Below are 122,535 nucleotides of genomic sequence, written 5' to 3' on the forward strand. Positions count from 1 at the left end.
CTGCGTGGCAGCAATCAGCAGGTAAAAGTAGCAGTAGAGCAGACTGGGAATAAATGAACTGGCATGATGCTTGGCTGGCGGCACACTGTAGTAGACAACTGGCAGCAGAAACCAGATGGGGGCTTGCTGGACTGGAAGGCTAAATGAGCAAGGTGCAGTGTTAGACAAGCCGGGTTGGTAGCGGTCAGGCAGATCAGGCATAGATGGCAGGCAGCAGAATGGTCAGGTAACAAGCTAAGTCAGCACCAGGAGATCAATCAAGCAGAAACAGAAGGCAGGAGCAGAGTTTAAAGACAAGCCGGGGTCAGGGCAGGTAGCAGACAAAACGCAGGTCAGAGGGTAAGCCGGATCAAGATCAGAAGTCACACAGGATCAGGAATAACACACAGAAGCTGCAGACCAAGCAGCAATGAGCCCATACTGAATTCTGTTTAAATAGCCCGCTTGGCACCAGCATTAGTGACAGATGCACGCATAGATGCGCGCCTTTGCTCACAAGTATGCACATCTGCCCAGGCATTTGCCGGTCTGCACATGCGCATATGTGTGTGCACCAAGAGATACCAGCAACACCACGGACATGCCTTCCCTGACACAATGTCATTGACCTACCATGGCCATGTAGCCATATTAGGTCAATCACCTACTATGGACATGTGGTCATATTATGTCAATGTCCTTGACCTAAAATGGCCATGTGGCCGTCTTAGGTTACTGATATGCTGAGCATCCCCATCCCTTTGTATACATGCAGCTGAAGGGCAGGGAATATCTCACCCAGCAATGACAGATAACTTCCAGGTTCAGACCAACCCCTAGCTTATCCCTAACAGTCACACCCCAGACTTGATCTTCATGATTCCTCACTGATTTGTTCTAACTCTCTCTTCTACTTCTCTGATCATAACCTGCTATTATCTCCCCTCCTTTCATTTGCTTCTATGCAGAAATCAACCTTTCTATCCTCCTCTCTGCTGTCTCTTCATGATATGCCCATTTTCACTGGCCCTGAGACCCTACACCGTCACTCTTCCCTCAGCTATGGACCCTGTAGCTCCACTCTCCAACAACCTCGCTTGCAGTGCAACCAGCAACCCTGGCCTACTCAACATACAGAAATGTCTAACAATTGTTCCTGGGTATCTAAAATGTTCTAGAGGAAGAAAAGACCCAATAAAGAGTTACAAAAACTGCTTTCTTGCTACACATTTTAATATTAATTTCATAAATCCTACAAAACACAAATCATAACTATTATTACAAAATATTACTTGCCAGCTTCTGGCTGCTGAACAGGATTCCTAATGCTGCTGGGGACTTGTATGCCCTCAAGAGTCAAAAGCCACACACAGTCACTTCCTTTCTGCACTGCAGTCATCTTCTCACTTTGCCAAAGGATCACTGGATGCCTCCTGTCGATATCCACCAGGCTCTTTTCAGAGAGGGAGATGTAGACTGACACCACAATAGGACAGTTGGACTCTTTCCCACCAATTTTCTCCTTGGTCACTCCAGTGAGCTACCTCCTGACCTAACCTGATACCTGGACATGAATCTGCGAAGAGGCCCCCCAGCTAAGCCTAGCTGGGACCTTTGTGTTTTCTTCAAACCTATCTCAAGGATCCTGCACCATGGGGCAAAGCCTCTGCCCAGTGGTCTCCTCCTGCAGGACTGGACCCAGGAACACTGCAACCTGCTGCCCAGGCCTCAGACTATTTATGGGATCTCTCCCCACCTTCTGGGCATACCTCCCAAGGGATTAGCTGGAGTCACATAAATATTCAGGGTGCCTATTCTGCGGTCTCTTCCACTGTAATTCTAGAAGCCTCTAGAAGACAAGGGGAAGTAACAGAACAGCAGCCTGTGAAACACTTAGCAGCCCTAAGCAATTAACCCATGCTCCACTGACTACAGAGAAGCTAAGCTAAATTTACCTAGCAGCCTGCTCTACTCCAAGAGGGTGGTACATTTGTCTTTAATTTACATAGCTGGGAATAGTGTGACCCTTCCATACAATTTCATCACTCATTTTGATATAGTGTCCTTTTTCTCTCCTCAATTTGCCTCCCCACACTTCTTCATCCAGGACTTCTCATATGCTTCTCCCCTACTCTGGAATTTCTATCCAGGTGCCATTCAGAACTCTTCAACCCTTCTAAAGAACTCCATTAAATCTTTTTTAGACAACCATAACATCTGAGCTCTGTCATTCTCTTGAGTCACTGTCCCATCATTGCCTCTTTATCCGACAATGCTCACATCTTATTACATTTGATTTGTCCCTTTAGGTTGTCGGCTCGCATATTTTCTTGGTAATGCTATGTTCTGCTTAGCAACTCTAAGTACTATTTTTATTTTTTTTTACTTATTGTAGTATGTGTGCTACTCTCCCTTGAAAAATCTACTGTTTTCAGTAATGCAGTGTTAAATATTAAGTGATCATTATACTATACAATAGTTTGTGTAGTAGCTGCCGGCAGACCTTTTAAGCCTCCTGGCAGAGTGTTCTTCCTCCAGTCACAAAGCTCATTGCTCCCTCTTGGTGATGAACAACATAGGGAGAGGGGAGCTGAAGGTGGACTGAGACTGGCAGTCCAGGACTGATCCTGCTCTTGGTAAAGTACCTTGGGAGGAATTGAATGGCCACCACATGGCCCAGGAGTTAGCACTGCCCATCACCCCATTGAACAAGCTTTCAAGAGCCTGTGAAATGACAGCTTATGAGGCTGCCACTGTGGCTCTAATGGAAGCCCAAGAACAGGGCTTAAGACAGAGCTGCTGTTGCTGTGCCTGAACCAAAGTGCTGAGAGCCTAGGGTCATGTGGCTTCAGTGTTGCTGCTGGGAGTTAAGAGGCAGAGCTGAGAGACCACAAGGTTTATACTGCTTCTCAGACAGGGTCTTGCTGTTCTAGTAATCTGCTGTTCCAGGATCCTGCTGTTTTAGTATCCTGCTGTTCAAGTGTTATACTGCCATGTGAGACCAAGAGACAGATCTCCACAGAGATGCAGACTGGAGAGGTAAACCCAAGATCAGATAGGCTACCTTTTGCCTGACTCCACTCAGAAGCTGCAGCTTTGTCCCTATGTTTAACCACTCTGAGTGTGGGAGTGGTCATTTAGGACTGGATTGTACTTAAAAGGGCCTCACCAGAGCTACTAGAATGGTGAGGCCTACGCGCTACATTAATGTGTTTTTTTTTTTGAGTGTGGTTATCTTTTCTCTTGTCTGTTGAGGGGATCTGCTAGGGAGAACTTGATTACTTGGTCATCCAAGGATTACAAATACTGTTGGGAGTTGGGAATGAGTGATTCACCATGAAACAAGGGCCCCAATGGCATCAGGACTAAAAATAGCACTGCCTACAGGCCCAGCGTTCCACCATGCTGGGGGGGATACACACGCTGCCCCAACACGCATATCCATCATGACAGAGTGGCTCTGACGGAGCCCGCCAACAAGGTCTGATCAGTACCGAGCCATTTCTGAATCAAGTCCAGGAGGCATGTGTAAAACACTGCAGATGAGAGACACGGGACCCGAGAGTGAACATGACACAGGGAGCCGAAGCGGTGAGAGCCTTCGGGCAGATCTATAGTTTCTAATCACACTGAGTGTCGGTAATAGTGTCCAGGTTACACTTAAGAGACTGGATGCATTGCCCACTGCCCGAGCTACTACTGTTGAGCTTTGCTATGCCTCTCTGATCTACTGCTATTTGAACTTTGCTGTCGTTACCTGTTTATGTTCCCCTGTCTACATTGAGGGTGGTCATGCGAGTCTACAAAAAAAACACTCCATACTACAACAGGAGATAGCTTGTGTAATGGGAGTCACTTTGGGGGGAGCTTGTGGAACCCAGCTTACCTTAGAGAGCTCTGGAAACTCCTTGTCCAGCTTCTCCGGTCCCTCCTATGTGTAAATTACCCTGTGTCTATTAGGGGTACAGGATGACCAAGAACCTCAGTTGAGTCTGCACTAACCAGACTCACCGTACAACCACACTGGACTCAACATTTAATGTTACCCCTGTTATCCTGGGTTCTATATGTGTTGTTTGTGTTGAAAGAATGAAGGGGCTCTTTCACTTGGGACAGTAATATTTCTGAACAATATCTCTCAAGAAATATATCAAGATAAATTAATTCCACCTTTCCGACTGCTGGAATATTTGGATGGGCGGCCCAAGCATAAGTTCAGGTCGAACTCTGGTTGTTCGGATGTTCAGCGAACACCGAACAATATGCAGTGTTCGGCGCAAATTCAAAAGCCTCCAGAACACCATTAAAGTCTATGGGACACTAACATGAAAAATCAAAAGTGCTCATTTTAAAGGCTTATATGCAAGTTATTGTCATAAAAAGTGTTTGGGGACCTGGGTCCTGCCCCAGGGGACATGTATCAATGCAATTTTTTTTTTTAAATGGCAGTTTTTTCGGTAGCAGTGATTTTTTTAATGCTTAAAGTAAAACAATAAAAATGAAATATTTCTTTAAATATCATGCCTGGGGGGTGTCTATAGTACCCCTATAAAGTGGTGCATTTTTCCCTTGTTTATAACAGTACTGCAGCAAAATAACATTTATAAATGAAAAATTGTCATTTAAAACTGATTGCGTCTGTATTTAAAGCCGTGAATGTGAATTGTCGGGTCTCGGCAATATAGATAAAACTCACTGAAAATAAGGGCATGGGTTCCCCCCAGTCCATTACCAGGCCCTTTGGATCTGGTATGAATATTAAGGGGAACCCCCAAACCAAAAGTAAAAAAAAATTGCATGGGGTCCCCCCAAAATCCATACCAGGCCCTTCAGGTCTGGAATGGAAATTAAGGGGAACCCTGTGCCAAAAAAAAAAAAATGGCATAGGGGTCCCCCCAAAATCCATACCAGACCCTTCAGGTCTGGTATGGATTTTAAGGGGAACCCTGCACCAAAATAAAAAAAAATGGCATAGGGGTCTCTCCCAAAATCCATACCAGGCCCTTATCTAAGCATGCAACCTGGCAGGCTGCAGGAAAAGGTGGGGGAATGAGAGAGTGCCCCCCCTCCTGAACCGTACCAGGCCACATGCCCTCAGCATGGGGAGGGTGCTTTGGGGTCTGACCCCAAAGCACCTTGTCCCCATGTTGATGGGAACAAGGGCCTCATCCCCACAACCCTGGCCCAGTGGTTGTGGGGGGTATGCGGGCAGGGGGCTTATCGGAATCTGGAACCCCCATTTAACAAGGGGACCTCCAGATCCTAACCCCACCTATGTGAATTGTTAATAGGGTACATTGAAGGGTCCGGTATGGCTTTTGGGGGGGACCCCTGGTAATGGACTGGGGGTGGAACCCATGCCCTTTTTTTCAATGAGTTTTATCTATATTGCCGAGACCCGACAATTCTTTACAGCCGTGATCAGTTTTAAATGACAATTTTTCCTTTAGAAATGTGATTTTGCTGTGGTACTGTTCTAAACACAGGAAAAATGCGCCACTTTACAGGCATACTATAGACACCCCCCAGACATGATATTTAAAGGAATATTTAATTTTTATTGTTTCACTTTAAGCATTAAAAAAAAAAAAATCACTGCTCCCGAAAAAACAGCCGTTTAAAAAAAAAAAAAAAATTGCATTAATACATGTCCCCTGGGGCAGGACCCAGGTCCACAAACACTTTTTATGACAATAACTTGCATTTAAGCCTTTAAAATGAGCACTTCTGATTTTTCATGTTCGTGTCCCATAGACTTTAATGGTGTTCGTGTGTTCTTCCAAATTTTTTGCCTGTTCGGATGTTTTGCTGCGAACTGAACCAGGGGGGTGTTCGGCTCATCCTTACTGGAATATTGTATGAGCTGGGTCTCATACAATACATACAGGGAGCACTATATATGCTCTTCTTCTTTAGGCTTCAAGTATATATTGACTAAAGCATTGCAGAGGATGGAGGTGGATTGAGGAACAGCTGGATGCAGGAGAGAGAAGCAACATTCATGGCATAAGAGACCCCACTTAAAGGGGAATATATGTTAGGTCAAAATATAAGGTGAGAGCATTGAAGTGTTGGTGAAGGGCTTTTGCACAAGTGGTGAAAAAACATCCTAGGTGGAATTTTGAAAAATATTTGGCACAATATTGGATATATTTGGAAAAATTATTATCATGAACATTCATGTTTTAAGATCACATTTGTTAAGGATATGTGAACACGTTAAACTGTTTTAATTTTAATTTTTCAATTTTTATTGATAAATTATTGTTTCTATCACAAGACATAATTTTATTCTTAATATATTTATTTAAAGTACTGCTCGGCACTGGTTTGATATTTACAGTATGATTTTTGCTGATACTTGTGGGCAGCAGTACTGACATTCACTATTTTATATTTAGGCTTTGAATATTGGGGAGATTATTAATATTTTTTGCACATTTGATTGATTTAGTTAGGTATAGCTCTTTCCCCTGTATTGTAATGATCACACTTAGGTTTCTTTGATCAAATAAACTCAAAATGTGCTAAATGGGAATACACAACAGTTTTTCTGGTATGGGTGGATATTCTTGTTCTGTAGCCGAGGTGACGGATAAAAGGATGAAGTGATCACGCCTTGCAGGCACTCAGAAATATGTACTTATTTATTTACAAAGGATTATTTTAAGATAACATTATGTTCATTACATACTGCAGGTACATCAAACTCAAAGGATATTTTGCAAAATCTTGGCCAAAGGCCAGCTGGATAAAACACAGATGATGTAGAGATGAAAATTAGAAATTAGGGCGCAGCAGTACAAACGTTATCTGATTTTGAATGTGTTCTCTTTATTTATTAACTAAAAAAAGACGTTCACAACGCATTTTCAATTGTGTTGTACATGTATTGTATGTGTACATGTTGTGTATTTCCCCCTGTACAGTTCATAAAGATCAGGTGCCGGTCTCCTCTGCCGCACTTTTCTCTGTATTTGTACAATGGTGAAATTGTATCTGTTCAGATCAGGATTTATCCAAAATGTAAAGCCCCATTTCTAGTTATGCCTCATAGGCTTTTTATTCCATTGCCCAGCAGGCTGTACTTTTTTTCTAAGTTATCAACACCACAGATAACCACAAAGCTCACCATGACCCTATATATGAGTAGACCATTAATTGCATAAGTAAATTCTTCTCTCAATTCTATAGCCTCGTACACACGGTACGATTGTTGGCCAACTGAGCGTCTGATTTTTGTCAAAAGGGCGTGTGCCAGGATCTTGTCTTGCATACTAACGGTACAAAATTGTCATGCAACAAACACGAACTTAGTGACGTACTACGAGGAATTTCAGCTCTTGAGCGCCACTCTTTGGGCCCCTTCTGCTAATATCGTGTTTGGTGAGCATTATTTGAGAGTATGCGTGTTTGTACTTTTGACTTTTGTGACGGATTTGTGTACTGACGATACGAAAATCTGATGACAAACCATTGTCCACCGAAAATTTACTAGCCTGTCATCCAACATTTGTTGACCGAAAGTTGGACAACAATTGTCAAAAGGAGCGTACTAACGATAATATTTTAGGACAACAGTCTCTCAACAGACAATCCCCTGCCAACAATCATACCGTGTGTACGAGGCTTAAGTCTGTTTATAAAAACATATCATGATTCTAAATGAGCCTTTCTCAACCTATTTAGCACAGAGGAACCCTTGAAATTACTTTCTGTTAATAATTACTATAGCTACAGTTTCCTGTAAATTGGCATAGACAAATAAAGAATATGGCATAATTATTAAATTTTTGACACCCATGACTGCTCTTTACTAATTTTAATGAAAAGGAAACAAATAATAATAGCCAGAAAATTAGGTAGTGTTCCCTCAAAATAAAGATCATTGAAAAATGGTCCTTGGAAAAATATAGAAACCATGAATACTCAACTAGATATGTGCAGAATGGAAAATTTTTTTTGTTTCGTATATACGCATTATGTTACTAATTTCGTTTCATCTCAGAATTCGTTTAGTGTGGTTTCGTAATTCTTTAATTCCGGTTTGTTTTCATTAAATTTAGTTTTGTTTATTATTTTCCTAATGAATTCCAAATTTTTAGAAAGATTCAAATTTGGATTGGTTGAAAAATGACTGATCGATTCAAATTTGGTGTGAAGAATAGCTGATTGTTAAGCTAGCCGCTGTGTCCTTAACAATCGATGAGTCATCAGTTGTCAGCGGGCTTCCCAACTGACAGCTGAAACTTAAACAAAACAATGCCAGCAATAGAAAATTTCCGAAAAAAAAACAAACGTGGGGTCCCCCCACAATTCATGTCAGGCCCTTTCGGGTCTGGTGTGGATTCTAAGGGGAATCCTAGGCCAAAATTTGTTTAAAAATGGCGTGGGGTCCCCCCAAAATCCATACCAGACCCTTATCCGAGAATGCAGCCTGACAGCTCAGGAAAGGGGGGGGCAAGGGAGCGCCCACCCTCCTGAGCCATACCCAGCCCTGCTCTCAACATGAAGGGAGCTTTGGTGCCATGTTGAAGGGGACAAGAGCCTCATCTCCACAACCCTGGCCGGTGGTTGTGGGGGTTTGCAGGCAGGGGTCTTATTGGAATCTAGAAGCTCCCTTTAACAAGGGGGCCCCCAGATCCGAGCCCCCCATGTGATTGAGTATGGGGTACTTAGTACCCCTACCCATTCACCAAAAATGTGTAAAAGGTTAATAAAGATAGTAAATGAGTTTTTGACAATTCCTTTATTAAAAAATCTAAAACAATGTCCCCTGATGTAGATCTATCTCATGCTGCCCGCCGCACCGCTGAACCCATAAGAACGAGAAAAAACCTCCGGCCGAACGCTTTTCGCAGACTACCTGCTATTTTTTAAATAGCTAAGGGGCGGAGTCACCCGATGATGTCAGCAGGTGACCCCGCCCATTGTGATGTCACCGACTGGGGCATGCTGGGCTGATGACACCACAAGGGAGTGGGGTCACCAGGTGGCTCTGCCACTTACCTCTATAAGAAGTGTCAGACAGAGAAGCAGGCAGTCCACAGAGAGTGTTTGATGAGGCTAGGTTTTTCTTTTTTTGGGTTCAGCGGTGCAATGGGTGGCGTGAAATGGATCTACATCAGGGGACATTGTTTTTTATTTTTTAATAAAGGAACTGTCAAAAACTTGTTTACTATCTTTATTCATTTTGTACACATTTTTGGTGAATGGGTAAGTGTACTATGTATCCCATACTTATTCACATTGGGGGATGGAATCTGGGGGCCCCCTTGTTCCAGATTCCGATAAGCCCCCTGCCCGCAGACCCCCACAACCACCACCCAGGGTTGTCAGGAAGAGGCCCTTTGTTTCCATCAACATGGGGACAAGGTGCTTTGGGGTGGAGGGGCAGAGCCCCCCCACCCTAAAGCACCCCCCCCTTGTTAAGGGCATGTGGCCTGGTATGGTTCAGGAGGCGGGGGGGGGCGCTCGCTTGTCTCCCGCTTTCCTAGCCTGCCAGGCTGCGTGCTCGGATAAGGGTCTGGTATGGACTAGGGGGGCCTCCACGCTGTTTTTTTCAGAATTTATTATTGCCGGCATTGTTTTATTTACATTTCTTCTGTCAGTGGGGAAGCCAGCTGACAGCTGATGACTCATCGGTTGTTAAGGACGCGGCGGCCAGGTTCCCGGTCCTTTTTCGACTGATCCGAATTCTAATGGTCTTGAAAATTTGGAATTCATTAGAAAACAAATAAACAAAACAAATTTTAATGAATTTCAATAAAATTTGTTACTATTTCATTCGGAGATTCAAATACATCCGAATCTCCGAAAAACCAAAAATGAGTCCAGATTTGTATTCAGACTGAAAAGAATTGCAGATGTCTATACACAACCCTTTCTTCCTCCCAATGCAAGCAAATGGAACACCAGTGCACAACTTAGGCTCCTGTTTATTCCTCAAAAAAAGGTCACTATGGATCCTTTGCAAAATCTTTTGCAGAAAGGTATAACCTCTAGTCATGATGAACTTGGTAAAGCGCTTCGACCTGTGTGTCTTTAATCCTAGCTTAGGCTATCATCATATCATCAATCATAGTTTATGATTAAGACCACACATAATGAAATGTGATAGCAATTTTGTCATGACTAGATATTATGCCTTTATTTAATATTTTTTTGCAAAGGTTATGTTACTGTGTGCTGAGTTCATTCACAGCAGACTGTCCATAAAAACATGTCCCCTTACATTGGTGGTCAGTGGAAAGCTCCCTTACTTAGATTGGTGGTCAGTGGGAGAAGGACCACCTTACATTGGTGATCATTGGGAAGAGACCCTATTATACTGGTGGTCAGCAGGAATCCTGCCCCTCTTGCAGATAACTAAATGTGGTGACCATTATTTTCAGTAGTTACATATATTAGAAAAATGTATAAACTCAAGCCTTATGCCGCGTACACACGACCGGTTTAGCCGTCGGAATAAACTCCGACGGTTTCTCCGACAAAACTACCACGGAATTCCACTCAAGCGGTCTTGCCTACACACGGTCAACCCAAAGTCCAACCAAAGTCCGACCGTCCAGAACGTGGTGACGTACAACACTTACGACGGGACTAGAAAAATGAAGTTCAATAGCCAGTAGCCAATAGCTTCCGTCTCGTACTTGCTTCAGAGCATGCGTCGTTTTTGGTCCATCGGACCAGCATACAGACGATTGGTTTTCCCGATAGGAATTGGGTCAGTCGGAAATATTAAGAACATGTTGCATTTCTAGGTCCGTCAGATTTTTCGAAAAAAAAAAGTCCAATGAGGCCTACACACGATCGGTATATACGATGATAAGCTTCCGTCTGACTTTTTCTGTAGGACATCCCGCTTGTGTGTACGTGGCTTTACTATCCTCATGGCTGACTCTTGCTGATGTTTTCAATTTCCAGTTGGGTATATTGTGCTTAAATCTTTGCCCTTACATTTATTTCCATTCTTCGTAATTGGTGATTTTCAAAATTTTAATTAACATTGATTTGAATAGTAAAAAGGCACACGAAAATGTTTCTGCAGACTGGCCAACCTTTATTTGCGCACATTTTTTTCGGCAACTTTTGAGATGTACAATGAGCTTGATAACATTTTTAATAGAATAACCAATATACAACTTTGCATCATTTTGTTTAGCTAAAATTCCAGAGGAGATTATTTAAGAAGATCTGTTATTTTTTTTACGGTCTGATAAGAACTCCCGTCTGTTCTCCTCTGGTCTCAGCGGGATAATATAACATTTTGGTAGTCCAGTCCAGTGCTGGATGACAATATAGCGAATATCTGAACAGCCACTGTGTATTTTCCACTGGTGCTCAGAGAGGCCGGGATGAAGGAGATCCAGATAGAGCAGAAGATCAGCATACTGAAGGTGATGAGTTTGGCCTCGTTGAAGCTTCCTGGGAGGTTCCTTGTTAGGAACGCCACTAAGAAAGGGCCATCAATGAATACCTGTGCGACTATGGCACCAGGACAGGGTCAGGGGAGCTTGTTTTTTTTTCCCCACACCAGTGGGCCATGATCAGGGATGCATGCACTGTCCTGTCACCATTTGAGGAGGCCACAAGGATGGTGAGCAGTGACAGTGCATGCATCAGTGACACTGTCCCCCTTGTCCACCTATTGGAGCACACACTGCGTGGAATAATGGACAGGGCACTTGAGGCAGAACAGAGGCAGGAAGAGGAGGACTTCCTTAGCTCTCAAAGCCCCCTTTATCCAGACAGTGTTCCTGCGTGCCTGCCGATCACACAGGAAGAGGATGAGGACGAGGAGGAGGAGGATTGTGTCAGTATGAAGGTGGAGCCTGGCACTCAGCATCAGCAGCAGTCTTTAAGGGATCAGTCCCAAGAGGAGGAGGTGGCTGCGGACCATGTCGTCCTTAGTGACCCAGAGGACTCCGGACCGAATACCTCAGCAAACCTACGCTGCATGGCCTCCCTGATCCTGCAAAGCCTGCGTAAGGATCCTCGTATTCGTGGTATCAAGGAGAAGGACCAATACTGGCTGGCAACCCTCCTTGATCCACGTTACAAGGGTAAGGTTGCGGACCTTATCTTGCCATCGCAGAGGGAGCAGAGAATGAAACATCTTCAGGAGGCCTTGCAGAAAGGTCTGTGCAACACGTTCCCAGAGACTGGGAGGTTACAAACTCCTGTTTCTGGACGTGTTGCTGAGGCTTCGGTCAGTCAAAGAAGGAGCGGTGGAGAAGGTGGCCGTCTGACTGATGTGTTCAGACAATTTTTTGGTCCGCAGCCCCAAGGTATGATCGGTTCCAGCAACCATCGTCAGCGTCTGTTTTACATGGTGCAGGAATACCTAGGGGCAAGATCTGATTTGGACACCTTTCCCACCGAAAATCCTCTGGGTTACTGGGTCTTGAGGATGGATCACTGGCCAGACCTTGCACAGTATGCCATTGAGCTACTGGCCTGTCCTGCATCCAGCGTTCTTTCGGAATGCACATTCAGTGCTGCTGGAGGCTTTGTAACCGATCACAGGGTGCGTCTGTCCACCGACTCGGTCGATCGACTGACCTTCATAAAAATAAATCAGTCTTGGATCACCACCAGCTACCAAGCACCTAATGCTGATGTAACTGAATAATTTTTTTTGAAATCTCAGATACCTTCAAAGACTGCCTATGCTGATGCTGAGTGACTATCCTGATTAATTATCCTCTTCCTCCTCAATGATCACGCTGATAGCTTGTAAGAACATTTTTGGTTCTGGGCGCCACCACCAGTGCCTAAGGCCCAATTTTTCAGTGTAATTACAATTTTTGATGCAATACTTTGCAGCAGGGCTCGTTCCTGCGTTCCAACTAGAGTATCTGTGAGGGGTTGCAGTGTTGTGGCACCAGCACCAGTGCCTAAGGCCCAATTTTTCAGCCCCTGTTTAACAGGGGCATGTAATTACAATACTTGATCTAATATTTCACAGCAGGGCCCGTTTCTGCGCCCACCAAGAGCGAGTGAGGACTTACAGTGTTGTGGCACTAGCACCACCACCACCAAAGGCCCAATTGTTCTGCCAATGTTCATAAGGGGCATGTAATTACAATTCTTGATCTAATATTTCACTGCAGGGCCCTGTGAGGGCTTACAGTGTCGTGGCCACAACAACACCTAAGGCCCAAATTTCTGCTGAGTTAATAGGGCAAGCCCCTACTTTCAAACATCCAACTTACAAACAACTCCTACTTGCAAACGGAAGGAGACAACAGGAAGTGAGATGAAATCTACCCCTAGGAAGGGAAATTCTCTCCTGTAAGAGTTAATATGGGAAAAACGTTTCTCCTTTCCACTGATGCTTTATCACCAATCCTTGTTTCACAAAAAACTCCAAATTTTCAAAAAAACATTTGTCATTGGGACAAAAAATGAGGTGAAATCTTCTGAAGAGGAGCACAGACAGCAAAACAAATGTCACAGGGGTGATAACCCTTCCCTATGTTTTCCAAAAAGCTTAAAATAGATTTTTTGGCTGGAGCTAAACACGTTAAAAATGTACCAGTTCAAAATTACAAACAGATTCTACTTAACAACAAACCTACAGTCCCTGTCTTGTTTGCACCGCCTGTATACTGCTGTTCAGAGTATATAGGGCCTGGTGGCCCCACGCCTTTCCTTTTTTTAATTTAGGTGCGGGGTTCCCTTTAATATCCATACAAGACCCAAAGGGCCTGGTAATGGACTGGGGGGTACCCATGCCGTTTGTCTCACTGATTTTCATCCATATTGCCAGGACCCGACATTACATTAAAGCCGCAAGCAGTTTTAAATGACTTTTTTCCTTTAAAAATTACATTTTGTGCAGGGACTGTTCTAAGCACGGGAAACACGTGCCACTTTACAGGCATACTATAGACACCCCCCAGGTACTATATTTAAAGGAATATTTCACTTTTTTTTTAAACTTTAAGCATCATTAAAATCACTGCTCCCGAAAAAACAGCCGTTTTTAAAAGTTTTTTTTTGCATTGATACATGTCCCCTGGGGCAGGACCCGGGTCCCCAAACCCTTTTTAGGACAATACCATGCAAATTAGCCTTTAAAATGAGCACTTTTGATTTTGAATGTTCAAGTCCCATAAACGTCAATGGGGTTCCAACGTTCGTGCAAATTTTCGGTCCGTTCGCAGGTTCTGGTGCGAACCGAACCGCGGGCTGTTCGGCTCATCCCTAATTGTGACCTGTCTCAATAGAAGTTCTTTCATTGCACATGGACTGTGAGTGTGTGTGTGTCAGGGCTGGGCTCAGCCCTTCCTTCTCAAAGCTGGCCGCTCAGCTGTTGGCTAATTGCCAGCTCCTTTCTCTCCACAGTGACCTGTTGATATCGTGCTCGTCAGTCCTGCCTACTTAAGCCATCCAGCCCAGATGATCTCTGCCTTCGCCTTGGTCACATCTAAAGAGACGCTCTTCTGTGTTCCTGTTAAAGACTTGCTTGGCTGACATTCCTTCTGGCTCCAGATTCTGCTTGCTGTTCTACTACGCTCATCTCTGGCTCCCTGCCGTTTTGGCTTGTCTGACTATCCGTTCCGGTTCCTGAACTCTGGCTATATTTTGACTACGTTTACTCTGTTTACCTTTTTATTATTATTAAACAAGTGTGATTTAACTGTACTTCTGTCTGATTCATTGTTTCTGACAGTTTGTTATTGCACCGCACCACGCTGCACACCACCTACATATCAGACAGTCGGGTTCTACTTGACTTGCTGCAGTTTCGAATGCACATTGTGAGGAGATCACGATGTGCAGTGAAATCACAGTACAGGAGAGGAGCCTGTACAACTGTGCAAGACTGAGAGGAAGGCCAGAAAGACTTACTTAAAACAGGTCTGTTTACAAAAATTACCAAATGACTATTTTAGTCCCATTTTGTAGTTGTAGGGCGTAGGTGGAAAGGGTGACACAGTGACCTTAAGATGCCCTGCAGTAGAAAGCATAACTAAAATCTTGCATTGCTACATAAAATAACAATGGTTGCAGAGTAATATAGGACAAGACAATATGTTCCCTGGCTTTGCCAGGTGCTGCACTCGTAAACCCTTCCTGGTTCCTATAATCAGTACAATATCATGCAGGGTGATCTCACGCTGCAACATGTACTAAATAATTGACAATAATGCCAACTACTATACTGCAACCGGTTTGGTGACAATAAACTGGATACCTGGAGGGCAAGTTTTTAGCAGGTGTTGCTATCCCAGCTCTCTGAAAGTATCTACAAAATGAATATTTCAAACAGTTTTCATTGAGTTCCATAGTTAAAAAGGATTGGCAAGATGGGCATCTTGGAAAACAAAAACAAAAAAACTTTGTGGCAGTTGAAAGAGAATTTCTTTTCCAGAAGGTCCAACCATAAATGGACCAATCATGTGTAGCACCCTGCTAGTTAGGCTGATGGCAAATCTAGTTTGTGGCTTCTGCTGTACTCACAGGAGCAGTTAACTGTATGGTTTGGTCTGTTCAGAGCTTCCCTGGGGAGGTGTGCCCAGGTTGCTTTTAAATAGTGTGGAGCCCTGAGGAGATTGTCTTTTTTACCCTGTGGGGATGGATCAGTGAGCTGAGAGGAGGGGGGCCGCTTGCCCCTAAAGCCCTTAAATTAATGATGAATAGAAAAACCCATATCAAAGAGTCTAAAGGGCTGCACACCCCGGAAATATACACAAATGGACTGGTTTCCACAAGGGGTTTTTTAGCAGCTGAATGTTTTAATATAAGTATTTTAGTTTTTAATAAAATCTTTATTGGACAGAATCAAATTCAAAAAGTGGAGATAGAGTTCTGGCTACAGGTATATAAAAAAAACTTGTTTCATTACATCTGTTGGATTCCACAAATAGATTAGTCAAGGAGTTATTACATTACAGAGATGGTGTCCACATGAACACCCCAAAAGGTTGCACTACAAAAGTGGTGTCCGAATGAACACAACTGACGCGTTTCGACCTAAACAGTCATCTTCAGGGAGTTTGTTCTATAGAGAAAGATATCAAGAAATGCATACCCGGATATTTAGTACATCATATTTTACAAACATGGATATATTATACTATAATAGAGTTGTCAGTCTCACCCTCGCAGAAAGTATCTCCTTTGATGCTGATATATAGAGCTTACTATACTCCCAAGAGGCTGCTTAAGTATGGTAGAAGATCAGATGATAAATGCCATAGATTGCCAGTGAGTGGAAATCTCATCCATATGGTATGGAGATGTCCAAAGTTATTCTTAGTACCATGGGTCAGATCTATGGGACAACTCTGAAGATGGAAGCCGGGCTTTGTATACTCGGATACAGGAAGGAACCTGGGGAGAGGAAAAGTACCACAGTAGCAATACTGAGATTCTTATTTCAAGCTAATAAAATCATTGCGATAAGATGTCAGTCAAGGACACCCCTGGTAGTAAGGGACTGGATTACTGTTATTAATGAAACTATAAGTAAAGAGAGAATAGTTTACACAAAAAGAGGAAATCTTAGAGAATTTGAGAGGATGTGGAGGCCCTGGCTGGAAAAATGGGATCCCCGCTTAGAGGAGAAAGGACATGGTCAGATTGGCGAACCACTGGAAGTGAAGTACTAAATATGGTTTTAATATATCTATTTTTCCTTTTATTAATGAAACTATAAGTAAAGAGAGAATAGTTTACACAAAAAGAGGAAATCTTAAAGAATTTGAGAGGATGTGGAGGCCCTGGCGAACCACTGGAAGTAAAGTACTAAATATGGTTTTAATATATCTATTTTTCCTTTTAAACTCCAGATAGGGGAAGGTATGAAAATAGAACAAAACCAAAAGCGTAAAATAAGTGTATATCTGGTGTTGACTGCACTACCATTTAAACAATCTACGTATACATCAGTGATTTTCATTAACTGTTAATATCACCACTCAAATCTATGCCCAGCCGTGCCATTCTGCCGCACTACAACTGCGGTGGCTGGTCGGCAAGTGGTTAAACTGCGCAGAGGGTTCTTTACTGTAAGAGCGGTTAGGATGTGGAATTCTCTTCCACAGGCAGTAGTTTCAGCAGGGATCATCGATAATTTCAAATAAATAAGCACCTGAACGACCACAACATACAGGGATATACAATGTAATACTGACATAAAATCACACACATAGGTTGGACTTGATGGACTTGTGTCTTTTTTCAACCTCGCCTACCATGTAACTATGATCTCAAAATATATAGCCCAAATTGTCCTCTCCGCACCTCCCAAGACCTCTTGCTCGCTAGCTCTGGAGTCACCTCCCTCCATGCTTGTCTCCTTCAGGACTTCCCCAGACCCTCTCCAATCCCCTAGAATACTCTACCCCAATCTGTCCAACTATATCCAACTCTGTCCACCAATCTCTAAAACCTCATCTCTTCAGGAACCCTATCCTGCCTCAACCTAGCAACTTAACTTTTTTTTTTTTTTTTTATCAACTCATCTGCACACAGTTATTACCTTTTGTACCACCCACCCCTCCATTTTAGATTGAGCAGAGCCCTCCTAACCCTCTTGTATTGAACTGTAACAAAACTGTATTGTCTCACTTTATATTGTTAAGAGCTTCACAAACTTTTGGTGCTACCTATAACTTGTGTATTAATGAATAAAAAATGCACAATGGCTCCCTTGTCTTTGAAACTATCTCCTGGAACTTTGTTGCCAGAAACTACAAGCATAGTCAAATCCATGAAGCATTAATCATTGTGAGTAAATTCTGCTCTACCTGTAACACTCCAGTTCACAAACCACAGCGTCTCTGTTTATTGTACTTATGACAAACTAATAGGCCTCCCTGTGAAATGCATCTCTGTGTGCTAGCACATGCAAGAGAGGCAAAGTCTACACATCTGAGTGATGTGCTAATGGGAATTGAAATTTAAATAAAATCCTTACACACTTATTATATTTGTTCTTAGATTTTATTTTCAGCAAGTATATCAAAGAGTGGCTTGGGTCTTGAAAAAGGTGATACATTGACCAAAAGATTTGCAATGTTATCTATTATCGGTTATGTAATACATTTGTACTTCAGAGAAGATACAGTAAGTACCTATGTAAATCTGTGTTTATCTGATTGGCTAAACCATAAAACGTAAAAAAAAACATATATTATATCAATAGTCCTATTATCTTGTGGTTGTACAAGTGAAGTTAAAATAAAATAAGAAGACAATGCTTTTTGTTGACTATCCAACATTTACTTGTACCCAGTGTTCTCTGCAAATTGATGAAGATCTAAAATGAAATACAAAAGGCTTACTTTTTAACATTATTTCTATAGGCTCAGGAAAAGTTTTATTAAAACACATTTCTCCTTTTTTTACTGCCTGATAGTAAATCACGATTGTTCCTGTCTGGTCTCACCAGAATATTATAACATTTGGGCAGAAATATACAGCTTAGCAATCCTGCGCTGGAGGCCAAGATAGCAAATATCTGAACAGCCACTGTGTATTTGCCACTGGTGCTCAGATAGGCTGGGATGAAGGAGATCCAGACAGAGCAGAAGACCAACATGCTGAAGGTGATCAATTTGGCCTCGTTGAAGCTTCCTGGAAGGTTCCTTGCTAGGAAGGCCACTAGAAAACTTGCCATAGCCAGAAATCCCATGAAACCCAGAGTCATGTAGAAAAATACCCTCTGGCCTTCATTACACTCAAATGTTATCTTATGGCTTTTGGTGTTCAGCATGGGAAATGGTGGGGAGTTGGATAGCCAAAATGAACAAATGCTGATCTGCAAAACTGAACAGATCCCTACAACACTACGAGGGATGGTAGGACCCAGCCATTTCCTCAAAGGGCTGTTCAGTCTGGTGGCTTTAAAGGCAAGGATCACCATTATAGTCTTGGCCAAGACTGAAGAGATACAAATGGAGAAGACCACACTGAAGAAGGTTTGTCTCAGGAGACAACTGAAAGTGGAAGGTTGACCAATGAAGACCAGGCTGCAGAGGAAGCATAAAATGAGAGACACCAGCAGGATGTAGCTCAGCTCTCTATTGGTGGCTTTGATAATAGGTGTTTCCTGATATTGAATGAAGATAATTAGGATGCAGAGTGTGAGTGTTGACAACATGACAACTGTTGTCATCAGCATGATTCCCAATGGCTCATCGTATGAGAGGAACTCCAAAACTTTTTGGACACACCTGTCCCTCTCCTCATTGGACCACTGATCAGAAGGACATATCGTACACTCATCCGCATCTAAATAAAATATGGAAATGTTATATTAGTAATCAGAATAAATCATGTCTTTGGTTGCAGTATTTTATAAAGATACAGGGGGTCCCTGACTTACAAACATCCGAGTTGCGAACAACCCCTACTTACGAACGGGGCCCGAGTAACGTCACTGCCGGCCGACGCCATCCCTCTCCTTGCTGGAGTGAGCCCTTCCTCTGTCCCTGGCCTGGTTGTGAAGTTAAGGGGCCCCCCTCGTTATCCTGCCTGCCTGTCCACAGGCCTGGTGCGGTCCGGTGTCCTGCCGGTGGCCTGCCAGGCCGCTAAAACTGCCCGTTGTAGCCGCAGCCTTGTCCGGCCTAGTGAAGCCTCCAGAATCCCCGGTCTTTCCTGTGAGCGCTGCCCCGCGGAGGTGCACCACGGCTGGCCTGCCTGGACACACCATCTATCCATCTCCCTGCTGTGCCATCAGGTGAGCGGCCCCAGCAGTACACTACTGTAATATTCTTAAGTACTGTACTGTATACAGTGTACTGTGCCTCTCTGCTTCCTCCTGTCCCTGCCGCCATGTAAAGAATGAGAGGGGAGAGCTGTGCTCCTCCCTTCTCAGCTATGACAGGAAATCTAGCACAGTTCTAGGACTCCTGTTTTGGAGGTGACAGGGTCAATAAAGGGAACCTGTCACCTCCAATTGCTATCACACAGGGAATTGTTTTCTCCTGTGTGATAGCAATAACGTTAATTGAAAAAAAATTGATATAAAAAAAATAAAAAAATAAGAAATACAGTAATAATTAAATTAATAAAATAACAAAGTAATTAAAAAAAGTAAAGAATAATTAAAAATAAGAAAATTATACAAAAAATTAAAAAAAGTACAGTAAACGACAAGCTAATAAATAAAAATTAAAAAAAGTGATAAAAAAGTAAAAAAAAAAAAGAAACAAAACATATTTGAACTAACCGTGCTCACCCCTGCCATCCAGTTGCCATTTTTGGGGGGGTGGTTCGGTTGGCAGGGAGGGGGTGCATTGCGGAACCTGGCCTTGGGGCGCAGGGAGAGAAAATCCGGCCCTGCTTGTACCACACACACAATTGAATGAGAGCTCCACAATAGGCAGATGACATGACCCCACGCTGGAACACAGGGACAGAATGTATCCCTGTGTCCCAGCACGAGCCCATGCCATCTACCCATGCGGAGCCCCCACCCAATCGCGCGTGTTTTTTATACCATCTTTGCTTTGTCCTGAATGTAACCACTACTGTATTCTTCTGTTCTCTTTTAGCCCTGTTTTTTTGTAGTGTACTGGATCCCACAGTGCTGGACGGCTCTGAGGACGCACAACAAGCGGGCATACTGTATCTATCTTGCCGCCACAGTGAGTGTTTTTATACAGTTCCAGTCTAACTAGAATAAATTGGTAATAAATTGGCTGGCTGCTACACTTTTTTTCCTTCTTGTTCTTCTTTTCTAGAGTGCACTTCATTCCACATTTTTTGTCTTCAACATGCCGAAAAACAAATCTGATGCAAGTGCTGGTGATACAGCAAAGAAAAGAAGATCCATCACCATGGAAAATAAAGTAGAAATAATAAAAAGATCAGAAAAAGGTGAAACTCCATCATCTATTGGCAGAGCATTGGGCTACAATCGGTCAACGATCGCAACGATTTTAAAAGATAAAGGTAGAATAATGGAGCATGTCAAAGGCCATACCCCAATGCATGCTACGATTATTACCAAGCAACGCAGTGGTTTAATTGTCGAGATCAAAAGGCTGCTGACAATTTGGATAGAAGACCAAAATCAGCGTAATATGCCTATCAGTCTTACTTTTGTTCAAGAAAAGGCTCAAAGCCTTTTCAACGATTTAAAAGCTGCCCATCCAAGAGAAGATGATTGCAATGAAGAATATGGTGCAAGTAGGGGTTGGTTCAATCGCTTTAAAGAAAGAGCTAATTTGCATAGCAATAGGTGAAGCAGCAAGTGCCGATGTAAGTGCTGCAAATAATTTTCCCAAGATATTGAAAGCTATTATTGCCAACGAAGGTTATATGCCAGAACAAATTTTTAATGTAGATGAAACTGGCTTGTTTTGGAAAAAAATGCCAGCTAGGACCTACATTTCAAAAGAGGAAACGTGCACCAGGACATAAGGCATCAAAGGACAGGCTGACTGTATTACTTGGGGGTAATGCATCTGGGGATTTAAAGCTCAAGCCTTTGTTAGTGCATCACTTCTTAAATCCCAGGGCACTACGTAATGTCACTAAGGCATCTCTTCCTGTTATTTGGAGGGCAAATACAAAGGCTTGAGTTACAGCTACAATGTTTGAAGATTGGTTTTTGAACCATTTTGTCCCTGCTGTTGAACGTTATTGTTTGAGGGAAAACATTCCCTTCAAAATTATTCTTCTCCTTGACAATGCCCCTGGACATCCAAACACTTTAGCTGACTTGCACCCCAATGTAAAGGTGGTATTTCTACCCCCCAACACCACATCACTACTTCAATCTATGGATCAAGGAGTCATAGCCTCCTTTAAGGCCTATTATTTACGGAGGAAATTTTCACAAGCTATCAGGGCTACCCAAAAGGATCAGATGACCTTAAGAGAGTTCTAGAAGAATTATCACATTTATGATGCCATCAAAAATATTGCTGATGCTTGGGCTGAAGTGAAAGAAACAAATATGAGAGGTGTTTGGAAAAATTTGTGCCCCCAATTCACAGAAGAATTTCTGGGGTTTACAGATGAAGAAATCTCCGCAACCAGGCAAGCTGTGGTTACCATTGGTAATCAACTGCAGTTGGACATCAGTGAAATGATATCATCGAGTTACTGGACTCCCATGGGCAAGAACTAAGCAATGAAGAGCTTATGGAACTAGAGCAGAAGATGACAGCATTTAGTGAAGAAAACCAGGACCTAGAAACTCCAACATTGAAAAAGTTTTCTACAAAACGGTTAGCTGATGCTTTTCATCTTGTTGAAGCAGGAATGGCAAAGTTAGAGGAGCAAGATCCTGATACAGAGAGGTTTACCAGAGTTTATTGTACAGTTACTGACGGCCTGAGATGCTACAGGGCTATTTTTGATGAGAAAAAGAAAAGCGCTGTGCAAACATCCCTTGATGCCTACTTCAAGAGTCCAACAGCTGAATCAGATTCTATAATAACAGTCCCATCCTCTTCAACAAGCCCATCATCCTCTACCATAATTGTTTAAGGTTGTACTGTTCTGTACAGTACTGTACAGTGTTTGAAAATGTTTAAGAATTTATATGTATGCATCTGCATCTACATGCACAGGTAAACATAAATAATATGTTAAACCAAACACCTGTCTACGTTGTATTTATTTATTTATAGAGCCACTGAAGTTTTTACTGTTGTCTGTATCCTCATTAGATGGATTTAATCTCACTTCCTGTCTCTGAGACTGGATTTGCACTTAAAAAAGGTACTGTTCCGACTTACAAACAAATTCGACTTAAGAACAAACCTACAATCCCTATCTTGTTCGTAACCCGGGGACCCCCTGTACTAGAAATAATAATCTTACCTTATCAGTGTGTGTTAATGCTATATGACACCTGTTTTAGTAGTATAATAGTTACAAAATTACTGTATATTTAGGTATCTGGGAAGGTTTTGTACAAGATTTTGGAGTGTATCTGTGGGAATTTGTGCCCAATCAGCAAAAATAGTATTTGTGAGGTCAGCTATTGAGAACTGTGTTCCAGTTACCGTATTTATCGGCGTATAACACGCACTTTTTCCCCCTTAAAATCAGGGGAAAATCGCAGGTGCATGTTATACGCCAATCCCCTGCGATCCTGAGCTGACAGATCTTCAAAATCGCCGACCGCGATTTGAAAATGGCGCCGCCGGCGCCGAAATACACAGATCCGGTCCTCGGCTCTTCTCGGCCACTTTCGGCTTCACTCGAGCGCCGCCCGAACCTAGCCGAGTGTACTCGGCTAGGTTCGGATAGCTCCGCTCACAGTCACGCCCATCCCGGGCAGGACTAGGAGTGGAGCCGAAAGTGAACAAGAGCCGCCGAGAAGAGCCAAAGCTCTGTGTATTTCGGCGCCGGTGGCGCCATTTTCAAATCGCGGTCGGCGATTTTGAAGCTCAGGATCGCAGGGGATCACAGGATCGCAGGGGAGCGGCACCATTTTCAAACTGCGAGCTGCAAGGCTGCACTGGGGCAAGGCTGCACTGGGATAAGGCTGCAATGGACACTGGGGAAGGCTGCACTGACATGGCTGCACTGACAAGGCTGCACTGACAAGGCTGCACTGACAAGGCTGCACTGACATGGCTGCACTGGGGCAAGGCTGCACTGAGAAGGCTGCAATGATGGGCATTTAAATGTAAGTTTTTTTCCCTTCAACTTCCCTCCTAAAAGTTTTTTTTTCCTTAAAATTCCCTCCTAAACTTGGGGTGCGTGTTATACGCCGATAAATACGGTAATCCAAAAGGTACACATTCATGAATAGAAAAGGGTGTTTTTCTTGGTCATGGTATAGATACAGTCACACTCTCCTTCTCCAACACCAGGTCCATGCTCCAGTGCACATCCACTGGATTCTGGATCTCGCTGGTGTCCCAACTAATCAGATCCTGGCCACTTCCCTCCAGGGCTGAAAAGTACATTGATTGACATTCGAGCAACATTTTACTGTTATCTGCCAAACCCCTATGGATCCAAGCATCCTCAACAATCCTATCATCCCAATGTCTTCAGCCTTGCTGCACCCTTGCCCACCCTCAGTGTCATTAGCATTCCTTGCTCCTCTATACTCTCCTGTGTCTCCAATGCTCATGTGCTACAGACACTGTGTCCCCTGTGCACTCCCATGCTCCCTTTGCATCCTGAATCTCCAGTGATCTCTGTGGACCCTGTGTGTCCGGTGAGCTGAGCGCATCCTGTGCCTCTAGGGACACCACTGCATCCTAAGTCTCCAGTGACCGCAGCAAATGCTTTTGATGAAGGCCTAAGGCTGAAACGTGTTAGCGTTTTTGGATGATGTTATTGCTGTAATGCTTAAATAAATATTTTCTATGGAGAAGCTGTCGAGTTGCTGGCCTGTATTTTCTATAGTAATGTTCATGGGTAAAGTTGATCCGAGGAATAGCCGATTACCTCTGGGAGAATCAGGAAGGATTTTTTTCTTTTTTTTCTGCCGCTGGGGCAAATTGGACCATGCTTTATTGATTTTTTTTTGTCTTCCTCTGGATTAACTGTGAGTATATGACAGGTTATGGAGGTTTTTTATCTGTGTATGCATATTTTTGGAGAGTTGAACTGGCTGGACCTGTGTCCTTTTTCAACCAGATTAACTATGTAACATACTATTATTATTACAGGATATTTATATAGCACCGTCAATGTATGCAGCACTTTACATATATATATATATATATATATATATATATATATATATATATATATATATATTGTACATTCATATCAGTCCCTGCCCTCAAGAAGCTTTCAATCTAAGGTCCCTAACTCACATTCATACATACACATACTAGGGCCAATTTAGACAGGAGCCAATTAATCTATCAGCATGTCTTGTATGGGAAGAAACCCATGTAGGCACAAGGAGAACATGCCAACTCCAGGCAGGTAGCGTCGTGGTTGGGATTCGAGCCAGCGACCCCAGCGCTGCTATGCGGAAGTGCTAACCACTTAGCCACTGTGTTGCCCTATTATTATCTAGCAATATATATAAAAAAAGGAGGTTCCCCTAAGTGGACTTTAACGGCACTTGCTAAAGAATATTAAATAGTAAATATGTGTAACAAAGTATGAAGAATAAAAGGATTGTTTATTTGAAAATGACATAGATTAAAAACAATGTATACCATAAATTCAACGGAACATATTACACAATCAATAAGTTTAGTATTGTTACCAAACGGTAAAGTTTTATACGAGGGCTCTTTTTCACACCCAACGCGTTTCGGAATAAACAGTGTTTTTGTCCTTCTTCAGGGTGGTAGTAGAAAAGAGAGATTCATCCCCGTCTCCCCTGGATGCGTACAGGCCAGAGCGATTGTACACGCTGGATGCTGGGATGCGTGGCTGGCATATTCTACACTTGCTCTAAACAGGGGTTCCCTCCTTTTTTGCCTCAGTATATCGCTCTGGCCTGTACGCATCCAGGGGAGATGGGGAGGAATCTCTCGTTTCTGCTACACCCCTGAAGAAGGACAAAAACACTGTTTATTCCGAAACGCGTTGGGTGTGAAAAAGAGCCCTCGTATAAAACTTTACCGTTTGGTAACAATACTAAACTTATTGATTGTGTAATATGTTCCGTTGAATTTATGGTATACATTGTTTTTAATCTATGTCATTTTCAAATAAACAATCCTTTTATTCTTCATACTTTGTTACACATATTTACTTTTTAATATTCTTTAGCAAGTGCCGTTAAAGTCCACTTAGGGGAACCTCCTTTTTCTATATATATGTGTATTTTTGGATGTGGCACTGCTTTTCTTTACCTAGGGAAGCAAATCACCCCGTATTGATTATTATCTAGCAACTACTATATTACGCTTTGTAAACAAACCCCATATTCATTTCAGTCCTTCCCAGAACTTTCTCCCAGATGGACAGGTCTGAAACAATGTTCAGATGAGATACTAAAACCAATTAATCCGCCAACACCAATTTCAAAGGATCAGCAGCTTTACTATCGGATACCTGTGTGATTGGTCATCTCTCCTTCAGAGCAGGGGATGCAGTCATAGCAGCAGATGGGTCTTCCTTGCAGAGAAGCTTTCCTGTACCCAGGCTGACAGCTGTTACTGCAGACAGAGATCGGCAACTGCCAAGGAGAAAAAATCATCATGACAGAACATGAAGGAAACAGAAAAATGGAGCTAGCCTTTCATAAGATATACATTCTTCTTCCATTCGTTAGAACACCTATAACCTTGTTATAACACCTTTAAGCCAGTGTCTCCCCAAAACAGAAGCAGCTTAGTCACATGAGTGAGGGCAACAGAGAATAGAAGTGTATTAGTGGCAAGGAAAACAACAGTAGTCGAGCAAAGGTTTCTACTAGATTGTTTTGTTTCCTGAGATTCCTCATTTGGGGCTATCGTGCACTGCCCAAAAAATACGGGAATGATACCCGATCTAGCCAGAAGGGTCAGGAACCGGTCACCTGTTTATGGTTACCTTTGGTCAATAGAAACCTCATGGACAGCTTGCCCACTACTAATGTAAAGCCACTGCTCAACCATCATCTCTAGGATTATGCCACGAACTGTTAAAACACATGAGTGTTGACTATGCTGTTTTTGTTTTGGGATCTTCAGTAAAAGTTCCTTCACACCAAACTGGTCAATCCATGACTTTATGGAGCTTGTTCTGTGTACAAGGGCATAGTCAAGCTTGAACAGAAAAGAGACTTCCCTAGATTGCCACTGTAGCTGGGTGCCCATTTACTCACAATGCAGATGCAGGCTCAGACCCCTTTAGCCATGAAAGTTTCAACAGCTCTTGCAAACGCCAAGGCCTCACTCAAAACCACCATAATCTAACAAAATGACAGAAACAGCGGTACAATGTCAGAATCAATTACCTGTAAAAAGTCATCATTCCATAGTATAGCACTGAAGTTCACACTAATCTTCTCACCCAGTTTGGCTTCGGGGTCAATCATCCCTACTTTCACCAGGTTGAAGCTGTCATTGAGGATCTGCATATTCAAGATGTCAGAGGAAGCAGGAAGGTCCCCCTTGGCATTAAACTTCATCATCTCCCCAGACTTTGCATGGAAACTGGTTTTCTTGAGGTAACGGAACACCTGTGTTATTTTTTGAATACCAAAAATATCTTGGAAGTTTATTCATAGCCACATTGAAAGCCCAACTCTGGCCAGTTAAAAAAAAAAATCTCAACGTATATGTAAACCCTCACCTTGTAAACAACCTATTCAGTTTCAAATACAGTGGCACCTCGGTTAACGAGCGTTTCGCAATACAAGCACTGTATTTTTAAAAATCGTAACTCGGTTTGCGAGTGTTGTCTCGCAAAACGAGCATGATTCAGGCCAAAGCGGTGTGCAGTACCGCTTTTAGCCCGGGATGGGTGGGCGTCGGAGCCTAGCAGAGCCGAAAGTCGCCGTTTGCAGCCGTCATTCGGAAATGCACGGAAAGGCCCGAGGACAGCACGGCTGACCTCGGCAAATCTCGAGTAGGAAGAGCTTCGGGTAGGAAGTTTTTTCAAAGTTTGCCGAGGTCAGCTGAGGTGTCCTCGGGCTTTTTCGTCTGTTTCCGAGGCTCTCCGGCGCCCCCCCGCCTCTGGCTGCATGCGGTATTGCATCCCATTGAAGTCAACGCGGAACAAATTATTTTCGTTTCCGTTGACTTCAGTGGGAAAACTCGCTTTGATATGCGAGTACTTTGGATTACAAGCATACTCCTGAAGCGGATTATGCTCGTAATCCGAGGTTCCACTGTATAAATTAAAGACAAGACATTTGTGTATAGATATAAAAAGAAAAACATTAAAAATACTAATAAACAAGTAATACTAATAATTCACAGCTGGTCTTCCCAGTGAATGGCTGTGCGGGGCATGTCAGGATAAGTATAATCATTGGAGGAGAGCAGACAGAGTTCTCAGTACAGCTAGAGAACTGGCCACCCTGTGCTTTAATGCCTAGTGTGAACAGTTTTTAATAGGGAAGCAGATGGACTGGTAGGAACACCAGGGATTTCAGACAAAGGAAGCAATACAAAGAGAACAGAATACTTTTTCATACAAGTACAGTACATGGTAAAGAAGGCACATATCAGGAATAGGGATGAGCTTCGTGTTCGAGTCGAACCCATGTTCGACTCGAACATCGTCTGTTCACCCGTTTGCCGAATTGCGAACGATATGGGCCGTTCGCGCCAAATTCGTGTGGCGCGTCACGGCCCATAGTTCACTGCGGCATTGCAGTGCATTGCTGGCTGATGATTGGCCAAGCATGCACTATGACCCACATGCTTGGCCAATCACAGCGCCGTCTGAACAGAGAGCCGTAATTGGCCAAAGCCAAGGAGGCTTTGGCCAATTATGGCTCAGGGGATTTAGTACGCCCCACACTATATAAGGCCGCCTGCACGGCGGCCCTGTGTAGTGTGTGTTCCGGCGTTGAAAGAGTTAGACAGAGAGACAGTGTCATTTGATTTAAGTTAGATAGATTAGGCAGGACAGTCAGTGAGTTAGCTGCACTTACAGTGTATTGTGTATATATATATGCATCCCAGGTGTTATGTGTATATATATATATATATATACACTGTATTCAGTTTAGCTAGATCCATTCCTGTTATCTTCCTGCTGACAGGCAGGCTTGTCTTGTTACAGTATTTACAGCTACCTAAAGAAAATTGCTGGTGTTCTTTTGATCCTATTAGTACCACAGTCAGGCAGCTAGACTATTTAAAGTTAGTGTAGTGCGTCCTCCTCACAGTGTTCAGTTAAAGCTACAAGTTTGTTTAGTAGGGATGAGCCGAACACCCCCCGGTTCGGTTCGCACCAGAACCCGCGAACGGACCGAAAGTTCGCACGAACGTTAGAACCCCAATGACGTCTATGGGACTCGAACGTTCGAAATCAAAAGTGCTCATTTTAAAGGCTAATTTGCATGGTATTGTCCTAAAAAGGGTTTGGGGACCCGGGTCCTACCCCAGGGGACATGTATCAATGCAAAAAAAACTTTTAAAAACGGCCGTTTTTTCGGGAGCAGTGATTTTAATGATGCTTAAAGTAAAAAAAAAAAAAAGTGAAATATTCCTTTAAATATCGTACCTGGGGGGTGTCTATAGTTTGCCTGTAAAGTGACGCGTGTTTCCCATGTTTAGAACAGTCCCTGCACCAAATGTCATTTTTAAAGGAAAAAATCTCATCTAAAACTGCTTGCGGGTTTAATGTCATGTCGGGTCATGGCAATATGGATGAAAATCAGTGAGACAAACGGCATGGGTACCCCCCAGTCCATTACCAGGCCCTTTGGGTCTTGTATGGATATTAAGGGGAACCCCGCACCCAAATTAAAATAAGGAAAGGTGTGGGGCCACCAGGCCCTATATACTCTGAACAGCAGTATACAGGCGGTGCAAACAAGACAGGGACTGTAGGTTTGTTGTTAAGTAGAATCTGTTTGTAATTTTGAACATTTTTAACGTGTTTAGCTCCAGCCAAAAAATCTTTTCTAAGCTTTTTGGAAAACATAGGGAAGGGTTATCACCCCTGTGACATTTGTTTTGCTGTCTTTCCTCCTCTTCAGAAGATTTCACCTCACTTTTTTGTCCCAATGAAAAATGTTTTTTGAAAATTTGGGTTTTTTTGTGGAACAAGGATTGGAAAGCATCAGTGGAAAGGAGAAATTGTTTTCCCATATTAACTCTTACAGGAGAGAATTTCCCTTCCTAGGGGTAGATTTCATCTCACTTCCTGTTGTCTCCTTCCGTTTGCAAGTAGGAGTCGTTTGTAAGTTAGATGTTTGAAAGTAGGGTCCTGCCCTATATACTCAGCAGAAATTTGGGCCTTAGGTGTTGCTGTGGCCACAACACTGTAAGCCCTCACAGGGCCCTGCTGTGAAATATTAGATCAAGAATTGTAATTACATGGCCCTGTTGAACAGGAGCTGAAAAATTAGGCCTTAGGCACTGGTGCTGGTGCCACAACACTGCAACCCCTCACAGACACTCTAGTTGGAACGCAGGAACGAGCCCTGCTGCAAAGTATTGCTTCAAAAATTGTAATTACACGCCCCTGTTAGACAGGGGCAGAAAAATTGGGCCTTAGGCACTGGTGCTGGTGCCACAACACTGCAACCCCTCACAGACACTCTAGTTGGAATGCAGGAACGAGCCCTGCTGCAAAGTATTACATCAAAAATTGTAATTACACGCCCCTGTTAAACAGGGGCTGAAAAATTGTGCCTTAGGCACTGGTGGTGGCGCCCAGAACCAAAAATGTTCTTACAAGCTATCAGCGTGATGATTGAGGAGGAAGAGGATAATTACTCAGGGATAGTCACTCAGCATCAGCATAGGCAGTCTTTGAAGGGATCTGAGATTTCAAAAAAAATGATTCGGTTACATCAGCATCAGGTGCTTGGTAGCTGGTGGTGATCCAAGACTCATTCATTTTTATGAAGGTCAGCCGATCGACCGAGTCGGTGGACAGACGCACCCTGTGATCGGTTACCACGCCTCCAGCAGCACTGAATGTGCATTCCGAAAGAACGCTGGATGCAGGACAGGCCAGTAGCTCAATTGCATACTGTGCAAGCTCTGGCCAGTGATCCATCCTCAAGACCCAGTAACCCAGAGGATTTTCGGTGGGAAAGGTGTCCAAGTCTGATCTTGCCCCTAGGTATTCCTGCACCATGTAAAACAGACGCTGGCGATGGTTGCTGGAACCGATCATACCTTGGGGCTGCGGACCAAAAAATTGTCTGAACGCATCGGTCAGACGGCCACCTTCTCCACCGCTCCTTCTTTGACTGACCGAAGCCTCAGCAACACGTTGTCCAGAAACAGGAGTTTGTAACCTCCCAGTCTCTGGGAACGCGTTGCACAGACCTTTCTGCAAGGCCTCCCGAAGATGTTTCATCCTCTGCTCCCTCTGCGATGGCAAGATAAGGTCCGCAACCTTACCCTTGTAACGTGGATCAAGGAGGGTTGCCAGCCAGTATTGGTCCTTCTCCTTGATACCACGAATACGAGGATCCTTACGCAGGCTTTGCAGGATCAGGGAGGCCATGCAGCGTAGGTTTGCTGAGGCATTCGGTCCGGAGTCCTCTGGGTCACTAAGAACGACATGGTCCGCAGCCACCTCCTCCCAGCCACGTACAAGTCCATGTGTTTCTTGGGACTGATCCCTTAAAGACTGTTGCTGATGCTGAGTGCCAGGCTCCACCTCCATACTGACACAATCTTCCTCCTCCTCCTCCTCCTCTTCCTCCTCGTCCTCTTCCTGTGTGATCGGCGGGCACGCAGGAACACTGTCTGGATAAAGGGGGCCTTGAGAGCTAAGGAAGTCCTCCTCTTCCTGCCTCTGTTCTGCCTCAAGTGCCCTGTCCATTATTCCACGCAGCGTGTGCTCCAACAGGTGGACAAGGGGGACAGTGTCACTGATGCATGCACTGTCACTGCTCACCATCCTCGTGGCCTCCTCGAATGGTGACAGGACAGTGCATGCATCCCTGATCATGGCCCACTGGCGTGGGGAAAAAAAACCAAGCTCCCCTGACCCTGTCCTGGTGCCATAGTCGCACAGGTACTCATTGATGGCCCTCTGCTGCGTGTGCAGCCGCTGCAGCATGGCCAACGTTGAGTTCCACCTGGTGGGCATGTCACAGATTAGGCGGTTCTTGGGCAGGTTAAACTCCTTTTGGAGGTCCGTCAGCCGAGCACTGGCATTATATGACCGGCGGAAATGCACACAGACTTTCCTGGCCTGCCTCAGGACATCCTGTAAGCCCGGGTACCTGCCCAAGAACCGCTGCACCACCAAGTTAAGGACGTGAGCCAAACAGGGCACATGGGTCATTTGTCCCTGTCGGAGGGCAGAGAGGAGGTTCCACATGCCGGTAGAGAGCCGGAATCGCCTTCCGTGAGAAAAAGTGACGTTTGGGTACCTGCCACTGAGGAACCGCACATTCCACAAACTCACGGAAGGGGGCAGAGTCTACCAACTGAAAAGGCAGCAGTTGAAGTGCTAGCAATTTTGCCAAGCTAGCATTCAACCGCTGGGCATGTGGATGGCTGGGAGCAAACTTCTTTCGGCGGTGCAGCAGCTGGGGCAGGGAAATTTGCCTGGTACAATCTGACGTCGGTGTACCAAAAGCAGATTGCCCACAAGTACTTGGCTGTGACACACCTAATTCTACACCTTCATTCCTCTCACTGCAGGTCTCAGAGAGGACTGAAGGTCTAGTGGGGTTGGAAATCTCAGCTGATGAGGAGCAAGGAGAGATCCTCTTTGTTCTTTGGTGTGGGTCTTTTAGATACGCTTGCCAACGAACTGCATGGCAGGTCAACATATGTCTGGTCAAGCATGTGGTACCCAAGCGGGAGATGTTTTGGCCACGCGAGATACGCTTGAGACATATGTTGCAAATAGCAGCGGTGCGATCTGATGCACTCGTCTCAAAAAAGGCCCACACCAAAGAACTTTTTGAATAACGCGCAGAGACTGCAGCGCCCTGCACATGTGGAGCTTTGGGGTGTGATGCAGTCAATGTGCTGCCCTTAGGCTGGCCCCTGGAGGGCATCCTGCCTCGTTGGTGATGTGCCGCCGCCTCCTCCTCCTCCTCCTCCTCTCTCCTATCAGGCACCCACGTTGAGTCAGTGACCTCATCATCCCCTCCCTCCTCATCACTGGAGCAAACCTGGCAGTATGCTGCAGCAGGGGGAGCATGACTGCCAGATTGCTGTCCTTCTTGGGCACCCCCTCTGTCCGTGCTCATGTTACTGCCTTCATCGAGCTCAGTATCGTCATCAGAGCCTTCCAAACGCTGGGCATCCTCCTGGAGCATGTACCCAACACTGTGGTCAAACAGTTCGAGGGAATCCTCATGAGGACATGGTGGAGCTAGGGAAGGAGTCACTGATGACATTGAGCTGAGGGAAGAGGCCGCTGCTTTGCCAGACAAAGCACCCTGGGCATGGGTGAGAGAGGATGAGGAGGATGAGGACGGCTTGGTCATCCACTCGACCAAGTCTTCCGCATGTTGCGGCTCAACACGGCCAGCTGCCGAAAAAAAGGCCAAGCGTGTCCCATGGCCACGTGCTGATGAGGATGCACCGTCTCCACGACCAGCACTAGACACAGAGCTTGCTTGCCCTCTCTTATTGGCTTGTGACTGTCTGCCTCTCCTTCTTGGCCTTCCAGACATACTAATGGCCTGTAGCTGCACTAAGCTGGGATAGAACACCTGTAATTTTCTTCAGGTAGCTTTATATACTGTAACCAGACAAGCCTGCCTGTCAGTAGGAAGATAACAGGAACGGATCTAGCTGAAAACTGTGAGCAGGACGCACTGTACTAAATGTAAATAGTCTAGCTGCCTGACCGTGGTACTAATAGGATCAAATAGAACACCTGTAATTTTCTTCAGGTAGCTTTATATACTGTAACCAGACAAGCCTGCCTGTCAGTAGGAAGATAACAGGAACGGATCTAGCTGTACACTGTGAGCAGGACGCACTGTACTAAATGTAAATAGTCTAGCTGCCTGACCGTGGTACTAATAGGATCAAATAGAACACCTGTAATTTTCTTCAGGTAGCTTTATATACTGTAACCAGACAAGCCTGCCTGTCAGTAGGAAGATAACAGGAACGGATCTAGCTGAACACTGTGAGCAGGACGCACTGTACTAAATGTAAATAGTCTAGCTGCCTGACCGTGGTACTAATAGGATCAAATAGAACACCTGTAATTTTCTTCAGGTAGCTTTATATACTGTAACCAGACAAGCCTGCCTGTCAGTAGGAAGATAACAGGAACGGATCTAGCTGAACACTGTGAGCAGGACGCACTGCACTAAATGTAAATAGTCTAGAAGATAACAGGAACGGATCTAGCTGAACACTGTGAGCAGGACGCACTGCACTAAATGTAAATAGTCTAGAAGATAACAGGAACGGATCTAGCTGAACACTGTGAGCAGGACGCACTGCACTAAATGTAAATAGTCTAGAAGATAACAGGAACGGATCTAGCTGAACACTGTGAGCAGGACGCACTGCACTAAATGTAAATAGCAGGAACGGATCTAGCTGAACACTGTGAGCAGGACGCACTGCACTAAATGTAAATAGTCTAGAAGATAACAGGAACGGATCTAGCTGAACACTGTGAGCAGGACGCACTGCACTAAATGTAAATAGCAGGAACGGCTCTAGCTGAACACTGTGAGCAGGACGCACTGCACTAAATGTAAATAGCAGGAACGGATCTAGCTGAACACTGTGAGCAGGACGCACTGCACTAATGTAAATAGCAGGAACGGATCTAGCTGAACACTGTGAGCAGGACGCACTGCACTAAATGTAAATAGCAGGAACGGATCTAGCTGAACACTGTGAGCAGGACGCACTGCACTAAATGTAAATAACAGGAACGGATCTAGCTGAACACTGTGAGCAGGACGCACTGCACTAAATGTAAATAGCAGGAACGGATCTAGCTGAACACTGTGAGCAGGACGCACTGCACTAAATGTAAATAGCAGGAACGGATCTAGCTGAACACTGTGAGCAGGACGCACTGCACTAAATGTAAATTGCAGGAACGGATCTAGCTGAACACTGAGCAGGACGCACTGCACTAAATGTAAATAGTCTAGAAGATAACAGGAACGGATCTAGCTGAACACTGTGAGCAGGACGCACTGCACTAAATGTAAATAGCAGGAACGGATCTAGCTGAACACTGTGAGCAGGACGCACTGCATTAAATGTAAATAGTCTAGATAGAAGATAACAGGAACGGATCTAGCTAAACTGAATACAGTGTATATATATATATGCAACACCTGGGATGCATATATATACACAATACACTGTAAGTGCAGCTAACTGACTGACTGTCCTGCCTAATCTATCTAACTCAAATCAAATGACACTGTCTCTCTCTCTCTCTATCTCTCAGCACACCGGAACACACACTACACAGGGCCGCCGTGCAGGCGGCCTTATATAGTGTGGGGTGTGTACTAAATCCCCTGAGCCATAATTGGCCAAAGCCACCCTGGCTTTGGCCAATTACAGCTCTCTCTACTGACGGCGCTGTGATTGGCCAAGCATGCGGGTCATAGTGCATGCTTGGCCAATCATCAGCCAGCAATGCACTGCGATGCCGCAGTGAATTATGGGCCGTGACGCGCCACACGAATTTAGCGCGAACGGCCCATATCGTTCGCAATTCGGCGAACGGGCGAACAGCCGATGTTCGAGTCGAACATGGGTTCGACTCGAACACGAAGCTCATCCCTATTGTTTAGTGTGACCTCTGCACAGTGTTCAGCTAAAGCTACAAGTTAGTGTACTGCGTCCTCCTCACAGTGTTCAGCTAAAACTACAAGTTAGTGTAGTGAGACCTCTGCACGGTGTTCAGCTAAAGCTACAAGTTGGTGTAGTGCGTCCTCCTCACAGTGTTCAGCTAAAGCTACAAGTTAGTGTAGTGCGTCCTCCTCACAGTGTTCAGCTAAAGCTACAAGTTAGTGTAGTGCGTCCTCCTAACAGTGTTCAGCTAAAGCTACAAGTTAGTTTAGTGCGCCCTCCTCACAGTGTTCAGCTAAAGCTACAAGTTGGTGTAGTGCATCCTCCTCACAGTGTTCAGCTAAAGCTACAAGTTAGTGTAGTGCGTCCTCCTCACAGTGTTCAGCTAAAACTACAAGTTAGTGTAGTGCGAGCTCTGCACAGTGTTCAGCTAAAGCTACCTGTAGAAGGTTGGAGGTGTTTTCCTGATCCTATTACTACCGCAGGCAGCTAAATAAGCTACAAGTTCGTTTTTTGCGAGCTCTGCACAGTGTTCACCTAAAGCTACCAGCAGGGGAGGGCTGGCAGCCTTAAGCCTGGGGGGCAAGTCCAGTCGAGTGGCCCATTGTACCACCGAATCAGCCCAACATCCATGCCCACCGGCTTTTATAACATAAATTGATCTTATGAAGCAAGACAAATATGACACAGCAATGACAGCATGACCCTGATCTTGGTAAAGAGCAGATTACGCGGCTCTTTACTCATGTGACTTGCTGTGTCCAATAACAGCCAATCACATGTAAATGACAGCATGTGAGGAGAGCCGATCAGCGGCATCTCCTCGCAGGGGAGACTGCACAGATAGTTAGGGCACTGATTACAGCCCTAGCAGTGCCCAGCAAGTGACACCAGTCTGTGCCCATCAGTGACACCAATCAGTGCTGCCTTTCAGTGCCCATCAGTACCACCCATTAATACCCATCATTGCCACCCATCAGTGCCCAACAGTACCGCCTGTAAGTTCCCCCTATCAGTGAACTTCAGTAAATGAGAAAAATTACTTACAGTGCCTTGAAAAAGTATTCATACCCCTTGAAATTTTCCACATTTTGTCATGTTACAGCCAAAAACGTAAATTTATTTTATTGGGATTTTATGTGATAGACCAACACAAAGTGGCACATAATTGTGAAGTGGAAGGAAAATGATAAATGATTTTCAATTTTTTTTACAAATAAATATGTGAAAAGTGTGGGGGGGGGCATTTGTATTGCGCCCCCCGGAGTCAATACTTTGTAGAACCTCCTTTCTATGCAATTACAGCTGCAAGTCTTTTTGGGGATGTCTCTACCAGCTTTGCACATCTAGTGAGGGACATTTTTGCCCATTTTTCTTTACAAAATATCTCTTCTGTCAGATTGGATGGAGAGCGTCTGCGAACAGCAATTTTCAAGTCTTGTCACAGATTCTCAATTGGATTTAGGTCTGGACTGTGACTGGGCCATTCTAACACATGAATATGCTTTGATCTAAACCATTCCATTGTAGCTCTGGCTGTATGTTTAGGGTCGTTGTCTTGCTGGAAGGTGAACCTCTGCCCCAGTCTCAAGTCTTTTGCAGGCTCTAAAGCCTCATACACACAATCGGACTTCCATCGGACAAATCTGTGGATTTTTGCTCGAAGGGCGTTGTCCATGAACTTGTTCTGCATACACACGGCAGAACATTTTCAGCCAACATTCACGAAACCACATGGTCTTTCAGCTCTTTAGCGCCATCCTTTGGGCAATTTCTGCTATTGTTGTCTGATTTTTAGCATTGGTTCGGAGCATGCGTGTTTGTACTTTGGATTTTAGTCTGACGGATTTGTGTACACATGATCAGATAATCCGATGGAACACATATGTTGTCGGTCAATTTGAGAGCATGCACAGCTAACATTTGTTGTCGAAAATTCCGACAACAATTGTCCGATGGAGCATAAAGACAGTCTGATTGTCCGACAAAACACATCCGTCAGACAATTGTTGTCGGAATATCCAATCGTGTGTACAAGGCTATACTCTTTCCATTTTCGGATGATGGATTGAACAGAGCTCCGTGAGATGTTCAAAGCTTGGGATATTTTTTTATACCGTAACCCTACTTTATACTTCTCCACAACTTTATCCCTGACCTGTCTGGTGTGTTCCTTGGCCTTCATGATGCTGTTTGTTCACTAAGGTTCTCTAACAAACCTCTGAGGACTTCATAGAACAGCTGTATTTATACTGGGAATAAATTACACACAGGTGGACTCTATTTACTAATTAGGTGACTTCTGAAGGAAATTGGTTCCACTAGATTTTAGTTAGGGGTATCAGAGTAAAGGGGGACTGAATAAAAATCCCCCCCCCACACACACACACACTTTTCAGATATTTATTTGAAAAAAAATATATTGAAAACCATTTATCATTTTCCTTCCACTTCACAATTATGTGTCACTTTGTGTTGGTCTATCACATCCCAATAAAATACATTTAAATTTTTGCTTGTAACATGACAAAATGTGGAAAATGTCAAGGGGTATGAATACTTTTTCAAGGCTCTGTATTTACAAAAAAAATTTGGTCTTTTTCATATTTTAGCAAAAAATAAAAAACCCCAGTTGTGATTTAATACCACCAAAACAAAAACTCCATTTGTGTGAAAAAAAGGACAACAATGTAATATGTAGTGTTGCTTGACCGCACAATTGTCATTCAGAGCCGAGGTTTACACTGACATCGGATATGAAATCGAGCGAGTTCAGCTGAACGATTTCATACTCCCATGTCAGTCCCAACTTTGGGGTGCAATATCAGAGACATCTGTGCGGGTTCCTGTACAAATGTCTATTGAAATTGCACCCCAAACTTGCCAAAAGTAGTACAGAAACTACTTTTGGGAATCGGTGTGACACCGCAAGTGGAATCGATGTGGCGCTGTACCGATTCAGATGGTGCCATCACCGGCAATTGCCACCGATTTGGCATGCGATTTAACATGTCAAATTGCATGCCAAATCGCTCCAAGGTGAACCTGGGCTTAATGTGAGAACACTGAAAGCTGTAAATTGTCCTGGGCAGGAAGGGGGTGAAAGTGCCTGGCAGGCAAGAGGTTAAATGATAAGGCTGAGGGAGAGATGGAGTAGGGAGGAAGAGAGGGAGGAGGGGAGAGTCTGGTCACATCTCACTCACTTGCACAATGCACAGTCCCAGCAGAAGGCTCGGTGCCTCACTCAGTGTCTTCATGTTTAGGATGGGACATTGTGGCTGTCGACTTTAAAGCTTCCCGCCCGCATAACCCCTTCACACAGCACACGGGCTGCATCGAGTGTGGGCGGGCACAGGGAGAGAGGGGCGGGAAGAGGCAGAGCTGATCGTTCTCCCATTGGTGTAGACTAGAGGAGGGCTGTACTGTGTGCTCAGCAAGACGGAACACAGCTGCAGCGTGGGATGGAGGGATTACTGCTCTTTCACAACAATTCGGCCGCTAAATTCAGCATCCAGCCCGTTAACCCCGCCCCCCTGCTGCCCGAGCAATAGCACTCGGCTGGGTCCGGGAACTGCACATGCGCAGTACTGAGCTGGCTGCACAGAGGCCCTTTTACAGGGAATCAGAGCGGCCCGGGGGGAAATTGCCACTCTGCCCCCCCAGCCCAGCCGTCCCTGGCTACCTGTAGAAGGTTGGTGGTGTTTTCCTGATCCTATCACTACCGCAGGCAGCTAAATAAGCTACAAGTTATTTTTTGGCGAGCTCTGCACAGTGTTCACCTAAAGCTACCTGTAGAAGGTTGGTGGTGTTTTCCTGATCCTATCACTACCACAGGCAGCTAATTAAGCTACAAGTTAGTTTTTTGCAAGCTCTGCACAGTGTTCACCTAAAGCTACCTGTAGACATAGTTGCCAACAGTCCCGATTTTCCCGGGACAATCCCGATTTTGGGACCCTTGTCCCGATTTAATTTTGTCCCGGGTGTTTTCCCGAATTTTTGGGGTTTGTCCCGAGAAAATCGTGAGTGTTTTTGTAAAAAACGGCAACGGCTCCACAAAAATGGCCGCCGTTGCCTCCACGAGTCAGTCACAATGTTCCCCTTGTGTTCAGTGCAGGGGAGAGGGGCAGCCAATCCGCTTCTCTCTTCAGTGTACAAATAGAAAATTCTATTGTACACTGAAGCCTATTGGTTGGAGGGATTGGCAACCCCTCCCCGCTCTACACTGCACACAAGGAAGACGTGATCAGCCTCCACTGCCATCACCCTTCCCCCCCCCCCCCCCTGTGTCCAACGGAGCTCAGGGAATAGTGGGAGTGACGGGAGGGAAGAAGGGAGGCTTTCATCTGGCTGTTCAGGAGTTGTCTGACACTGTGAGTAGTGGCCTGTCAGTGTAGTGGGGGAGAAGAGAGATAGGGGGAGGGGGTGTACTCAGTGTATGGGAGGCTTGGAGCTTTCCCTGCAGTACACTTCTCAAAGGCTGAGGTCCAGCATGGATGGACTGGGGCTCCGCTGGCTGGGGACATTGATGGTCCTGGCTCCCCTCTTGCACACCATGTCACCACCATACCTGCACCCCCCTCTCCCCCCGTGTCACCACCATACCTGATTCCCTCTCCCCCCTGTGTCACCAACATACCTGCACCCCCCTCTCCCCCCCGTGTCACCACCATACCTGATTCCCCCTCTCCCCCCTGTGTCACCACCATACCTGCACCCCCCTCTCCCCCCCGTGTCACCACCATACCTGATTCCCCCCTCCCCCCTGTGTCACCAACATACCTGCACCCCCCTCTCCCCCCTGTGTCACCACCATACCTGATTCCCCCCTCCCCCCTGTGTCACCAACATACCTGCACCCCCCTCTCCCCCCTGTGTCACCACCATACCTGATTCCCCCCTCCCCCCTGTGTCACCAACATACCTGCACCCCCCTCTCCCCCCTGTGTCACCACCATACCTGATTCCCCCCTCCCCCCTGTGTCACCAACATACCTGCACCCCCCTCTCCCCCCTGTGTCACCACCATACCTGATTCCCCCCTCCCCCCTGTGTCACCAACATACCTGCACCCCCCTCTCCCCCCCTGTGTCACCACCATACCTGATTCCCCCCTCCCCCCTGTGTCACCAACATACCTGCACCCCCCTCTCCCCCCCTGTGTCACCACCATACCTGCTTCCCCCTCTCCCCCCTGTGTCACCAACATACCTGATTCCCCCCCTCTCCCCCCTGTGTCACCACCATACCTGATTCCCCCTCTCCCCCCTGTGTCACCAACATACCTGCACCCCCCCTCTCCCCCCCTGTGTCACCACCATACCTGATTCCCCCTCTCCCCCCTGTGTCACCAACATACCTGCACCCCCCTCTCCCCCCTGTGTCACCACCATACCTGATTCCCCCCTCCCCCCTGTGTCACCAACATACCTGCACCCCCCTCTCCCCCCTGTGTCACCACCATACCTGCACCCCCCTCTCCCCCCTGTGTCACCACCATACCTGATTCCCCCCTCCCCCCTGTGTCACCAACATACCTGCACCCCCCTCTCCCCCCTGTGTCACCACCATACCTGATTCCCCCCTCCCCCCTGTGTCACCAACATACCTGCACCCCCCTCTCCCCCCTGTGTCACCACCATACCTGATTCCCCTCTCCCCCCTGTGTCACCAACATACCTGCACCCCCCTCTCCCCCCTGTGTCACCACCATACCTGATTCCCCTCTCCCCCCTGTGTCATCAACATACCTGCACCCCCCTCTCCCCCCTGTGTCACCACCATACCTGATTCCCCTCTCCCCCCCTGTGTCACCACCATACCTGATTCCCCCCCTCCCCCCTGTGTCACCAACATACCTGCACCCCCCTCTCCCCCCTGTGTCACCACCATACCTGATTCCCCCCCTCCCCCCTGTGTCACCAACATACCTGCACCCCCCTCTCCCCCCCGTGTCACCACCATACCTGATTCCCCCCTCCCCCCTGTGTCACCAACATACCTGCACCCCCTTCTCCCCCCTCTGCTGGGGGCACCTTATGTAAGGACAGACTCTGCTGGGGGAACCTGATGGCATCTGGTGGCAGGCGACGTGGCAGGTGACACGCTCAGGGGTCCCACTGATTCTGCATTATGGTGAGTTGAATGATTTCATTATTTATATTACAATGTAATAATAGTAATAATGCGCTTCAATCATCCTGACACCATAACAACCATGGTGCCGGGATGATTGAAGCGCTAACACCAGGTGTTTGGAGTATCTTTATCTGCTGATTGTTAAACTCTGGAATACACATTGCTATTATGGTGTAGGGTCTGGGTCTGCTTTCCCTCCATCCCTCTACCCCCCTTTCCCTCTGCATCCCTCATTCACCTCAGACTCTAACCACACCCCATTTAGCCACGCCCATGTAAGCCACGCCCACTATTTCATGTAAACCACGCCGCATTTTTCCTTTTTTATATGCCACGCCTACTAACGCATGCCCCGCCCCCTAATTATAGGCTGACTCCGCCTACAGCCAAAAAAAGTGTCCCTAATTTTTTTTTCCCAATGTTGGCAACTATGCCTGTAGAAGGTTGGTGGTGTTTTCCTGATCCTATCACTACCACAGGCAGCTAATTAAGCTACAAGTTAGTTTTTTGCAAGCTCTGCACAGTGTTCACCTAAAGCTACCTGTAGAAGGTTGGTGGTGTTTTCCTGATCCTATCACTACTGCAGGCAGCTAAATAAGCTACAAGTTAGTTTTTTGCTAGCTCTGCACAGTGTTCAGCTAAAGCTACTTGTAGAAGGTTGGTGGTGTTCTCATACTACAGGCAGGCAGTTGATTTTGCTAGCTGCAGTATCAGAGTATATATATATATATATATATATATATATATATATATATATATATCCCAGCTTAGAGCAGCTACAGGCCATTAGTATGTCTGGAAGGCCAACAAGGAGAGGCAGACAGTCACAAGCCAATAAAAGGGGGCAAGCAGGCTCTGTGTCTAGAGGCAACAGTGCTGGTCGTGGAGATGGTGCATCCTCATCAGCACGTGGCCGTGGGACACGTTTGGCCTTTTTTTCGACAGCTGGCCGTGTTGAGCCGCAACATGCGGAAGACTTGGTCGAGTGGATGACCAAGCCGTCCTCATCCTCCTCATCCTCTCTCACCCATGCTCAGGGTACTTTGTCTGGCAAAGCAGCAGCCTCTTCCCTCTGGTCAATGGCATCAGTGACTCCTTCCTTACCCCCACCATGTCCTCCTGAGGAGTCCCTCGAACTGTTTGACCACAGTGTTAGGTACATGCTCCAGGAGGATGCCCAGCATTTAGAAGGCTCTGATGATGATACTGAGCTAGATGAAGGCAATAACGTGAGCACGGACAGAGGGGGTGCCCAAGAAGGACAGCAATCTGGCAGTCATGCTCCCCCTGCTGCAGCATACTGCCAGGTTTGCTCCAGTGATGAGGGGGGATGATGAGGTCACTGACTCAATGTGGGTGCCTGATAGGAGAGAGGAGGAGGAGGCAAATCACCAACGAGGCAGGATGCCCTCCAGGGGCCAGCCTAAGGGCAGCACACTGACTGCATCACACCCCAAAGCTCCGCATGTGCAGGGCGCTGCTGTCTCTGTGCGTTATTCCAAAAGTTCTTTGGTGCGGGCCTTTTTGGAGACGAGTTCATCAGATCGCACCGCTGCTATTTGCAACATATGTCTCAAGCGTATCTCGCGTGGCCAAAACATCAAAAGAGGACCTCTCCCTGCTCCTCATCAGCTGAGATCTCCAACCCCACTATACCTTCAGTCCTCTCTGAAACCTGCACTGAGAGGAATGAAGGTGTAGAATTAGGTGTGTCACAGCCAAGTAGTTGTGGGCAATCTGCTTTCGGTACACCGACGTCAGATTGTACCAGGCAAATTTCCCTGCCCCAGCTGCTGCACCACCGAAAGAAGTTCGCTCCCAGCCATCCACATGCCCAGCGGTTGAATGCTAGCTTGGCAAAATTGCTAGCACTTCAACTGCTGCCTTTTCAGTTGGTAGACTCTGCCCCCTTCTGTGAGTTTGTGAAATGTGCGGTTTCTCAGTGGCAGGTACCCAAACATCACTTTTTCTCACGGAAGGCGATTCCGGCTCTCTACCGGCATGTGGAAGGCAATGTCCATGCCTCGCTGGACAGGGCGGTCAGCGGTAAGGTGCATATTACCGCTGACTCATGGTCCAGCAAGCATGGACAGGGACGTTACCTAAGTTTCACCGCCCATTGGGTGACTCTGCTGGCAGCTGGGAAGGATGCAGGACAAGGTGCAGTAGTGTTGGAGGTTGTTCCGCCACCACGCCTCCAAAATGCCACTACTAATGATTGTGACACACCTCTCTCCTCCACCCCCTCCTCTTCTTCTTCCTCCATGGCCTCTTCCTGTGCTTTGTCCTCGGAACCAGCGGTGCTCCATAGCCGTTCAAGGGGCTATGCAAGTATGCAGGCCAAAAGATGCAATGCGGTGCTTGAGCTGGTGTGCTTGGGGGACAGGAGCCACACTGGGGCAGAGGTTCTGTCAGCTCTGCAGGGGCAGGTCCAGAGGTGGTTGACGCCACGCCAACTTAAGGCAGGAATGGTGGTTTGCGACAATGGCACCAACCTCCTCTCTGCCCTCCGACAGGGACAAATGACCCATGTGCCCTGTTTGGCTCACGTCCTTAACTTGGTGGTGCAGCGGTTCTTGGGCAGGTACCCGGGCTTACAGGATGTCCTATGGCAAGCCAGGAAAGCCTGTGTGCATTTTCGCTAGTCATATAATGCCACTGCTCTGCTGACAGACCTCCAAAAGGAGTTTAACCTGCCCAAGAACCGCCTAATCTGTGACATACCCACCAGGTGGAACTCAACGTTGGCCATGCTGCAGTGGCTGCACACGCAGCAGAGGGCCATCAATGAATACCTGTGCGACTATGGCACCAGGACAGGGTCAGGGGAGCTTGGTTTTTTCCCCACACCAGTGGGCCATGATCAGGGATGCATGTACTGTCCTGTTACCATTTGAGGAGGCCACGAGCATGGTGAGCAGTGACAGTGCATGCATCAGTGACACTGTCCCCCTTGTCCACCTGTTGGAGCACACGCTGCGTGGAATAATGGACAGGGCACTAGAGGCAGAACAGAGGCAGGAAGAGGACTTCCTTAGCTCTCAAGGCCCCCTTTATCCAGACAGTGTTCCTGCGTGCCCACCGATCACACAGTAAGAGGACGAGGAGGAGGAGGAGGATTGTGTCAGTATGGAGGTGGAGCCTGGCACTCAGCATCAGCAGCAGTCTTTAAGGGATCAGTCCCAAGAAACACATGAACTTGTACGTGGCTGGGAGGAGGTGGCTGCAGACCATGTTGTCCTTAGTGACCCAGAGGACTCCGGACCGAATGCCTCAGCAAACCTACGCTGCATGGCCTCCCTGATCCTGCAAAGCCTGCGTAAGGATCCTCGTATTCGTGGTATCAAGGAGAAGGACCAATACTGGCTGGCAACCCTCCTTGATCCACGTTACAAGGGTAAGGTTGCGGACCTTATCTTGCCATCGCAGAGGGAGCAGAGGATGAAACATCTTCAGGAGGCCTTGCAGAAAGGTCTGTGCAATGCGTTCCCAGAGACTGGGAGGTTACAAACTCCTGTTTCTGGACAACGTGTTGCTGCGGCTTCGGTCAGTCAAAGAAGGAGCGATGGAGAAGGTGGCCGTCTGACCGATGCGTTCAGACAATTTTTTAGTCCGCAGCCCAAGGTATGATCGGTTCCAGCAACCATCGCCAGCGTCTGTTTTACATGGTGCAGGAATACCTAGGGGCGAGATCTGACTTGGACACCTTTCCCACTGAAAATCCTCTAGGTTACTGGGTCTTGAGGATGGATCACTGGCCAGAGCTTGCACAGTATGCAATTGAGCTACTGGCCTGCCCTGCATCCAGCGTTCTTTCGGAACGCACATTCAGTGCTGCTGGAGGCTTTGTAACCGATCACAGGGTGCGCCTGTCCATCGACTCGGTCGATCGACTGACCTTCATAAAAATGAATCAGTCTTGGATCACCACCAGCTACTAAGCACCTGATGCTGATGTAACTGAATAATTTTTTTAAAAATCTCAGATCCCTTCAAAGACTGCCTATGCTGATGCTGAGTGACTATCCTGAGTAATTATCCTCTTCCTCCTCAATGATCACGCTGATAGCTTGTAAGAACATTTTTGGTTCTGGGCACCGCCACCAGTGCCTAAGGCCCAATTTTTCAGCCCCTGTTTAACAGGGGCGTGTAATTACAATTTTTGATGCAATACTTTGCAGCAGGGCTCGTTCCTGCGTTCCAACTAGAGTATCTGTGAGGAGTTGCAGTGTTGTGGCACCAGCACAAGTGCCTAAGGCCTAATTTTTCAGCCCCTGTTTAACAGGGGCATGTAATTACAATTTTTGATGCAATAATTTGCAGCAGGGCTCATTCCTGCGTTCCAACTAGAGTATCTGTGAGGGGTTGCAGTGTTGTGGCACCAGCACCAGTGTCTAAGGCCCAATTTTTCAGCCCCTGGGCATGTAATTACAATTCTTGATCTAATATTTCATAGCAGGGCCCGTTTCTGCTCCCACCAAGAGTGAGTGAGGACTTACAGTGTTGTGGCACCACCACCACCACCAAAGGCCCAATTTTTCTGCCCCTGTTCAACAGGGGCATGTAATTACAATTCTTGATCTAATATTTCACAGCAGGGCCCTGTGAGGGCTTACAGTGTTGTGGCCACAACAACACCTAAGGCCCAAATTTCTGCTGAGTATATAGGGCAGGCCCCTACTTTCAAACATCCAACTTACAAACGACTCCTACTTGCAAACGGAAGGAGACAACAGGAAGTGAGATGAAATCTACCCCTAGGAAGGGAAATTCTCTCCTGTTATGCCCCGTACACACGGTCGGATTTTCCGACGGAAAATGTGTGATAGGACCTTGTTGTCGGAAATTCCGACCGTGTGTAGGCTCCATCACACATTTTCCATCGGATTTTCCGACACACAAAGTTTGGGAGCAGGCTATAAAATTTTCCGACAACAAAATCCGTTGTCGGAATTTCCGATCATGTGTACACAAATCCGAAGCACAAAGTGCCACGCATGCTCAGAATAAATAAAGAGATGAAAGCTATTGGCTACTGCCCCGTTTATAGTCCCAAGGTACGTGTTTTACGTCACCGTGTTCAGAATGATCGGATTTTCCGACAACTTTGTGTGACCGTGTGTATGCAAGACAAGTTTGCGCTAACATCCGTCGGAAATAATCCTAGGATTTTGTTGTCGGAATGTCCGATCAATGTCCGGCCGTGTGTACGGGGCATTAGAGTTAGAATGGTAAAAACATTTCTCCTTTCCACTGATGCTTTATCACCAATCCTTGTTTCACAAAAAAAAACTAATTTTCAAAAAACATTTGTCATTGGGACAAAAAGTGAGGTGAAATCTTCTGAAGAGGAGCACAGACAGCAAAACAAATGTCACAGGGGTGATAGCCCTTCCCTATGTTTTCCAAAAAGCTTAAAATAGATTTTTTGCCTGGAGCTAAACACGTTAAAAATGTACCAGTTCAAAATTACAAACAGATTCTACTTAACAACAAACCTACAGTCCCTGTCTTGTTTGCACTGCCTGTATACTGCTGCTCAGAGTACAGAGCCTGTATACTGCTGTTTCCTTTTTTAATTTGGGTGCGGTGTTCTTCTTAATATCCCTACAAGACCCAAAGGGTCTGGTAATGGACTGGGGGGTACCCATGCCGTTTGTCTCACTGATTTTCATGCACATTGCCAGGACCCGACATTACATTAAAGCTGCAAGCAGTTTTAAATGACTTTTTTTCCTTTAAAAATGACATTTGGTGCAGGGACTGTTCTAAGCACGGGAAACACGTGCCACTTTACAGGCATATTATAGACACCCCCCAGGTATGATATTTAAAGGAATATTTCACTTTTTTTTTTTTTACTTTAAGCATCATTAAAATCACTGCTCCCGAAAAAACGGCCGTTTTTAAAAGTTTTTTTTTGCATTGATACATGTCCCCTGGGGCAGGACCCGGGTCCCCAAACCCTTTTTAGGACAATACCATGAAAATTAGCCTTTAAAATGAGCACTCTTGATTTCGAACGTTCGAGTCCCATAGACGTCAATGGGGTTCTAACGCTCGTGCAAATTTTCGGTACGTTTGCAGGTTCTGGTGCGAACCGAACTGGGGGGGTGTTCGGATCATCCCTAATCAGGAATATATGTCAGGTTTATACATTCTTTAAATTGTGTCCTTCTTTTCCCAGCTGATGAAGGATCTACTGATCATTTTTTAAGGGCATGATCTAACTAAAAGTAAAATTTACTTTAATCCATGGCCCTGAAAGCTCTTTCTCCACTGTTTGTGACAACCCTTTAACCAAATATTTTCTTCTTGCTGGTCTATGACCCCCTCCCATCAAAGTTATCATGTGTAATGCTATACCTATGACCACCTATGGTCCTGCATTGTAGATGATGACATAGAAGTGCCCACCAACATTCCTGCACTGGAGAGGGCCAGACCACTGGCTGCCATGGGGTCATAGAGTAAGGTAATTAGGTATATATAAAGGTCAAGTTGATAAATAAAGCAATTTAATAACCAGTTAAACTTAAAATAAATATCTTTATTCTTAATGGGTATTAATAGTAATCAAACAGGTCAAGGTTTGATTTATGAGCGGGGGGATCTTGTTATTCAGTCACATAGCAAGCTATTATCAAACAAAAGACATGGAAAGCCTGATACTGATATGGGAGACAAATTTCAAATTTCATGAAAAAGTCTTTTCATGTGGCTCTAAAGGCGACATTGGAATTACAGGCTTATGGTATACCTTAAAGCAGTGTGAATGTAATGGGACATTGTACCAAATGATATGTAGCACACTACTGAATTCCACAGTACAGCATTGTATAACACAATGTCCCTCTTTAGACAGAGTTGTCAGCTATACCTGAAAGGACCAGTTTCTGGTGAAAACCCACAACCATTATTACCCAATGGTTCAGTAATCAGGTTTTCTGCATCCTTTAGGGAATAGAACCTGGGAAAAAAATCAGTGGGATCAGCTTGGGGTCTGCTGTACACATGGAATAATGTTTTGACAAATTTGAGGCTCCTCGGGTTACCAGCCAGTTATGGTGAAGAAATTCTGTCTCGGTAGCTTACACTAAAGGGTAATATTTTATCCACACTATCTCTGCTCACTGGTTCTCAACAAGCTACAACTGGATGGTCTTTATGGAAAGATGTTCTTGCATATCATCTTTTTTGAGATGGCTGTCTTCTAGAAACTTTGACCAAAAATTGGCTGTTTGAGAGCCTGCTGTAGGTCCACATTTGTTAATCTATACATGCAACTGCCACAGTTATGACTTTCTGTGCACTGTATGGGTTATATTAGTAAAAAATAAATAAATATATGTGTATGCGCTAAAGGCTATAAATACGTGAACAAAGAATATAATAAATCTATACAATATTAAAAATTATTATAAATTATAAACAGTGTCACACACCTGTGAAGAAAGTGACTATAATCCACAATTGAATATATGAAAAATGGTAACATGCACCATGCAAAAAAATGTGAGAAAAAAAAAAAAAAATCCTTTAAATGATTAAAAAAATATATATAAGTGCTACTTGATAAATAAAGTGTCCGAAACCAATTCATACAAATGAATATATCTCAGTCCAAGCCATTCATAAGAGTATATAAATCAAAGTGCACAATAGTGTCCAAACAAATAGCAGGCAATCCTCATGCTGGTTTTTATGAAAAAGTGCTAAATATTCCTCATGCTCTTCTTATGAGATGTGCACATTAAGGCATGCTGCAGTGCTCTGCAGTGACCCCCAATGGATAATGCGCTCACCTTAGAGCGTGTGACACAGTAGCTAAACAGTGTCAAAACACGCATTAGAGCCACTCCAGGGCTCACATAGGGTCTGCTGGTGATGATCTGTATCTCGCTCAAATCCCCAGGACAGAGGGGCAGGACGGAGCTTTCTACACACAGACAGGCAGAGGATTGAACACCGCACCGCACACCACAGGATTCATCTATATTGCATGTTTTGGATAGGATGGTGCACTGACGCACCCAAGCATTGTGAGTACCCTCCTGGAGGGATTGTTTTTAGGGCTTTTCAAATAAATTCCTGGCGGTATTATGCTATGAGTCTCCTTTCTTTCATATATGTCACCATTTGAGCGAGATACAGATCATCACCAGCAGACCCTATGTGAGCCCTGGAGTGGCTCTAATGCGTGTTTTGACACTGTTTAGCTACTGTGTCACACGCTCTAAGGTGAGCGCATTATCCATTGGGGGTCACTGCAGAGCACTGCAGCATGCCTTAATGTGCACATCTCATAAGAAGAGCATGAGGAATATTTAGCACTTTTTCATAAAAACCAGCATGAGGATTGCCTGCTATTTGTTTGGACACTATTGTGCACTTTGATTTATATACTCTTATGAATGGCTTGGACTGAGATATATTCATTTGTATGAATTGGTTTCGGACACTTTATTTATCAAGTAGCACTTATATATATTTTTTTAATCATTTAAAGGATTTTTTTTTTTTTTCTCACATTTTTTTGCATGGTGCATGTTACCATTTTTCCTTGTCAAAAGAAGTTTATTGAGTATACAATGTTATAAAGATACATAAAGTAAGTTTACAAGGATCTATAAAGTAAGCTCATTGTTTTACAGTAGGGTTTATATAGGTAAATATCATGAAATTTCAAATATTAAACATTGGGTTCACGTAAACCTAAATTAAAGATATATATCATTTCCTTAGTTACTTTTGTAGGTATTTAAATGATTTATACCTACTATACATATTGTTTACAAGTAGAGTGTATATAGGTCAAATAAATTCTGATAATGAGCTTTAATCGTAAGGTGGAGAAAAGGAAAGAGAAAGAAGAAAAAGGGTTGAAAGGTAGAGGTATGGTCCACAAGGTTGTCCCGCTCGTCAGTTTATTATTCTTTTTAGTTCTCTTTGAAGCCTTAGAATGGGTGTCTCTGTAAGTCATTTAATCTGTTACCATGGCAACAGGACAGAGTCATTGAAGTTTGACAGGAACTGTTGTTTTATCCAAGGATGCCAAAGTTTTTCAAATTTTGGAATTTGATTTTGATCGATGGCTACCATCTTAGCATGGGACATTGTATTATTCATTCTGTGAATTGTTTCTGCTAGTACCAATGTAGGAGATTTCCATGCCTTGGCCACTGTTTGTTTTGCAGCCGTTATTAGTTGGATCATAAGTTTGAATTGAGAGAGTGTTAACCATTCCGGTTTTAGATTAAGTAAAGTTAAATATGGATCTGGTTGTATTATTTTTTTAAATATTTTAGATGCAATCACGAAGACTTCCTTCCAGAAGGTTTGGATTACTGGGCACGTCCACCATATGTGTAAATATGTGCCTATTTCTGGGCATCCTCGAAAACAAAGAGCTGAGGTATTAGGTGAATACTTTGCCACTCTAGCGGGTACAAGGTACCAGCGAGTTAGGACTTTATAATTTGTCTCCAGTGCTGAGATGTTGGGTGAAGATGACTTAGATGTGAGCCATATGTTAGACCAGTCCGTGTCTTCTAAAGTTCGTCCCAGGTCCTCCTCCCACCTCTGAACGTAAGAGGGTCTATTAAGATTTGCTACTCCATATAATTGATTATAAAGTGATGAAATTGTACCTTTAGCAAATGGATCTTTCGTACAGATTGATTCAAAAATGGATAATTGGGATAATGGTGTATCCCCCTTTAGGAATGGTGTATAGAAATTTTTGATTTGGAGATATCTAAATATCTCAGAGTTTGGTAGATCATATTTTTCTCTAAGCGATGGGAATGAAAGGAATGATTTAGATGCTATGAAGTCATTTAGTGTCTGAATGCCTGATGTTGTCCAAGCTTTAAAAGAATTTGGGTAGATCCATGCCGGATAAAAGGCCGGATTTCTGATAAAAGAAAGGAGAGGATTGTGTGGAGATTGTAACTGATATTTGGTTTTTAGTTTATCCCAGAGAGATAAGAAGTGTTTAGTTATGGGATTATGAATTTTAAAGCGGTCTTTAGGATCAAGCCATAATAAATTTGATATTAATAGAGGGTCATTTTCTGAAGCCTCTATAAATACCCATAATGGGATTTCCTGTTTTGCATGGTATTTGGACAGACTGGCCAAATGTGCGTTACCATTTTTCATATATTCAATTGTGGATTATAGTCACTTTCTTCACAGGTGTGTGATACTGTTTATTATTTATAATAATTTTTAATATTGTATAGATTTATTATATTCTTTGTTCACGTATTTATAGCCTTTAGCGCATACACATATATTTATTTATTTTTGGCATGTACACGGTATGGAACGTGGTTAGTGTGTGCAGCTGAATTAGGTTAATTTATTCACACCGAAGGCATTAACCCATTTGTGGCTCACAAGATTTTAGCACTATTTTTGGGTTATATTAGTGTTGTGTGTCTCTTGTTTTGTTTACGGTGCTTTCTTAGAATCCAAATTATTATTAATGTGCTATAATCTGAACCAGCCAGTCAGCAACTCACCTTCCATTGTTGAGCGTCATTAATATTTCCACAGGTCCCATTAAAAAATCCATTTGACCCAGTAGGACAGCCAAGGAGAGAATGCAGAGCATGTACATAGGCATACACAGCCAGGTAGGCATGGTAAGTGTAGCTTAGATCATTCATTTCAAACAACTGGGCAACTTTACTGCCCACTTCTTCTTCCCCAGTGCAGGTCACATCTACCTTTATATCGGGATTATTTGACATCTCACTATTTCCATTAGTCCATTGGCAGCTGAAAGCTTTTTCCCAGAATGGCCTAATAAATGGGTAACTTGAATTGACAGTTGGGTGAAGGTTCAGAAGGAATTCCTCAAATCCTTGCATGGTACCAGTACGTGGAATCAATCCAATTGTCCCATTTAGAACTTTCCAGGTTTTCTTAGAGAAATCTCCAGGCGAAAGTCCAAAGTAATCTGAAGCAAGGAAAATTTTCCCGGTAGCCCCCTCATCAAATAAAGACTCTAGCAGGGCCTTAATATGGATGTCTGGGCAGTGCATAAGAATTACATTGACAGAGCTTTTTTTAATTACGTTTACTACTCTTCTGATCTGTTTGTCTGAATAACTGAGATGGATCTTCTCCAGAAAGGCAATACAGCCTCCATTGCTTTTTACTCTCGTTTCCATAATCTGTCCATCCTGATGCCCAATATCATCATCCGCCACCAAAATGCCAACCCAAGTCCAACTAAACTTCCCAGCGAGGTCAGCAAGGGCCATTGGCTGAAGTAAGTTGGGTACCGTGCGGAAAAATGATGGAAACAGTATTTTATTGCTGAGAGTTGCAAAGGTAGACCCATAACTTATCTGTAAAGAGAATGACTTTTTTTTAGCAGAGTGACAAAGGATTGGAGTTGACAACAGTGTTTCTATTGCTGTCCATGCCTTCCTTTCGCTGTGACAACCATATCTCCTAATTTATTATCCTGGTAGAACAGAGACTGGAAGTTAAGGAAGATTTCCCCAATAGGGTCATAGAGAGAAACATTGTGCCATATTTTCAGTTTTACAGATGGATGGCTATCTATATGCCACAGGGACAGTCAGTGTCCTTGCTAGATGGCACATCAATCAATAATAGTTTAGGCCACATAAAGAATAAGGTGGTTCCACCTGAAGACTACAGGCTAACTCTCTCAGTAAGTTAATATGTAATTTACCTGATCACCTGTATTACATGCAACCTTAGATATGTAGGTTGTACCACATGTCCTTTGAGAGCCCGTATAGGGGAACATTACTGTGACACAAATAATCCAAATGCTAGAAATATTTTGAATACAACACGTCACTTTAGAGAATGCCATCAGGGCGATATCTCCTCATTTCACTTCAGAGGAATAGAACAATGGTCTCACTTGCCCAGAGGAGGTGATAGGGAGAGAAGGCTACTGGGGAGAGAAGCATGGTGGATTTTTAGATTAAAAACTAGATCGCCTCAGGGCTTAAACCTGAGGGGGGATATGGACTTGCACTTACATTAAGAATGCCTCTCCCCAGAGCCTCCTCTCTCTTTTTTCTTTCCTCTTTTCCTTTCTCTCTTCTGGGGTCTTTTTTCGCATACCTGGATTATTATTTTCATCTTTTTTATTTAATGTTTTTTTAATTTTATGGTGTGTTTTACTTATGCATATGTGTATATGTGTATGAATGTATGCACGTGTGTGTACATGGGTGTGTGTACATACATGTGCATACTATCACTACAAGGTGGGTGAAATTTGTGGCATACACATGGATCACCCTATATGTATTGCAGCTGATTCTCTTTTTTGGATAATTGCCTGTGATCAATCAAGACAAATAATGGGTGGAGCCTGTTATCTTTAGAGCTACCATTTTTTTCAAAGTTTTATGTCTGTAATGTGGTTATGACTAAGACCTTATAGGCTGAAACTCATCAACTGACTTAATCTGCATTTGTTCACTGTGGCTATTCAATAAAATGAAACATTTTTAAGAGCAACAACCAGAGTGTGAATAATTTTTTTACACATTACTCTACTCAGCCAGCGACTGTGGATCGAGCACCTGGGAGCTCTGCTATCTATGTGTTGTATGGGTAGTAGCACTGACTTTTGTGTTAATACCATGCCCCCAACATGTTTTGTCCTGCAGGGCGAAACGCATTGGGGACATGGTGGAGTTCAGCCTAAGGCTGCTTATACTATAGACACCGCTGGGCTTTGCTGGCTGTGTGGCATTTGGGATCTCTCCTTCCTGCATGTTTTCTCATTGAGCTAAGACGAGCTAACCCCCAGCCTGCACTCTTTAGTGAGAGCCACCGGACCTAGACAGACAGGAAGCCTGGAGTGATACTCCTAATTTCTGGCTTTGGTTCGCGGGGAGAAAGAGGAGATTCACTACAGGCATTGTGCAGTGATGTAATTTAAAGCTGGTAACTTGGTGGTAGGAGAAGATAGGTGTGATGACCTCATCAGTGAGGGTTGATCCTTCACTGTCTGATCAGCTTGTAGTGGGGAGGTTGGTGACCAAGCTGTATTCACTAACATCATCAGAGAAATGAGAAGTCACCAACCTGGCCATGCCGTCTAGTTAGGGTGGCTGGTTCAAAAGCCTGGCTGAATAGAATTATAACTGCTTTAGCAGGTAAAACAGACCCCTATATATTTTACCTGCATATTTAGCTATTTGTCTGGATGGAATCCCGTTTAAGGCACAGAATGTAAGCATAAATACACCCATATACAACATCTATAATTTTATATACCTGTGGGAACTGGAAGACGCCAGTAATCTGAGCAATAGGAATGGATAAAAAGGCATAATTGTCACCTATAATACCGACCATGACTGAATGTGTATGACAACCATATCCAGGAAAGGGGTTTCCAAGTCCTGACATTAGGGACAAAACTCCACCCACAGCCCGGAGCTCTGACATACAGGAGTCCAGCACACTGAAGCCAAGAGTGATATTAGGCAGGAGGTCCTGAGAATTGTTAATTTCATCTACTGCAAACATGAGACCAAGAACATCCCGATAATATCGAATGTGGAACCTACGCAAGATGAGAGAACATTGAGAGATCAGCGAATATATTGGAATATGCTAGTGTCACGTACCTGGTTGGAAGCGAAAGGGATGAGAGGTCTTCCACCTCTGGTCCAAACACACCTGGAAATAGTGACAGGGAGAGAAAGGGCACAAAGCAGCATGGTTGCCCAAGAGTTCAGTCCACAGGTGAACACTCTAGGTTGGTACCAGGGCAGGGAGGTACTTTTGTAGACTGATGAGGAGACCACTAAAGAACCAGGTGAAGAAGCCCCAGAGGAACAGATTGGAACAAGCAGCTGACAGAGGCACCAGAACCCATGATAGGGTGGACAACCTAGAAATCAGATATCAGGCAGAAAACATGGTCAGGAGGCAAGCCAACGTCAGCAACTGAAAGACAGCAGGATCTTGGCTCAGGAGGTAAGCCGAGGTCAGCATCAGCTGGAAAGATGAGCTAAGGTAGGCACCAACCTGATCACAACAGGCTATCAAAGAAGATCATCCAGCAAACTCTTGTTTCAGCATTCTCTTTTAAATAGGCCATCTGGAGACAAGTCTTAGCATTCTCGCTCAAAAACAGGCATGCTCAACTAACCTGATAGTAAAGATCCTTGCTCTGCATCTTGCAACACGTGCATTGCAGTGACATTTTTCCTCTTAGCAATGCTAGGGCCATTTTTTCTTTCCTGTGACACCACCAAGACAGAGACATTTTTTCCTTCCAGTGACACCACCAACAGAATTAGGTTTTTTCTTCCAGTGATACAACCAACACAAGAGCATTTTATCTTTTCAGTGGCACCACCAACGCAGGGACCTATTTTAGCTGTACTGATTCTCGGACTTTTATCAAAATGGCAAATTCTACTTGTGGGCTGACCAAGTGGCCCTATTCAGCCAGTGGCTCTTCTGGAGGTAGCGCTACATGCTATTAGATATTTAGCTAATAAAACAACAATGTGTGAACAACTAACAACACCACCACCAGGGGTTTATAAATATTAATACACAACGAGCTATGAAATGGGAGGGGCTAGGACCTTATAGGTGAGGCCAATCATCTGATAGTGATTTAAAAATTACAATCAGTACTGAGTCCATTATCCACTTAAGCCCCGGACCATTTTGCTGGCCAAAGACCAGAGCACTTTTTGCAATTCGGCACTGCTTCGCTTTTACTGACAATTACGACGTGGCTCCCAAACAAAATTGACGTCCTTTTTTTCCCACAAATAGAGCTTTCTTTTGGTGATATTTGATCACCCCTGCGGTTTTTATTTTTTGCGCTATAAACAAAAAAAGAGCGACAATTTTGAAAAAAGATGCATTATTTTTTACATTTTGCTATAATAAATATCCCCCAAATATATATAAAAAAACATTTTTTTCCTCAGTTTAGGCCGATACATATTCTTCTACATATTTTTCATTAAAAAATCGCAATAAGCGTTTATTGATTGGTTATAGTGTTTACAAAATAGGGGATAGTTTTATGGCATTTTTATTACTAATTTTTTTTTACTAGTAATGGCAGCAATCAGCGATTTTTATCATGACTGCGACATTATGGCGGACACATCGGACATTTTTGACACATTTTTGGGACCATTGTCATTTATACAACAATCAGTGCTATACAAATGCACTGATTCCTGTGTAAATGACACTGGCAGTGAAGGGGTTAACCACTAGGGGGCAGTGTAAGGGTTAAGTTTGTCCTAGGGAGTGATTCTAATTGTGGGGGGGCATGGCTACCTGTGACACGTCACTGATCTCTGCTCCTGATCACAGGGAGCAGAGATCAGTGACACTGTCACTAGGCAGAACGGGGAGATGCATGTTTACATTAGCATCTCCCCGTTCTTCCTCTCCGGCGATCGCGGGTATCCATGCGATGGCACGGCGGCAAATTTAAAGGGATGTACAGGTACGCCCATTTGCCCAGCCATGCCATTCTGCGGACGTAAATCGGCGTGCGCCGGTCGGGAACCGGTTATCTTGTGGGTCAAATAGAACTATTGTTCAAGTCAAGGATAATAAGGGAGAAGTGCAGTAAAAAGCCTTATCTACCGAGCTTTGAAAAAGTATTCAAACCCCTTGAAATTTTCCACATTTTGTCATGCTACAATTGGGATTTTATGTGATAGACCAACACAAAGTGGCAAATAATTGTGAAGTGGAAGGAAAATGATAAATGGTTTTAATTTTTTTTTTACAAATACATATCTGAAAAGTGTGGTGTGCATTTGTAATCAGCCCCCTGAGTCAAAACTTTGTAGAACCACCTTTCACTGCAATTACAGATGCAAATCTTTTTGGGGATGTCTCTACCAGCTTTGCACATCTAGAAAGTGACATTTTTGCCCGTTCTTTGCAAAATAGCTCAAGCTCTGTCAGATTGGATGGAGAGCGTCTGTGATCAGCAAATTTCAAGTCTTGCCAAAGATTCTCAATTGGATTTAGGTCTGGACTTTGTCTGGGCCATCCAAACATATGAATATGCTTTGATCTAAACCATTACATTGTAGCTCTGGCTGTATGTTTAGGTTAATTGTCCAGCTGGAAGATGAACCTCTGCCGCAGTCTCAAGTCTTTTGCAGACTCTAACAGTTTTTTTTCTAATATTGCCCTGTATTTAACTTCATCCATCTCCCTATCAACTCTGACCAGCTTCCCTGTCCCTGCTAAAGAAAAGCATCCCTACAACATCATGCTGCCACCACCATGTTTCACGGTGGGGATGGTGTGTTCAGGGTGATGTGCAGTGTTAGTTTTCCGCCTCACATAGCATTTTGCTTTTAGGTCAAAAAGTTAAATCTTGGTCTTATCTGACCAGAGCACCTTCTTCCACATGTTTGCTGTGTTCCCTTACATGACTTCTCGCAAACTGAACATGGGACTTCTTATGGCTTTCTTTCAACAATGGCTTTCTTCTTGCCACTCTTCCATAAAGGCCAGACTTGTGAAGTGCACGACTAATAGTTGCCCTGTGGACAGATTCTCCCACCTGAGCTGTGGATCTCTGCAGCTTCTCCAGAGTAACTATGGGCCTCTTGGCTGCTTCTCTGATTAATGCTCTCCTTGTCCGGCCTGTCAGTTTAGGTGGATAGCCATGTCTTGGTAGGTTTGCGGTTATGCCATGCTCTTTCCATTTTTGGATGATGAATTGAACAGTGTTCCATGAGATGTTTAAAGCTTGGGATATTTTTTTGTAACCTAACCCTGCTTTAAACTTCTCCACAACTTTATCCCTGACTTGTCTGGTGTGTTCCTTGGCCTCCATGATGGTGTTTGTTCACTAAGGTTCTCTAACAAACCACTGAGGGCTTCACAGAACTGCTGTATTTATATATAAATTACACACAGGTGGCTTATATTAACTAATTAGGTGACTTCTGAAGGCAATTGGTTCCATTAGATTTTAGTTAGGGGTATCAGAGTAAAGAGGGCTGAATACAAATGCATTCCACACTTTCAGATATTTATTTGTAAACAAAAAATTGAAAACCATTTATCATTTTCCTTCCACTTCACAATTATGTACCACTTTGTGTTGGTCTATCACATAAAATCCCAATAAAATAAATTTACAGTTTTGGTTGTAACATGACAAAATGTGGAAAATTTCAAGGGGTATGAATACTTTTTCAAGGCACTGTAGTGAGCTGCCAAAATGTTCACTTATGGCATTTTAGCCATCTTGGAGTAAGGTACTTAGATTGTATTGTAGTGTCCTGCCCAGTATGCAGAGCATGTGGCAATGTGTCCAAGATTGTACACATCAGAAGATGACCACAATCAGAAAACAACCTCATGAACATCACTGTAGCTGTCTCCATAAGTCTCACTGGGTTCATTCGTATGTCTCCAGAACTTACCCAGTGCAAGAAACCGGCTTTGGCCTCTCCTGGAAGGTCGGTTGTTGGAAAACAATTCCAGAATGGACCACAAAAACTCCACCAAGTAGAATGTCACCAGGTTTTGAGAATGTATCCATTGGCCAACCCTGGAGACTGCAGCCAGGGCTAGACTGACCATCACCCAACCAAGAGAGGAGGAGGAGGAGGACCTGCAGGAGTCTACTCATGATGGCCACTCAGGTGATCTTAGCGATCTGGAGATGGACCCTTCCAGATGAAGTCCTACTGGAAGATAACAGATTTGGGGGTTAGTCTACTATAGAACAGACTCAGAATTTAGAGTATTACACAACAGATTAGAGGTTAGTTTAGAGGCTAGGGTATTATATGGTCTGAGTTGACTTTTGTCACATTGATTTTAGAAGAAGATTAGCAATCTATCAGTACAGGGTATATAGTGTGAAAATCTGGCCATGGCTGATTAAGTTTTAATTTTATTCACCAATCTGCAGAGCTTTCACAGTAAACTAAGGAGTGACAGAGTCTTCCTAATACTTTTAGAGCTTTGTAATTACAACTGCCCTGATCTGCAGCTCTTTTTTTTGTTCAGTATTTTTATTATTTCACTAAAAGTACAGGTCACAGGGAATACAAAAGGCCATATTGGAACAACATAAGAAGATATAGTTATGTTGGCTCAAAACAAGAGCGGGGGTGACAAGGGAAAATGAAGCACAATGTGTCAAAAATATACATAAACAATAAACATTGAGAGCACCAGAGTGTCCCCAGACAAAGTAAATTTCCCCATATGAGTTGTAACGACACCCCGAGTATGAAAGGGGTTAAAGTTGTTTAGGACATTCCATACCCAAACACAAAGGCAGCTACCGAACCCTTCTATCGGCCGAACAAGTAACCAATACAAATAATTCTCCCCCAAGTATGAGACAAAGCTCTGTCTTGAGGTTCAAGCAGGAATGAATCTTTATTCAAATACATGTTATACAGGGCGGGTTAAACTGTCCAATGACAAAGGACACACAGGTCAGGTGTGTTTAACTTCTCATCAGTAAACAGTCTTAACAGGGGGGGCTGCTGGTGGAATCCCCCCTCCCTTTTTCCTCACAGCAAGACACTTAGACATCCCATAATAGTTGAGGCAGACAGCCACAATAGACAATAGAATGCAGTCACACCCCAACCATCACAGCAAATAGTACACAACATAATGAGACAGCACACATTATATATACATATATACAGCATTGAGTCTGACAAGCACAGATCATAGTGGGATTCTCATTCACCTTGTGCCCCTATTAGTGACTCCTGTCACAATGGCATATCCAGGGTCCCCAGAGTCTGTGTGCCTTGGGGGACATGGACCTGAATCTAAAGTAACACCACCTCCAAGGTCCCCAGGCATACAGCTTACAATGAGCACCGTTCCCCCAAATGCCGGGGCCCATAATCGGTAGGCAAGAGGCTGGCATTCAGTCCCCTCCAAAAGCCTCTGTCCCGGCTAGGTCTGTCACATGAGTGTTCTATAGAGGGTGTACAGCAATAGCTATTGGCGTCTAGACTGACCTTTTCTAACTGAAAGTCTTTCCTGAACTATATAGAGCAGGGCTTCCTCTGTGTGTGCAATTTGAGCTTGAGATGTTGAGATGTACGAACAACAGAATTGTTTTTTGTTTTGTGTAACCAACAATGCAGAAACAACATATAATAAAACGGCAAGCAATTTTTAGCCACGGATGAACGTATTCAGAGGTGTCCACCATTGCTGACATTATCCAGTCTCTGATGGTTCTCGGAAAGTCTACTGACTCAAGTCTTTTGGATACTATGTTATGGTGTCATACAATATGCCACTCTTTATTACTTTATTGTTGGTAATTTAATGGCAGCATGTTGTGCACCACTACTGCATGTTTCAAAGAACAGGAACTTTTCCAATTTTTCATTGTAAAGGGAGCCTATCTTCAAACAGAGAGCAATTAGATATCCACCAGTCCATCTGTCCGATGGGATCTATTAATGCAAAATCAGAACATTTGGTTGCTTTTGTCATACAAAACATAACTACGAATCATAAGGGGCCCATAGCAATATTTTAAAGAGCCCCTCCAGCTAGCTCTCTCTATTAGCAGTTGGCAGTGTCAACTGTGTCAAAACTTTGACTGATCTTCATATAACATATGCCTCAATTAAGGCTAGGTGGTTATAGAGCTTTCAGTATACACTATGCAAGTGCCAGGCCCTGAAGCTCCTGGTAAGGGCAACATCCCAGTTCTTCCCCACTCAGGGGAATCATGGGTAATCCACAGAAACAGCAGCTGCTCACCACCAGATGCCACCTGCCCATCTGCCACAACTAGGCATGTATTCTGGTCACTGGCAGGGGAGTGTTCAAATGCTTTGGGCCAAGCTCCATGATGTCTGAACCTCCTATTGGATCCCAGATGATGCCCAACATGCATCCAGCAGATGCAGCACATCACCCCCAACCCCCACAGGCAGGAATGTCCCCATAGCAGGTGGGATGATGGAAGCCCGATGGCCAATGATGCCAAATGGCAAGGGAACATTTTTGACAAATTTCAGCCAACTCAGCAGAATTTTCAGCTCTGTACATTGCTATGGTGCTATCAGTCATCTTGGCACAAGGATTACAAAGTCACACAGGCACCTTAAAGTTGTAAAAAATGCGATTAAAAATGAATTTGAGATTCAAATTATTTTTTTTTAATTTAAATGAAGTCAGCTTGTGTCATTCTCCCTCCTCGGTTTCGCTCCACTAGAAATAATGGAGTGAATTAAATTATTATTAAAAAAATATCAAACACTTTGGGCTTTTTTTTCAGCCAACTTAGCAGAATCACTGGCCCTGTGCCAGGTGCCGTTGGTTATCTTGGCACAGGGATGATATAACAACATTAGATTATTAATTCAAAATGAATCACTGCGCTAACAATAATAAAGCAGCTGACATAAATTGTATGGTGACAATAAAAAGCATAAATGTTAAATATATGCAGCGCTGGAAGCATCAAATTATAAAATAAGAGTCCATAGTGTTAAAACAGAGTCTTTGTTCAGGGGAAATACTGGAACCACCCACGGTGCAGACAGAGATACAATAAGGTGAACATGAGAATATCCTCCACCGAACATCAACACACCGGGCCTCTTACCAAAGAAAATAGACGACTGAATTACAAGTGGTCAAACAAGCATGATATATCCACAGCGCCACGGAACCACTTCAATTGGATCATAGAAGACTGTATCTTGTAGTCCCACTCAATGGTAATTCATAGGTACATGCATAGGATACAAGAAAGCAACTCCTCATGGTGTAGTATTTAAAACCAAGGTAAATTTATTTCATATAAAAAGCCAGGGTACTCACATTTTGAGAAAAAAAAACAGGCATATCAAAAGTTGCGAATCGTCATGGATAGCAGATGTTTCCAACCACAAAGATGGCCACACGTTACAGTGTTGTGACATCAGAGCTCCACCCTACGCGGTGTTTCGTCCAATAGGAACGCCCCTGAAAACGTTCCTATGACGAATTGCAACTTTTGATATGTCTTGTCTGTTTTCCTCAGTTTATGAAAATTCAAAAACAAAAACTTGCAAAACATTAAAAAGGTAAATTGGGGATTTTTTTTTTAATGAAGTCATCTTGTGTCAATCTTCCTCTCCAATGTTTCTGCTCTGTAAATAATGGATATGAAGTAAATTAAATTATTGTTAAAAAAAAATTCTGAAAAATCTTTAAAGTTTAAAAAAAAAATATTGCAGCCAAGTTTTAGAATTCCCTGATCTCATTGTTGAGATGCTGTCAGTCATCTTGGCACAGGGATGACATAGTGACACAGCCAATAGGGAATCTATTTAGTAAAAATTATAAGAAATAAGGAAACTTTGTTTAAATACACTTTGCCCTGCTTTGTCCATTTTTTCAGCTGTTAAAAATGCAAAAGCAAAAAGGCAGTTAAAAAGTAAAATTGGGGATTATTTTTAATTTTAATTGAATTACAGTATCTCACATATATCTTTTCATGTGACAACACTGAAGAAATGACACTTTGCTACAATGTAAAGTAGTGAGTGGACAGCTTGCATAACAGTGTAAATTTTCTGTCCCCTCAAAATAACTCAACACACAGCCATTAATGTCTAAACTGTTGTCAACAAAAGTGAGTACACCCCTAAGTGAAAATGTCCAAATTGGGCCCAATTATCTATTTTCCCTGCCCGGTGTCATGTGACCATTAGTGTCACAAAATCTCAGGTAGGTGTGTTAAATTTGGTGTTATCACTCTCACTCTCTCATACTGGTCACTGGAAGTTCAACATGGCCCCCTCATAGCAAAGAACTCTCTGAGGATTTGAAAAAAAGAATTGTTACTCTACATAAAGATGGCCTAGACTATAAGAAGATTGCCAAGACCCTGAAACTGAGCTGCAGCATGGTGGCCAAGACCATACAGCAGTTTAACAGGACAGGTTCCACTCAGAACAGGCCTCACTATGGTGGAACAAAGAAGTTGAGTGTTTGTGCTTAGCGTCATATCCAGAGGTTGTCTTTGGGAAATAGACGTATGAGTGCTGCCAGCATTGCTGCAGAGGTTGAAGGGGTGGGGGGTCAGCCTGTCAGTGCTCAAACCATACACCGCACACTGCATCAAATTGGTCTGCATGGCTGTCATTCCAGAAGGAAGCCTCTTCTAAAGATGATGCACAAGAAAGCCTGCAAACAGTTTGCTAAAGACAAGCAGACTAAGGACATGGATTACTGGAACCATGTCCTGTGGTCTGATGAGACCAAGATAAACTCATTTGGTTCAGATGGTGTCAAGCGTGTGTGGCGGTAACCAGGTGAGGAGTACAAAGACAAGTGTGTCTTGTCTACAGTCAAGCATGGTGGTGGGAGTGTCATGGTCTGGGGCTGCATGAGTGCGAGGGAACCATGAATATTTACAAAAATGTGAGGGATGTACTCACTTTTGTGAGATACTGTATATTTATTTTAATGAAGTAATCTTGTGTCATTTAACCTTTTTGGGTTTTCTTCTCTGAGAATAATGGATATAAGTACCATATTTATCGGCGTATAACACGCACAGGCGTATAACACGCACCCCAATTTTAAAAGGGAAGTTTAAGGAAAAAATGTTTTCACAGCTCCCTTTACAGTACAGAGTCACCCTCCCTCTGCACAGTACACAGCCCCCCTCCCCAGTACACAGCCCCCCCATCCAGTACACAACCCCTCCCCAGTACACAGCCCCCCCATTCGGTACACAGCCCCCCATCCGGTACATAGCCCCCCATCCAGTAAACAACCCCCCATCCAGTAAACAGCCCCCCATCCAGTATACAGCCCCCCATCTAGTATACAGCCCCCTCCCCCTGCACTGGGGTCTCCTGGGACAGCACTGCCAGCATTCTCTACTGTTAAGAAAAAAATCACTGCCAGCCCCTTCTACACTGCTCCTCCTGTGTCACTCATATTGTAATATGAAGCTTCCATACACATCAATAGCTCAGTTTTTTCCACTGACCTGGTCACATGACTGCTCTATCTGACGTTACATAGATGGTCATGTGACGGCTCTCCTCCGTCAGTCTAAAGCTAAAGCTAGGAAGAGGAGGGGCTGGCAAGCGATTTTTTTATCAACTTTAGACTATGCAAGCAGTGCTGTCCCAGGGCCAAGAGAGGTGGGGAGGCCAGCCTGACACCCCCCAAAGGGTGGCTCCCGAGGAAGACCGCCCGATCCTGCCCCCTGTTGGTAAAACATAGTTACATATAGTTACATAGTAGGTGAGGTTGAAAAAAGACACAAGTCCATCAAGTCCAACCTATGTGTGTGATTATGTGTCAGTATTACATTACATATCCCTGTATATTGCGGTCATTCAGGTGATTATCTAATAGTTTCTTGAAGCTATCAATGCTCCCCACTGAGACCACCGCCTGTGGAAGGGAATTCCACATCCTTGCCGCTTTTACAGTAAAGAACCCTCTACGTAGTTTAAGGTTAAACCTCTTTTCTTCTAATTGTAATGAGTGACCACGAGTCTTATTAAACTCTCTTCTGCGAAAAAGTTTTATCCCTATTGTGGGGTCACCAGTACAGTATTTGTAAATTGAAATCATATCCCCTCTCAAGCGTCTCTTCTCCAGAGAGAATAAGTTCAGTGCTCGCAACCTTTCCTCATAACTAAGATCCTCCAGACCCTTTATTAGCTTTGTTGCCCTTCTTTGTACTCGCTCCATTTCCAGTACGTCCCTCCTGAGGACTGGTGCCCAGAACTGGACAGCATACTCCAGGTGCGGGCGGACCAGAGTCTTGTAGAGCGGGAGAATTATCGTTTTATCTCTGCAGTTGATCCCCCTTTTAATGCATGCCAATATTCTGTTTGCTTTATTAGCAGCAGCTTGGCATTGCATGCCATTGCTGAGCCTATCATCCACTAGGACCCCCAGGTCCTTTTCCATCCTAGATTCCCCCAGAGGTTCTCCCCCCAGTGTATAGATTGCATTCATATTTTTGCCACCCAAATGCATTATTTTACATTTTTCTACATTGAACCTCATTTGCCATGTAGTCGCCCACCCCATTAATTTGTTCAGGTCTTTTTGCAAGATTTCCACATCCTGCAGAGAAGTTATTGCCCTGCTTAGCTTAGTATCGTCTGCAAATACAGAGATTGAACTGTTTATCCCATCCTCCAGGTCGTTTATGAACAAATTAAATAGGATTGGTCCCAGCACAGAACCCTGGGGAACCCCACTACCCACCCCTGACCATTCTGAGAACTCCCCATTTATCACCACCCTCTGAACACACCCTTGTAGCCAGTTTTCAATCCATGTACTCACCCTATGGTCCATGCCAACGCACCTTATTTTGTACAGTAAACGTTTATGGGGAACTGTGTCAAATGCTTTTCCAAAATCCAGATACACCACGTCTACGGGCCTTCCTTTATCTAGATGGCAACTCACCTCCTCATAGAAGGTTAATAGATTGGTTTGGCAAGAACGATTCTTCATGAATCCATGCTGATTACTGCTAATGATATCATTCTTATTCCTAAAATCTTGTATATAGTCCCTTATCATCCCCTCCAAGAGTTTACATACTATTGATGTTAGGCTAACTGGTCTGTAATTCCCAGGGATGTTTTTTGGGCCCTTTTTAAATATTGGTGCTACATTGGCTTTTCTCCAATCAGCTGGTACCATTCCAGTCAATAGACTGTCTGTAAAAATTAGGAACAACGGTCTGGCAATCACCTGACTGAGTTCCCTAAGTACCCTCGGATGCAAGCCATCTGGTCCCGGTGATTTATTAATGTTAAGTTTCTCAAGTCTAATTTTAATTCCGTCCTCTGTTAACCATGTAGGTGCTTCCTGTGTTGTGTCATGAGGATAAACACTGCAGTTTTGGTTACTGAAGCCCCCCGATTCACTCGTGAAGACTGAGGAGAAGAATAAATTCAATACCTTTGCCATCTCCCCATCCTTTGTAACCAGATGTCCTTCCTCATTCTTTATGGGGCCAATATGGTCTGTCCTCCCTTTTTTACTGTTTACATACTTAAAGAATTTCTTGGGATTTTTTTTGCTCTCCTCCGCTATGTGTCTTTCATGTTCTATCTTAGCCATCCTAATTGCACCCTTACATTTCTTATTGCATTCTTTATAAATTCTGAATGCTGTGGATGATCCCTCAACCTTGTATTTTTTGAAGGCCTTCTCCTTTGCTTTTATATGCATTTTTACATTGGAGTTAAGCCATCCAGGATGTTTGTTCGCTCTTTTAAATGTATTACCCAATGGGATACATTGGCTAATGCCCTTATTTAATATGCTCTTAAAGCAAACCCATCTCTCCTCCGTATTCTTTGTTCCTAATATTTTATCCCAATTTATGCCTTTTAGCAAGGTTTGTAGTTTAGGGAAGTTGGCTCTTTTGAAATTCAGTGTCTTTGTGTTCCCTTCATGTCTCCTATTTGTGTGATTTATACTGAAACTAATTGACCTGTGATCGCTGTTACCTTAATTGCCCCGTATTTCCACATCTGTTATCAGGTCTGTATTGTTGGTAATCAGTAGATCTAGTAATGTTTTATTTCTAGTTGGTGCGTCTACCATCTGACCCATAAAATTGTCCTGCAAGACACTAAGGAACTGGCGAGCCTTAAATGAATGCGCGGTTCCCTCCGCCCAGTCTATGGATAATTAAAATCCCCCATTATGATAACACTTCCCATCCTTGCTGCTAATCCAATTTGTGATAGGAGATCCGTCTCCACTTCCTCCCTCAGGTTAGGGGGCCTATAGCATACTCCCAGTATTATTTTCCCCTTAGCTTCATCCCTTTGGAGCTCTACCCATAAAGATTCCACCTCCTCCCTAGCCCCCTCAGTGATGTCATCTCTCACATTCACTTGTACATTATTCTTGATATATAGGCATACCCCTCCCCCTTTTTTACCCTCTCTGTCCTTGCGGTATAGGGTATACCCTTGAATGTTTGCCAGCCAATCATGAGAGCTGTTGAACCAGGTCTCTGAAATTCCCACAAAATCCAAATCCTCCTTGTACAACAGTATCTCTAGTTCACCCATCTTGTCCGCCAGGCTCCTGGCATTGGTGAACATGCCACATAGTTTAGACCGGTCGACTGAGAAGTCGGCCCAGCCCTCCAGGAACCCAAACCCCTCCTTACTACACCAGCTCTTCAGCCACTTGTTTACTTCCCTAATCTCCCTCTGCCTCTCTGGTGTGGCTCGATGTACCGGTAGTATTCCTGAGAACACTACCTTGGAGGTCCTTTTCCTCAATTTAGCTCCTAAGTCCCTAAAATCGTTCTTTAGGACACTCCATCTGCCTCTGACTTTGTCATTGGTGCCAACGTGCACCATGACAGCCGGGTCTTCCCCAGCCCCTCCCAGTAATCTGTCCACAAGATCCGTGATGTGCCGAACCCGAGCGCCCGGTAGACAACATACTGTTCGGCGCTTCAGGTCTTGGTTACAGATTGCCCTCTCTGTCCTTCTAAGAATTGAGTCCCCTACCACCAGAATCTGTCTTTCCTTTCCCTTTGCTGCCCCCCCACTCTCACTGGAGGAGTTCTTCCCCTGGCAGCTAGGAGAGTCCCTCATCTCCAGCAGTGCTGGTGCCTGACTGGTTTCACCAATGTCACTCAATGGAGCGTACTTATTGGGATGCTCCAGTCCTGGATCGGCCTCCCTGGCACTTCCCCCTCTACCCCTCCTGACTGTCACCCATCTACTCTTTGCTAGTGCCTGCACCTCTTTGTCTCCACCCGCCTCTGTGCTGGCCCCTGCCGTGTAAGTTCCTGGCTCACCTTTAGTATGGAGGGACTTCTCAGTGCTGACAGTTGCTTCCCCAGATTCAGAACCTGGGCTTCCAGGGAAACAATGTGCTTACATTTTGCACAGCAGTATTCGCCCTCGATCGGATGATCAAGGAATGCATACATGCGGCAAGATGTACAAAGAGTCGCCTCTCCACACCCGCCGGGCATCGTACCTATTAAATTTAGTGAGGATTTGGGGATTTTACCCTGTCCAAATTACCTAACAACTAGCTTCCTGGCACTAATACTCAAGACAATACACAGGTACACGACAAGACAATACACAGGTACACAATACACAAGTACTAACGATCCACACACACTACTCAGACAACACTCAGATACTCACACTACACAGGTACTATGACCCCTGTTATAACTTCCTGTTTTAAACTCTTGTTTTTAACTCCCACTTAATCCAGCTCCACTTACATCAAGCTCCACAGCTTCAAACTGAGCACGCTCAGACTGAGTCCTACAACAAGTTAAATAGGCACCTGTGAGCAATTAACCACACCCCTTAATTGATAGACTGATGAAACAAGAAAAAAAAAAAAAGCTATTTAAAAAATGACAGCAAAAGGCAAATTAAAAACTAAAAGGAAAAGTCCCCAAAATGAAACCCAGCAAACACCAACAGACAGCAACACACACCAACAGACAGCAACACACACCAACAGACAGCAACACACACCAACAGACAGCAAGACTTGTATACTCTAACACTTGTTTTTAACTCCCACTTAATCCAGCTCCACTTACACCAAGCTCCACAGCTTCAAACTGAGCACGCTCAGACTGAGTCCTACAACAAGTTAAATAGGCACCTGTGAGCAATTAACCACACCCCTTAATTGATAGACTGATGAAACAAGAAAAAAAAAAAGCTATTTAAAAAATGACAGCAAAAGGCAAATTAAAAACTAAAAGGAAAAGTCCCCAAAATGCAACCCAGCAAACACCAACAGACAGCAACACACACCAACAGACAGCAACACACACCAACAGACAGCAACACACACCAACAGACAGCAAGACTTGTATACTCTAACACTTGTTTTTAACTCCCACTTAATCCAGCTCCACTTACACCAAGCTCCACAGCTTCAAACTGAGCACGCTCAGACTGAGTCCTACAACAAGTTAAATAGGCACCTGTGAGCAATTAACCACACCCCTTAATTGATAGACTGATGAAACAAGAAAAAAAAAAAAAAAGCTATTTAAAAAATGACAGCAAAAGGCAAATTAAAAACTAAAAGGAAAAGTCCCCAAAATGCAACCCAGCAAACACCAACAGACAGCAACACACACCAACAGACAGCAACACACACCAACAGACAGCAACACACACCAACAGACAGCAAGACTTGTATACTCTAACACTTGTTTTTAACTCCCACTTAATCCAGCTCCACTTACACCAAGCTCCACAGCTTCAAACTGAGCACGCTCAGACTGAGTCCTACAACAAGTTAAATAGGCACCTGTGAGCAATTAACCACACCCCTTAATTGATAGACTGATGAAACAAGAAAAAAAAAAAAAAAAGCTATTTAAAAAATGACAGCAAAAGGCAAATTAAAAACTAAAAGGAAAAGTCCCCAAAATGCAACCCAGCAAACACCAACAGACAGCAACACACACCAACAGACAGCAACACACACCAACAGACAGCAACACACACCAACAGACAGTATCGGCGTATAACACACAGGCACTGTTTACCCTCTGTTTTCAGGAGAAAAAAAAATGCGTGTTATACGCCGATAAATACGGTAAATAAAATTGTTCGAAAAAAAAAATATGTAACATCTTTGAGGCTTTTTGACAAATTTCAGTCATTCTGGCACTGGGGTGATATAGTGACCCAGACAGTAGGGAATCTATTTATTAAAAATTTCAAACAAATAATGGAATTTTGCTTCAATACACTTTGCCTTGATTTGTCCTTTATTTTCAGTTGTTAAAAATGTAACATAAAAAAAAAAAAAAAGATAAAAATCTGTAAAACATCATTTCTTTTTGCTTAAATATACTTTGTTACTTAAAGTTGCAAAAAAGGGGTAAAAAAGTAAATTGGGAATTTTTGTTTTATTTAAATGAAGTCATCTTGTGTCAATCTCCATCTCTAGTTTTGTTCCTTTAAGAATAATATATATGGAGTGAATTAAATTATTGTAAAAAAAAAAAAAATGTAATCATTTTTTTTTAAAAGCTCACAAAATCATTTAGCCTGGAGCTACAACTTAATTTCTTGCAGTACATTTTGGTGCACTTACCAATAATAGATGATTTTGTGACAGATAAGTAATAGACAGAGGAATGACGTCATCAGAAGTATAGGTCTATGGATTACCAATTTCAAATTTTATTCTTTTAAATAACATTTTGATAAAGAAAATGTTATATTATGTGCTCATAGCATGACCCTCAATCAGTTGTGTTACGATGACAGATTATGAATCATTTGTATCATTCTTATCCAAAAGTTCCATTCAAGCCATTCTATTCCATTCAAATGTACAAATAAAGATATTTAAGTTGTATATATACATATAAAGTTACTCAATCTGTATGGGGAGTTACCTCGTAGTCAATGCTTCCTCCTATAAATAGAAAAAGTGTACAGATAGTTACATGAGCCGGCAGTGGGGAGCAGGTGAGAAGTTGGCACTCTGCTGACACCAAACTGACATAATTACTGGTTCAGTTTCCTCTCCGAAGATCCTCCAGGGGTTGCTGTACCATCAGTCAAATCAAATGTTTGTTATGCAGTAAGAAATATTGATGATTACAGGAATTGTGGACAATGATTACAGGCTCTGGGAATTGGAACAGGATCTGAAGGGTTCAAGATTTAGAAAATTGCTGGCTAAATGTCCCAGTTTTTTTTCCAGTAATTATACGTGGTGGTGAGGAGCAGATCCTTGAGGGATGTTAATGATAGACCTTTACCTTGAACAGATCTCCCTAGTGCAGTCACAGGAGTGTCAGCTACTGATGTTGTTCACTAACAAAATCATATTATACTACCATCACTTACATTGTACTTACTGTAAATGTAAGCATTTCAGAGGAGTCTACAAATTGCTAGCCTTGTCCCTAATTTTGGTTTCAAATTGTTATTCTTTTTTTTTTTTTTTAAATGTAGTTTTCTTTAATTATTCTACTGGCTCCTAAAGCAGTCTAGGGGTTCTTTTTAGGGTTTTTGTTTGGAACAATGAACTTGGATAGGAACCCTAACCCAGGAACACTGCAACCTGCTGCCCAGGCCTCAGACTATTTATGGGATCTCTCCCCACCTTCTGGGCATACCACCCAAGGGATTAGCTGGAGTCACGTAAATATTCAGGGTGCCTATTCTGCTGTCTCTTCCACTATAATTCTAGAAGCCTCTAGAAGACAAGGGGAAGTAACAGAACAGCAGCCTGTGAAACACTTAGCAGCCCTAAGCAATTAACCCATGCTCCACTGACTAACCCTTGGATAGAAAACATGGGTTACCCCAATAAACTGCAAACTGAACAATTTGAGGACTCCTTAGCTTCTGGCTGCACTTCACAAACTGGATGTTGAACAGGATTCCTAATGCGGCTGGGGACTTGTATGCCCTCAAGAGTCAAAAGCTACACACAGTCACTTCCCTTCTGCACTGCGGTCATCTTCTCACTTTACCAAAGGATCACTGTATGCCTTCTGTCGATATCCACCAGGCTCTTCCCAGAGAGGAAGATGTAGACTGACACCACGATAGGACAGTTGGACTCTTTCCCACCAATTTTCTCCTTGGTCACTCCAGTGAGCTACCTCCTGACCTAACCTGATACCTGGACATGAATCTGCGAAGAGGTCCCCCAGCTAAGCCTAGCTGGGACCTTTGTGTCTTCTTCAAACCTATCTCAAGGATCCTGCACCATGGGGCAAAGCCTCTGCCCAGTGGTCTCCTTCTGCAGGACTGGACCCAGGAACACTGCAACCTGCTGCCCAGGCCTCAGACTATTTATGGGCTCTCTACCCACCTTCTGGGCATACCTCCCAAGGGATTAGCTGGAGTCACATAAATATTCAGGGTGCCTATTCTGCTGTCTCTCCTACTGTAATTCTAGAAGCCTCTAGAAGACAAGGGGAAGTAACAGAACAGCAGCATGTGAAACACTTAGCAGCCCTAAGCAATTAACCCATGCTCCACTGACTAACCCTTGGATAGAAAACATGGGTTACCCCAATAAACTGCAAACTGAATGATTTGAGGACTCCTTAGCTTCTGGCTGCACTTCACAAACTGGATGCTGAACAGGATTCCTAATGCTGCTGGGGACTTGTATGCCCTCAAGAGTCAAAAGCTACACACAGTCACTTTCCTTCTGCACTGCGGTCATCTTCTCACTTTGCCAAAGGATCACTGGATGCCTCCTGTCGATATCCACCAGGCTCTTTTCAGAGAGGGAGATGTAGACTGACACCACGATAGGACAGTTGGACTCTTTCCCACCAATTTTCTCCTTGGTCACTCCAGTGAGCTACCTCCTGACCTAACCTGGACATGAATCTGCGAAGAGGCCCCCCAGCTAAGCCTAGCTGGGACCTTTGTGTCTTCTTCAAACCTATCTCAAGGATCCTGCACCATGGGGCAAAGCCTCTGCACAGTGGTCTCCTTCTGCAGGACTGGACCCAGGAACACTGCAACCTGCTGCCCAGGCCTCAGACTATTTATGGGCTTTCTCCCCACCTTCTGGGCATACCTCCCAAGGGATTAGCTGGAGTCACATAAATATTCAGGGTGCCTATTCTGCTGTCTCTTCCACTGTAATTCTAGAAGTCTCTAGAAGACAAGGGGAAGTAACAGAACAGCAGCCTGTGAAACACTTAGCAGCCCTAAGCAATTAACCCATGCTCCACTGACTACAGAGGAGCTAAGCTTAATTTACCTTACGGCCTTCTCTATACCAAGAGGGTGGTACATTTGTCTTTAATTTACAGCTGGGAATAGTGTGCCCCTTCCATACAGTTTCATCACTCATTTTGATATAGTGTCCTTTTTCTCTCCTCAATTTGCCTCCCCACACTTCTTCATCGAGGACTTCTCATATGCTTCTCCCCTACTCTGGAATTTCTATCCAGGTGCCATTCAGGACTCTTCAACCCTTCTAAAAAACTCCATTAGATCTTTTTTAGACAACCATAACATCTGAGCTCTGTCATTCTCTTGAGTCACTGTCCCATCATTGCCTCTTTATCCAACAATGCTCACATCTTATTACATATGATTTGTCCCTTTAGATAGTCGGCTCACATATTTTCTTGGTAATGCTATGTTCTGCCAAGCAACTCTAAGTACTATTTTTTATTTTTTTTAGTTATTGTAGTATGTGTGCTACTCTCCCTTGAAAAATCTACTGTTTTCAGTAATGCAGTGTTAAATATTAAGTGATCATTATACTATACAATAGTTTGTGTAGTAGCTGCGGGAAGCCCCTTTAAGCCTCCTGGCAGAGTGTTCTTCCTCCAGTCACAAAGCTCATTGCTCCCTCTTGGAGATGAACAACGTAGGGAGAGGGGAGCTGAAGGTGGACTGAGACTGGCAGTCCAGGACTGATCCTGCTCTTGGTAAAGTACCTTAGGAGGAATTTGAACCACCACATGGCCCAGGAGTTAGCACTGCCCATCACCCCATTGAACAAGCTTTCAAGAGCCTGTGAAATGACAGCTTATGAGGCTGCCACTGTGGCTCTGATGGAAGCCCAAGAACAGGGCTTAAGACAGAGCTGCTGTTGCTGTGCCTGAACCAAAGTGCTGAGAGCCTAGGGTCATGTGGCTTCAGTGTTGCTGCTGGGAGTTAAGAGGCTGAGCTGAGAGACCACAAGGTTTATGCTGCTTCATAGACAGGGTCTTGCTGTTCTAGTAATCTGCTGTTCCAGGATCCTGCTGTTTTAGTATCCTGCTGTTCAAGTGTTATACTGCCATGTGAGACCAAGAGACAGATCCCCACAGAGATGCAGACTGGAGAGGTAAACCCAAGATCAGATAGGCTACCTTTTGCCTGACTCCACTCAGGAGCTGCAGCTTTGTTCCTATGCTTAACCACTCTGAGTGTGGGAGTGGTCATTCAGGACTGGATTGTACTTAAAAGAGCCTCGCCAGAGCTACTAGAGTGATGAGGCCTACGCGCTACATTAATGTGTTTTTTTTTTTTGAGTGTGGTTATCTTTTCTCTTGTCTGTTGAGGGGATCTGCTAGGGAGAACTTGATTACTTGGTCATCCAGGGATTACAAATACTGTTGGGAGTTGGGAATGAGTGATTCACCATGAAACAAGGGCCCCAACGGCATCAGGACTAAAAATGGCACTGCCTACAGGCCCAGCGTTCCACCATGATGGGGGGGATATACACGTTGCCCCAACACGCATATCCATCATGATGGAGTGGCTCTGACAGAGCCCGCCAACAAGGTCTGATCAGTACCGAGTCATTTCTGAATCAAGTCCAGGAGGCGTGTGTAAAACACTGCAGCTGAGAGACACGGGACCCGAAAGTGAATATGACACAGGGTGCCGAAGCGGTGAGAGCCTTCAGGCAGATCTATAGTTTCTAATCACACTGAGTGTCAGTAATAGCGTCCAGGTTACACTTACGAGACTGGATGCATTGCCCACTGCCCGAGCTACTACTGTTGAGCTTTGCTATGCCTCTCTGATCTACTGCCATTTGAACTTTTGCTGGCTGTAACTAGTTATACCCACAGCTACATAATAGTCTGAGACCATTGGACTAAAAGTCATGGTGTAACATCTTTGAATCCATGCACATTTCAGATAGCAACATCACTTATTGCAGCAACTAAACAACATCAAGCTTGACTATGCACCTCTGAATGCAGATAAACTTTATTAAGCCATCCATATGTTTAAACTGGTTTGCTGCAGCAGTATGTGGATCCAGAATGTCCTACCTAAACATTTCAGGCTAAATGGCTATTGCAGATGTGAAGTGACAGGTCAATGCTGCATGATTTAGACAGTTGATGTTCCCCTGCCTACATTGAGGGTGGTTATGCGAGTCTACAAAAAAAACACTCCATACTACAACAGGAGATAGCTTGTGTAATGGGAGTCACTTTGGGCGGGGGAGCTTGTGGAACCCAGCTTACCTTAGAGAGCTATGGAAACTTCTTGTCCAGCTTCCCCAGTCCCTCCTATGTGTAAATTACCCTGTGTCTATTAGGGGTACAGGATGACCGAGAACCTCAGTTGGGTCTGCACTAACCAGACTCACCGTACAACCACACTGGACTCAGCATTTCATGTTACCCCTGTTATCCTGGGTTCTATATGTGTTGTTTGTGTTGAAAGAATGAAGGGGCTCTTTCACTTGGGACAGTAATATTTCTGAACAATATCTCTCAAGAAATATATGAAGATAAATTAATTCCACCTTTCCGACTGCTGGAATATTTGGATGAGCAAACAGTTCGGTCCAAGCATAAGTTCAGGCCGAACTTTGGTTGTTCGGATGTTCAGCAAACACCGAACAATATGCAGTGTTCGGGGCAAATTCAAAAGCCTCCAGAACACCATTAAAATCTATGGGACACTAACATGAAAAATCAAAAGTGCTCATTTTAAAGGCTTATATGCAAGTTATTTTCATAAAAAGTGATTTTTTTAATGCTTAAAGTGAAACAATAAAAATGAAATATTCCTTTAAATATCATGCCTGGGGGGTGTCTATAGTGCCCCTATAAAGTGGTGCATTTTTCCCTTGTTTATAACAATACTGCAGCAAAATGACATTTATAAATGAAAAATTGTCATTTAAAACTGATTGCGACTGTATTTGAAGCCGTGAATGTGAATTGTCGGGTCTTGGCAACATAGATAAAACTCATTGAAAATAAGGGCATGGGTTCCCCCCCAGTCCATTATCAGGCCCTTTGGATCTGGTATGAATATTAAGGGGAACCCCCGAACCAAAAAAAAAAAAATTGTGTGGGGGTCCCCCCAAAATCCATACCAGGCCCTTCAGGTCTGGAATGGAAATTATGGGGAACCCTGTGCCAAATAAAAAAAAAAATGGTGTAGGGGTCCCCCCAAAATCCATACCAGACCCCTCAGGTCTGGTGTGGATTTTAAGGGGAACCCTGCACCAAAAAAAAAAAAAAAACGGCGTAGGGGTCTCTCACAAAATCCACACCAGGCCCTTATCCAAGCATGCAACCTGGCAGGCCGCAGGAAAAGGTGGGTAAACGAGAGAGCGCCCCCCCTCCTGAACCGTACCAGGCCACATGCCCTCAACATGGGGAGGGTGCTTTTGAGTCTGACCCCATAGCACCTTGTCCCCATGTTGATGGGGACAATGGCCTCATACCCACAACCCTTGCCCAGTGGTTGTGGGGGGTATGTGGGTGGGGGGCTTATCGGAATCTGGAAGCCCCATTTAACAAGGGGACCCCCAGATCCCAACCCCCACCTATGTGAATTGGTAATAGGGTACATTGAAGGGTCTGGTATGGCTTTTGGGGGGACCTCTGCGCCATTTCTTTTTATTTGGCGCAGGGTTCCCCTTAATTTCCATATCAGACCTGAAGGGCCTGGTATGGATTTTGGGGGGACCCCCACACAATTTTTTTTTTTACATTGTCGTTTGGGGTTCCCCTTAATATTCATACCAGACCCAAAGGGCCTGGTAATGGACTGGGGTGGAACCCATGCCCTTTTTTCCAATGAGTTTTATCTATATTGCTGAGACCCAACAATTCATTACAGCCACGATCAGTTTTAAATGACAATTTTTCCTTTAGAAATGTCATTTTGCTGTGGTACTGTTCTAAACACGGGAAAAATGCGCCACTTTACAGGCATACTATAGACACCACCCAGGCATGATATTTAAAGGAATATTTGATTTTTATTGTTTCACTTTAAGCACTAAAAAAATCACTGCTCCCGAAAAAACTGCCGTTTAAAAAAAAAATTGCATTGATCCATGTCCCCTGGGGCAGGACCCACGTCCACAAACACTTTTTATGACAATAACTTGCATTTAAGCCTTTAAAATGAGCACTTTTGATTTTTCATGTTCGTGTCCCATAGACTTTAACGGTGTTCGTGTGTTCTTCCAAATTTTTTACCTGTTCGGATGTTCTGCTGCGAACCGAACAGGGGGGTGTTCAGCTCATCCTTACTGGAATGTTGTATGAGCTTGGTCTCATACAATACATACAGGGAGCACTATATATGCTCTTCTTTTTTAAGCTTCAAGTATATATTGACTAAAGGACTGCAGAGGATGGAGGTGGATTGAGGAACAGCTGGATGCAGGAGAGAGAAGCAACATTCATGGCATATGAGACCCCACTTAAAGGGGAAATATATGTTAGGTCAAAATATAAGGTGAGAGCATTGAAGTGTTGGTGAAGGGCTTTTGCACAAGTGGTGAAAAAACATCCTAGGGATTTATTTTTTTATGGTGGAATTTTCAAAAATATTTGGCACAATATTGGATATATTTGGAAAAATTATTATCATGAACATTCATGTTTAGTAGCCTCCCTGGCGGTTTTCCCGCGTGTGGCTCGGGGTTAAAATTCAGGACCATTAGCGGTAACCCCAAGCCACACTCGGGATTACATCGCATAATCCTGGTGCCTCCTTACTTACCTTGTCCCCGGGATCCTGCGATGTCCCCCGCTGTGTCTGCGGGCTCCGTCCTCCTCCGAAGCCTCTCCGTGCCAGGCTCCGTTCCCTGCGAGCGGCGCGACGCACGGGGGCGGAGCCTGGCAGCAAATTAAAAAAAAGTGTAAAATCATAACACATACAGTACTGTAATCTTACAGATTACAGTACTGTATGAAATTATTTCACATCCCCTTTGTCCCCAGTGCTTTGGCCCATGCCCTGCATGCAGTTTTATATTGCATATACTGTTCTTTCTGCCTGGAAACTGGAGATTGTCCATAGCAACCAAAAAGTGTCCCTTTACGTCAAAAATGGCTTTAGACCAGCTAGAAAACAGCGATAGTAAATTAGAACACTTGCAGAATTGAGCGATAGTGAATCGTGTGGAAATTAATTTTATTACTATTTATTTTTATTTTTTTTAATTATTTATTTTTTTAAATTATATTATAATTTATGTTTTTGTGTTTCAAACTTTATCATACCCGGGATATCTACTAGACTCTTGTTTGGACAGATTTAAGTGTGTTATTGTTAAGAATTACAGACCTACAATATAAAACGCCAAATTTCCATGCAAAATAATTGTACCGCTTTCAGCACCTAAAATCCGAAATAATCATACCGCCAGGGAGGTTAAGGATATATGAACATGTTAAACTGTTGTTTTAAATTTTATTTTGATTATTCAATTTTTATTGATAAATTATTGTTTCTATCATAAGGCATAATTTTATTCTTACTATATTTATTTATTTAAAGTAATGCTCGGCACTGGTTTGATATTTACAGTATGATTTTTGCTGATACTTGTGGGCAGCAGTACTGACATTCGCTATTTTATATTTAGGCTTTGAATATTGGGGAGATTATTAATATTTTTTGCACATTTGATTGTTTTTTTTTTTTTTTTTAACAGAAAAGTTTTTATTTGTCTCCAGAAGGAGAAAGTTTAAACATACAAAAATATGAACATATAACAAAGTGCTGCTACATAGTAGATATACATAATAATCATAGTGAACATTTTCAAATCAGAAGATTTCAAACATCATATTATGTCATTGCCTACGATTCATAGTACATATAAGTAGTTGCATCAGGGAAAACGAAACCTCGTTACTTATATAGGGTTTCAGTACTATCCTCTACCCAACAATACCTTCAGCTAACGAATCAGATTATATTATTATCTATTTGCCAATGTATCTGAGTATTGAATTATGAAGGATCCAGGCATTGGGGGGGGGGGGAGGGGGACCGGGGGAGGGGAGAGAGGGGGAGGGAGAGGACACATCAGACGCTGATTTACCACACATCCGGCAAGTTATGTCAATCTTATTGTTTGGACCATGCTCCCCAGATCTTGGAGAATTTCTTAGGGCATTTGCGGTTAATATATGTGAGTTTATAAAGTGGTAATGTGGAATTTACCAAGGCTTTCCATTGGGAGACCGTGGGAGGATCAGGTTGCTTCCATTTAATTAGGATAGTTTTCCTAGCATAGAATGAGGTGTAGAATACAAACAATCTTTTGTGTGTATTAGAAATAAGGTTGTCGCATACTCCGAGAAGTAAAATAATCGGGTTCATTTGTATATGCAGATTGCCCACCGAGTTGATAACATCTACCACTTCCGACCAAAACTGCTGTATAACAGGGCAGGACCAGACAACATGTATAAAGGTACCTAGTTCCCCCTTGCACTTCGGGCATCTATCTGATTGTGTCGGATATATTCTAGATAATCTCTGCGGCGTATAGTATGCTCTATGAAGGAATTTGAGTTGAATATATCTATCCCTTGCTGATACCATAAGGGGAATGTACTGTTGTATTCCCTCCTCCCAATCATCAGCGGCAAGGGCTGGCAGATCCGCTTTCCACTTGTCATAGAGCTTGGTCCCCCCAGTCGGCTCCTCACTCAATATCCGAAGATACAGGGAAGATAGAATGCGATCTACGTTTCTGGAAATTAGGAAGGTCTCTACCCCGTTTGACTGTAAAGCAACTCCTGCAGGGTATTGGGCCTGTACTGCATGTCGAAGTTGCAAGTATCGAAAGAACATTCTGGAGGGCAGTTGGAAGTCATTTTTTAGTGTGTCATAAGGAATGATCCTGCCCCCTGATATTATTTGTTGTATGATCTTAACTCCATGTCCTGCCCACAAGTCTGGATCTGGGACTGTTTGAAGATGTTTTAGTTTGGGATTGCCCCATAGTGGTGTGTATGGAGAAATAGTGTTCGTTCCAGTAAGGTTCCGCGACATCTGTTCCCATACTCCAACCGTTGTTCGCATTGAAATTGTCATGTCTGGGTGCGCCCTAGGACCCCTGAACACCAAATTACTCAATGCCGAGTAAGATCCCAGTATAGCAGCTTCAAGATTAACTGTTGGGTTAGACTTTGGCTGGGAAAACCACCAGCGGACAGTTACAACAACTGCCGTCCCAGTAATATTTCTTAAAACAAGGGAGCGCCAGACCCCCTAGTGACAAGGGGAGCTGTAAGGTGGTCCGTGCGACTCTAGGGGCCAGTCCCCCCCATACAAATGTGTTAACTACTTGGTCTAGCTTGTCAAAGAAGGAGTTAGGGATGGGTACAGGAGTATTGCTGAAGACATAGAGGAACTTGGGAAGAAACGTCATCTTGATAAGATTAATCCTTCCTACAGGTGAGAGGGGAAGAGATTTCCAAGCCTGACATCGGGCAGTAAGTTGGTGTAAGACCGGATATACATTATCTATTAGATATAAAGATGCTGTTCGCTGGATTTCAATTCCCAAATATTTGAACTTAGACACCATGATTAGTGGGATCAATGAGTCCACAGAAGGTGGGATCGGGGACAGGGAAAATATAATCGATTTAGTCCAATTGATCCGAATGCCTGAGAAGAATCCATATTTATTAATAATTTCCAGGGCCACCGACAAAGAGGCAGACGCATCTGGAAAGTACAACAATGCATCATCAGCATATAATGAAAGCCTCTCAGTCAGTGGACCAACCGCTATTCCCCCAACCTTTGGGGATGCTCTAAGTAGGATAGCCAGGGGTTCAATGGCTAAGGCGAATAGCCCTGGAGATAGTGGGCATCTCTGCCTGGTTCCCCTGCCTAAAGAAAAGGGGGAGGAAAGCATTCCGGTTGTTCGAACTCTTGCTGTGGGGTTACTATACAGGAGTTTTATGCAGGAGATAAACTTAGGACCAAAATTAAAACGTTCAAGCACCTGCCATAAGAACTCCCACTCCACCGAATCAAAGGCCTTCTCGGGATCCAGAGAGGCCACCACACCCGGGGAGTCCATCTGCCCTGCATGAGATATGTTAGTATAAAGTCGACGCAAATTAATGTCGGTACCTTTGCCCGGCATGAAGCCCGTCTGGTCGCCATGAATTACAGAGAGGATGACCGAGTTGAGTCTATTTGAGAGTATTTTAGTGGTTATCTTAGCATCTACAATTAAAAGCGATATGGGGCGATATGAGGCACATGATGTGGGGTCTTTATCAGGTTTGGCTATAACCACAATCACCACCTCCGACATAGAGGGAGGGAGGCAACCCTCCTGTAACATTGTCAGGAGCAGGTTGTGGAATTTAGGGACAAGAAGTTCACTGTTTGTTTTATAAAATTCTGCCGGTAAACCGTCAGGGCCCGGAGTTTTTGCTGATTGTAGTGACTCTACAGCTGCCTGGACCTCCTTGACAGTAATTGGGGCGTCTAGTGTATTTCGGGCCTCATCTGAAAGTTGTGGGAATTCTATTTGGTTTAGAAAGGTCTGCAGGCTCTCTCTGGTAAAGGTGGCCTTGGAAGTATAAAGATGTTCATAATATCTTGCAAATTGATCATTAATACCAATGGGGTCAGAACGAAGCACCCCCGTGTCATCCCTTATGTGAACAATATGTAATGAGGAGGAACGTTCCCTAGCCAGCCAGGCTAATAATCTACCTGTCTTCTCTCCCTGTTCGAAAATTCTTTGTGATTGAGCAAGCAATTGTTTCTTAGTGGTCTCAATCCTCATTAGAGAAATTTCTCTGTGTAGAGATTGCATAGCGTCATATGTCAGAACGTCTTTAGTGTGCACATAATTGTTTTCTAAGAGGAGAACCTTCCTTTCTGCTTCTTCCAATGCCAACCTCGTGTCTTTTCTGACCTTCCCAATCGCTGTTTTATATTGCCCTCTGGTGTACGCCTTGAAGGCATCCCAGAGTACCGGTGGGGGGACCGTACCCTCATTAAGCGCCCAATAGACTCCCAGCTCACCCTCCACCAGGGGGGCCACACTCTCATCTGTAATCCAAAACCCGGAGAGCCGCCAAAGTGCAGTGCCCATTGGCAAGTCTGTTTGTAATTTAAGTAGGAGGGGTGCATGATCCGAAATGCCACGCGGCAAGATCTCCACGTCCTGTATCCAGGAGAGCAGGGAGTCAGTTGTATAGATCAAGTCAATCCTAGAGAAAGACGCATATGTGGCCGAGTGACAGGTATATTGTCTCTTATCTGGGTGTCTCATTCTCCACACATCATTAAACCCATAATTGTCTGCCCATTATGATAAGGGGGATACACTAGGGGGTCCCGCACTAAAGCCGAATTTGGGGTCATGTTGAAATCTCCAGTTAAAATAACTCCAGCCGATGGATATTGTGCTATTATTAGAGCAAGCTTTTTAAGGATATCTACCGTGGCTGGAGGGGGAATATATATACCCACAATCAGCAACTCTAGTCTATCACACATTGCATGAAGGGCTACATATCTCCCATCCGGATCCAAATGAAGATCCAGCAAACCCAAGCGACTTATGGACCAGGACGCTGACACCCCTAGAGTAAGAGGAATAAGTCGAGTGGAGTGGTAATATGCACCAACCCATGACTTCCGAAGTGCCAGCGTCCTGCTCCCAACCAAATGGGTCTCCTGGAGCACACATATATGCGGGTTATATTGTTTCAAAAAATTGAATACCAAGGACCTCTTAACTTCGGAGTTCAAACCCCGAACATTCCAAGACAGAATAATCAGGGGAGACATTGACTTTTTGTAATGAATAAATGAGGGCAGCAAATTACCATTATCAGAATCATACTGGTTATGAGTATACACAAAAATAGCAGAGCCTTATGCATCAATTTTAGAGTGTCATCAGGGAGATCTCTCATGCCATCTAGTGGAGAGATATCAGGACTGCATTGACCCCGATGTAGAAAACATAGCCGCTAGATCTAACATATATGCAGCAGCAACAAAAAAAAAGTCCCAACAGGGAGCAAAAACATGTGCTCCAACCCCGTCCACCATCCCCCCCACCCCACTCCACCCCCCAAACTTTGGTGTGCTTCTTTCCCAAGAACTGTCATGGCAACTGCCAAATGGGGAAATGATCAAAAGGACACCCGAGTGTCACAGTACGTCTGCAGTATGTCTTCCAGCAATTTGTAAGGATCAACGTTCCCTGCAGAATATAGAATATGAATATGAATCTCCCGGAGAGACAAACAGACCCCTCCGGGGGTACAAAACTTGAACAGGTACAAACCTTGTGTAAAGTTAAAAGTTCAGAGGCATCTCACTCCCTTCCTCCCCTGAGTGCATGTCAGTTGCGTGTGAAAACCAAATATAGTATACAAGTAGGTATGCACACAAGACATTGGTTCCTTCAACTGGAGCTCCGGAGGACCGTGAAGCCGTGGCCATCCATCCCCCACCCTCGTCCACGAATAGTAAGGGGGGGGAACAAACAGGACATCAACCCAAACCCCATCAACCCCAGTGATCAGGAAGGCCCTGGGATCAATGGGGAAATAAACACACGATAACTAAAGCATACCCCACAACAGTTGGGGGTCATCAATCTCTGGGCAGGGTCTCCAGCCAGTGCGATGCATCTTCAGGGGAGGTAAAAAAACCCACTGTCTCGCCATTTTGGACTCGCAGCCTGGCTGGGAACAACATGCTTTATTTTATCTTCTTATTACGCAGATTAAGCTTCACCTGATCAAATGAGCAGCGTTGTTTTTGGGTGTCCACCGAAAAGTCCGGAAAAATCATTAATTTAGCTCCCTCATAGCTCAGTTGATCAATCTTCCTTGACTCACGGAGAACTAAGTCTCGGTCCCTGAAGTTCAGTAGCTTCAGGGTGAATGTACGTGGAGGAGCTCCCGGGGGCCCCCGGGAAGCAGGCATTCTATGTGCCCTCTCCACCACAAAGAAATTAGAAAATGGTGCCTGGGGTAAAAGGGTACGCAGGAGATGTTCCGTGAAGGCTGTGGGGTCAGCTCCTTCAGCCCCCTCAGGGAGGCCCACCACACGGAGGTTATTCCTCCTATTTCTTTTTTCTGCATCCTCTGCGCGAGTTTCCAGGGTTTTTATTTTTGTTTGCAGCGTGCGGAGTGAGACTGTGTGGTCTTGCAGTGTGTCTTCTACGTCTCCCACGCGGCGCTCAGCTTCAGTGAGGCCAGATCGGAAAGTATCCATGTCCCTTCTTATGAGACTTATATCGAGCTGCATCTGCTCGATCTTGCCCGTGAGGGTTGACTGGCAATTAGTGATTGCCTGAATGAGGGCCTCAAAGTTTGATTGCTCCTTCTCTGCAGGATCAGTCTCAGTATCCTCGGTCTGAGACACCATATTGGAGCCAGTGGTGGGACAGGGGCTCCGAACAGCGGTACTTGGGGCAGCTTTATGGGACTTTCGGGTGGAAAGGGACCCCCTCCCCTGGGTCATACCGTCCTCAGCCGTTAATGCAGCCTCACCGGGCTGTGTAGAATCACCGGTCTGCAGGGAAGCAGGACTTTAGGCCGAAAACTGAGAGGAGCTCTCTCACTGCACGTCTGCTCCGGTCTCCATCTTGGATACGCCCCCACATTTGATTGATTTAGTTAGGTATAGCTCTTTCCCCTGTATTGTAATGATCACACTTAGGTATCTTTGATCAAATAAACTCAAAATGTGCTAAATGAGAATACACAACTGTTTTTCTGGTATGGGTGGATATTCTTGTTCTGTAGCCGAGGTGAACGATAAAAGGATGAAGTGATCATGCCTTGCAGGCACTCAGAAATATGTACTTATTTCATTACAAAGGATTATTTTAAGATATGTTCACTACATACTGCAGGTACATCAAACTCAAAGGATATTTTGCGAAATCTTGGCCAAAGGCCAGCTGGAAAAAATACAGATGATGTAGAGATGAAAATTAGGGCGCAGCAGTACAAACATTATCTGATTTCGAATGTGTTCTTTTTATTTATTAACTAAAAAAGACGTTAAGTACAAAACGCATTTTCAATTGTGTTGTATATGTACTGTATGGGTACATGTTGTGTATTTCCCCCTGTACAGTTCATAAAGAAATCAGATGCCAGTCTTCTCTGCCGCACTTTTCTCTGTATTTGTACAATGGTGAAATTGTATCTGTTCAGATCAGGATTTATCCAAAATATAAAGCCCCATTTCTAGTTATGCCTCATAGCCTTTTTATTCCATTGCCGAGCAGGCTGTACTTTTTATCTAAGTAATCAACACCACAGATAACCACAAAGCTCACCATGACCCTATATATGAGTAGACCACTAATTGCATAAGTAAATTCTTCTCTCAATTCTATAGCCTCGTACACACGGTACGATTGTTGGCCAACCGAGCGTCTGGTTTTTGTCAAAAGGCCGTGTGCCAGGATCTTGTCTTGCATACTAATGGTACACAATTGTCGTGCAACAAATACAAACTTAGTGACGTATTACGAGGAACTTCAGCTCTTGAGCGCCACCCTTTGGGCCCCTTCTGCTAATTTCATGTTTGGTGAGCATTGATTCCGAGCATGCGTGTTTGTACTTTCGACTTTTGTGTGACGGATTTGTGTACTGACAATACGAAAATCTGATGACAAATGGTTGTCTGCCGAAAATTTACTAGCCTGTCATCCAACATTTGTTGGCCGAAAGTTGGACAGCAATTGTCAAGAGGAGCGTATTAACGGTAAGATTTTAGGACAACAGTCTGTCAACAGACAATCCCCTGCCAACTAGGCATGTGCAATTCGTTTTGTTCCGAATTCGTTTTTTAACGAATTTCGTCAAATTCGTTAATTCGGGAATATCCGAATTAACAAAAACCCGTTTAACGAATTTTTTCCGAATATTCGTAAATTCGATAAAATTGGACATTCGTAAATTCGGGCATTCGTACATTCGTACATTCGTACATTCGTACATTAGTAAATTAGTGAATTTGTAAATTTGTAAATTCGAAAAATCGGAAAACTGAAATAATAGTTAACTAATAATAACTTAACTATTAGTAATTACTAGTAACTTTTAAATTATAGGTATTGTAATTTCCTTTCAAATTTGGCTGTTAGTGAACGTAACACATACAAATTTATCCGAAGTTATGAATGATCCGAAAAAACGGAATGGAACGTAATGAATTAATAATAATAAATAACAATAATAATAATAACAACGTTTTATTATTATTATTTGTTATTAATTTGTTCCGTTCCATTTGTTTAGATGCAGCATTCTTTTTGGATAATTCGTAACTTCGGATAAATTCGTATTTGTTACGTTCACTGACAGTCAAATTTGAAAGGAAATGACAATACCTATAATTTAATAGTTAGGTACTATTTCAGATTTTTGAATTTTCGGGTTTTTGGATTTTCAGACTTCGAATTTACAAATATTCGAATTTTCTACTTTACAAATGTACGATTTCACAAATTTACGAAAGTACGAATTTACGAATGTACAAATGTACGAATGTACGAATGAATGCATTTACGAATTTACGAATGAACGAATTTACGAACCGCGATCATAACGAATGACCCGAAAAACGAAAAAAAAAATAATAAACGAAAATGAACGAATTTTTTGGCTGTGCACATGTCTACTGCCAACAGTCGCATCGTGTGTACGAGGCTTAAGTCTGTTTATAAAAACATATCAAGATTCTAAATGAGCCTTTCTCAACCTATTTAGCACAGAGGAACCCTTGAAATTACTTATTGTTAATAATTACTATAGCTACAGTTTCCTGTAAATTGGCATGGACAAATAAAGAATATGGCATACTTAAACTTTTTGACACCCATGACTGCTCTTTACTAATTTTAATAAAAGGAAACAAATAATAATAGCCAGAAAATAAGGTAGTGTTCCCTCAAAACAAAGATCCTTGAAAAATGGTCCTTGGAAAAATATAGAAACCATGAATACTCAATTAGACATGTGCAGAATGGAAAAATGTGTTTTGTTTCGTATATACTCATTGTGTTACTAATTTTGTTTCTTTTCAGAATTGGTTTAGTGTGGTTTCGTAATTCCTTAAATTTCGTTTGGTTTTCAATAAATTTCATTTTGTTTATTATTTTCCTAATGAATTCCAAATTTTTATGCTCTGTACACACGGTCGGACATTTATCGGACATTCCGACAACAAAATCCATGGATTTTTTCCGACGGATGTTGGCTCGAACTTGTCTTGCATACACACGGTCACACAAAGTTGTCGGAAAATCCGATCGCTCTGAACGCGGTGACGTAAAACACGTACATTGGGACTATAAACGGGGCAGTAGCCAATATCTTTAATTTCTTAATTTATTCTGAGCATGCGTGGCACTTTGTGTGTCGGATTTGTGTACACACGATCGGAATTTCCGACAACGGATTTTGTTGTCGGAAAATTTTATAGCCTGCTCTCAAACTTTGTGTGTCGGAAATCGCACACACGGTCGGAATTTCCGACAACAAGGTCCTATCACACATTTTCCATCGGAAAATCCTATCGTGTGTACAGGGCATTAGAAAGGTTCAAATTTGGATTGGTTGAAAAATGACTGATCGATTCAAATTCTGTGTGAAGAATAGCTGATTGTTAAGCTAGCCGCTGTGTCCTTAACAATCGATGCGTCATCAGTTGTCAGCGGGCTTCCCAACTGATAGCTAAAATTTAAACAAAACAATAGCAGCAATAGAAAATTAAAAAAAAAAACCGTGAGGTCCCCCCACAATTCATGCCAGGCCCTTTCAGATCTGGTACGGATTCTAAGGGGAATCCTAGGTCAAAATTTGTTTAAAAATGGCGTGGGGTCCCCCCAAAATCCATACCAGACCCTTTTCCGAGCATGCAGCCCAACAGCCCAGGAAAAGGGAGCGCCCCCCCCTCCTGAGCCATACCAGGCCTCATGCTCTCAACATGAGGGGTGCTTTGGAGCCATGTTGATGAGGACAAGAGCCTCATCTCCACAACCCTGGCCGGTGGTTGTGGGGGTCTGCAGGCAGGGGGGTTATTGGAATCTGGAAGCCCCCTTTAACAAGGGGACCCCGAGATCCCAGCCCCTCATGTGAATGAGTATGGGGTACTTAGTACCCCTACCCATTCACCAAAAATGTGTATAAAGTTAATAAAGACAGTAAATTAGTTTTTGACAATTCCGTTATTAAAAAATCTAAAACAATGTCCCCTGATGTAGATCCATTTCATGCTGCCCGCTGCACCGCCGAACCCATAAAAAAGAGAAAAAACCTCCGGCCTTGTCGAACGCTTTTCGCAGACTGCCTGCCATTTTTTAAATAGCTAAAGGGCGGAGTCACCCGATGATGTCAGCAGGTGACCCCGCCCATTGTGATGTCACCAACTGGGACATGATGGGTTGATGGCACCACAAAGGGGTGGGGTCACCAGGTGGCTCTGCCCCTTACCTCTATAAGAAATGTCAGACAGAGAAGCAGGCAGTCCACAGGGAGCGTTTGATGAGGCTGGGTTTTTCTTTTTTTTGGATTCAGCGTTGCAATGGGTGGCGTGAAATGGATCTAGATCAGGGGACATTGCTTTTTATTTTTTATTAAAGGAATTGTCAAAAACTTGTTTACTATCTTTATTCATTCTGTACACATTTTTGGTGAATGGGTAGGGGTACTATGTATCTTATACTGATTCACATTGGGGGATTGAATGTGGGGGCCCCCTTGCTCCAGATTCCGATAAGCCCCCTGGCCGCAGACCCCCACAACCACCACCCAGGGTTGTCAGGAAGAGGCCCTTTGTTTCCATCAACATGGGGACAAGGTGCTTTGGGGTGGAGGGGCAGAACCCCCCACCCCAAAGCACCCACCCCCCCATGTTGAGGGCATGTGGCCTGCTATGGTTCGGGGGGGGGCGCTCGCTTGTCTCCCGCTTTCCTAGCCTGCCAGGCTGCATGCTCGGATAAGGGTCTGGTATGGATTGGGGGGCCTCCACGCTGTTTTTTTTAGAATTTATTATTGCCGGCATTGTTTTATTTACATTTCTTCTGTCAGTGGGGAAGCCAGCTGACAGCTGATGACTCATCGGTTGTTAAGGAAGCGGCAACAAGGTTCCCGGTCGTTTTTCGACTGATCCGAATTCTAATTGTCTTGAAAATTTGGAATTCGTTAGAAAACGAATAAACAATACAAATTTTAATGAATTTCAATAAAATTCGTTACTATTTGTTACTATTTCATTCGGAGATTCAAATACATCCGAATCTCCGAATAACCAAAAATGAGTCCAAATTTGTATTCAGACTGAAACGACTTGCACAGGTCTATACACAACCTCATCTTCCTCCCAATGCAAGCAAATGGAACACCAGTAACTTGGGCTCCTGTTTATTCCTCAAAAAAAGGTCACCATGGATCCTTTGCAAAATCTTTTGCATAAAGGTATAACCTCTAGTCATGATGAACTTGGTAAATCGCTTCGACCTGTGTGTCTTTAATCCTAGCTTAGGCTATCATCATATCATCAATCATAGTTTATGATTTAGACTACACATAATGAAATGTGTTAGTAATTTTGTCATGACTAGATATTATGCTTTTATTTAATAATTTTTTGCAAAGGTTATGTTACTGTGTGCCGAGTTCATTCACAGCGGACTGTCTATGAAAACATGTCCCCTTACATTGGTGGTCAGTGGAAAGCTCCCTTACTTAGATTGGTGGTCAGTGGGAGAAGGACCACCTTACATTAGTGATCATTGGGAAGGGACCCTATTATACTGGTGGTCAGCAGGAAGAATGTCCTTTACATTAGTGGTCAGCAGGAATCCTGCCCCTCTTGCAGTTAACTAAATGTGGTGACCATTATTTTCAGTAGTTACTTATATGAGAAAAATGTATAAACTCAAGCCTTACTATCCTCATGGTTGACTCTTGCTGATGTTTTCAATTTCCAGTTGGGTATACTGTGCTTAAATCTTTGCCCTTATATTTATTTCCATTGTTCATAATTGGTGATTTTCAAATTTTTAATTAACATTGATTTGAATAGTAAAAAGGCACACGAAAATGTTTCTGCAGACTGGCCAACCTTTATTTGCGCGCATTTCTTTCGGCAACTTTTGAAATGTACAATGAGATTGATAACATTTTTAATAGAATAACCAATATACAACTTTGCATCATTTTGTTTAGCTAAAATTCCAGAGGAGATTATTTAAGCAGACCTATTATTTTTTTTACGGTCTGATAAGAACTCTCGTCTGTTCTCCTCTGGTCTCAGCAGGATAATATAACATTTTGGTAGGAATATACAGCTTATCAGTCCAGTGCTGGAGGCCAATATAGCGAATATCTGAACAGCCACTGTGTATTTTCCACTGGTGCTCAGAGAGGCCGGGATGAAGGAGATCCAGACAGAGCAGAAGATCAGCATGCTGAAGGTGATGAGTTTGGCCTCGTTGAAGCTTCCTGGGAGGTTCCTTGCTAGGAATGCCACTAAGAAACTTATCATGGCCAGAAAGCCCATGAACCCCAGAGTCACATAGAAAAATATTTTCTGTCCTTCATTACACTCATATATTATTTTATGGTTTAGGTTGTTAAGTATTAAAAAAGGAGGGGACCTGTGAAGCCATAAGGAACAAATGCTCATCTGAAAAATTAAACAAAGTCCTACAATGTTACGAGGGATGGCAGGACCCAGCCATTTTCTCAGGGGACTGTTCAGCCTGATGGCCTTAAATGCAAGGATCACCATGATAGTCTTGGCCAGGACTGAGGAGATACTGATAGAAAAGGCCATGATGAAGAAGATTTGTCTCAAGAGACAACTTAATGTGGATGGTTGACCAATGAATACGAGGCTGCAGAGGAAGCAGGAAATGAGTGACACCAGCAGGATGTAGCTCAGCTCCCTATTGGTGGCTTTGATAATGGGTGTGTCCTGATATTTAATGAAGATGGTTAAGATGCATACAGTGAGGGTTGACAACATAGCAGCTGTTATCACCAACAGGATTCCCAATGGTTCATTGTAGGAGAGGAACTCTAGGACCTTCGGGACACACCTGTCCCTTTCCCCATAGGACCAATGATCGAAGGGACATTTGGTACATTCACCAGCATCTAAATAATAATTTTGAAATTATTAATTAATATTAGAATAAAAATCACATCTCAAGTGAAAGGGAGGCTTTGTTGTGATTAATGAGGAAAGCTACATTTACGCATTTCTGGAGGCAGAATTACACATTTTTCAAGATTTAATCCCATGAGGTCTGTGTTTCTGTCTCCTGTCCCTTCACATTATTCTATCCAGGGAGTGTATCTGTTCTTTATGCTTCTGTGTCAGTCTATCCTATGTCTACTTGATCAGTCTGTTTTTAGCCCTCTCGTCACCTATGTCTGGTTTAGTGAAATATACAAAGAACCCTCTTGCAGAGATTGCTAATTGAATGAATTTCTGTGTTTTCTAGTCTACTTCTTTTACCTCTGTAGATTCATACCTTGTGATCTGATTTCTGGGTTTGAGCTTGTGCCATGTATTTGAGTTTTCTTTCTCTGGTTACAGGTATTGTATGTGCGGCGCTGCCTTTGGATTCTGCACCTTGTTTAATTGAGTGCCTTTCTGTTCCCTTTCTCTATCCCGATACCTATCCTGAATCCAGTATTTGGGTGCCAACCTCTCTGCGTTTTTCACAGAGATCAACTGTGAGAGCAGAGAGGCAAAAAATTACAACAACTCACAATGCCTCTTACTAAATGTCATTGGTGGGGGATGTATTTGTACTGTCCTGGCATTTTTTGGGGTTCTCAAGAAAGGAGTAGCAGTCAGTACATCAGGACTGATCAATTTTCAAATATACTGTATATACCATATATTTGTAGACTCTATAACTTTCACACAGACTAAATACTCTGGTATGGGTTATTTTTACCAAACCAATGTAGCAGAATATATTTTGGCCTAAATTTATGAAGAAAGATTTTTTTATTTGCAACATTTTATAACAAAAACTAAGGAAAAACAGTTTTTTTGTCAAAACTGTTTTGGTTTATATAGCAGAAAAAAACAGTGGTGTTTAAATACCACCAAAAGAAATCTCTAATTGTCCAAAAATGATGAAAATTTAATTTGGGTTCAGTGTTGCATGACTGAGTAATTGTTATTCTAATGCCGTGTACACATGGTCAGAATTTCCGACAACAAATGTTCGTTGTGAGCTTGTTGTAAATTTCCGACCGTGTGTAGGCTCCATCGGACATTTGTTGTCGGAATTTCCTTTCTTGTAGCCACCTCGGAGATATTTGCTATGCTGCCTGTTGTGTTGATTTAGAAGAAGTGTTTTACTTTGCAAAGCTCATCTCTTCACCTGTTATGTGGCAAATTGTTCATAATTTTCACACACATCTGTCTGCTACTAGAGTACACTTCTTTTTTTTGTTTTTAGCTTGCCATCAGTTGAGTTTAACTGACTTCAGACTATCCCAGACTTATGGGCCAGCCTGTAAAGTGTGTGAAATTAGGGATAGAAATGTTCTGTAGAGAATCTGGGAAGAAGAAGATCTAAAAGGCAGTCATCTTGGGAACAGGGTTGCCAACCACCTGTAAATTTACGGGCAGTTTGTAAAAATCAGCCGATTTGCAAACTGTCCCGTAAAAAATATGGCTGTGGACAATCCTGAACCTGGCTGGGCTTGGGCGGGCTTGGACAACTGTCACTTCTGGTCTATCATGGCTGAAGCAGATTGGGGGCTTTGTGCTCTGTGCCTTCCTTCAGTTGAAGGGCTTTTGCCCACACCATCACTAGTGTCATCATCCCTCTCTGCAGTACCACCTATGTGCCTCAGCCCGGTCCCCCTGGGTGTTGGCCACAGGCGGCAGCTATACTTGGTGCAGCTCATTGTACACAGAACAGCTGGTTGTTTAATCCATGTAAGTGACTTTTCTTGATTTATAAAACTGTTTTGCATTCTATCTGAGACTGACTGGCCTTTTATTATTGATCTCAATCGGTGGGTTTCTACATATCAGTACTGTTTGTATCTGGACATTGAACAAGAGTGTTGCTATATGTCGTTATTCCTATATTTGCCACTGTTGGGATGTTTTAGCCATTCTATCCTTGATATGTGGCTGGTTTATAGGGCCCAAGAGTGCCTGATCCTGTGTTGCCAAACCCTACCTGTCTCCTAACGATCCCTTGCCTGCTGTCTTTGCCTGCATCTGACCGTTTGTTACCGACTTGGCTTGTCCGACCACGCATCCAGTCGCTACTGCTGCTGTCGCTATCTGCACTTAACTGTTACATCCAGCAGAGAGATCACATGGGCACCTGTACCTCACCGCACTCCTGCGACCACTGTAGCAACATCGGTGATTCCCGTGTCGGGCTGTATGAGAGGCCTCCTTCTGCACATCAGGCTCAGCCACAAGGTATGTGACAGGCGGGTTGGCAGTGCCTGAAGAGGTGGTGCTTGGATCAGTGACCACAAAGAGGAAGTGCTGGGAAAGTGCGAGCTGTGTCACCTTATCTCCAAGTATAGGGACTGCAAGTCCTTGCCTGTAATGGGCCTTTGCTACCAAATTGCTACTGGATGACATAGCTGAGTTCTGCAAACAAGTGAGTGCTTGAGGAAGCAGAGGAGTTTATATAGACTGTATATAGGAGAAGTTGTCCCTGAAGTTAGTTTGGAGTCAAGTGGGCATCCCATAATTCCTACTCCCCATCCAAGTTATAATCCCTCAATAAAACAGAAAAAAAACAAAGTCTCGGACTCTGGAGTGACTATGGAAATTCAGTGTGCCTGGCTGTGCAGGGTGGGGGAACCCAGTTACTTGCTGCTCCCAAGGGGGTGCGCTACACATTATTTTGCTACAGCACATTATTGCCATATTCATCTTATCGGAAGCTAGTGCAGCCTTTTTATCTTTTTATTTTTATCTTTTTAACTTGGAGTCCTTCACTGCTTTTTGTTCTACTTTTTAAACCTTGTTTTATACCTCTCATATTTACATTACACCTTTTCATTTCAACACTTGTATTGTACAGTAGAATGTGTATTGGTTAAATGAAGTGGAATGAAACCAGTATAGACACCATGCTCCAGGACTTCTAATGCCGTGTACACATGAGCTGACTTTTCAGCATCAAAGGTCCGACGGTCTTTCCGATGGACTTTTGACAGAGTTACGACGGAATTTTGAACGACCGGACTTGCCCACACATGAACGGGCTAAAGTCCGTTCGAAAGTCCGTTCATTTGAACGTGATGACATACGAAGGGACTAGAATAAGGAAGTTCATAGCCAGTAGCCAATAGCTGCCCTTGCGTCCTTTTTGGCCGTCGGAATAGCAAACAGACGAACAGATTTTTTGACCAGACTCGAGTTCGTCGGAAAGATTTGAAACATGTTCCAAATCTAAAGTCCGTCTGATTTTCGACAGAAAAAGTCAGCTGGAGGTCCGATGAAGTCCACACACGGCCGAATTGTCCGACGGACTCTTTCTGTCGGACCAGTCTGGTCAAAAAGTCCGGTCGTGTGTACGCGGGCGCAGCATTACAGTTTGGAAACACCTAGTTCTAGTCAAGTCTCCCATGTGCCTGTATACAGTGTTGCCAACCTACCAGATTGAAATATACTGGCACAGCTAAGTTTTTACAGACATTTCCAAAAGTTACAAAATTACAATTTTAAGTGCAAATTTCAGTATGTAAGCTAATAACAAGTACAATATTCAATTATCAAGGTAGATATTAATGCATGTAGCACTTGGTTTCTACTAGTAAATAACATCCACCATGTCAACCTGCTGCCAGACCTCAATCTATCACTTCTGAGACAATGAACAGTCATTTGCGTTGTTTTTGTTTTGTTTATTGGAGGCTATAACTTGGTTGGGGGAAAGGAAATATGGGATGCCCATAGAACAATTGCTTTGCCATCATATTTAAGAATTAACCGAAAGGTTGAGCCTTAAAATACTGATTTACACATAATATATACAGTCACTTCCCCTGCATAACACCATGCAGACTATTTCTCCTCCTCTGCATATCTCATGCAGATTGTCACTCCCAGGACTTCCACCCCCTTGTACAAACTTCCGCTGTAGATTATTTTTCCTGTCACATCATCCTCTTTTTGATAAAAGAGACCGCTCTGAATAGTCTCAGTTGCTGGCTAGACTTTGTTGTACTGTTAATAGGCCAGAGGTCTGCAGTACCTCTCCCCGGCGGCCTAGTAATTTAGTAACATAAGCTGATTGGTGGACTACTGCTCCCAGCTAGTCCGGCCTGAAAATCCTGTGCACTCAGGCCACAGCGATTTGACACTCTCCCCACAGTCTCTCCTCTGGCCCCGCACCCAACTCCCTTGGCATGCCTCATCCAGAACTCCACTGTGGTCTACTCACCGACCTTCTTCTCCCCCGAGTCTATGATGGAGAACTTTAACTGGACATACGTTCCGGAACCTTCTCCAACCTCTCTGTTCCAGAACACTTCATCCATGACCGTGTAAAGAAGCTTCCTCCCAGCTCTCCTGGGCTCCTCTGCTAGGCCTCGCACCTCCCCCAGATGGGGATGGGGCCCCTGCTGCTGCCTACTACTCCATTCTCCATGTCTTCTGACCGACAACTCAACTCAGTGGGCTGTTACCTCAGCTTATATGGGAGGCCTGCCAATCCCAGTTGGGGATTGGTTAGAGCTCCTCAAATGAGCTGCCTGCCACTCCAGTCCTAGGCCCTGCCCCTCTTCCGGAACATTCTCCCTGGAAGCAGGGGAGGCGCCTCAGAACTAAAGCACAGGTGGTCACACCTACTGCTGCACTAACCACTCCCTGCCCCCCAGATAAAAACAAGCAGGCCTAGCCTAAAGCATAGGCCTGCCCAAATTTACCTGCACTGACAGTTTCCCTTACAGAATCCTCACTCTAGCACCTACCTGTGGTAGAGGGTGCTACATGCAAAAAACTGATTTCTTATTTTCAATATAGTAAATAAGTAGCTCAGGGACAGGGCAAGAAATTAGAATGGGCACTGACTGACATTTACTGGCAGGAGAAAAGCACTCAATTGTTACTGGCTGCCAGTAAAAATACTGATGGTTGCAAACCCTGCCTCTATATGAAAATGCTCATTCCCCCCCAACTCTTTATCAATAGGTTTACTAGCTCTGCCATATGATACCTGTGTAGTTGGTCATCTCTCCTTCAGAGCAGGGGATGCAGTCATAACAGCAGATGGGTCTTCCTTGCAGAGAAGCTTTCCTGTACCCAGGCCGACAGCTGTTACTGCAGACAGAGATCGGCACCTGCCAAGGAGACAATATAATTATGACTGGACATGGAGGATGTAGAAGAATGGAGCTAGCCAGAGACACATCTATATAAACAGACAGCGAATGCAAGCAAAAAGAAAGGGCCAGTATTCACTAGCTGTTTTTTGCAGCATTATATAATATTGTGAATACATGGCCAGCCAACACAGAGTATGCTGAACTGGAATATCACAAGTAACCAGCTAAACTTTACTGACATGTATGCCTACATTCAAACTTAATGGTATTATTTTAGTACTCCCAGGATCCCTGCCTAATCTTCCAGGATTCCTCACAGGATGCCTTCTGGGATTTCGAGGATTTCTATGACCTTCACTACTCCCAGGGCAGTAATGATGCTAGACATCTTCTCTGACCAGAAGGGTATTTGAGCTCCCACTCTTTGAATTAGGTGGTACTGTGTCTTATTACCAGCTACCTGAGAGCTAAAGTTTTGAGAACCAGTTCAAAAAAAGGATATTGGAACTGCATAAAGTGCAGAGAAGGGCAACCAAACCGATAAGAGGCAAGGAGGAGGTCAGCTATAAGAAAAGTGTGGGTATAGGATGGTATATATGGGGGTTTTCAGTATGTTTTTCTTGTTGGTTGAGCTAGATGGACTAGTGTCTTTTTTTCAAGCTCACTAATTATGTAACTATGTAATTTACCTGCCAGTTGCCCATTGCCAAACCAGAATGACTACTCTCTTGCTTGCTGCCAGTCAAAACCCTTGCCTGGACCTTACTACTCTTCACCACCTACCTTGATTTGTCTACTGTATTATGAACAGTCTCCACACCATAGTCTTCTGTCCCAAAAACCCTTTGATGGGGTGATACTGAGGGCTGTGACCTGGTGCTAGTTTGCAGCAAAGAAAACTGGGGGCCACTGGGATTTCCTGCCCAGCTCCACCATCAGGAGCTCTGGTGAAGGCCAACTGGTACTTAGACTCTGTACCTTGAGTAACCCCCTGTCACCTACCGGGGGCACCATAACAGATATATGCTAATGTAAAAGTACAAGTATCAGCATGCCATGTGTAATAATGAGCCTATTGACTTAAACAGTCAAAAATGACTACAATTAATATATAAAGAGGATCTCCAGTCTGAAAAAAAAATGTAAGTCAGCAGCTACAAATACTGTACCTGCTCACTTTTACTATAAGGACACTTATCTGTCCAGGGATCCTGCAATGTCTGTACCCCGAGCCAATTCATCAATTGGCTTCAAGTGCAGGCATCAGCATTGTAAGTTATGCCGCGTACACATGAGTGGAATGTCCGACAGAAAAAGTCCGACGGAAGCTTTTCATCGTATATTCCGATCATGTACATGCCTCATCGGACTTTTTTTTAGAAAATTCTGACGGACCTAGAAATAGAACATGTTCTAAATATTTCCAATGGAACCAATTTCTATCTGGAAAACCGCTCGTCTGTATGCTGTTCCGATGGACCAAAAATGACGCATGCTCTGAAGCAAGTACGAGACGGAAGCTATTGGCTACTGGCTATTGAACTTCTTTTTTCTAGTCCCGTCGTATGTGTTGTACGTCACTGCGTTCTTGATGGTCGGCCTTTGGTCGGACTTTGGTTTGACCGTGTGTAGGCAAGACCGCTTGAATGGAATTCCATCGGAGTTCCGTCTGAGAAACCTTCGGAGTTAATTCCGACGGCAAAACCGGTCGTGTGTACAGGGCATAAGAGGAAACCGGCAGTGAAGCCTCCAGGCTTCACAGCCGGTCTCCTGCTGCGCATGCCCGAGTTGCACTGCACTTTCTGAATGGTCCCGCCATCTTCTGGGACCTGTGTGTGTCCCAGAAGGCAGCAGGCCGAAGTAGGAAGGGCCAGAAATGTCTTAGATCGCCGATCTTACCTGTAAGTGGGAGTGGGTACCTGTCATAACCAGGTACCCTCTCCCCCCCAAAAAGTGTGGGGGGGTGCAAACAAGTGGAGCTTACCCTTTTGGGTGGTGCCCTGCTTTAATAACAATACAATATTCTATTTGTATCAAGTAATAAATAAATTATTTTAATACTTCATCTTTCAGCAAACAAAATAGTAATTATAAAGAAAAAATATTTGTGTTTAAGAAAATCATGAAAAGAGTTTTAACATTAAAAATGGTGACTTTTTGAATACATGGAAATGCGTATGGTATACAGTATATCTAGGAATGTTTCTACAAGTATCCCAGGTAAAATTTTAATTATTTTCAATTTTTTTGGCAACCAATGTTTTGGTGAGCCATGGTTCTCATTCTTCTCTCTTCTTCCCTCTATTTCTCCCCCCTCCCTATCTCCTTAAAGGGGTAACATATAAACAACAGCTTAAATGCTGAACTTCTAATTGACAAGGAGGTGCCAGCTGAAGGGTTTGAGCATTTTCATGCAGAGGCCTATAGGAGACTCAGCTAAAACTTGGTGTTTCCAAATGGTAGTGTGACGGAACCATCCAGCACCCAGCTTGGGTGCTTCCGTCGAGATATAGCTTCCTCCAGTATGGACCAGGTAATATAGCGGAATATTGCATAGCACCCAATAATCTAACCAACACTAGCTTAGGTGATCTGCAACTGGAACTCTTTATTGAACATAAATACAGGTTTTTATACACTTCAGAAATAGGGGCAGTTCCCACATGTACTATAAAACAAATATTACACATTGGGATAAACCTCTCACACTGATTAGGTAATGAGGTAAAGTTGACAAATGACTAACCCCATCATGTAGGTACCTCTAGGAGGATTAGCTAACAGACAGAAACATCAGGTGACTCAATAAACAATGGGAATTCACATCTAGGCAATGCTTTGATTAATCAGGGATCCCAGACTGTCAATGCTCCTACACTGGAGTACATGGAACAGAGGCCAATGTGACCAGCTCTATCAATGAACATGTATTGTATTTTCAGGGCAAATACAAGAAAACAGTCCCTCAAAAATGTAACAAAATGAGAAATATAGCAATAACAAATAACAGGGTAAATATGGGCTGAAAAGGTCCCTGCAGCCAGTGTTTATGACAGGTAGGAAATCCTGGACTAGAGCGGGTGGGCCAATGGTGTCTAAACTTGTTTAATTCCACCTCATTTTGGGCTGTTGGGCTGTTGTACCATTTGGTCATTGCTTTTTCACTGTGTGGTGTTTGCGTAATACAAATTAACATTAAATTACCTTTACATTAAATTACCTTTTTTTCATGTGTTTCTCTGTGATCACATGACCACTAAACCTCCTTGCTGGTCCTCTTCTTTGTGAACTACATGCCAATATTTCCCAAAGGACTGATGTCAAGACCAGAAGAGACATAGCCTTACCCAAACTAAAGAACAGCCAGAGCTCAGTAAAAAACAGCAAATACATACTGGAAAAAGCCAACAACATAAGGAAGTGGAATAGCTTCCAGGTATCAACAACGGTTGAGGAATCAGTGGTTACATAGCGGCTAAACCTGCATGCTGACTCTCTCCTTTGTGATCTACAGGCAAAGATTTTCCAGAGGAATGACATCAAGACTGGAAGTGGCATAACCACCTTGTAGGGGGGAGGGATGGGCGGGCATTGTATGTGACTACCCAAACTAAGGAACAACCAAAGCTCGGTAAAAAAACAGAATATGCATTTTGGAAGAAGCCAACAACATATAGTGCCTTCAAAGAGTATTCACACCCCTTGAAATTTTTCACATTTTGTCATGTTACAACCAAAAATGTAAATGTGTTTTATTGGGATTTTATGTAATAAACCAACACAAAGTGGCACATAATTGTGAAATGGAAGGAAAATGATAAATAATTTTCATTTTTTTTTACAAATAAATAGGTGAAAAGTGTGACGTGCATTTGTATTGAGCCCCATTTACTCTAATACGCCTAACTTAAATCTAGTGGAACCAATTGCCTTTAGAAGTCACCTAATTAGTAAATAGAGTCCACCTGTGTGTAATTAAATCTCAGTATTAATACAGCTATTCTGTGAAGCCCTCAGAGGTTTGTTAGAGAACCTTAGTGAACAAACAGCATTATGAAGACCAAGGAACACACCAGACAGGTCATGGATAAAGTTGTGAGGAAGCTAAAAGCAGGGTTTCAATATCCCAAGCATTGAACATCTCACGGAGTACTGTTTAATCCATCATTCAAAAATGGCACAACTGCAAATCTACCAAGACATAACTGTCCACCTAAACTGACAGGCCGGGCAAGGAGAGCATTCATCAGAGAAGCAGAAGGTCAGGGAAAAATGGATATGGAGAAGTTTGAGGTTGGGTTCACATCTAATACTGATACGGCCTTGCAGAAGGGGTCCCTGTTCTTCATTTCAGGGACGAATTAGGGACAAATTTTTGCCTGAATTTGGTCCTGAAACAGAGCCAAAGATGCTCCGCAGCCGCAACAGAGATATGTGAACTGTCTCCATAGAGAGCCAGTCACAATCTCCTGTCATGTGAATTGGATGCGGAGAAACTAACACTGCACATCACCCTGAACACATCATCTCCACCGTGAAACATGGTGGTGGCAGCATCATGTTGTGGGGATGCTTTAGCAGGGACAGGGAAGCTGGTCAGAGTTGATGGGAAGATAAATAGAGCCAAATATAGGGCAATCTTAGAAGAAAACCTGAGTCTGAAAAAGCCTTGAGACTGGGTCAGAGGTTCACTTTCCAGCAGGACAACCACCCTAAACATACAGCCAGAGCTACAATGGCATGGTTTAGATCAAATCATATTCGTGTTAGAATGATCCAGTCAAAGTCCAGACCTAAATCCAAATCAGAAGACTTGAAAATTGCTGTTCACAGACGTTCTTCATCCAATCTGACAGAGCTTGAGCTATTTTGCAAAGAAGAATGGTCAAAAATGTCACTCTCTAGATGTGCAAAGCTGATAGAAACCTACTCAAAAAGTCTTGCAGCTGTAATTGCAGCGAAAGGTGGTTCTACAAAGTATTGACTCAGGGGGGCTGAATACAAGTGAAGGCCACACTTTTCACATATTTATTTGTAAAACATTTTGAGAACCATTTATCATTTTCCTTCCACTTCACAATTATGTGCCACTTTGTGTTGGTCTATCACATACAATCCCAATAAAATACATTTATGTTTTTGGATGCAACATGACAAAATGTGGAACATTTCAAGGGGTATGAATACCTTTTTAAGTCACTGTATTTACTCCAGATGTGTATGCAGTACTACACCACCACAACAGCCCAACAGCCTATAATGTAATGCCCCCCTTCTTCTGCTGACCAGCTCGTTGGGGCCCAACTGTTACATCAGAGCACTCAGGTTACTGTCCTTTTAGGAACTGATACAGGCACTGACTAAGTTACTTGCAGACAAAACTGTCCTTCTTTGATCAAAATGTAATATAGCTTTGACCAGCAGCCTCTCACCAACTCCTGTGCAAGCATGTCCCCAGTGCCCTTCCCGCTTAGTCAGGCAGCTGGCTCCACCAACATCTGTGGCATTCTCCAATGCCCCAGCATGTCGGTCACTGTGCCTCCTCACTCTTAGGTGCAGGGGTGAACGGTCTGCGAGCAGCCTGATGTGCATTCAGTCCTCTCAGAATAGTTTCCACACTTCATCTCCTCAGCCCAGGAAAACAGCAGGGAACTACCCCTCCTTTTTGCCCCAGTGTCTTGTGGGATCTGAAGTCCCCTCCGTCCCATCATGCCAGCTCAATCTGTCAGAACTACACCTACCACAATCCTTGCAGTCCACATCCTGTGTGCCTTCCTATTGGATAGAGGGCAGGCTCCACAGTGGCTGTACACAGCTCTACAATTAGAGTCCTCTCCAGTAGCTTTGCCTGTGTAAAATTCTCTTCTGCTTCACAAACACAGAGCCCTTTTCCTGCCAGAGCTGCAGATTGGGCTACAGCTACAATTAAAGTGCAAAGGGGAGCCTAGGCAAGGATGGTGTCATCTTCCTTTCAGCCAGATCTCAGAGAATGTTTAGCAACATGGCCACTATTAGAAATCATGGGGCCCCATACAGCCTACCTGACATGGTCCCCCCACCACTGGTCCTAATTTCTCAAGTTGCATCATATAAGAACAACTGTCGTACCCTATTCTCTATAAAAGCTATGTAAAAGCTGCAATACATACAAATATAATACAATCAAGACAATGTGCTAAATGCTAAGTCATTAGAGTAGAGCTGGAAGTGGTCCACATAGTTTGCAGTTAGTCCTTTCTGATTTTAGATGGGCCAAGCTTAGCTTACAGGGCTCACTGTGGCTATCAACAAGGCCCCATCAGATCAGCAGGGGGACCAGGACCCAGTACAGAAGGGCTGCCCATACCCCCCTGTCAAAAAGCATAAATCTTGTATGAAGCCGATCCTACACTGTGCTGTAATACAGTATCTTCTGGGTTATTCAGCATTCTCCAGAATCTTGTGTCGCCCAGAGCTCTATAGAGGTTTGGAAAAAAAATAGTATGCTACCTAACTGTTTTTCCCCTTACAGGTTCTTTTTTTACACTTTTATGCACCATTTAAGAAAGGAGAAGAAGGGCCACATTGTATTAGTGGACCTATGCCTAAAGTTGAAGGTCTGCTTGAATTCCAAGGAAGATGTAGAGAAAAAATACACAAGAACAACAAAAAAATCTTTAATTTCTTTGTAAGAATTAGGATTGCAAAATCTAACAAGCTCACTTCTGTAATGTCAGAATCATTTACCTGTAAGAAGTGATCATTCCACAGGATGGTGCTAATGTTCAGGCTGACCATCTCTCCCAGTTTGGCCTGTGGGTCAATCCTCCCCACCTTCACCAAGTTAAAGCTATTGCTGAGGATCTGGATATTTATGATGTCATAGGAATCAGGAAGGTCCCCCTCAGAATTAAACTTCATCATCTCCCCAGACTTTGTGTGGAAATTGGTTTTCTTCAGGTAGCGGAAAACCTGAGGTATTTTGTAACAACAGTGCAAAGATTGGTTAAAATGTATTTTCTAGTTCTACTACATACTAGACCACCCTAAGTGCCCCCACAAGTGAAAGAATGAAGTTGTCTAGTTCCACCCCAGTTACCCCCCCCCATCCTCTCCCCATGTCCTTTCCCTTGACTCCTCTAATCACTTCCTCTTTCTGTTCTCTTTTGGTTCTATTTGTCCTCCTCTGCTTTGTTTCTATGCTCTATGTGTTGTCCATGTGACCTTTGATTCACTCAACTATCCACAGCCCAACTTGGGCTAAAGACGCTTTTCAGATGCTGCACGTTCAAACCAACCAAAACAAAACCATTTCCATTCTTCATTCTTTAGCTTTATGAGGTCTACACACCTGTTTCCCTAATTTTATATATTTGATTACTTCCAGGTTCTGGCAGCCAGGACTCCTGATTACATGTTGCTGATATGCTCACTTCCAGCTGCATGTCTGAAGCATCGTAGAGTATGTGACGTGCATTTTCAAAGATTCTTCAGAACATAGAAGATGTCATTCTTGCATAGGTGATAATGGTGGCCAGGGGACAGAGGCTAACTTAAGAAATAAAAAAAGGTAAGCAAATTAAAAAAAAAATAATTAATGTAAGTTTGACATTGTGGAGGGGAGGAGGAGTGACGTGATGCCTAGTGCATAGGATGGTTGCAGGTCTGCTTTAAGAATAAAAAGGTCAGATGATGTCAGTATAATGAATATACTTGAAGACCAGTTCCATCTGAAACTCATAAAGTTTAGGTGTGCATTGTAAATAGATTTCACACTGGATTCTTACATTTTTTCAGAAATTCCAACAATGAGATTTTCCTGCCTTATTTTTGCATCTTCTTACCTTCCTAAAGAACTCAAGGCTGAGACTAAGTGGTGTTAATAACACCTTAGTATCCCCCAATTCCGTTGCGAAAAGCTAGCTAGGAAGATTTACAAACCCAAACTATTCTTAAAGTAGAACTATAGGCAAAACCTTTTATTTTTCTTTCTGGATAGAGCAAGGAATGGCTATAACCCCTGTCAGATTTTATTTCACACACTGCGTCCCATTTTGGAGATTTCCCTTCCCTTCCGTCTCATAGCCAAACAGGAAGTCAGAGGAAATCCCTGCAAATTAAGGTAATTCCTTGGGGAACCCCAAGTCACCAGAACTAGTGTCCCCATTGGAAGATTTCTCCTCTATTACTTTTCTGGGGACAACCCAAAATGTATGATTTTCTTTTACTTTTGTTTTCAATGATAATGGTAAATAGGTCAAATAAAGAGGGTGAATCTCCTTAATGGGACACAGACAGCAATAAAAACTGTGTTCGAAAGTGTTCTAATCCCTCGCCACTCTATCCAAAACGTTAAAAAAAAGTTTAGCCTTTAGTTTAAAGCAATACCCACATTTTATTGCAGAGGAGTTTAAAAGGAAACTGTAGTGGTATTATTATATTATTATTATACGAGATTTATATAGCACCAACAGTTTACGCAGCGCTTTACAATGTATAAGGGGGACAACACAATTACAGTACAGTTCAATACAAAAGGTACAGGAGGGCCCTGCTCGTAGAGCTTACATTCTAAAGGGAGGGGGTGGTGGTACAAAAGGTAATAGCTGCAAAGATTGATTTGATGGGGGTGGCTCAGGGACAGTTAGGTGGGTGTGGATAGGCTTCCCTGAATAAATTAGTTTTCAGGGATCACCTAAAGGTGGACAGGGTAGGGGCTGATCGGACATACTGGGGCAGGGAATTCCAGAGGATGGGAGAGGCTCTGGAGAAGTCCTGAAGGCGAGCATGGGAGGAGGTAACAAGGGAGCTAGAGAGCAGGAGGTCCTGGGAGGAGCGGAGGGGGCGATTTGGGCGATATCTGTAGATGAGGTTGGTGATGTAGATGGGGGCGATGTTGTGAATGGCCTTGTATGTTGTGGTTAGCATTTTGAATTTTACACGGTGGGTAGGGGAAGCCAGTGAAGGGATTGGCAGAGAGGAGCAGCAGTCACGGATTGATTAGTGAGGTGTATTAGTCTAGCAGCAGCATTCATAATAGACTGAAGGTAGGATAGCCTGCTTAAGGGTAGGCCATTAAGGAGAGAGTTGCAGTAGTCGAGGCGGGAAATAATCAAGGAGTGAATAAGTTGCTTTGTGGTGTCATTAGTCAGGAAGGGTCGAATTCTGGAGATGTTGCGGAGGTTAAGGTGGCAGGATTTAGCCAGTGACTGGATATGGGGGCTGAAGGAGAGGTCAGAGTCAAGGATTACACCCAGCACCCTGGCATGTGTGGAGGGACCAATGGTTGTGTTGTTGATATTAATGGTGAAGTCACAGGAGGGGGACCGTGAAGGAGGAAATATAACAAGCTCAGTTTTAGAAAGATTAAGTTATAATAATGGTATGGGGTTAACTTTATTTGTATCTTATTTATTTATTTATTTAATGTACAGTATGTTCTTTAACTGTTTTTTTTTAAGTGATATGTATGTATTTTAATATAATAATATAATATGTACTATATCTATTTTAGTACTAAACATATACAGTCTTTGTTTTACAAATCGACATCAACAAGGCCCCATCAGATCAGCACGACAAAGGATTCCCAGAGCTCTAAGAGATAGGACAGCTGAAGCCGTCTTTTTTCAAGCAGTCTGCCACTGATTGAAATGTTCAGATGGAGCCTTACAGAAGAAGGATTGAGGAGTCCGTGCTCTGACTCATTCAATTGTGTGAAGGGCGGCCATTAGATATTGTGGAGCCCCATACAACCTGCCTGACAGGGTCCCTAACATACAGCCAGATTATTCCCATTGACCTACAGTATCTTCGGACAAGAACGTGAGGTTGAGAATGACACAGGTTATTGTATCACCTGCTTTTAGCTCAGCAGAGGGTAAGGCCCTGTACACACCTGAGCAATTTTCTACTTGAAGCTTGTAGCTTTAAAATTCTCAACAAGCCAAACCCCATTCATTTTAACCACTTCAGCCCCGGGAGATTTGGCTGCAGAATGACCGGGCCATTTTTTGCGTTGCTTTAACTGACAAAAGTGCGGTCGTGCGGCGCTGCACCCAAACAAAATTGACGTCCTTTTTTTCCCACGAATAGAGCTTTCTTTTGGTGGTATTTGACCATCTCTGTGGCATGTTTGAAAAAACACAATATTTTGTACTTTTTTCTATAATAAATATCCCCATTATTTTTTTTAAAAAAGCTATTTTTTTCTTAGTTTAGGCGATATGTATTTTTCTACATATTTTTGGTAAAAAAATTCGCAATAATCGTATACTGATTGGTTTGCGCAAAAGTTATAACATCTACAAAATAGGGGATAGATTTATAGCATTTTTTAAATTATTATTATTTTTTTTACTAGTAATGGCGGCGATCTGCGATTTTTATCGGGACTGCAACATTATGGCGGACACATTGGACACTTTTGACACATTTTTGGGACCATTGGCATTTATACAGCAATCAGTGCTATAAAAATGCACTGATTACTGTATAAATGTCACTGGCAGGGAAGGAGGGAAGGAGTTAACACTAGGGGGCGATCAAGGGCTTAAATGTGTTCCCTGCTACGTGTTTATAACTGTAGGGGGAGGGAACTGACTATAAGAAATGACAGATCGTGATTCCTAGCTATTAGGAACACACAATCTGTCTCTCTTCACAGAGCAGAACAGCGATTTGTGTGTTTACACACACACACTTCCCTGTTCTGCCTCTCGTGCCCGCGATCGCTCGTGGCCAGCAGTCATCATGACCATCAGCCACGAGCATCAGCACCCCCGCAGTGCAGCGGGCGCGGGCGTGCACCTGCTATCCCGATCCCACGAGCCGACGTATAGCTGCAACGGCTCGCGGGATCGTGCCGACCTGCCGCAGTAAAATGACAGCAGCTGGTCGGCAAGCGGTTTATGGCCCCTGTTCACATTTGAGAATTCTGTCACCTAAGGCAAATTGCCTGTCACTCAAAAAAGGCATGAGCTTCTTTTTATCAGATTACAAGCATTTTTTGACCACATAGACATCAATAGAAATGCCTGAAAATGCATGACTTGAGCGTTTTACGAGCATTTTGTCATGTATTACAGCAGCTCTCACTCTACAAAGGATGACTTAATGTGGTTGTTAAGTCAAAAAGAAATTCACTGCCAGCCCCTATGTTTTATCAAGCCATAGCACACTGTACATGTAGCCCTTAGATCGGAGAAAGAAAGCAGCCGGAGGTCATGTGACCGGCCAGAACAGATCTGAGAAAAGGTAATTACAGGCATCGTTTTACACAAACAGGTACACAGTGTGTTATGGCTTGATAAAACAGAGGGGCTGACAGTAATCTTCATTTAACTTTACTGCCAGCTACTAATAGCGGCTGGAGGTGGGGCAGAGACGGCTCACACACACACACACACACACACACACACACACACACACACACACACAGGAGCTGACAGGCAGCGAGGGAGGGGGAGAGGGAGAAGAGAGCAGAACAGCAGATGATGGAGGCACGTAAACTGACCACGGTAATCAGGGATGAGCAGCCATGATTACCGTGGTCAGTACACAGAGGGGGGCACAGGAAATGGCAGGATCAACCAGGTTTTTTACATCTTAGAAAGGGGCAGATTAGACAGCACAAGCACTGTGCTGTTTAATATGCTATAAGGAAACAGGATCTCTTTTTTTGGGGGGTTACAACCACTTTAATTGTTGGAAAGTGCAAGACAATGTGTGTGTCATGGCAGAGATTGGCAGGGGAGAGATTGAGTTTGTGAAGCGAACAAATGGACTTGAAATTTCCACTTAAGTTTTATTGTACTGCACTTCTTCTTCATTGATGACTGATTAGATAATTATTAATTTTTGGGCAGAAATTGCTAGCATACCAATGGGAACATCAGATTCAACAGTACACACTTCAAGAAAAAAAAAAAGAGGAAGAGAATTCTCACTGGGCAGACCTACAGAAGAGGACAAATAGGTGGTACAAACAATACATCCTTAACTCACCTTCTGTGGTTGAGTATCATTAATATTTGCACGGGTTCTGTTATTAATTAAACCCTCGGACCCCACTTGGTAGCCAAGAAGTGAATGCAGAGCATGTGCATAGGCATAAACAGCCAGGTAGGTGTGATAAGTGAAACTGAGGTCATTTGTCTCAAACAACTGGACAGTTTGGTTTCCAAACTCTTCTTTCCCAGTGCAGGTCTTGTCTTCCTGCATTGTAATAGACCTTTCAATCTCAGTAGTGCCATCATACCATGAGCAATTGAAAGCCTTTTCCCAGAGAAGCCTAATAAATGGATATATTGAATTACCATTTGGGTTAAGGTTTAGGAGAAATTGATCAAACCCAGGCATGGTGCCGGTGCGAGGAATAAGGCCAAGAGTCCCATTTAGAACCTTCCATGCTTTTTTAGAAAAGAGTCCTGGTGTGAGTCCAAAGGAAGCCGAAGAGATGAACATTTTCCCAGTCTCTCCACTATCAAACATGGCATCTAGCAGGGCGATCAAATGGACCTCTGGGCTGTGGAGAACAATCACATTGACGGAGCTTCCTTTTATAACATCCACCACTTTCTTGATCTGCTGGGCTGAATAACTCAGATGGATCTTCTCTAGAAAAGCAATGCAGCCTCCATTCCTCTCTATCCCAGCTCGTATAACCTGGGCACCCTGCTGTCCAACATTATTGTCCACCACCAACATTCCAACCCAAGTCCAACCAAACTGGCCAATCAGTTGAGAGAGAGCAATATTCTGATAGAAGTTGCTGGGCATGGTACGGAAGAAGGAAGGGAAATTTATTTTATTGCTGAGGGCTGACAAGGTTGCCCCGTGACTGATCTACCATAGGAAAGAAATAATAGATGCATTGTTGTTAGACTTTAACAATTAACAGAACACCTGAAGGGTATAAGGATCTTACATCGCCATTTGCTATAGTGAACCCCGCCCAAGGTTACAAATAACACTTATGATTTAAGTTCTCTCAATGTAGGTGGGGGGTGCTCGTATAGTTTTTTTGTGCCTCTAAGCACCTTGAGTGGGGTGCAATACAGCAAATAGGGATCCTCGATTGGGTCAAATGTTAGTTTTAATGATGAATACAGGTTCTTAATAGATAACTATATGCAAAAAAAAAATCTCTGGATCTAGTACTTTCTATGTAGTGCTCAGTTTTAACAGTCCAGGCTTTGGTTAGCAATTCTTTGAATATAATTTTTCATTGTTCACGAAATGTAAAATTTTGAATACCTGCGGATAGTGAAGGGCACCAAGTATTTGGGCAATAGGAAGAGATAAGGCGGAAAACCGTTCACCTATAATCCCGACCATGACTGATGGTGTATGACAACCATATCCTGCAAAGGGTTTTCCAAGTCCCGACAGCAGGGACAGAACTCCTCCAACAGCCCGCAGCTCTGACATACAGGAATCCAGGAGGCTGAAGCCAAGAGTGATATTAGGCAGGAGGTCTGGAGAATTGTTAATTTCATCCACTGCAAACATGAGGGAAAGAACGTCCCTATAGTAACGAATATGGAACCTACACAAGATGAGAGAACATGTTCGGTGTTTTTCTGCCATTCACTTGCCAAGTTTGTTATTGAATAAATAATTGTTTGAGCATCCTTGGTATTCAAGGTAATGTAAGTCTTTATTATTATTAATCAAAAATAAACCCATATTAAAACATGGATATTAGAAATTAAAGTAAAACTATAGGCAAAACTTTTTTTTTTCATTTTGGATAGAGTAAGGGAAGATTATAACTCCTGTCCGATCTTTTTTTTTTTGCCATTTCCCTTCACTTCCTGTTCCATAGCCAAACAGGACGTGAGAGGAAATCCCTGCAATCCCCCAGGTCACCAGGTCTAGTGTCCCCATTAGAAGGTTCCCCCTCTATTATTTTTCTGGGTACAACCCAAAATTGGGGATTTTCTTTTACTTTCACTTTTAGTGATAATGGTAAACAGACAAAAAGAGAGGGTAAATCTCCTTAACCACTTCAGCCCCGGAAGGATTTGCCCCCTTAATGACCAGGCCAATTTTTGCGATATGGCACTGCGTCGCTTTAACTTACAATTGCAACGTTGTACCTAAACAAAATTGACATCTTTTTTTCCCCCACAAATAGAGCTTTCTTTTGGTGGTATTTGATCACCTCTGTGGTTTTTATTTTTTGCGCTATAAAGCAACAAAGATCGACAATTTTGAAAACATTTTTTTTTTACTTTTTGCTATAATACATATCCAAAAAAAATATATAAAAAAAAAAAAAAAAAAAAAAAAAAAAAATTTTTTTTTTTTTTATCAGTTTAGGCCGATATATATTCTTCTACATATTGGTAGAAAAAATCCTAATAGGCGTATATTGATTGGTTTGCATAAAAGTTATAGCGTCTACAAAATAGGGAATAGTTTTATGGCTTTTTTTTACTAGTAATGGCGGTGATCTGCGATTTTTAGCGGGAATGCGACTTTGCGATGGACAGATCGGACACTTTTGATACTTTTTTGGGATCACTGACATTTATACAGCGATCAGTGCTATAAATAGCCACTGATTACTGTGTAAATGTCACTGGCAGGGAAGAGGTTAACACTAGGGGGCGATCAAGGGGTTAACTGTTTTCCCTAGGTGTGTTCTAACTGTAGGGGGGATGGTCTTACTGGAACATGACAGAGATCACTGTTCCTGATTACTGGGAACAGAAGATCTCTGACATGTCCCCTGTCAGAACGAGGAATCACCTTGTTTACAAAGGCAGTTCCCCGTTCTGCCTCTGTATTAGGCGATCACAGGCCATCGGTGGACATCGAGTCCACCCGACCCTACGGCGATTTGCGCAGGAGAGCCGACCTGCCGCCGTATATAACGAAGGCGGCTGGATGGCAAGTGGTTAATGGGGGCACAGGCAGCATTAAAAATCGACAGCTGTTCTAATCCCTCTTCACTCTATCCAAAACTAAGTAAAAAGCCTTTAGTTATACTTTAAGAGTGCTTCAAGGGGTAATCATTGACTCTACCAGGAATAGGAATAGAGAAAGAGAACTTTATTGACATCCTGGTAAGTTATGTAAATTCTATCTTAAAGCTGACTTTTAGACAGTATATCTGAAGGGCCTGCAATGGATTAGGGGGACTCCCACGCCATATTTTTTTTTACATTTTTGTATTGCCGGCAATTTAAATGTCATTTTTTTTTTCTTTATAAATGTCATTTTTGTTGCAGCAGGTTCTATACATGATACAGATGAGCTACTTTGCAGGCAGACTAAGGGGACCCCCATGCACTATATTTGAAAGAAATTTTCATTTTTATTGTTTCACTTTAAGCATCATTAAAACCATTGCGCCAGTAAAAAGATCTTTTTCAAAAACATTTTTTACATTGATACATGTCCCCCAGGGCAGTACCCAGGCCCACATAGCCTTTTTATGGCCAATAACTTGCATATAAGCCTTCAAAATGGGGACTTTTGATTTTTCAAGTTCAGGTCTCATACACTTTAATAGGGTTTGGATCCAAACTTTTGCAATGTTCGAGAGTTCTAACATGAACCAAACTGCTTCAGATGGCCTTGTTCATGCCTATTGTGAACCATTTGTCCTGTATGTCCAAAATGTGCATTTCACTGTCCTCAAGAGAATGTCCCTTTCCCTAAGGTTTAGGAAGACTGCTGAGTCTGAAAAAATTCTACAGGCCAAGACTCAGCAGCATTTCTACACCTAAAGAAAATGGACATCTTTTTAGGACAGTTGAGTGTACAATACATTTTGGACAGAGAGGACAAATGGATTGCAAGAGATGTGAAAGAGGCCATCAAATACATACATCAAATTGGAACAACCATCCCTGAACTGGGGTGGGGCCTTCATCACAATCTTTCTTCCACATATAATGCTGTTTTAATGTCTTTACCACAACAATTTGTCAACAATGTCACCTTTACCTACATAAATTGAGGAACCACCACCTAAGCAAGCTCACTGACACCAACAATGAGGTTAAGTAACTAAGACAGGATTGTACCACATCTTTCACAACTCCGAACTTGCTCATGGACGATCAACATTTATGCAATCCATGATGATTGGATTAAGTGTCCTAAGTGTATAGCTATAAATAGTGAAATATCTTCCTGAAACTCATTAGAACTGAAGAAGTGGCTTGACAATGTCTAAACCTGCAATCTCTGCTGTATCTGGTGATGTTTCTTCTTGCTGGGCCATCTGGGATGCTGGATAGCATCCTGTCTTATCCATTAGATAATCCTGCAATGTGCCTCGTTTCTGCTGGACCTTAAACTCCCTGCTCCTCTCATGAACTTTCTTATTTAAGGCATGCCTTTGCACTTCTTGTTTGCCAGATTATTATGCTCTTTCTGGCCAATATCTTGCTCTTGTCACTCCTGCTGCTGTCCCTATCTCTGCTACCACTCATTACCGACCTTTGGCTTGTTCATCGACTATGATTCTGGTTAATCCCAACCTGCAACCATTTGTTACCGACCTTTGGCTTGTTCCTTAACTATGTTTCTGTTCAATCCCAACCTGTGACCACTTATTACCGATTTTAAGCTTGTTTATTGACTACGCTTTTGCTTGATTTTTACCTGCTAAATCTGCTACTGGACTTTGGCTTGCTCATCTCCTGGCAATCCTGTGGACCACGACCTTGTACTAACACTCAGCAATACCCATTTCAACCATCAGGTGCTCTGAACATTGGTTAGTGCTTAGACTCCGCACCTCAGATGAGCCTGCGTCATCTGCCAAGGTGACCTGCTGCTGCACTTATTTGCAGGTCGGTGGGAGCCCAGGGTTTCCAATAAGGACACTGTCAGTGTTTTGGACCATTCACCTGCATCCACACAAATCAGGACCTGTGGCTGTGTTTATACAGCTGCTGCATCCCCATAGCGTAACATAGGCTGCCTGCACCCAGTTCCAGCCACGTACAAAAAATGAAAATCTGGATCACACTGGACAGGACACATCACCCACGTGAATGAGCTCCAAGACCAACTTTATTAACTCATTCCAGTTTTATCTTTTATATTTAGCAGGAATTTTGTAAGTTATGTTATGTTTGTGACCGTTAATAATGATTTAGGCTTGTACGGGACCCTGTGCCTTCTAACAGCAGCCCTGTGAGAGCCTCTTTACTGCTATAACTACTAGCCTCCAAGCCTGTCTCCGGACAATGATAGACAAGCTACTGTAGGAAACAGCTTCAACATTATAAAATAAGTCCAATTAAATGTGATTATCTACCATAGATGTGCATGATAATCATATTAGCTGTCCATCTACAGCATTTAGTATCGGAAGAATGGGTTTACAGCAGAGTGTTTGGTGCAATCAGAGCCAATGGTAACTTTTACAGAACTATTTTTACATGAGACTATCAAGAGGAGAAAACAATCACAGATCATGTCTGCTATATTTCAACTGCCCCCAGGACTTACCTCATACAAAAAACTGGCTTTGGCCTCTCCAGGAAGGTTGGCGCTTGGAAGACAAATCCAGAGTGAACCACAAAAACAGCCCCAATCAGGATGTCCCCTAATTGTAAAAAGGCATCCATTGGCCAACATTGGAGGCTGCAGCCAGGACTGGAATGGCTGTGATCCAGTGATAAGAGTAGTAGGAGGATTTGAAGGAGTCTCCCCATAATTGCCATTCAGTTCAAAGGTTAGAGTTGATCAAGATCTACATATCACTCAAAGCCAAAGTGAGCTTATATTGTTTAACTGAAAGATGAAAGATGAAGGGTTGGCGGTTAGATGTTTGTTTGCTGTGAGTGATGAAGCAACAGGCACACTTAAAATATTTCATTGTTAGCTGCTGGGAGTTAAATCTTCTAGTACTTTCTTGCAAAAGCTCTGCAGTTTTGTTCCCAGGTCTTTGGGATTTTGTTTAATTGTATATTAGGAGGAACTGAAGCACCACAAGGTGAAGAACACCCAGTACTCTGAGGTGGGAAGGAACAAAGTCATGCACTATAGTCAGGCTATTTATCTCACCACTATAGACCCCAACAGTTAAATAAAAGCTACAGGCTGATGAAGCCCAGTGGACTTCACCTGAAATCCTCAGAATTCGTTTATTTCTATTAGTCTTTACTAAGGCCATAAGGGCTGTTCTGTGTGACACCTCCCTTGATCCCAGGAGTTCTGTTAAGTATTTTCCTATTAGATGGTTATTCTGTTTTGCGCTTTCACTGTAAAAAGGATGGATATTTCACTTATGCCTTTAGACTTTTCACAGTAATATGCTATTGGAATTTTTTGTTTGGACATTGGCAACATTGCCTTTAGGACCTAGTAGTCCAGCATGTTACCAGGATGCTCTGGTTGCCAAACTTCACCCTTGATCTCCAGGCCTTCTTGTGCTCTGTTGTACATCTGTCATTCTTACTGACACATAGGCAGGGTAGGACAGACACTAAATAGGGGCCTTTTCATGATGATAAAAAAAAATGGCTAGAAGGAAATCTTTATAAATTGAAGACTTATATCCAAATATTTTCTGTTATTTTCAGTTTATTTGAATCGTGTAAATGATTGTATAGAGCACTCTCAGCCTGAACAAGGGATCTACATTATCCCAAAAGTTTGCATCTTTAATAACTTCAGTAAGCCAATAAAGGAAGCCACTTAAAATCCAACCAGACCTCTTATATAAAATGAAAAACTGCTGATAGTTATAAATTGGTGCTTAAAAAAAGACCAAAATCTCAGTTCTCACAATTATAAATAGAGCCTGAAACCTACTGTATGTGAATTTTACAGATCACACTGTGTGAAGAGGGTGCTTTGGACTCTTTGAGACAAAGTGGCTCCATGAAAAGAACATTTGTGCTTATTAGAAGAATTATATGTTACTGATTTAAATGGTTACTTCTTTTATTTGTTACTAGTAAACAGAGCATGAGTAAAGGCACACTATACATTTGCAGGTACTTCAAAGAGCTGTCATCCCCCAAGCATATAATGCAGCCATTCTAAACCAGAGTTCAGTGGAAATCTAGGGTTCCTCCAGGGTTTCTTAGGGGTTCCTTGAGCTGTGGCTAACTGACCTCCCATCTCATAGTGCCTGCATAGTGCCAGGTACCAACACCATTTGACAGAGCCAGCAACATGACTGCAAGGGTGCTATTCTGTGGATCCCTGTAAGGAGAGTATTCTTCCCACTTACCACCACCAACATAGGTGACATGGTCCAAATGACCCTCAATTGACTAATATTAACAGGGGTTCCCTGAGACCTGAAAATTATTTAAAGGGGTTCCTCTGGGGTAAAAAGGTTGAAAAAAGGCTAATATATTACAAAAAAAATATTGATAAGAGCATGAGACTATGTATGCAGCAATTTTAGGAAAGACATAACACTTATTTTTTTATACAGATAAAAATTCCAAAATTTTATTTATTCATGTAAGCCTAAATAGTATCCATTGAAAAAGAGGCTATATAGAAATTGGGTATATAGACATACACTCACTGGACACTTTATTAGGTTCACCTTGCTAGTACATGGTTGGACCCCTTTTGCCTCAGATCTGCCTTAGTTCTTCATGGCATAGATTCAACAAGGTGTTTGTAACATTTCTCAGAGATTTTGGTCCATATTGACATGATAGCATCACGTAGTTGCTGCAGATTTGTTGGCTGCACATCCATGATAAGAATTTCCCGTTCCACCACATCAAAAAGGTTCTCTATTGGATTGAGATCTGGTGACTGTGGAGGCCATTGGAGTACAGTGACCTCATTGTTATGTTGAAGAAACCAGTGGTGATATGATTTGAGCTTTGTGACATGGTTCAAATATGCTGGAAGTAGCCATCAGAAGATGGGTACACTATAATCATAAAGGGATAGACATGGTCAGCCACAATACTAAGGTAGGCCGTTGTGTTAAAACGATGCTCAATTGGTACTAAGGGACCAAAGTGTGCCAAGAAAATATCCCCCACACTGTTACACCACCACCAGCCTGAACCTTTGATACAAGGCAGGATGGATCCATGCTTTCATGTTGTTTATGCTAAATTCTGACCCTACCATTTGAATGTCGCAACTGAAACCGAGACTCATCAGACCAGGCAATGTTTTTCCAATCTTCTATTGTCAAATTTGGTGAGCCTCAGTTTCCTGTTCTTGGCTGAATGGCATGACACACGTTGTGGTCTTCTGATGTTGTAGCCCATCTGCTTCAAGGTTTGATGTGTTGTGCATTTAGAGATGGTATTATGCATACCTTGGCTGTAACGAGTGGTTATTTGAGTTACTGCTCTGCATTCTCCTCTGATCTCTGAAATCAACAAGGCATTTTCCTCCACACAACTGCCACTCACTGTATATTTTCTCTTTTTTGGACCATTCACTGTAAACCCGAGAGATGGTTGTGTGTGAAAATCCCAGTAGATCAGCAGTTTTTTAAATATTCAAACTAGCCTATCTGGCACCAACAACTATGCATTATTCAAAGTCACTTAAATCCCCTTTCTTCCCCATTCCGATGCTCGGTTTGAACTCCAGCAAGTCGATCAACTTCACCACGTCTAGATGTCCAAATGCATTGAGTTGTTGCCATTTGTTTGACTGTTTAGCAGTTTATGTTACCAAGCAATTGAACAGGTGTCCCTAATAAAGTGGCCAGTGAGTGTACATTTCAGCATTATGTGTTATACAGACTACATTTCCAGCATTCTAATAACACCACATATTTAATCCCTATTGTCAACACATTTCAGGGTCCTCTCTACTTCGTCAGGACAAGTCGCACAGCATACAGCTGGAGTAATATGAGAAAATGTTGAGTGGGAACTGGCTTTTATTAAATACGACCTTTCAAGCAATGAAGGATATGAAAGACCCAGTAGATAAACAATAAGAGGGTCTACTTGACAGTGAAAAGGAGGGTGCCTGTGGGGGGATCTGTGTCCCCTGAAGGAGACATGCTTCTTTCAGGTACCGTCTCAGAGAACCCTAGTGGTTTCACCCAGGTAGGGCTCACTAAACAATGGGTGACACAGATCTGCTCCACAGGCACCCTACTATTTACTGTTGAGTAGACCCTCTAAAGGTTTATCTACTGGGTCTTTCAGATTGATTTATTATGGGTATTTTTTATAGCACTGACATTTTATGCAGCGCTGTAAATATACTGTATATATTACATTTACATCATTCTCTACCTTCAAGGGGCTTACAGTCTAAGGTCCCTAAAGTCGACCATAGATGGATCGAATCTCAACCGGTTCAACAGGGGCTGGATACAACAAACCTCTCAGATTTTTAGCATGCAATTACGCAGCTATAAGCGCTAGCAGTAATCATCGTATTCTGCCAGTCGGGAAAGCTCCCTATCGATAGAATACAGTAGCACTGCAGGAGGCATTCTCCCATCATCACTGCTTAACTCACATTCATTTACTAGGGCTAATTTAGTCGGGAGGCAATTAACCTACCAGCATGTCCTTGGAGTGTGGGAGGAAACTGGAGTACCCAGAAGAAACCCACTCAGGCACAAGGAGAACATGCAAGCCTCAGACAAGCAGTGCTGTAATTGGGATTCAAATTGGGGACCCTAGTGCTGTCAGACAGAATGGTCAACCACTTAGCCACTGTGCTGTCCCAGGTCTTCCATATGCTTGAAATAGTAGAGATGTATAGACACACTGGAACTGACTTTTGTTAAATACAACCTCATAGAATGCCCATAACAGGCCCGAATGGGTAATTGGGTAATTGTGAGGGAGGGAGGGAAAAGGGGGATGGGTATGGAGGATGGTGAAGGAAGATAAGGGTTGAATTGAAGAGTTATAACTCTACCTAGTTTCTGCCCCATAAAGTATCACAATGTTTTTTTTTTATTTTTTCCTTAGTTTTTTTGGCACAGGTTTTTTATTTTTATTTTTCTTTCTTCTTGACCATCCAGCTATGTCGCAAACACAGGAAATAAGAGATGATTGGGGGTGATGAAGGGGGGAGGATAAGAGTTAGGGGGGGTTTGGGGAGCTAGGGAACAAGGATTAGGTAGAGAAGCTTGGCCACGCCTAGATTTTTCTTGGGGGAAGACTGGTCGAAGTTGTTGTATTTAGATGTGAGGTGTCTCCACCTGTCATGGTGTCTCTTGCCTCCTCTCCAGAGTAGAATTATGAATTATGATATATATGTATATCATCATAAGGCTCTAGGACAGGGGTGTCCAAACTTTTTTCAGAGGGCCAGATTTGATGAAGTGAACATGCATGAGGGCCGACCATTTTGTCTGACATTCTTTGAACCATTAAAAATAAATGCAAATCAACTAATAGACTGCCCAACAAGAATTCTCTTGCCTTTGTGGCTGTGTGTGGTGAAGAGTCTAAGGATGAGCTTGGGCATGTTATTTGGAAATATGTATTTATTGGCGTATAACATGCACCTTAACTTTAACAGGGAAGTTTCAGGAAAAATAAATACATTTTAAATAAGGAACTGCGAAGCAAAATAAGGGTCAGTGCCCATCAATGCAGCCTAATCAGTGCCCACCAATGCAACCTAATCAGTGCCCATCTGCAGCCTCACCATTGCCATGAATGCAGTCTCACCATTGCCATGAATGCAGCCCCTGAATGCAGCCTCACCATTGCCATGAATGCAGCCTCACCATTGCCATGAATGCAACCTCTGAATGCAGCCTCACCCTTGCCATGAATGCAGCCTCTAAATGCAGCCTCACATTTGCCATGAATGCAGCCTCACCATTGCCACAAATGCAGCTTCTGAATGCAGCCTCACTATTGCCATGAATGCAGCCTCACTATTGATATGAATGCAGCCTCACCATTGCCATGAATGCAGTCTCACCATTGCCATGAATGCAGCCTCTGAATACAGCCTCACCATTGCTATGAATGCAGCCTCACCATTGCCATGAATGCAGCCTTACCATTGCCATGAATACAGACTCTGAATGCAGCCTCACCATTGCTATGTATGCAGCCTCACCACTGACATGAATGCAGCCTAAGAATGCAGCCTCGTCATTGCACTTGAATGCAGCCTCACCATTGCCTTAAATGCACCCTCACCATTGTCATGAATGCAGCCTCTGAATGCAGCCTCACCATTGCCATGAATGTGTCCCACCATTACCATCAGTGCAGCCTGATTGATGCCCATCAGCAGCCTTGGAGGGAACAGGGAGGGGGCCGGGACGAACACCAACAGATTACATACAGGAGAATCTCCTGTTTACTCGGCGGCCTCTTTAATACAAAGTCCCGCCTCCTATGACAGACATAACAGTCGTCCAATGCCAGCCCAGGAGACGGGACTTCCAATTACAGAGGCCGCCAAGTAAACAGGAGATTCTCCTGTATGTAATCTGATGACACTCGTCCCACCCTCTCCCTGTTCACTCCAAGGCTGCAAGAACGATAAATACGGTATATATCTTTTGTGGCCCCCCAACAAATCGGGTATTCGTTGTGGGGCCACAAAAGACATATATCCAAATTACCAGTGCGGCCGCATTAAACCAGAACGCGGGCCGCAATTTGTCCGCGGGCCGGACTTTGGACATGCCTGCTCTAGGAGATACAACTTTTAAATATACGTGTTTGTTATAAATACGACCTCTATGGACTGGATTGTTGACATATAACATCCGCTGTATACCAAGGTCCCAAAGAAGCAGGGATAACCCTAAAGCACATTGATGATAGTGCTTAAATTAGTATACTGGAAATGTAGTCTTTATAACAAATAATGCTGTAATTTACAGTATGTCTATATACACAATTTAAATTTAATATGTTTTGAGATTTTTTTTCGGTCACATTTGATTTATTCTTGATTTATTTTAAGAAGGGAATAGGCAACAATATTGAGTCATGACTAGGAAATATGCATGTTGATCCAGACATAATATTGTACTTGCAGGATCAATTATTGCTGTAGAATGTTTAGTAAAGATCATAAGAAAATGAGAGTTACATGTCTAGGTGTTATGCAGAGATCATAGGACAATAAAGTAATGGAGCGATGACCACGGGAGGGGTTAATGACTATAAGATAATCATATTTGGTCCAAAGCAGCATGGAAACTGTAGCTAATTGTCAACGTGATGAGCTTCAGTGGTTGGCTCTGTGTGCATTAATAAAAAGTCTACCAATCTGACCATAAATTTGGGTGCGATCTACTTCTACTACTTCTGTGGTCTACAGCAGTGGTCATCAACCCTGTCCTCAGGGCCCACTAACAGGCCAGGTTTGCAAGATAACTGAAATACATGACAGGTGATATCATTTGCTGCTCAGTGATTGCAGTATTCTAGTCTGTATCTCCCAAGGTAATACATAAAACCTGGCCTGTTAGTGGGCCCTGAGGACAGGGTTGATGACCACTGGTCTAGAGAACTACTTCTTTTCACAACCATCCATGCAAAATCTCAGAAACAGTGTGAGACCCTGAGTCTACAAAGTAGTCTTGTGTGACTGAACTGTTGCATGGATGGTGGGATTTATGTGTTGCTATAATAAATCATGCTTAAAAAAAAAAAAGAAAGGGTGCACTTGAAACATATTGCACTGGTGTTTCCTTCTATGCCAATCTTTGGTAGAGACAGCACCCCGTTTGAAAACAGGTAGATCCAGGAAGGTGTGCAGTGGATGTAATGTATGCTGATAGACTGTTGGAAATTAGAGAGACAGAAATCAAGTAGACTTCAAACACAATCGTATTCAAAGATCCAACCAGCCCATCAAAAGGTTTTATTTACAGCAGAGCAAGCAATATTTAATCACTTACCATGGAGATAAAACTTTGTCATTTAGATATGTAGTAGAAGATGGAAAAGTGCTATAAAGTGATGTATGTCTAAGGTGTATCCATTACAATTTTATAAATATTCAGTTATATATAAATGATAATATGCTTATACAAGATGCTGGAAACTCCCAGAATTCTTTTGCCATATGGCAGCAGACTTATAACTTGAATACATGACTCTTATCTAAAGGCTCCAGCCGACCATCAATGTATACACATGATATATATGTTGCATAGATGCAAAGATAACAATATATAGAATTACACAGTGCTCGCTTGTATTAATAGAGACGGACGCAGTGATAATTATAGAGATGATAAGAGCCGGCGGCAGGGAGCAGGCGAGGAGCCAGCACTCCACAGACCCCAATCTGATATAATTACTGGTTTGGTTTCCTCCTCTGAGGGACTTCGACACTCCATGGGAATTGCCAAGGTAAGCGATATAGTAAGACGTTGCCTTATTACAAGGATTATGGTGCTATAATTATAGTGCCACGCCTTTGGTGACCTGAGAAATGGGAAGATTGATCGAGAAGGAAAGAATTCAAAGACTGGAGGAACCAAATTACCAACTACAGGGCTCCATTGGCCTTGTGACTGCTGGTAATTATAATAGTGCTGTATAACTGCTGTATATCCACCCATGTGTGTCCCATGAGCAGGTAATTATATATCTCAGCCTTAAAATTATTTTCGCTTAATAAGTGAAATCTTTAACCTCGTATGGTCCTTATGATCAGCTATGGCTTTTCCACAGAGATTTATGTAAGTTGTATTCGATTTTTTTGGATGCAGAAATAAACAGGCGCATATCTTCTAATGTCAAGATGAAAACAGTATTACCGCAAATCAAATATCCCCCATTTAAATAAAATTGGTGTCCAAAGCCAAAACATTATTATCGTTCAACCCCTGCATGCTGAACGATACATACTCCTAACCCCTGCGCACTGTACATTACAGATTCCTAACACCTACACTCAGCATGTTACATATTCCTGATTCATGCACTCTGAATATAGCATACTCTTGATTCCCACAGTTTGCATGTTACATAATTCTAACCTGTGTGTTCTAAATATTACATACATACTCATGACCTCTGCACTCTGTGTATTACATATTCCTGACCCCTGAGCTCTGTTCACTGCATACTCCTGAAAACTGCACTTTGTACATTACATACTTCTAACCCCTGCACACTCTACCTTACATATTCCGACCCCCTG

At 43.4% G+C, this 122,535-nt stretch overlaps 2 protein-coding genes across 2 annotated transcripts; both read right to left on the bottom strand.

Annotated features, from left to right (window-relative positions):
- Positions 1-18,316: 18,316 nt before the first annotated feature.
- On the bottom strand, positions 18,317-59,052 carry LOC141141094 (extracellular calcium-sensing receptor-like). Its single transcript, XM_073628803.1, has 6 exons — positions 58,841-59,052; positions 54,675-54,966; positions 51,917-52,750; positions 26,822-27,046; positions 25,936-26,059; positions 18,317-19,227 (listed from the first exon to the last, which is right to left on the bottom strand). Exons 1-6 carry the CDS (start codon positions 59,047-59,049, stop codon positions 18,317-18,319), a joined length of 2,595 nt encoding a protein of 864 aa, XP_073484904.1. The 5' UTR covers positions 59,050-59,052.
- Positions 59,053-90,400: 31,348 nt separating this feature from the next.
- Positions 90,401-114,086, bottom strand: LOC141141096 (extracellular calcium-sensing receptor-like). The gene is made up of 6 exons (XM_073628804.1): positions 113,944-114,086; positions 109,723-110,014; positions 108,472-109,311; positions 103,213-103,437; positions 96,378-96,501; positions 90,401-91,311 (listed from the first exon to the last, which is right to left on the bottom strand). The coding sequence occupies exons 1-6, from the start codon at positions 114,060-114,062 to the stop codon at positions 90,401-90,403; spliced, it is 2,511 nt and encodes an 836-aa protein (XP_073484905.1). The 5' UTR covers positions 114,063-114,086.
- Positions 114,087-122,535: the final 8,449 nt, after the last annotated feature.

The sequence above is a fragment of the Aquarana catesbeiana genome, linkage group LG04, assembly GCF_042186555.1.
Source record: "Aquarana catesbeiana isolate 2022-GZ linkage group LG04, ASM4218655v1, whole genome shotgun sequence".
Taxonomy (NCBI): Eukaryota; Metazoa; Chordata; class Amphibia; order Anura; family Ranidae; genus Aquarana; species Aquarana catesbeiana.

Coding starts and splice junctions, on each gene's coding strand:
- LOC141141094 (XM_073628803.1), bottom strand. CDS start 59,049: ATGAGTAGACTCCTGCAGGTCCTCCTCCTCCTCCTCTCTTGGTTGGGT. Junction 27,047..51,916: donor ATGACGCTCAACAATGGAAG/GTGAGTTGCTGA, acceptor AAAATAACACAG/GTGTTCCGTTACCTCAAGAA. Junction 26,060..26,821: donor GGAATGATGACTTTTTACAG/GTAATTGATTCT, acceptor TCTCCTTGGCAG/TTGCCGATCTCTGTCTGCAG.
- LOC141141096 (XM_073628804.1), bottom strand. CDS start 114,062: ATGGATGCCTTTTTACAATTAGGGGACATCCTGATTGGGGCTGTTTTT. Junction 109,312..109,722: donor GTGCCCTTCACTATCCGCAG/GTATTCAAAATT, acceptor TTCCTATGGTAG/ATCAGTCACGGGGCAACCTT. Junction 91,312..96,377: donor AGAGATGACCAACTACACAG/GTATCATATGGC, acceptor ATTATTATTTAG/ATGCTGGTGAATGTACCAAA.